Source organism: Melitaea cinxia, chromosome 3 (genome assembly GCF_905220565.1).
Source record: "Melitaea cinxia chromosome 3, ilMelCinx1.1, whole genome shotgun sequence".
Classification (NCBI taxonomy): Eukaryota; Metazoa; Arthropoda; class Insecta; order Lepidoptera; family Nymphalidae; genus Melitaea; species Melitaea cinxia.
Genome location: NC_059396.1, coordinates 6,278,979 through 6,422,362, shown reverse-complemented (window position 1 = coordinate 6,422,362; position 143,384 = coordinate 6,278,979). Strand labels below are relative to the sequence as shown.

Sequence of the window (143,384 nt, the reverse complement as noted above, 5' to 3'; positions counted from 1 at the left end):
TAATACTTCATTCAATATTTGATATTCATATTTAATTAATATGATAATTTTATATCATTTTACAGAGAAAAGCGAATAGATCGTGTTTTTATCGCCGTACTAGCGACCCGCCCCAGCTTCGCACGGGTGCAATGCTAATAGTAAATATACTACAGAATATATTTTATTTATAGTGGGAAGCTAGCTTATAGCATGGTTATTAACATAATAACAACAACATTCAAATATGCGTCGTTAGATTACATGTTGTTAAAGAATGCGTTGAAGAAATAAAGGTTCACAGCTCGTTCCCCGTAGGTGATAGCGTGATAATATGTAGCCTATATGTTGACCCCCCTTCTTAATAATATTCGTGCCAAATTTGAAAACCATGCGGTACTTTTTGAATTTATCCCGGACATACATACAGACAAACAGACAAAAATTCTAAAAACTATATTTTTGGCTTCGGTATCGATTGTAGATCACAACCCAAGTATTAGTACTTTTAAAAAATATTCAATGTACAGTTTTGACTTTTCTACCATTTTATTATATGTATAGATACGACGTCACGTTAGCGCAGCGGTCACAGTACTGACTGTTGCGCTGGCGGTCGCGGTTTCGATCCCCGCTCACGACAGATATTTGTATTGACCATATAGATGTTTGTCATGGTCTGGGGGTTTGTGCTTGTGTATCCTGTGTGTTTCCGGACCCCCGACACAGGAGAAAATCGTACTGGGGGCCCTTGAGTGTGAAGCGTTTATTTATTTATTTATTTATATGGATTGAAAGTTAATTAAGAATTATAATTAAGCTATATCTTCTAATTCTTCCAAACAGATTAATACATATAAAAAAGTCGATAAATGATAAACTTTTAACGACAAGTATTTTAAAAGAAATCGTGAGTTATGTATACATTTTTAATTTTATGAGTTTAATCCAATTAGCGTCACAGCGGCACAAGTGCGGCGCGGTTGCACAAGGTTCTTCGTCAAATCGATATCGACATCCGCGTGAGCGCATCGTGACGGCATTTGCCTTTTAAATGGGGTGCTGTCATGGCGCCTCACGAGTTCTGCGTGGATGCGCCCGTTATCCGTGTCAGTGATTGTGGCTTAGAACACCTTGAGGACGAACGTTTCCCAGTCATGTCTTCTCGTGTCGAAATGAGCATCTAACATATATGAAGTGTTAACATGAAGAATAATAACCTCACCATAACTATAAACTGAACTTTATTGACTATTTTAATTAAGGAATATTGTACTTTGACGGACGCCGCGTTGGCGCAGCGGTCACAGCTATGGATTGTGTCGGTTGCGCTGGCGGTTGCGGGTTCGATCCCCGCACATGGCATACATTTGTATTGGCCATACAGATGTTTGCCATGGTCTGGGTGTTTGTGCAGTCCTTGTGGGTCTCCCCACCGTGCCTCGGAGAGCACGTTAAGCCGTCGGTCCCGGTTGTTATCATGTACACCTGATAGCAATCGTTACTCATAGTAGGGAATATATCCGCCAACCCGCATTGGAGCAGCGTGGTGGATTAAGCTCTGATCCTTCTCCTACATGGGGAAAGAGGCCTATGCCCAACAGTGGGATAATACAGGCTGAAGCGTACTTTGACGCCGCGTTGGCGCAACGGTTACAGCCATGGATTGTACCTGTTGCGCTGGCGGTTGCGGGTTCGATCCCCGCAAATGACAAACATTTGTATTGGCCATACAGGTATTTGCCGTGGTCTGGGTGTGTGTAACAAACAAACCTAAGTAATAGGTACTCACTCGTATGTACCTACATATATTACAATTTTTAAATATAAATTAAAAACGGTTAATATGCTCTACCCAAGTAAATTAGCTAATGTGCAATTTGCTTAAATATGAAACGGTTTGAATTACCACCGAAATCACTTTTTATCTGGGGAAATCCCCTTGTAAGTTGTAACTTAAGCAGATGTTGATAACTATGGCGGTCGTTTATTATTCGCCGTAATCATGTCATTCTTGGAATCTTCTATTGATTTTATAAGTTATTTGAATGGGATATACCTACAGTCTAAAGTTAATACTATGTTCTACTTTATCACACACACATATAATTACACTATATTAATATTTATAACCTACCGTTGATTATATGAATGTTTTTTGACTGTATTTATCATTACTTTTACTACATAGTACCTAATATTACTGTGATACAGTACATAATGCAGTATATGCCCTAAAGCTAGTGCTCTACACATCCATTCCCTTCTATTGCGATCATCAGGTGGTCATATATCCCTAGAACCATCAAGGTTGTATCCATCGATCACTTCAGTAGTGCTTATAGTGATAAAGCAATAAATTTTATTGCCATAGTCGCAAAGTAAAATCATACTTATACTAATTACATTTAAGCTTACTACGTTGTGAAGATAAAGATTGGTATTAAGTACGAAAATAATTAAATGAGCATTTACTAAAATTGGAATAATAACTCGTATTACTGAAAGATACGTATTCTGTGTAGGTTTTTGTTACTGTAAAAGCCTTTTCTAAAATAATATTAATGAATTAAGATTAGTTCAGAGATTTAATAAAAATAATTGTTCACTCAAATATATTGTTACGCCCACAACAATACGAAGATATTATCACGCAAAATAATCTTATTGAATCAAATTTCAAATAAAATCGTGATATTACGTCATTACTACGAAGAGATATTTTTAAAGGTATTTCGTGTGTTACAATGTAGTATCATCGTCCTCAAGACGGTAATTCATCGCTCTCGATCATAGTCAATTGAATAAATGAGGAGGTGGCGACTGCGTGCGTCGCGACGGATTCTACACACATTGTTATGTAAATAGGAGGACAGTCCGTTAGAATCACATTAGGGGTGAAAATACACCATTAGGCCTGATATAACGTAATAGTTTTGTTTAACTCTTATGACAAATGTTTAGTTACAATAAAAACATTGACTTACCTATTGTATTTTTTTTTGCGTTTGAGTTAGTACCAAGAATAGTTATCTATTTTAATTAAGAGCGGTCTAATTTAATTTTTTATATAATTTATCAGCAACTTGACATAAATAGGTATATGCATTAAAATATTCAAACTTCGAAATATTTTTATTCACTAAAATGAAATGTTTAAGCTCTAATCAAAAGCTACTGAGTACACCTTTTACGTATTAATATGCTCTACTTATAATTATCACAGATTTTTTTTTCGTAAAAGACCCGTAAGATAAAGGTTTAACTGTCTTTTACAAAAAAGCTGAGCTACATTCGCTAACTTTCAGTTGAAGCAAACGAGGATTAAGAGCCATCTGCAAGTTTAGGTAAATTTGGTCGCATCGCGCGAGTCGTACGAGCCGCGCGATCTTTGTGCTAGTAAGTATAGTGTGACAACCAAAAGACCATCTTGATCATTTTCTAATGTATAATAAAAATTAATAACTATGGTATAAAATGTTTTTTACATAATTAATTTGTTAAAAACTTCAAGTATGTTATATAACAACAATCAATAAATTTAAAATAAAAATAAAAAATCAATTTTATGAAACAATTTTTTTTTAAATTGACTTAGTTTTTTCAGTTTACAAATGAATCTAATATTTACGATATAAATAAAATAGCATTTTATGACATCGACACCGACAAACATATTAATTAACAAATAACAATACAAACAGATTGAAATGCCTATTTGTATTGATAATGTGAGAAAAGAAAATTACATTATACATTTGTTTACAGAAATTATCATTATATTATTTTATAGTCATTTTCGTAATATGTTTATTTTATTTATATTTTATTATGAAAGTATCAAATGCGGTTTATCCGCTATAACAACAGGCGCTTGGCGCGTGTGAGCGAAGGAGACGGCTGCGCAAAATTTGGCGTGGACCTTACCTCTAAGAGCGCTAGCGCTAGACTGATTTACTGGGCTTGATGCGTGGTAATCAGGGCTGCCAGGTGCACAAAAAGTGTGATCGTACGTCAACTACAAAAAAAAATCGTATGCCAAGGAAATTTTGAAATTAAAAGATCGTACAGCCCTTTAAGACTAAGTACTAATTTTTTATTATAAATTATCAAAATTCGTTTAGTTTTAGAAAATAAATGTAATAAAACTATTTGTTACACTCATACAAAATTTTCTGTGGTTATATTTTTTAATAAAAGAATTTGTTGGGTTAAACTTCGTAAAATTTTCGTTTCTTCTTAATTGATTGCTTAGCTAATAATTTGCACTTACGTGTATCATTGGATAAACCGTTTCTAAGTTTTGTATTGATTAAATAAACTTCGCTGAATGCTCGTTCACAATCTGCACAGTAATGGGGAAAACATAACAAATTTAAAGCAAATGGAGCCAGTGTTTTATAATTTTCAAATTGTTTTTTATTTCAAAATGTGTTTTTTTTTTTCAAGTGGCAATTAATACCGAAAGAGAAAATATCTATATTATATATATTGGTTTTGTTAGAAAGCAAACAAATACAGCTCTTATATGATTATTCAAAGAGACTTCATTCAACTAAAAGATCTAGGCACGCGTTAGGTAGTTGGGGTAGTTCTCCTAAATTCATGCTTGCCGGTGGATGACGTTTTTTTAATTATGAAATGCTTCCAGGTCGTACATTTTGTGTACGATCTTGGTCTAGCGATCGTACATGAGTAAAAATGCAAAAAAATCGTATGAGTACGATTTAAATCGTACACCTGGCAGCCCTGGTGGTAATATATACTATCTTTTTATTATTTAATATAAAATGTATTAAAAATGATTACATCTTTTAATTATTATTTTATTTTTTGTATTCCTTAATGATTGTAAGTTTACTTTGATGAAGATAGTTCGTTAAAATTTCTTAGTTTTCTAAGAAAAATATCGCTTTTAAAATTATACTTATTTGGAAAATATTCGTAACTTTAGTTATTTTTTATCGATTAATAGAGATACAAATGGAATAAAACTCTGTTCTATTATTCAACAAAATTATATTCCACATATTAAGTATTTTTTTAAAATGGTTTCAATGTAGAGGTTATTGAAAAGTAGGACTTCAAAGTATACATTGCGACCGTTTACCCAGGGAGGAGGCTGATGAAAAGGTTAATAATTTTATACACATAATATAAATCAAAATTCTGATCTGACTATCGACTACAACAAAGGTTGCTCTATTATATTTCAAGAATATAAATTACATTATTGCATCCAACACTGAGATTAACGACGTCAAAATATTATAATTTCGCGGATTGTTACCGATTTTTGTGAAATGGCTCTTAAGTTCCAATGCTTTTTTACACAGAATAAGATATATTACTAGTAGTGGGCATAGACAGACGTAAAATATATATTATTGACAATTTATAATTAAGCTACTATATGTTCAACTATTTTAATTGTTATGAAGTTAGTTCTGAAGTGTTGCAAGGGCCTCCTCTCCTTTTAGCTAAAAGATAGGAAGGGTAGAAATTTACGCGTAGTCATTCAAAATATATTTGTCAGATTTTTTTAGGAACTTGTTGTTTGCCCAAAAAAGTAACCACTAATGTTAAAATGATTATTTATACTCTTGAGAAATATTGTGGTTAGACTTTCAATTGTTTAGGCAGAAAATGAGTCACTTGGAACGATTCAATATTGACTCTGACTAACTCGCTTTATATTTGTTGTGACGCTCTCTTTTAGGTACATAAGTTATTCATATTTTCTATATAAGTACATTATAAGAATATAAATACTCAAATTTATTTATTTCCTATTAAGTAAATTTTTAAATATTTAAAGAACGTGATTTAACTTACTTTTTATTACTCACAAAGGCTAGGTATAAAAGAATATTTAAATATTATTCTGAATATAAATAACTTTGTTACCTAATGTATGGCAATCGCAGGTCTACAGCTAAACATCAAAACCCAGCACAGCTAATAAACTGTAGACCGTAGACAGCTTGTAAAGTTCTAGTGTCAAACTGGTCCCACGAATTTCTCGTTGCGACGCCGTTTATGAGTAATATAAAGGTGTACGGGGCAGTGTTTGACCAATGAGTGGTTGTTTAGCATTTTTTTCATAAAAATTAAAATAAATATTTATCCCTGTGTGATGCTGTTGGCATTTTACCCGCTATGCCATCCTATTGTTATACCAATTCAAAAAATCATGATAGTTATAATGCAAAAAAAAAAACCAATGCAAAAAAGTTTACTGATTATGAATTAATGTTTATTTTAAATTATACTTCTTTATTTAGCAGTTATAACTACACTAAAACAGAACCGGTATATGGGTATTTCCAAACTTCGAGAAGTGCAAAAGGATCTGATCGCGTCGCTCGAAACGTTCCGAGAATTAATTCTGTGGTGACAAGGAAAAAGGAAATAACTTATTTATAGTTGTCAGTAATTAAATTTAAAAAAATAAGATATTAGCATCTGATACTACTACCGTCTAGCCGTCTATGTATATTAAGATTACTTTTCTATAACTATTATTTTATATAAGTACACTTATATACCTACACTTTATCTTATGTTATTTTGCAGTTACGTTGCGCCATAGTTGTAATGTATACAAATGAATAAAATTGGAGTGTCTGTTTGTAATATTAAAATAACCACTTTTTACTAAATGCATATACACGGTACATATACCAAAATAATATTTTTTACATTTTTTGTCTGTCTGTCTGTTTGTTCCAGCTATTAAAACTTACAATAACAAAATAAATATATTAAAATATTTGTGTGTGCTTTTTTATTAAATTCCACGCGGACGAATGCGCGGGCACAACTAGTTTTTAAATAAAATTGTTTATCTCATTTTAAGTAAGCATCCGTTCTTATGAGTAATAAATATATCTTAAAACTAAAAATATTAATATGTCTCGTGGCAAAAGGGTTATAGGTGTTTGCCGTGGTCTGGGTGTTTGTGCTGTCCTTGTGGGTCTCCCCACGGTGCCTCATGTACACCTGATAGCGATCGTTACTCATAATAGGGAATATATCGGCCAACCCGCTTAGGAGCAGCGTGGTGGATTAAGCTCTGATCCTTCTCCTACATGGGGAAAGAGGCCTAAGCCCAGTAGTGGGATATTACAGGCTGAAGCGTGGCAAAAGAGACTTAAGTCACTGACAAATTGAACATTAAATAAATTACAATTTTGTAACGAATCACAACATGACTTGCTTTTATATTCATTGCCCTTTATGAAAAGTTCATAAATATTTTCTTATATCCTTTTTCCTTTACACCGCAGAATTTACATAACAAATCTGAGGGGCCTTACTTTACGATACGCCGAAATAACTGACGCCATAGAATAATTGTGATTGCTCGCAAACGAAAAAAAAACCGACTTCAATTACATCGACGAGTAATAATACAACGTAGATCGACGAAAAAATAGTCAAGTAACTACGCGTTATCAAAGATTACTCAAAAAGTAGTTATCAGATCTCGATAAAATTTATATGTGACCACATGATAAACATCAGCTTACGATTAAATTAAAAATCATCAAAATCGGTATACCTAGTAAAAAGTTATTGCGAATTTTTGAGAGTTTCCCTCGATTTCTCTAGGATTCCATCATCAGATCCTGGTTTCCTTATCATGGTAGTAAACTAGGGATATCTTCTTTACAACAAAAAAAGAATTATCAAAATCGGTACACTCAGTAAAAAGTTATTGCGGATTTTCAAGAGTTTCCCTCGATTTCTCTAGGATCCCATCATCAGATCCTGGTTTCCTTATCATGGTACTAAACTAGGGATATCTCCTTTCCAACAAAAAAAAAAAGAATTATTAAAATCGGTACATCCAGTAGAAAGTTATGCGGTATAATACAACGTAGGTCGACGAAAAAAGCGTCAAGTAAAAACGCATTATTAGATATAACTCGAAAACTAGTTGTTAGATCTCAAATAAACTTAAATAGGACCAATTGGCACACACCACCTTTCGATTAAAACAAAATTTGTCGAAATCGGTCTACCCAGTCAAAAGTTCTGATGTAACATACATAAAAAAAAAAAAAAATACAGTCGAATTGAGAACCTCCTCCTTTTTTGGAAGTCGGTTAAAAAAATTATGTAGTAAACCACAATGAAAATTTTAACGTTTGCTTCTATTAATTCCTAATTATGTATGTATCATCTACCAGGTATCAAACACGAACATTTTTTAATAATAGGTCCACAACATCTGCTTCATATTGAATACTATTTTTTTTTTCTTTTTTGTACATAAACAATCGCAGATAAAACCAGCAATATAAGAGAAGTTCACTTCAGCGTAAGTTGTACAGCCCTGTAAATCATTGAAGTTGTGGCGTTATTGTATGCTGCTAATACGAGCTATTTGGCTCAAACTCGTAGGCAGTTTGTAGTAGTTTCGTCTGCCGACAACGAATAGTGCGTTAAGACATCACGAAACAAATGCAATGAAGTGACTTCAATTATCATAGGATTAGTGTTCACTATTCACGAACAGCCTACCGAACTTCATGAAGGGTGACTTATTTCATTACAAACTCTGTATATTACTGACATAAGAAATTATGATAGATCTGCTACTTTGTATTAAAGATAGTCGTATAAATTCGTATAAGCTTCATTAAAATACATTTATACCCTTTATTATATGTTCAAAAGATATGTATTCGCGCTCAACAGACGGAAACGTCGCACCAAACTGTCAACAGTTCAGGAGATTTATTTTTATAGGTATCTCCTCTAAATCCACCACTTCAGCCTATCGCAGTCCACTGCTAGACACAGCATAGGCCCCCACAACTTCGCGCCACAAACGGCGTGAACTCATGTGTTGCCCATAGTCACCATGCTGGGTAGGCGGGTTGGTGACCGCAGCGCTGGCTTTGTCGCACCGAATACGCTGCTGCCCGTCTTCGGCCTGTGCATTTCAAAGCCAGCAGTTGGATGGTTATCCCGCCATCGGTCGGCTTTTTAAGTTCCAAGGTGGTAGTGGATCTATGTTATCCCGTAGTTGCCTCTTACGACACTCACGAGAGGAGGTGGCTATATATTCTTTACTGCCGTAACTATATAGCAGTATCCTTTACATATCTTATTGTTAGTTTTATATGAATGATTTATTAAAATTTATTATTCACAATAGTAAAGAGGTTGTGTCTGGCTATTAGATACTAGAATTTTAAGGATGGTCTAATAAAATGAAACAGATAATCTATAACTTTAAGATAATTAGATCCGTCAACCCGTCAGTGGCATAGTGAGGGAGGGGGGCAAGGGTGGCTATCATGCCCCGGGCGCTACTCACAAGGGCACCAAATTAACTGAGGTAGAGCACAGCAGGAATTTCCTGCTCAAAATATGGAGCAGCCCGACTGGGGTAGTACCTCGACCTTACAGAAGATCACAGCAAATTAATACTGTTTTCAAGCAGTATTGTGTTCCTGTTGGTGAGTAAGGTGACCAGAGCTCCTGGGGGGATTGGGGATTGGGTCGGCAACGCGCTTGCGATGCTTCTGGTATTGCAGGTGTCTATAAGCTACGGTAATCGCTTACCATCAGGTGAGCCGTACGCTTGTTTGCCGACCTAGTAACATAAAAAAAAATATATATATATACCGCAAAACAAAACAAAAAATTGCTGGACATATTGTTTTCGGATGGGGCGGGGGGCAAAAAGGTATTATGCCCCGGGCGCGAGTTAAGTTCGTTACGCCACTGCAACCCGTAGTTGAGCAGCGTGGTGGATTGAGCTCTGATACTCCACCTTATTCTCTAGTAAGAAGCATATGCCTAGCAGTGGGATGTAACAGGCTGAATCAGTAAGTGTAAATATAATAAAAATAATAACTATAAAAAAACAATATGTACAATAAAATCATATGTATACTTAGTATAATTTAAATAGGTGTGCACGTATATATAATAGTTAAAAAAATTTTTTTTTTCACCTTAACACTCTTAGTATAGGTATCTGGGTCAGTGGACTCGCGTCGATTTTTAGAGATTATAAGGCTAGTTTTCAGGTTTTCTAAAGTTTCAGTGAAGTAATGATGCATATAATGCATGTTAAAAAAAAAAGAATTAAAAATTTGGAATAACAAAAGCACGGGCATTATAAGCCAATGGATAGATCATTTACATTTACTACACACTAAATTTTTACAAATGACTGACCCACACTACAATGTCTGTTCATGAGAATTAATTAACAATTTCTTGACTACCTTAGACACGATACCATATATTTACAAGTACCTTTAACTATATTAATGATAATAAATTTTTTGTTTACGTAAATCGAAACTATTTTTAACCGTATATTTTTTTTACGTATGTTCGAGGATAACTTCGTTTATGAACCGATTTTGATAATTCTTTTTTTTTTGGAAAGGAAATATCCCAAAGGTCCCATGATAAGAAAACCAGGATCTGATAACAGAATCCCAGAGAAATCGAGGGGAACCTTCGAAAATCGTAGTGACGAATAATGCGTTTGTTTAATTTTTCGTTTAGTTTAGTTCGTGAAGTCAGTTTTTTTCGTTTGCTAGCAAACACAATTATAAAGTAAGTAAACTGAGAATATTATTTTCACGGTCACATATTCATTATAATTATTATCACATAATATAATTCTAATAATTAATCATTGTTTATTAAAGCGAAAAACAAATATTTATATATCTTTAGGATTTCAATAAGTATCTATACTTGACGCAGAAAGAGCGTGGGCGGTGCCTCCTATAACCGTGGGCGGGCGCCCACCGGGCCGTATGACGTAATTCATCTAAAAAAGCTTCTTTCATTTTATTTTACGCCCACATATTAACGAAAATTAAAATCTAAATAGAAAAAGATACAGGGATGGGCTAAGGGATGGAAAGTCCTCTCTGTATAATGGCTATATACATATAAATAATTAATCAATAAGACTGGAATGAATGCTTTCAACGGTCACAGCACTGATTTGTGGCTGTTGCGCTGGCGGTTGAGGGTTCGATCCCCGCATATGACAAACATTTTTATTATGCATACAGATGTTTTCTGTGGTCTGGGTATTTGTGCAGTCCTTGTGGGTCTCCCCACCGTGCCTCTGAGAGCACGTTAAGGCGACGTTCCCGGACTTTGTCATGTACACCTGATAGCGATCGTTACTCATAGTAGAGAATATATCCGCCAACCCGCGTTGGAGCAGCGTGGTGCATTAAGCGCTGATCCTTCTACATGGGCAAAAAGGGGCCAATGCCCAGCTGTGGGATATTACAGGCTGAAGCGAATGCTTCAAGGTAGCCTAAATGATAAGAAGTTATGATTACTTTAAATGTTCAATAACTAACAATTACTAAAATATTTATTATTTAATTAATAAATTTTTAATAAATTAATTTAAAACAGTCATAATATTACAAATGGTCTAAAATTTCGTATTACTTTATATCTGTTCCATTCAATAGTAAAGCTATTGCATACTTAAACCGGATATGGCGTACACTTGAACTATGGAGGGTCTATTCCTGGCTCGGGATCTGAGAAGAATTGTATTATAAGATAAAACGGCTTTAACTACTACTATATACCTACCCTACCTATATAGATAGTATAGGTACCCTTTAAATTGATATTGAAAAATTAACTCTACAAACAAGCTGCCTATAGAAAAAAGTATGCGTCTTGTTCTACTGTTACTTTCGCGTTTTATTTATTATCATAAAAATTTATTTGCTTTCAAAACTTTACATGATTATTATACTAGTAGTCGCCCAGTTGTCGAAATTCGACCACAATTAATTTAAATTATAAGTTTGAACATTATTAAGGTTCTGTTGTCAGACTTCTATAATAATAAACAAAAGAATATAGATTATGACTGTGTGTGTGTGTGTGTGTGTGTGTGTGCGTCAAATAGATGGTAGTGTGTGTAATGTTTTTTTATTAGTTTAATGTATTTTTATGCATAGTTGGAAAAAATATATTAGAATTCTGCATTCCTTCTCTATATAAACTATAAATGTGCGAAATTTCATACTCTTTCATCCGTAAAAATTTTCGTAAAAAGGGATACAAGGTTTTTGCTTCACGTATTAATATATAGAAGATATATTACTTTTCGTAGCTTGTTTGCTGTAATTGAGATTAAATTATTTTATCAATAATGGGGATTGGAGGAGGAAAGGGATCTATGGGGTATTAAGCTGTGACAATTTAGTGTTCCCTAACACTATTTCTTTGACGTTATCTAACCTAATGTCACTCAACTAGAATGGAAGGAAAATGCACCGGCGACTGCTGCAAAATGTAAATCTATGATTGAATACCTCAAATTATTTACTACAGATACTAGATGATTTATCAAACCTAGAACATTTTCACATTTAAAACCAACGAGAGAAGACCAACGATATAATCGCGGGAGGAAGTTGGACGGTAAATGGCAAGAACGAAGATAGGAATTAATTGCTATTTTGGACACAATGGATTTCCGTCAAATATAATATATTTATATATTTAGAATAGAATTGACATGCTGTGAATAATAACAACCGATTTTTAGTTCATTTTTAATAAATAATAATCTACAATAGATAACATATTCCAAGAAAAATAAATCGCATATAAAATTTTATGTAAATACATATTTCCTACGATAACATTTTTATATATGTGCTAAATACTTGAAATAGTTGTAGAAAATATAGAAAATATATTTTTGTTTAAGGTATTTATAAAGACAATTCAATAAAGACTATGAAATCATTTGAATGCTCTGTAAACTCTTATGAGGCGAAACAATGCAGCGAGTGCGACCTAATTTCCGTTGATAAATTGTTTTTATTTGATAAATATTAGGCTATGGTGACGCAAAGGACCTCAACTTATTAAGTGCTTGTATTGATGCAATAAAATAAACTAAGCAATATAAAGACACATATATAATATTATTTATATTATGTAACCCTCGGTCAACAAACGACTTTAACAAATTAATAGGATCCTGTTACGCGTTTTAAGTAATAAGTGAAATTATCAAATGCCTTAAAATTAAATTATTATCATCATTATCATTTTAGCCTATTGCAGTCCATGCTGCAATGTAAACTGGTGAAAATTTTGGTTACTTAGTCTCTATCTTTAACTTAATTCCATTCATCCATTTCATCACATCATCACGCATCATGATCACTTCAGCCTAATACAGTCTACTGCTGGACATACAAGTTCGCGCCAAAAATGGCATAAACTCATGTGTGTTGGTCATAGTCACCAGGATGGGCAGGCGGGTTGGTGACCGTAGGGCTGGCTTTGTCGCACCTAAGACGCTGCTGCCTGTCTTCGCCTGTTTATTTCAAAGCTAGCAGTTGGTTGGTTATCCCGCCATCGGTCGGCTTTATAGTTATAAAAGTGGTAGTGGAACTGTGCTATACCTATCGCCTCTTACGACACCCACAGGAAGAGAGGGGGTGGCTATATTATTTAATGCCGTAACCACACAGACAGCTAAATTAAATTATATATATAAGTAATAAGTATACAATTTAAAAAAAATAAAGTAATAATATAATTAAAAAAAAATTATGTTTCTTATTTAAATTCTACGTAACTTTCTTATGATTCAGATATATAAAACGATATTCTAAAGGACTGGTGGTAACTATGCAGGAAATATTGGTTGGGTTAAACTATTTTATTTATTCGCAATGTGCCATTTGCCCTTTATAAAAAATGAATTCCTCTAATAACAGCTGTTTTGATAACGGTTTGATAATTCAAACGACATTCAAGCAGGCTAACTAGCCCGGCACTAAACCTAGCTCAGGCACTTAGTTAAGTACATATACGCATACGAATAAACACGATAACGCTGCGTTGTTTGGAAGTTTGGGATATCGTATAGATAATTTTTGCATGTGATATAAATACAAATAGCAACAATTATTATTCGTTTAAATAAATGAATCACTTATACGTACTACGACATTAACAAACAATCGCTATCTGCAATTCAAATGCCAAACATTAACGGTTCCGTCGAGGACACCAAATTTTTTTAAAAAAAACATAATATATTCATTATTAATGTTTGTAGCATCTATTGTTCAACAGTTAAACGTTATTTTTAACTGCAGTTCTTCTTGTATTAAATTTTAAAATCTACCGACTTATACGAAAGTTAAACTGTAAGTGGTTTATGTCTTTTTTATATTCATAGTGCCAATAGAAGCCAAAAAAATTATTGTTGGAATTTTTGTCCGTAAATTTGATGCGATTTTAGCAGTTGTATTGCTGGCAATCTAGCTTCAATAATGGTGTATGTTTCATATTAATACACGGTTTAAAACTTGAGATATTTACAGTATTCCACGCCAACGTAATCACAATATAATTAATATTATGAAATAATAATTAATTACAAATCTTATCATCGCACTGACATGACCAACATTCAAATTATTAAAAGTCAATACTGTTCATAACCGTGTTAAGTGCAGTGTCGTTTTATTTGATACAAGCCCTGTATCTATAATCATTAAACAGACGTTTTCGAACAAGATATGTTCGAAATTGGACTCTTCGTGAGTAAAACGAATCGTTGAATATAGAAACTGACCTTCAGACTATCATTACCATATTAAGATCGAGCATCGACCTCCGAATGACTCGTGTGACAGACACCACAACCCGCGACCCATGTCGCTCGACGTCATGTCTGGACACACCTGAACTGAATAACAATAGGCTGTGGCAAACGACTGTTCCATTTATTTCAATAAAAAAAAATCCACAGAGCAAAAAGTGTGTGTGTGCAATTCACACACGGCAGAAGTGAAACTTAGAAAATAAGCCGACTTAGAAAATAAACTTAGAAGATAAGCCGATGCGATTTGTATAATCCCTTTTACCGAGGAAGCCTATAGGCTATTTTTTCACAAATTAACGTGTGTGAAACCGCGGGACATAGTTAATACTTTACATAAGCGTAGTTCGAAGCAGAGTCAATTATTACTATAGCCAGATAATGTATGTATACAATGAAGAATGCGGCGCACACGCAATTCGTATTGAGTCTATGTAAAAAATATCATTAGCATTACATATATAGGTGCCTAGTTAAGTGTTACACATTCGCCAGAAGAGTTTCGAAATCGATTCTATTCAAATGTACGCAGTAGCTTGTGATGTTGTTACAACACAACGACACGACGATTACTTTATTAAACGTAGAATTAAAGCAAAAACTATACAGTTAGTTTCGATCAAATCGGCGCGAATGTCGTAGATGAGTCTGACGATGAGTGCTTATCTTCTGCAGGACGGAGCGTTTTCCGCCGAACCGACGCGATAGCGCCGCGCCACCTACGCCCGCTCCCACCTACCTCGATCGCGAATACATTTAGGGACTGTTTCACCGGTTGTGGATAACGCTATTTGACGGATGACGGTATCCGCCAGACAAAAGTTTTTGATATATTATTCTTTTTTACCATTGAATTCCAATATATTTATGAGATATTTCTATTCTAAAATATAAATCCAAAAGTTGTAGCATTAATTGATGAGAAACAGGTCTTAATGGCCTATTCTAGCTCCTGCTGTTAAAGTCTAGTCATAACTTATTTGTAGGATAAACTTTATCCACAACCGGTTAAACTGGTTTTTAATCTAAAAAATTAACAAAACAAAGATTTTTCAAGACGTTTTAATAATTGGTGATCATTGAATAGTATAGATTTCAAAATGTCAACGACATGGTGTAGTGTGTACACAACAAAGCGTGATTTACAACAAAGCACGGCTCGCGTGTCCACCTTATTGTGCCTGTGTCGGTCAATTAGTAGCCCTTAATGGAATTCATTCACGCGACGAACGTTATGAATGAAAGCAGAATTTATGTTGAATTACTAATGCACAATCGTAGTAAAAACCGCTATTGAGAACTGAAAATACAATGCAAGAAGATCATATTTCGTTCTACGGTTTTAAATAGCTTAAGTACCTTATTATGTGCTAATTTATTTTATAAGTATATTGATATTATACTTATAATTTGTGTCGTATTTTTATACTATAAAATACACACGAACCTCTTCAATGAACTACAGGGAACAAATTAACAAATAGCCCTACTATAAGCGACAAATTCTAATCCTTCCTAAACATATATTTTTTTTAGTTTCGACCTATAAACTATAAAATAATATAATTAATTTTACTAGATATTCGTCGCCTTGTCATACGCGTTGGTTGAATGTGTCAAATTGCTTTACATTCGTAGTTCCTGTTCCGTTCCTGTGAGTCATAGCAGTGTTGTGTAATCCACAGACTAAAGATCAAGAAACAGTTTTCTGATTCAGAAAACAGACGTGTTGGAAATTATTATATAAAGAAAAACGATGATTTTTTTTTAACATTCCTTCAATTATTCATTAACTCCAATTATTAAATAATATTAATTTTCATTACTTTTATTTATATATTCTACTAAAAAAATAGGTTTTCTTTAGTTTTTAGAAATTAAAGTACCTATTAATTAAATGAAGAAATTAAATGCGAAATCTTTAGTATATCAAAATTATATAGATATTATATGTATTAATATTATTATATAAGACAATTTATCTTAAATTAGGTACTCATATTATTAGTGATTATTCACTGTTATACAGCTGGTAAACTTCTATTTCCGGGTGACTGTAAAAGTTCGAGCGGAGCGCACGCGCTGTGGTTTGAAAACTCGAGTGTAGACCACGGAGATAAGTGCGGTTAGAGATATGCTATAATAAGGATATTCAACTCTACTCCTCTCCAAGAACACTGCCCAATTAAGGTAAATTAAAGTGCATTCTAAGAATAGTTAAGCAGAAAGAACACTCGATGATCCAACGGAACGTGTTAGGTGAAAGGCGCAGAATCGTTCAATAATTGTCCGTTCTTTCGCATCATCTGCTATCAACTTTCTCTCTTATTGTCTTGCAAGCGACCAGTTCACTCCTGATTACGTAGTGAATGTTGACGTTAGATCTGTGCCGAAGATTAAGGTACAAACATCTGTACAGCATGCTCTTAAATACGTTTTATCTAGTTTAAAATACCTTGATGAATTGTTGCAGATCTGAAGTCATCTAAAAGTAGTTTAGTTTATAAACTTTAATGTTCTGACTTTGAGGGGAGCGGTAACAGCTGTAGAATAGTCTAATTGAAAGTAATAATATATAATTTAAAGAAAAAATGATCTGAAAAACGACAACGAAACATTTGTTTTCATATTTTTTTTTTAAATCAAGTATTATAGGTATGATCCGCCAGAGCAGCATGGTGGATTAAGCTCCGAACCTTCTCCTTCTTCGAGAAAGAGACCTATGCTCAGCTGTGGGATGTAACAGGATAGATCTATCTATTCTATCTATCTATATGATGAATTTGAGTGAAGTACAATTTGCTATGATGTGACTTCAGACTTAAATTTTTAAAACATGTTATTGGGTAGGTAGGTACATATTTTAAATCATATTATTTACACAAACTATAGTTCATGTGAAACGTTAAAAATGTTCAACAGTTAAATAAGATGGCTGTTTAATATTGTTTGATGCTCAATGTAATATTAAGATAGTATAGTAGGCATGATTAAAAATTTTAATACTTTAGTATGAGAGATCCCAAGAGGGCCGAACCCTCACGGTGAGTGGTGACACGACACATTGGCAATAATCCTTTCTTGAGATCAAGCTTTACAGGATAAACAGTCTCTATAAAATTGCGTGAAAACGTCACTGTTAAAGCAAGGAAATAGCCTTCATAGGCTTCATAGCATACAAACAACAAATGATCTTTTTGTAATTCTATAATATTAAGCTTTAGATGTATGAAAATCCAAAAGTGCACGCCTCAAAATTGATTGAAATGAAATTGATTTTGATTGCTAACTTATAACGAAAAAAAGTAAGTGTCTCTAACGCACAACTGGAGATTATTTTAACTCTTTTATTTTTTATTTTGTACAAAATAATTTTTTCTAAGATTTTTTTTATTTATTAAAAAAGTATAATGTCTTTTTAAAATGTCTTAAGTGTTGAAACTAGTGTTTTTCCATTACATTTATATGTAAATATTGTTCTAGAAGTGCGATAGAAAATAAATAGAGACAATTTTAGTTCAAATAATTGTGTTTGCTCGCAAACGAAAAAAAAACCGACTTCAATTACATCGACAAGTAATACAACGTAGATCGACGAAAAAATAGCCAAGCAACTACGCGTTATCAAAGATTACTCAAAAATTAGTTATTAGATCTCGATGAAATTTATATGTGACCACATGATAAACATCAGCTTTCGATTAAATTAAAAATTATCAAAATCGGTACACCCAGTAAAAAGTTATTACGGATTTTCGAGAGTTTCCCTCGATTTCTCTGGGATCCCATCATCAGATCCTGGTTTCCTTATCACGGTACCAAACTAGGGATATCCCCTTTCTAACGAAAAAAGAATTATCAAAATCGGTACATCCAGTAGAAAGTTATGCGGTATAATACAACGTAGGTCGACGAAAAAAGCGTCAAGTAAAAACGCATTATTAGATATAACTCGAAAAGTAGTTGTTAGATCTCAAATACATTTAAATGGGACCAATTGGCACACACCACCTTTCGATCAAAACAAAATTTGTCGAAATCGGTCAACCCGGTCAAAAGTTCTGATGTAACATACATAAAAAAAAAAAATACAGTCGAATTGATAACCTCCTCCTTTTTTGGAAGTCGGTTAAAAATACAATTTAAAGATATAATTGATATGAATATAATCTGTTTAACATTTAAATTTCATAAACCATAATTTATATAAACAAAATTTTTATTAATTGATATTCTAAAACAAAGTTATTGCTAGATATTATATACATATAATATTCCTATTAGATTTACTACATAAATTACATTCTATTTGGTATCACATCGTAGATACCGTACAATCGTAGATAACTATATCTAATTGCTTCAAATTAAGCGTCTGTGGATGTGTGCCATTAGAATTCGAACAAGATAACAGAATATTAAATCAAATTAATTTAAATTAAAGTGCGGTAATGTAAAAATCACGTCATTCATACCAATCGTTTTAAAAGCTTTTAATAAGTCTTTCGGCTCTAGCGTTCGACAGAAAAGACCGACCTCGGTGACGGTAGCGTCTTATCTAATACTAATACGTAACTTAGCGGATGTGAAAGATATTTCAAGATTTAATTACGGTTTATTGTCTTATACAAAAGCGAGTTAGTGTATTATTAAGTCCATCAAGTTAAATTCACGATACATAAATCAGTTCATATAGTAAATGTTTTAAGTGTTCGTTGGAAGTTTAGTTAGCGGGCGAATTAAGATTCAATTCGTGGCGGTGCTAGCATACCTACTGAATATCAATAAATGAATATAGCAGACGACGAGACAAGTGCGACTAGTTTTATTTGAAACAAAGGAGAGTTTTTCCTGTCGAAAACTGAATGTGGTTAGTTAGTATTTTGTGAGTCTAATCACAATATAACTGGCACTCAATTATGTGTTCTACATTTTTCTCTCAATTTTATGTGCTGATTAAACTTAAGGAAAGATACTTATAACAATTATATCTAGCAGTGTTAATTTTATCTTTATTAAAAGTAGATTTTATTATTATTCTAGTATCAAAATTCTGACCACTTTATGTATTTGCAAATATTGTACAAGTTTTTATACAAATGTTTACATTTTTTATTGCATTACAAAATCATTACGTCATCACGATGCATATTTTACGAACGAACACGAGCAAAACATAAAGTAACATGAGAAAAAAACATATTAATTTTAAAACTTAACTAGCGAATAATTGTTCGTTCATGTATTTGATTATTTTCGAGATAACATCTAACCTCGCCGTGTGCAGAACGCGTCGTATTTTATGGGCTGGTTCTACAGTAGTTTTGTAAGGCGGGTCTTGAAAAATTAATTACTTATACAATTAGTTACTATGATTATGAATAACAGTTACTATTACTATCGCATTTTTTGCTCTAATAAGATTTTAAACCTTTGAAACTATGTTAACACAAAATTGTTCATATAACAACCTCACAGGTGAAGTTGGACTTTAGCGTTTTGCTAATGCGCTTTCAGGTACAGTTTAAAAATTAATTAAACAACATATTATGGTAAGGAAGTCTCGATCACAACGCATCTGCCTATTTTGTCTCAAGTTCCTGCGATAAATCGTTTACTTGAGACGACAATTCACGCTCGATCGTCACATACTAATGCGAAATATTCCCATTTGCTTTCAAAGCCGAGTTGTAAATGTCACCATCGTCGTCACTATCGTGACAAAGGAAACAAATCCGTATTATACTGTGTGTGGGATCAGATTTTATCAACCGGCGTAGTTAACAATGATGAGAAAACTTTTAAAATCGTATTAATTACAATCGATAGTATTTTTTTTACTGTCATACATAATAATTATTCATGAATCAGTTGTCAGAAATGCATATGAAGAACAAAAAAAGAATATTCAAACTCATGTTTTTTTTTTTTAAATATTTGTATATTAATTACGTTTGCCAATAAAAAGTAAAATGTATACGTACTTGAAATAATAGATTACAGTTTCGATGTAGTTACGCGGGCCTGACGCATTGTAACAGCGATTACAATGAACCTATTTATATATAGCTACGTTACTCATAATTATTCACAGTTCAAACACCATTGACAATTTTTTTGAATGAGTTTACTTTCCTTCGAATGTTATTAAAATACTAATATAGTTATTTAATTGCCAACGCTGGTACAGGAATGAAACCATGTAAGGATATATGTACATTAGATGTCTTAATATTTAGCGTTTGACATTTCTGCTATTTAATTTATACCAATCCTTTCAATGTCTGAAAAGGTTAACTACATATATGTTAAAAGATGTGCGAGGCTAATAACACCGATGACTAAATAAAATGAGACGGCGAGCGATGTCTGCAACATTCCACAGCAGTGAGTGTACAAATACCTAACTCCATAGACTATAAGGAATTGATTTATCCAAAAATATTACCTAATTCGGCTACATAAATTTAATATACAGCTGACGAGAATGTTTGTTTATTTAATGCGCTAATCTAGGATTTACATGACTCGATTTCACAAATTCTTTTACCGTGAGAGTTCCTGTTAATGAGGAAGTTTATAGGCTAAAACATCATGTCATGACTCATTGGAACGGAGCAGTAACGGTAAACACTGGTGAAAACGTGCAGGTCGGTTAGGTAATATAATTTTCGAGAAATAAGCTCTGACCTTACTCCTATTTTATTAAAAATAAGCCTGTACCCAGTAGTGAGATAGGACAGGCTGAATTAAAATGCCACATGCATATGTAGATTTTAAACTGATATGTATCTAAACAATTTAACGTGCTGCCTATTTGATATTTCATTATCAAAAATGACTATCATACCTATTTGTTCAATCATCAATACATATAATGAAAATGTAATGGATCGCTGTCTGTACTTGGAAGATATATAAGAAAAAATATTATTGGTACCTTTATGAACGAAATTGGCACCCAAAACAATGATTGCTAGAATTTTTGTCTAGTTGTCTGTGCATTTGTGCACGCTAATCTCAGAAACGGCTCATTCGATTTAGATGTGGTAATAACACTAATATATTGTGGTAAGTTTAACTTAACATTTTGTGTTTGTTTCATATCAATCGGTTTATAAATAAAAAAGTTATGCCAATTTAAACAATCACGTTGCACATGTTATACCCAAAACGCGGACGAAATCGCAGACACAGCTAGTATGATATAAAAAATGATCAATACATTAACCGAAAATAATCTTCGTACCTACAGGTCATGGACTCTATACTAAAATGAAAATGATGATAATATTTGTTGAGAAAAAAAGTAATCTCAGCAGAGTCTAATTACTTAGACAGTATTTATTCGTCTAAGTAATTAAATAAATAAAATCTGCAAGCTAAAGTGGCAATGGACATGCCATATTGTTAAAAGAACCGACAACCGTTGGGCAAAAAAAGCACAGGCCGCCCTCCAACCGAGTGGACTGACGACCTAAGGAAAACAGCGGGAAGTCGCTATTGGAAGTGGATTCAGAGGGTACAGGACCGAATGATATGGCGAGCATTAGGGGAGGCCTACGTCCAGCAGTAGACTTGTAAGGGCTGGTGGTTGTATGATTTATTCGTCACGAGTTTGTAGTCTTGATCTTGTGGGGGAGCCATCCCCACAGGATTAAAACTTTTTATTAGCATGATGGAATAATATATGTATAGAAAGCTTTGGTAAAAGATGTTTAATATTCGCTAAATTTAAGCTAATAAAACGCATTATCGTGCTAGTTATGTTTGAATTTGCAGTATTTGACAATCAACAAAAGGTTCGGTCCCGAACTCGAAAGTTCCGAAGCAATTACTACGCATATTTGGCTAAAGCTAAACGCTAAATCCCTTCAGCGCAACTTCGCTAAACACTTTTTTGCTTAAATTAGTAAAATACGTATGTTTACGTTTGTTTAACGCAGCTGATGATAGAGATAGATCTTAAGAGTTTAATTAAATTTATAAGGTTTTATAGGTATACTTTTTAACATTTCCATTGTTCAATTACTAATTAAGATTGATGATTGACAAACATGTCGATGCTTATTTTATTGTTGCCCACTAAAAATCTCGTTTTTTAATTTTTTAAACAACAATATAGACCTGGCTGTATGCAATTAGTTTTTGTTTAGTATGAACCTAACACAATCTAAAATATCTCGCTATTGGAATGTGGCGGAACATACGAAGCACACAGCGTTAGATAATTGAACCATACTGTAAGTGGAAAAGAGGCGTCACATCCGCTTGGTTTCTTTCTACACCAGTAAGTTTCTTAGTACCTAATTGAAAAATTATGTTAGGAAATTTGAAAACAATAAAAAACATTCATACAATATGCATATAGAAAGCATTTTAGAAAGGAATAGGAGGTGCTCATTAACCGCAGACGTCGACGAGGTGAGCGAACGGCGCAGCGCTGCGCCTGCGACGCGGGTTACGAAACCACGCGGAACTGACGGCCTTCGCTGTCCACCTTTTTACTCCCGCTTTTCATATACTACACGTATGCCATTTACTTGTTTTCTTACTAAACGTCAGCGAAACTTATTAGGGGATATTAATTTTGGGTAAAAGAAATACTTATTTAGCCCAAACTAGAAGCGATAATTATACTCGAGATAAGCTGTAACAATTATAACACATATTTAGTATAATTGACGGGTAAAAACGTTCGTGAAAGAATTTTATAAGGTGCACGCAACATCGCAATTGTTCCAGTGCGTTCTCCAATAACACCGTAATAACGCGGCCCCTCACATATACTGTATCGTCGCGAACGTCTCACACAGCCGAACCGAGACTCGATCGAGACCAGCGGCAGGCGGCCACAATAGGTGTACCTACCGGTAGATGCGATGAATACTTTAAGCGATGAACTCACTCGGCCAGTAGACGACCAGGCCGATGTGAAACGGTTACATCCAAGCGAGGCCGCATCGTCAGCTGATTCCCAGCTGTTACATCCATTAAAAATGAACACACCCATCTTGCTATGACTTCTGGGATTGCAATTAGGTTTCTCAATACAAGCAAGCGAGCACATTGTAAGTCCAGTGTGTGCTAGTTTGCATTACATATAGAAGAAATTAGGATAAATTAAAATCGTTTAACTATCAAATTACATAGGTACCTCCAATAAATTATTAATCAATGTTAAATTAACTTTATGCGTCAAACTACTATGGATCGAAACATATCAATTATGTATACGTCCAAATTGCAACTTTCACTAGAAACAATGCGCTACAAAAATATAAACGTGCATACATACATACGGTTACGTTATATACGTATAAATCAGATATGAGCTGTCAGTATCTCTTTGAGTAATGTTTTGGAATCCAATCTAATTGCTTGGTTAGCGCGGTGCACTCCTCGCGAGAAAAGCTGCTGTCAGACGACAAAACATTTGAAGTCGCCGCAAATGTGAATTGAACTGACATGTCATTTATTTCTGTTGCAAAGAAAATAAGTTGCATTAATAAGAAATTCGCGTTAGCGCTTTATCTTTAACTGGCCCTAATTCCAGATATGATTCTTAAGAATAAAGCAGTTCCAACATCATTACGGATAAAAATTAATGAAATCGCATAGAAATTAACAAAAAACAAATAATAAAAGAAAGGTAATATACTATCGACGTGTGAAAAAATGTATTGAAATTGCAGAGCTACTATGGAAAACTGGCACGCGATGATACTTAATATACTTAATACTAACGCAACAATTGATCAAAAAAAAATTGTTGTCTACAAAGAACAAAATAATGAAAATTGGCCTGAATTTGATAGAATGTTACATTATTTTTTGAAATGGTATTTACAAAAGTAACACTTAAAAATATATTGTCCACTTGTATACTTACGCTTCTTTGTAAAACTAATAATAATTATTAAATATGAAATTAATTATATTTTAGCATACTCCATTTCTATAGAAATTCTGTACATTTGTGAAGTTTAGTACAGTAAAACCATATCCTTTGTGGGTCCTTGTTTAACAGTGAGTTATAAATTTGTGTGCTTCCGCTATGTATCTTAATTGAATTTATTAATAATTATTTTATTAATTCTAATAAGCCGAGTCTAAATAGCAATTTGAATCCAATTTTACAACAATGTTGGCAATATGAATGTGGTGACGGGTATTGTGAACACGTGGCATACATATGTATCCGCATGACAAATCCACGTGTTTTGTTAAATAATGATATGTTCGTACATGAATCATTATAAACAAATTAATGAAATCGCGTGAAAACCTATTGATAAGAGAGTTGTAATGTTATTCATAAATGATAAATTGGAAAATGTATTGATAATGTTAATAAACATGAACGTAGATATGTAATAGCCATAACATTTATATTTAATAGAGCTAAATAATCACACCTTTCAGGATTTTAGGGCTCTTTGCCCAAAGGGTAGCCATGGAATTCTAATACACCTACTTCGCTGTCCGTATCTATATGTCCCAGGTAGGGAATGTTAATAACGGAACCATTAATTCAGTGCTGAAGTTTCGGGGTTAAGAGATTTATTCCCATTCCGGGATTCCGGGATTAGTGCCGGATTTTATATTTCGCATCGAATTAATAAAATTTGCCAATTTATGTTAGTATGTAATTACGTTCATTTTTAGACCATATAAGTAAGTTGACACAATAAAGTAATTTTTAATCCTAGTAGGTGTAATAATACAGCTTATAGGTGCAGCTTACTAGGTGTATAATAGTAGATTTGTAATAATACAGCTTCAGTCTATACCTATAGGAACACACGTACCCGGGACACGAGAATTGTCGCTTTTCCAAGAACAACGAAAACTTTTTAAAACACCGTCCGTACATTACCATAAAAAGCGATGACTCCAGTATGCGCCCTTATCGGCGTAGGTACGTACCTAAAAAATACAAACAATATATGAATCACACCGTAAACTCAAATATTTCTTGTTGCAAATATTACGTTACCAAACTCATATCTATACACCTGTGTATTTTTATAACAGACATAATTATGATCATTAAGTGTTGCTAATGTAGATATATGTAAGTAGTTACATAAACATTTATTATTAATTAAAAACTTACTTTTTTTTTTGCAAATAAAAAACTTTATTTTTTAAGATTACGTTATCTTATTACGTTAACTATCTTAGCTTCTGTGTCATCGGTTGTGGATAATGCTATTTGACTGACGACGGTATCCGCAGATAAAAGTTTTTCAAATATTAATTCTTTTTACCATCGAATTCTACTATATTTATGAGATATTTATATTTGCAAAAATAAATCCAAAACTTGTAGTTTACTAATTGAGAAGAAACTGGTCCTAATGTCCAACTTCCTACTTTATCCACAACCGGTGAAGCAGGCCCTTAATTTATCGAGCAGATTTATTCACACCTCAAACTCTACTATATTGGTTAATAATGTAAAGTATTTTTTCATACTTAGGTATATGCCTGCTGATTTGTATAAGAAACACTTAATGCAGTCTACACAATTACTAATTATACAAAATTTATATCACAACTAGCTGTGCCTGCGACTTCGTACGCATGGAATTAAAAAAAATATTGTTCAGTTCGCAAAGTTACTAAATAAATAAATTTCTAAAATAAAAGTAGCCTAAGTTACTCCTACAAGAACTATCTGCCAGTGAAAGTCCCGTCAAAATCGGTCCAGCCGTTTCAGAGATTAGCCGGAACAAACAGACAGACAGACAAACAGACAAAAATTTTTAAAAAAATGTTATTTTGGTATATGTACCTACCGTGTATAAATCTATATGCATATGATATGCATTTAGTAAAAAGCCGTTATTTTAATATTACAAACAGGCACTCCAATTTTATTTATTTGTATAGATTTAATTCCAATCTAAATAAAGATAATAATAATAATAATCAATAATTTACAAAGCTTTTCTCAAACATGTAATTTTAATCATACCTAATAATAACAACATGTACACGTGACACAATAAAGAACCGCTAATTGTTCTCAACTTTGTCACAATAATAATTATTTGCGTTAGTATAACAGATGTTGCTGCACCTAATTATATATTCGGCTACATTTCAAGTTAACGACGTGGTGAAAGTCAACGTGATTTATCTTAGTTCCCAGTGCAGTGACGTAACTACAATCATTTCGAATGACTAACGATGAACCAAGCTTTGAGTCTCTGTCATGAAGTAATTCACGGAGTATGAACTCGATGTTCTTTAATAAAAGCGACGCCATTGTGTTGTTTGCATTCATGTAACAGTCATTCTCAGAATTGTTATGCCTACACAGATTAAGAGCAGCTATCAAGCCGACTGTCATCAAATGAATTGCCACTGTGTTACATCCAAGAAGCTTATATAAAACAGTGGAGAGTGCATCTAAAACATTTTAGTGAAGACAAGTTCATTCACCCCAGTTATGTTTTCTATCCCCCTCACACTTTATTTAAAATTGCCATGCTATGTACAAAAAATCCCAATCAATATGTGCGAAGGAGCAGACAGACATATTCATTATTTAGCACGAAAGCATGTTTTTTTTTGAGCAAATGCTATCTTATATATATATATTATCGTACTAATTTTTGGAAAAGGATTTGTAGGGGAACCTGTGGAACCAACGCCCTTCGAAAGTGTTCCCACTAGATTACAACATGGGGTTATACAAGGAGCAGACCAACGAATTCTGGAAAGACTTGAACATTGAGTAGTTGCTCTGATGCTGCAAATGTTCATGGATGGAGCTAATCACTTAACATCAGGTGACCGCCTACTCATTTGCTCACTTTTTTTATAAAAAAAGGATGATTTTATTTAGTTCTGTGTGCAGGACCACTTGGTTTACTATTATTGTTACACGCTCACTGGCAGAGAGTTTGCTATTAAATAGCATGTGTAATGGTGTTTATGCTTTGAACATGCTTATCTAAGAGCATGCTTATAACAAGCATACTATAGGTAGAAGAATAAGCATGCTTATTATTAGTACATGCTCAAAAATTGATGGTCGTTTGATTTTTTAGCCTGCAAACTGCAGTGAGGGTGGAAAGGGACGTGTTTTGAGCGCGTCTAAACAAAACAGATTTGCTTATGAGCATGCTGGAATCGACCAGTTAGTTTACTAGCCTGTCATATTTTCTTTCTCTCGCGTTTCACTAACAATCGTCGTCTTGCATTCCAGGTAAAATCATAAGTCTATTTTGGAAACATTTTCCATTTGGTGCCGCTATTTCTAGTTATTCTAATAATCCTATATATATCCACTTATATGTGTATATATAATATGCACTTATATTACATATAGTCCATAGTTTTCTGTGTTCATGTATGTATTCATGTCTATGTGTATTTTATCAGAATGCCACCAAAATGACCAACAAACCAATAGTGGTCCTGAAAACCAATGTTAGGACTAATGGTCCTAACTTAAACTGAGGTCACACCTTTTTGTGAGGCATGCTGCGAACATGTATAAATTATGTATTAGTTAAATATTTTTTTTCAATAAGTTTATGTTGTTTCTCTTTTTATTTTTTCTTTTATTTGTTTTTCGTTTGCTTTCACTTTGTCCTGTTATAAATTATGAACTATGTGTTTTTTTTTGTATAATTTTAACTTTATCAGCATATTTTTTTGCAAATAAAATTATTTATTATTAAAAGGATGATTTTACCAAATTTATACCATTTGCATTGCTAGCATATCTATCTGTACCTACCTTGATGTGGATGGTGCTGATTTTCATGATTTCGTAAGGTCAGTGTTCTCCTTTCTGGTTTTACTTCCCTAATTGTAGGGAGCTGCCATTTTGTTATAGCAACCCTGTATGAAACTCCAAAAAACGGTATGATTTGATTTTGATTTTAGGTTGACTACTTTTATTATTCATAATAGGAAACTATTAATAAAGAAAATATTCGCTTTTTGAAGAAGTTTTATTTTGTTTTTTAATATACCTACTTTATTTTTATCTAAACATTAATAGCCTAGTGGTTTGAACTGTGGCTTCCTATTTGGGCGGTCGCAGTTCGATTTAAGTGCGTTTATGTAATTAAATAACACTTGCTTCAACGGTAAAGGAAAACATCATGAGGAAACTTGCAAACCTGAGAGTTCCCCATTAAGTTCTCGAAGATATGTGAAGTCCATCAATTCGCATTGGGCCAGCGTGATAAACTATGGCCTATAACCCTATTCTAAGAGGAGACCTACGCTCAGTAGTGAGCCATTGATATATTGCTGATGATGATGATGATGATGATGATGATGATGATGATGATGATGATGATGATGCTGATCTTTATCTAAAAATCCAAGATCGGTTCAGTGGTTTAAAAGAAATGGGCTATAATGTTACACGAAGTCTTTTTTCATTGTTCACTTTTGTTACATCAGTTTACCTTTTCAATCACTCTTGGATATTTCTAAAAACACAAAATTATCTAGTTATTTACTGTGTTAAGTGTCATTCATGTGCATTAAATACTCAAAGTGTACGCGCAATAAAAATAAAGCAGCTAATTGGTGTAAATCTGTTTATCAACACTAAACTATACTGAGCTAGAACATGTCCACTGATTTCTACTAGATCTGAGACCTGATACTGAGATCAAACTAATCGCAAATATTACGATAGGGTCCATCAAGTAACAACGCATCTTCGTCATCACGTTTAGCCTATCAAATTTGATGGATCTAATTATCACTTGAGTTTGAAGATTCCTTATCCCTAGCGCATCATAATCTACCGAAATAATCTTCAAAATGAAGCTAGAAACGATACAAATATCAGCTCAAATAGTAAACGTTTTTTGATAGGTAATTACCATTATCTTCCATAGGGACGCCGCTGTCCCTTTTCATTTTCGCGAGCTAACAGAATAAAGAAGTCTTGTAAATGCTTGACAAAATTTTTAAATAGTATGGAACTTAGGATCAACGTGGTCACCCTACAGAAAGAGATAAAGAACATACGTGACGTAATTTAAGGTCAAATTTTTTGTCTTCAGAGCATTGTTTACGATGCACTCTCCAGTGTTTTGTATAAGCTTCTTGGTTACATCTTTATCAGAACACATTATAGCGAAACTATTCATAATTATGTATATAATATTTTTAATTGAAAACCTTTATTTTTGTGACCGTTTCACACTTCCAAACTTATCGATACACAATAAAAAAGGTATTTTAGAACGGTAAACAATTTTTAATTATAATTCATATTTCCCGGAAATACTGTTTTTTTTTTTTTGTTCACTCGTTTGACAAAAAATATGAGTTAAATTTAGGTTTTAGAATAAATATCTATTTTTTTGTACTCTTGCATAACTTAAAACACGAAAACTTTATTTGTTATTCATTTTATTTTTTTAAACAGTTTATGAACGGAAAATTCCTTTTAAACTTATTAATTCTAACAATTGTAAAATGTTGTTTATCATAAATTAACTTCTATAAATTACAATTAAGTAATGTACAATATCTGCAACGGGTATTAATAAATATTTATATAAATTATAGTTGTGACGAGTAATTATAATTACTGACAGTATCAATGAACACACTTTGACCTTTTTACCGCCAACGAAATCAGAGCGCGATGCGCCGCGCCGTACGCCAACCAGCAAATACCTATGTTATACATAATACTAGCTGACCTTGCAAACGTTGTTTTGTCATATATGTTATTAACCTCCTTAATCCTCCCCCCTTATAACTGAGGGTTATGAAAAATAGATGGCCGATTCTCAGACCTACCCGATATACACACAAAATTTCATAAAAATCTTTCCACCCGTTTCGTAGGAGTATTTTAACTAACATTGTTGTGAGACGAGAATTTTATATATAATGAGCTCAATAGTAAACAGTTTAGCTGTACATAGTTTCACATTGGTAAATAAGGTTTATAAATGTGTTCCGTATGTATTATTTTAGAATTTACAAACGTACGTATTTCCATATTTCCTTATTTTTGCACAAAAGTTCCTATAAATAATAATATTTAATTCAAATCCAAATATAAAGCGGAAACGTAGAATGCGTGCACGCTTGCTCGATCACAGTTCAATGACTATGCCAATGTATGTAACTTTAATTTTAATATTCTTATGACGTCACAGGTCCACGCGTCTTCTATAAAACTTAACAGTGTGATGGGGGTTCCGAAGTTCAGGACTCTGAAAGCGGTTTTATAGAAATGTAGTAATATTCTTATCCCTAAGACCGTATTACTTTTGAATATTTGAGAAACTCGCAATTATATTTTAATAATTTACTATCAAGTTTAGTAAAAGTTTAGTTTAACATTGTATAAATTGACAAAAAGTTAACTAAACTATATTACGAAATGAAAAATATTTTCATCAGTGGCATCAGTTTCCCATATGTAGCAAATTTACCACAAAATACATATCAGTAATTATAATAAAAAGTAAAATCTATAAATTTATGAAATAAGTTAACTTAATTTTATAAGATAATTAAAATGAAGGGCTTCCGTTGTGGTCGTGGCACTAAGTAAGAAAATCTGCTTCAATACACGCTCGTGGCGGTGAAAATGTTAAACAAGTGTTAACTATGAGGTACTTTATAGTAAATTTGAAATAAGATTGAAAGGGATAAAAGACATTAGGTGGTCTGGGAGATAGGTTAGTTATAGATTGTTAGCACCAGTGGGCGCCTCCATCGCTGCGTGCAGCGCTCACCTACGGGCCCGGGCTCGCCGGATCGAGGGCGCGCGGGGCGAGGCCATCCACAACCTCCGATCGATCGCCTCCCCTCTACAGATGCACCACTTGTTACACAGCTCAAAATTATAATAATCGCCAGTAAATCCTAATTGATTTACAATATCAAGTTATCTTACATTTGTAAGAACATTTTAATGAGCCTGAGAGCCTAAAAACGAAAAAGTATAAAAGCACTGAGGTATCTTATGGAATCGTCCCAACTGATTGTGATATTAGACGATTGCCTGTTGTGATAAGGGAAGTGGGTAGCGCAATCAAGTTTCAGAATGCTTATCACGAGTTGATAACGACCGGTTCAACTCTCGCAGGCATCGCATTTGCGTTATACCGTTACAATTGCAAATTTATGAGTAAAATCAGAAGCATTCTTATTTTTTGGTAACACCCAAAATACTTCAATTATATACGCTAAAATACAACCAATTATGATACAAATAAAAACAAATTATAACAAACCAAAAAAAAATGTTTTCAACCTTATTAAAAGTGTAGTTAGTACCTTTTAACTCTTAGGTCTACACATTTCACGAGTTACTATAAATAGTTTGCAAATATATACCTACGTCATCGATACAATCAAACAGGTGAGTTAGGTATTAGGCAACCCATCTCACAAATACGTGAGTGTACTAACAGACTAGCACAGGTGTAACGACCTGCTAGTAGTATCTGATCCACTTCTGAGCATTGGCAGTATATTTTGGAAAATTTGCAACGTACACAAAACTTATTCCTTAATCGTATAGTAAATCGCAATTATTTTGAAAATGATAAATGTATAATATATTTCTGATTAGGTACATATTCTTATCGTGCTTTAATGCATATTTTTTCAATGACAAGACATTTTTTTTTATCCTCATCAATACCCTTATTGTAAAGAATACCGATCAGGCCTTTTTAAATTAATAATACGTTACTAGCTTTAAAGACATAAAACTGAAGCTGTCAGTCAACACACATAAATCAAGCATGAACCCATCTAATTAATACGAGTATACCTTCAAAGTACCTCAAACGAAAAGAACAGTTTCAACTCACCTAAACCAAATGATTTTAATTAATTTATGGGATACTTTAAAATATAACCTAATAACTCGTTTAATCTATGCCCTATGCAAATGAAGATAGTAAAATAGATGGTAACGTACAGACTAAACTAACCGAAAACCCTAAACAAACATCTTAAGAATAATTCTTAAATCAATAACTGCGCCACTACATAAACAAACATTTTAACAAAAGCAAAAACATGAAACAACAAACTATGTGTCGGGAGAAAGTCTCGAGTAAGTATATCCGACAATTTACGCGGTAGATTAAGCCGCATATCCTCCTTCTCAATAGAAGAGGCCTTTGCCGTCAACATGTTTTTATTCTACGTTCTTTTACTACAAGAACCGTATGGAAAAATTATCACATCTACTGAAATCGATTTGTAACAGGTTATCTTATCTATTTTAGTACAAAAACATAGCATAATTCGAGTTAGCAAACGAAGTACATACAGAAGGAGAAAGTATCGCGCAGTGAGAGAGATCTCTAACAGCTGTTTAGTCACTTATGAGATGGCAGCTATTAGAGCAACTGATGACGTGGTTAAAGCAAATGACAATCAACAAATATAACTTGTTAAAATAATGCAACTACAATAAGGTCGGTTCTAACTTCAATTGAATTTGTTAACGTCATACAGTACAGTGCATACGTGTATTTTACATTACCCACGCTTTCGTAAATTACAAAATGTTTACGTTTATTGCTTTATTGCATATGCCAACTTATTTTGGCAGTTAAAATGGTCATATCGAGTAACTATTAAAGATTTATAGAATCTGATTGCGTGTGAGCAGATTGAAAGGAAGATCTATGCACCGAGCTGCAATAAAAATGATTAATAGAACACGCATCTATTAGTTTCACTGTAGCGACGTATTTGTATGTATCAACATTTAAACGAATACGTGGCGTATCATTTGTAGCTCAATTATGCCACAGACATGTACGTGCCTCGCAGTCGTCTCAACCAGTTGGCAAATCGACGAGGAAAATCCTCCGACATCCTGTTCGCAGCCAAGACTGCATAACTCCGTCAAAGAGATCTCAACGTTTGTAAGAAGATATTTTTACGATGTACAATAATCGTATAAAGCTCTGTTCGTGGCTGTTTGCGTGAACATTGTACTAAGAAGTTATTTAATTAACTCTGGAAAATTTATCGTTTCTTATAAAATAAAATGTAAAATATTTACAAACTTTATTTCTCTTTCTATATGCCCAATCGATACACCGTAATTGGTTACTTTTAGTATCTGTATAGTTGTATACATAAATATATTTAAATCTTATTTCAATCAATTTATTTAAAATAGTTTCAAAAATAGGTATACATTAGAAAGTACGTTGTTGAAATTACCGTTAATCTCAGAGGTCAATTTTACTATCATTTCAATCAGTCGAGAACTAATAAAATGCTAGTAGTCTCTAATCTGCCTTTTGAAAATATGTTATGATTATCACTAGTAAGCCGTAAAAATATTAGGACACAATGGAATTAGTACAATAACAAACTTGACAAAAACAACCATTGTGAAGCCAATGATCTACCTTTGTTACGCGAATGTAATAGCAAAATCGGCCCCCGGGTAGCGAGGTGCGTTTGCGCGGTCAACGCTCGCTCGCCGCCCGCCGGGCCCCACGCATCCACTAGCGCGAAAATAATGCAGCCACCTCACTCGATACGCTTGTTTTGAAAATATTTTTTTTATTTGACCAATTATATACAATTCATCCGTAAAGCGATTTCTTGTCAAACCTTTGTTATTTAAACAATTCCTTCTGGACAAGTCTCAAAAACGTCAACGAACGACTCTCCAATAACAAAAGTTGTGTTAATCAGTAGGATATTTATTTTCAACAAAAGCGAGAACCTCTATTAAAATTAAAATATTATATATATATAATATACATATATATATATATATATATATATATATATATATATATATATAAATTCGTCGTTTTATTATTTTCTTAATATGATTCTTTCTTGATATATTGTAAAAACTAACTCGCTTAATTTTTTTACAAATATAAAACATCTTTAATCTCATTCTTTGCAATTACGGTAGGTACGTATGAATTATTTTTAAGCCAAAGAACAAGTATAAATAATTTTTCTGAAATGTTTACGGCAAAGGCCTTAGTAATTAATATTATCTGTTATGCATACAATTGAATAAATGTCAAATTTTATGCAGATAAATACGTGCGGTTTTTTATTAAGTACATATAAATCTTAACTCAACAATGGCGAAATCATCTGTGCTACTAATCATCTGTGCACTATTGAAAGCCTAATGATACTCTTAACTAAAATAATAACTAACAATGATAATTGAAAGCCTAATCAATACTCTAACGAAGAAGATTAGATATTTAAAAAAAAGACTCATGAGAGTAAAGCAATATAAAAAAGTGGAATTACACAGAATGTCCTACATCCTATTAGTTAAAAATTTTCCATAAGATAACATAAAAAAAAGATCTTTTACCCAAATTAAGTTGAACGTTGATTTTAACATTTTATATGGCTATTTAAATGTAATAAAAAAAAACTCGTGTCACGGTGTTTGTGATCACACTCCTCCGAAATCGATCTAATCAAATATAATAAATCAAGATATACCTATATTTCAAACCGCTAGATGATTAGGGTGTTACTACCCCGAATTTTTTTCTGTCACTTCAACTTCACAGTTCGCAAGACAGATCTTTGTGAGAAAAACATCTGCTGGTCAACTAGTGTATCCATATAAATTTGCTTATTAGGCACACAAAATCCTAAGCCGTGTATAGAATTAATAGCTTAGATTTGTTACAATATAAAGAGTTTTTTATTAATGAGCAGAGTAAGAGATATCTAATACTTCTTTAATTATTCATAAGCTGTACGAAGATTTTGTGATTGATGATACTGATACTTGAATAGCCTCGTATCATACAAACGATTTTAATTTGTAAAAATTAAAATGCAAAGAAAATATACAGCATGTTCGACTTTTAACTGCGTTCCTTCAAATGAGGGTTTTGTAGGAGTAATAGAAAAATAATGCGCTGGTTCTTTCGTTATAATTATGCGACAGCTAGTAATTAAATATTTCACTTTATCGACGTTTTTTAGGGCTAAGAAGAATAGTATTGGATGGTCATGCAGAAGTTCGTTGCCAGACTAACTCGTTTTGTGTGTTTCAAGACAGGGTAAAATCAGAACAATTATATACATTTTTAGAAATTATACTAGAATATTAATGTGAAAAACAGTAATATCATTAATCATATTAACACCTATAAGAAAAATTAGTTTGCGGTGGCGTAGTTAGTTTTTCTCGAAGAGTTTGGGGGTGTTTTCCTGTCACGTTTTTGTAACATGTCCTGTTAATATTAATGTTTTTCAATTTAACGCCAAGTTGCACGAAAAGAAATTAAAATTTAAGTAGTGATTAAACTAATTTAATCGCAAGAATTGTATGAAATTCTTGCTAAATTTTAAAAAACTCTGCGTAAAAGAAATAGATATCTAATTAAACTTTTTATATCTCAATAGTTTTACAGGAACAATTTCGGATATTCAGTTAATATAAACAAATAGGGAATATTTCACCAACATATTCAGCCTTACGTGGCTCATGGTAACACGAATTATACTAATAAAAAAGTTAGCTTATGTGTTACGGCATAACGTACATAACGACTTATAAAATAAAACTATATAGTAACGAAAAAAATATATAGTAACGAAATACAATTATAAATTTAATCTTTAATTTTCCGAATCCGGGTTGGATTTAATAGTTTCAATTCCTGATACAGACTACATATTTGTTTTATAATGGTACACAATACCCACATCGAATTAAGGAACACAAAAATGTATTTTTCTTTTTTACTCTGTCCTCGTATAATATTATGTTTATCCCAAATATATTTTACATGTAGGTATAACAGCCTAGCAGGTAGGTACTGTAAAAATTACCTATTTATTAAAACAGATTTAAGTACAACTTTCGTTATTTTTCTCATTGAACCTGAAATAACAATTGTGAATCACTCTCGATTGCAACTTGGCGGTTTTGTTCATTAAAAACTCTTCTAAATTTAATTTATGAAAATTACGAATAATCTTGGCTAAACGAGTTGCGACGGAGCGGCGGCGGGCGGCGGGGCGCGGGTCTGCGTTCAACGAACGTCCGCGGGCCGGCACGGGCCCAAGGTCGCCATTCGCCGCTCACCCAATCCTGCTCGCTCGCTCCCGCTCTCGCGCCTGCCTGCCATCGCACGCTAACGCTTCAGCGTACACGGCTGAAGGCGCGTAGGGCTAATAATATAAATCCTTATCGATTTCTTGCATACACATTGACATACAAATATAACATAAATATAGTATTTATCTACAACCGCTTTTAAAATTGCTGACGTAATATGGCAATATGTAATTTTAATGTTTTTAATATAACCTTAAAGCTCTATAAATTAAAACTAATTAATAATTTCGCACGCAAAAGCGCCGAATATAGAAGACTTATTTTCAACCGAATGTTTATGCAATATGCATTTTATGCAGTGTCGAAACTCTAAAAGTGAACGCTGAATGATGCAATCTTTTATTAGTAAAATACCATCGAAGGAATGAAATGTCTAAGAAATGAAGTATAAGTAGAGTTCGGAATTACACAACGTAAGAATTTTTGAAGTAAAACTTCTTTCAGTTAACTTGATTTGGGGATTAAGCTGGTGAATGCGTGACGAGAGCGTTACGAAAAGTATGATCGGGCGAGGCGAACGGAGCAAGAGAGAGCGCACATTTTCTTTCTCTCATAGCCAGTTACGTTTCGTATAATTATTATCTAAGACACAGTGTAAGCCTATTGTGCAGGCCTATTGCTAAACTTACTTCAGTTACTTCAGTCGTGTGGTCTAAAGCTTATTCGTTTTTTTTATCTACTTAATTATATTATAGTTTATGCATATTATTAATCTTAAAGACAATGATCCTTGATCTGAAACTTACAGATTTTTTCGCCAAATAAAATCGGATGAAAGATGATTTATCAATAATTAAATTAGTAAATATCAATAGGTAAATTGTAAAGAATAAAACTAGAACATTATATCTTTTACATATTTTCTTATGGGAAAGTTAAGGTTAGGATCATATTTAGTTTACAATAATGGTTATTTTGCGAAATCCCGTGACGTGATTTTTTATTTATCTAACCTAGCGACACGAGAGTGGAGAAATTCCTTGAGCATTCGGTTCAACGGCCGCGCCGCGAGTAACAGAAGGTGCCTGTGTGAGTGTCGTGCACGCACACACGCACGTCCGTGTTCTGCAAACACGACGAACCCGTTACACATTTAACTTCTACGACGGTTTCTACCACTGAACCTACACTAATGTATTTTGTATACATTCAATTGAAATAACATAAATAAAACATTTTACTATAAAACATCAAAACAAGATATAAATGAACTGTTTACTTCGAATAAGATCAATAATTCGTTGTCTCTCTTCGTCGATATCTTCCGTCTTTCACATAAGTAACGAATCTCCACAAAATTTCTAAACCTATGTAGGTATACCTAAGTAATTTTTATCAGTTCTTACGTTACTTTTTAACTACAAGCAACCTACTTAAAAATCGAGTTCATCGTCGGTGCAGTCTGTATGCAATGTAAAGAAAATTACACTACAGACGATGAGACTCACCGCGGAATGCCATTATAATTTAAAATTTCATCATCGAAAAATATAAGTGATATATACTTATTTCATTTACTTTACAATAATGTACGCAACATCTATTAACATTTACTTATGCGGGTACATTCGAAAGCACAAAAGATTAAGCGCGACGATTTCCTCAATGCAATAAGACAAAAAATATATTTATTTTGTACTTAATTCACTATTCATAGCGTAATTATACTAAAAAAATATATATTAAATACCAGAAGTCTATACATACAGAAATCGAGGAAACATTTGTTTCTAATGTTTCTAATAAAATTATTTTAAGTGAAATATTGTGTTTGCTAGCAAACGAAAAAACCGACTTCAATTACATCGATAAGTAATAACAACGTAAGTAGACGAAAAAAATTAACAAACGCACTTGTCGTCACTACGATTTTCGAGGTTTCCCCTCGATTTCTCTGGGGTTCCATCATCAGATCCTGGTTTCCCTATCATGGTACCACTCTTGGGCTTCTTTGCAACAAAAAAAAGAATTATAAAAAACTGTTCATGATCGACGATTATATTATCATTATCCCCGAACATACATAAAATATGTGAAACCGTGAAACCTTAATATAGCGTACCTCAATATAACGACTTCCTCGATTTAACAAATTCTTCGCAATCCCCTTGATTTGTCCATAAGACTAAATATAAAATATACCTTTACATTGCGAATAACCTCTTTATAACGAATTTTCAACCGTTAAGAAAAAATATAAATACCTCTAATTAACGAATTTTGTCAATTTGTTCGTAAAACAATCATTGTTGTTTGATGGAAAGTAATGGAAACACCTCTGGCTCGTCACTATTGTTAAAGATTTAAGTTAAAATGGCTCAGAAACGTAAAAAGTGTTCTTTATCAGTCGCAGAAAAGCGAAACATCATTACTTATATTGATAAAAATCCTATGAGGAAAAAATTAGACATAGCTAATAAGTTCGGGATTCCCGCAAGTACATTGGCTACAATTTTAAAATTTAAAGATAAGTTTTCAGAAGAAAGTGTTTTGCCTGTAAACAGTAAAAGATTAAAATCATGCGAGTTCAAAGACGTAGAGGAATGTGTATTGAAGTAGTTAAAACAGTGCAGAGACAAAAAAATCACAATTGGAGGCCCTATTCTTCAGGAATTCAAAATTTAAAAAAACGAAACACAAACACATAACACAATATGTATATTTGAAGTCGGTTAAAAAAGATTATCGATTCATTGTGTATCATTATCGAATAACATGGTGATCGGACACGATAATACGAGTAAGTGCTCGTGTATCTTCTCGTATTATAGTGTCATCAATGCTCCGAATCTTAATTATACGTGCGTATTGTATGTGATTCGACGCTATAGAATATAACTGTTTTATTGTATGTGAATCTTCGATTACGAAAATTAATGTTAATTATCGCAATCGAGTTTCTTTTTGAACTTAGTGTAAAAAATATATTGAGATAGGTACCATTCAAAAATTGATCTATAATGGACTTTTAATTTTTCCCTTTCGTTTAAAAGTAGAAAAACTACTATCTAATCGAATATGTCAAGGTAAGCTACTTATAAAGGTTCCATTACAACCTATACGATATTATCCGATATATTATGATGAAAAGAAATTATAAAGTTTAAAGATTCTACACTTGCAGAGCATTTGGCGCCAAGAAAAATGTCCTAAGTGAATATCGTTATAATATAATTATTATAGTTTAAACGTATTTTTGATAAAAATTGTACTATTGGTTAGTTAATTTTTTTATTTTATTAAGTTATAATGGTTAAAGAAACTGCTTTACATATTTGTCACTGCTCTTGAGGTAGCCATACCGTGGATTGTAAGGAAAGCTAGTATAGTATAGTCCCTCGCGGTTTTACCTGCGTTAAGTTTCAGTATTACATGTATATATTTTCTAGTTAAATACTGTTTCAAAAACAGGCAACTAAAACTGAGTCTCATTTATTTTTGCTTGAACTATTATATTTTACACTACTTGTCATAAAATATTTTTAATGACTATAAAAGATTTTATGTATTTCTACCTAGGACCATGAAATTCTCGATTGATTACGGTTTAATCTTAGGATATATGTATGTATGTATATATTAAGTTAATATCCATAAACTTAAATCTATACATTATATAAAAATCTCGTGTCACGGTGTTTGTCCTGCTTGATCTCCGAATCTTCTGGACCGGTTTTAAATTTTGCACAGATATTTTTTTTCCATAGAGGGGCAAACGGAGAGTTGGCTCACCTGGTGGTAAGTAAAAACATCCATAGACACCCGCCACACCAGAGGAATAGCGGGCGCGTTGCCGGCCTTTCAAGTAGGTGTGCCCTTTTTTTGTTTATATATTTTTTAACTTTGTCGAACTTAAAATATAGGCTATCTTTTATTCCGATTAATGACCGCAATATTTCTATTGCAAAATTTAAAAATAGTAATTGTATTTGCTCGCAAACGAAAAAAACCGACTTTAATTACATCGACAAGTAAATAAGTAATACAACGTAACTAGACGAAAAAAATTAACAAACGCAGTAGTCGTCACTACGATTTTCTGGGGTTTTTGAAGTCGGTTAAAAAAATAGTGGTACGAAGTTGGTCAGGTCAACTACCATTATTACAATTTTTTCTTTATTGATTTCCACAATGTTTAGCCTTATTTAAAAAATTAACGGTTCTAAAAAATCCTTAGCGAAATCGCATTTTGTTTACGTCTGTTGATAGCTTTAACAGGAAAACTGATGGTCTTATATACGTTATATAATTAGAAAATGTAACGATAACAATTGCTCCAAGAATTATCAAGAGCTCATTTTAGCTATCTGAAACTAGATTAAGGGTCGTCGAGATTGTGTAAATTTGACCCGACACCCGGACTCTATGCGATAAAATATTTAAACAACTACACAGTAACAAGATACAAATAATGTTGCTTCTAATAATTATAATTGTTTGTTTTTTAATGTATGACACATTACATACGTGTATAGATTGACTATACTCTGCGACTGTGTATTGCTTTTACCGAAATAAAGTAAACAGTTTTTACTTATGTAATGCACGTTGCATTGGAACCACCACGCTATTGGTACTGACTACTGAGTACTGACCCGCACGTCATGTATTTGTGTGCTCTATACGAATGTCCGTTTACATGTTTTCTTATTGAACTAGTAAATGTTTTACTAGATTAACAGTGATCATCTTTCAAGCCATACATTTCTTAATTCAAAAACCTGACGGTAGAAGTACTTTTAAATTGCATCAATAATTTTATTAGTATGTTTGTATACATATGTCTGTTTTTTTTTTTTCATTATTAATAACCAATACAACACTGATTTATTAATAAATCACCATTAAGAGCAATGAATATTTCGAGGTTTTAATGTAGCCGTTGTTCTATCTCGTAAAATTAGTATAATTTTCATTTTTTTATTGTTGACATGGTTTTTTATGTCAAAAGTATATGTGAGTGTAAATGTTGTATAGATTTTTCGTAATCACATTTAAATAAAGACAACTTATAATTACTGGTGGGAGCAAATACACATAATTATTACTTATGTTGCAAGTTAAACAAAACTAACAACAGAGCGATGCAAACAGCAATTTTAATGTATTTAGCACTGTTACGCATAGGCGTATTTAATTTATTGGTTAAAGTATCGTTTATTTGTCACGAGTAATTGCCAATAGTGATACATACTAATGTATGACAAAAAATGAGTTAGCGTAGTGTTAGAGTAGTTAACATTATGGAAAATAGATAGCAACACAAGAATTGGGATAGAGAGAATTAGTACAAAAGCTATTAAATGTATAAAAGTATAATAAGTTCTCAAAGTATATATAATTTTTCGAAGATTAGTTGCTTGTGTAAATAAGTGTTTGACGGCACCTTTCCCGATTTGCTTAGGATTGCAAAAATTAGTCCTATTAATAAATCTGTTAGTAAAAAAGAACCAAATATCTATCGACCTGTTTCTGTGTTATCTGTGATACTTAAAATATTCGAGCCAATACTATACAAACGCTTAAATATTTACTTGTTTTCATTAGTCAGCACTATGGTTTTCGTTCAAAATCTCTTACCGTCGCCATGGACTTATGTTGTAATTGTGTGAGTGATGTGAGTTACATAAATAACGTCACATATTGTTAAAAAAATTGTGTTTTTCCGATATTTATCGACCTGAAGAAGGCTTTCGATACGGTAGGCCACAGTAAGTTATTTTTGAAATTTAATATGATCGGCATCACGAGCAGGGTTTCAAAATCTTCGAATCATACTTACAAAATAAGAATTGTAAAAATATATTACTTTACCAGTTCTATTTAAAAAATGTTACATGCGGAATTCCACAAGGTTCCATAATTGGGCCGTCAATATTTTTAATGTACGTTAGCAAAATTATTAGCATTAGTCTAACTAGAAAACTTACACTATACGCGGATGATACATGTTTTTTTTTTTTTTTTTATTACAGTAAGTCTATTCAGAACTTAATAAGGTACAGAAAGTGAGACTTCGTAAAGCTCAGAATGATCTTGACACGCTAAGTGAGTAAGTGGCAACAGTGCAATCTGCTTACAATAAATGCAACTAAAACTTTCTAAATGATTTTCTGTGCAAAAAATAAACATATAGATGATTTCACACACCTTACAGTAAACACTAAGATCATACAAATCTCAACAAAAGTATCTGGGTTTATGGATAGATGACAAGCTTACTTCGAAAGGACACATAGAACACGTTAGAACTAAACTAGTACCTATACTGGCTACATTGACAAAGGTCTCAAACTTCGTTCTAATAAAATAGAATATAATTCAATAAATTTATTTTCATTACACACATTAGTTAAATCTAACATTGAATATTTAATAAAAGTCTGAATTTGCCGCTAAGACTATGGGCAAAACACATGAGTTCACACCGTCTTTGACGTTAACTTTTGGAGGCCTATGTCCAGAAGTGGACTGTGATAGGCTGAAATGATGATGATGAATAATGAGAATTGAGAACCCTTGCTTTTTTGAAGTCAGTTAAAATATTTTTTTAAGAATAGAATATTTATAATTATTAAAATTATAGGTCTACATAGACTTGTGACCAGCATAAAATAATGGTCACAAATTTTGAAATAAATTCTTGCTAAGTATGTTTGATTTTGAAAAACATAAAATTCTTTGGTTTTGAACCGACTTCAAAAAAGGATGATAAATTTGATCGAGATCTGACTATTATTGCTTTTTGAGTTATCTCTAATTACCTACTCAACTAATTTTTCGTCGTTGCATTACTGGTCCATGTAATTGAAGTCGGTTTTTTTGCAAGAAAACTTAATTACTTATTTATTAACTAGATATTATTTTAAAAAAGCTTTTAAAAAATGTGCCTGTAGATTATTTTAAGTGCTAGTAGGACACGGGACGGAAGACGCCAGTGACGTTTCGAAATATAGCACACATTGTTATCTATCAAACATTGTTCTCGTGCTTCATTACGAGATCTCAAACAACAACAGTTTATCTACTACGCTTGGTTCGGGGAAAATGAAAAAGATAAAAAATGTTGTTTACAAAACATATGTAGATAAGAAAATGAACCGTTTAAAAAAACATTAAGAAAACATTGAAAAACTCCGGCGGGTACCCACAATGTACAACGAAGTCAATTACTATCAGCTGATTTAAAGTATAAAATTTAAAAGCATCATATTCATTTTAATAAGATCACTAGAGTTAAATATATTAATTTAATAAATCATAACTATGCAAAACCATATTTCATGATTGCTAGACCGTCAATGATAGCAAAATATACTTATAACTATCATTGCATAGGTGGTAAGAGTCGATCAACGCCCACAATTAACTATCGGATGTAAATATTTTCCAGCGAAGATATACATTCCAATCAGAACACAATGTTGCAAATATGCAATGGTCCGGACAAGAGCGGCGGTGAACTCCGAGTCACACTGACATTGCGTATATTCCGGCATCCCATATGGAATGCGGTCGCTTGACCGGCCGCGCACCTCCCCGCGCCGACGCCTGCTCTCCTCTAGGTTCCATGTTTTCTTACCATTTGTTGCTGTCCACCATATGGAATAATCCCATTATTTTTTACAATATAACTAGCTCAATTTTTCTCTCATAACATCCGACTGTAAATTGTATTGTTCTTCTAAATGACGTCATAAATATTGGTACAACAATAGTATTTTAAATCTTAGTACATACTATATTTACATGTTTTAATTTAAAATGAATTTAATACTGTATCCAATATATTATTTATTCGTGAAAACATCACACCTATATATCCAGTATTCATTTCTAGAACATGACGTTCCAGACTGCGACGAGACGGCCGCCACGTAGAAACGACACGACGGTTTTATGTACACGGTCAACATTTATCAACATTTTCCAAAACAAGATCAACACTTACCTTCGAGAAAAAGCTGTCGATGGGTAAAAATATCCACTGACTCGGGCGCACAGATAATCCGGTTATCGTTCGTACGGCACAAATATACACCACACCAAAACGACAACATAAATAAAGGCGGGAGGAGTCACCGGTTCGGACAACGCCGGCGAGCTCTCGACAATGATCGAAATGCAACTGGAAAAATGCACGGGGCGGGGTTGTCGAATGTTATAAGCGGTCAGGTTCCAGAGGTCGGTCACTGATGCCGGGAGTGTGGGGTACCGCGATTCACTGACACCCAGAGCGAAGCTGCGGAGAGTACTGAGTGGCGACTAGCGAGCGACGGATACGCTCCCTCGTCCCTCCTAAGCGCGCGGGACGAGGCGGGGGCCGCAGCGACGTGGCGGTCTCCGCGCCGCCGCGCGCCGCCCGGGCGCCCGCTCCGCCACGGAGCTGCCGCCCGCGCTTGCCGTAAGCCATCCGCGCCGCTTAGCAACGCGACAACTCCGACGGCGCCGTCGCCGTCGGTACCTAGCACACCCACGTCGACTCCGACGTTTGGCCATCATAACACAATGATGAGTATGACATTCTTTAAGGATATAGAATTCTATTTATTTTACAGTAAGAAATACAAAACAAAACATCCATAAGAATTTAGCAAATGTAGGATCACAAGTGATCGGTTTTGAACTCTTATTGTATCGTTTTAACATAAAAAACGAAGAAATATCCAGTTGTGTTTCCCCGCAAACGAAAAGAAAACCGACTTCATTTTGATGATTTTTGTTTTGAATCGAAGCTGGTGCTTGCCTTGTAGTCCCATTTAAATTTGATCGAGATCTGATGACTTCTTTTTGAGTTTTCTTCTATAACGTTTATTTACTTGACTATTTTTTCGTCTACTTACGTTGTATTAGTTGTCGATGCAATTGATGTCGGTTTTTTTTTCGTTTGCGAGCAACACAATTATGTATTTGTGAAAGCCTTTAACTCCAAGTTGTAAATAGTAATAACTTTCAATAGTATTAAAAATTGATTGAAAATTCGATTGCATTTTTTTTACGTAGGTATGTTAACCTCGGAAATTTTGACTGAGTGAACCAATTTCGATGATTTTTTTAATCGAAAGGTGGTGCGTTTCATGTGGTCCCATTTAAATTTAATAGAGATCTAACAAGTAATTTTCGAGCCATAATCTATTTACTTGACTATTTTTTCATCTACTTACGTTGTAACTTATGTCGGTTTATTTTTGTTTGCGAGCAAATACATGTATGCAATTATAGAAAAGATATAAATATACGTTAATATAACTCATGTAAAAAGAATAACTTGAACAGACAAGGAAGTATAAAAAAAATTAACTTAAGTGCACTTGCTTCGAACGGGCTGAATGTAATCTGCTCCTACATTATCCTACAATTATTGCACTTTCTTTTCCATTGTTAGCGTGATGAAATCAGTTTTACTATCTAGCGATTGAGCGAGATTGGCAATCGGGAACTACACGTTAGCCGTACTTGATGCTGCCTTAGTACTTTCACTCTGTACCTGCTACCCGTATATGCAACAAGTAACAACCAGTTATTTATCCGTATGTATTTACCTACCTGAATTATCGATTCGAACGTAACGAATTTACGTTATAATACGGTAGTTGTTGCTACATTTCTTCTTGGTAAGAGAGGAAGATAAGAGTATAAGTTAAATGAAATCTACCCTTCAAATTTAAAGTTTACTGAAAGCTTACTACTCTGCTTTTTATACTTAAAAAAAATTGGTTTATTGTTTCTTGTTAGAATTACTAATATATATAAAACGCAAAAGCATGTTTTAAATTAACAAACAATATTACAATTCTGAATTACTTTTAAACTAATGTTTCCTTTGTTTCATTTTTTTAGGTATAACTTACTTAAAAAGGTTCGTCCATAAAATACGTCACGCGACATTTTACCATTTTGACCCCTCGCTACCCCTTTCCCTGCCGAAAGTTCCAAATAAAAAACGATGATTTTATGGGAAGTTATTGTAAACTATTGTGTTCTTTGGAACTTTCAGCAGGGTTGTCACGTTAATCTTAAGTCACACAATCACACGTACCTCTAACAAATATTACGTCACAACAGCTTGAAATAATGTTTGATTTTTGATTTTGTAAATATAAATGTATATAAATAAATATATATCTACGTATTTAACAGAAAAGATTCATCTAATTTTTCTACTGCCACGAGAAAAATTTAGGAACTGTCGTTATAAAGAACGATAAAGAAAAGTGGGAACGGCACAACACATATTTGCGAACATATTTTATGGACGCTTCCAAGGATATGTACATAAATTAAAAGCATAACACTTCTTTTCAAGTTTTACCAGCTTAAAATACTCACTCGTATTTTCTTAGTCTGCAAATTATAAAATTAAAATCAATCAGGTCATTACTCAGGTAAATCTCGCGACAAGCAAGCTTTTACGTTGACGTTATATGAATGTTGATAGTTATGAATGTTGATAGTTAAGAATGTTGATAGTTATGAATGTTGATAGTAAGTTTTAAAGGATAAATTTATTTTATTATTTTTAGCGCATTTAAAATAAAAGCTGGCTTTTAAAGTTTTTTACTTCTAATTTATTTTTTAGTTATCGCTGGATAGGTTTTTCAGTCTGGAATTCTCAGGAAAACCTTTCATTTTATTATATTTATACCCATAATGTATGAAAAGCATAAAAAAACTTCTATCTTTAAGTCTGCCATATTGGATTTAAAGTAACATCACTTTATTTTTCTAGTTAAACTCAGCAAGACCTCTTATTTGATTCTCATATTGTTGGAAAGCGTAGAAAACTTAGTCCGCTATACCTATTGGATTTAGAGCAACGAGTATATATTTAAATTTTGTATAATGAATGTCATAAATTTCTCTTCCGATGATCAACTCAGGATTATGCCGCAAACTTCGCGGTTATGGGAGAGCCCAGCTCCGACTACTGGTCGGGGCTCTTACCGGACATGCCTTGCTTAACAAGCACTTACACAACTTAGGTGTTACAGACAGCCCCCTATGCAGAGCGTGCATGGAGGCAGAAGAAACGGCCTCACATCTTGCTGGAATGCGGTAGTGTGGCGAACTACAGGGCACTACACCTCGGGACACCGAGGTCGCTCCAGGAAGTCGTCGGTAACGCGAAGGGTCTGCTAGGCTTCCTCAAGGAGCTAGGCTGGCACGAATAGTGCCCCCAGCCAATCACGCAAAAAACGCGCACTAAGACGTCGAGTTGCGGAAAAAAGCCCGTGCAAAACAACAACAACAACATGTCATAAATTTAATTAAAACAATAATTTTTATTTCGAATTATTTTATTTCAGAATTAAAAATAAATTTTTCACTTATGAATCTTATATAATGCTTAGCAAAAGTCAAGTCTCACATAAATATACCATTTCATTTACAAGGCATTCTATATTATACCCTATACATTCATCGATTACAGTCTGTAACATAATTAAGAGTGATATGAAAAAAAACAAGACTTTTAGATACGGTTATTACGTTACGGAACTTATGCACTAGACTTAAGTTTTATCATAAAATATAAACTTAAAAGATCAATGTTAATCGATATAATTAGATCACAATAAAGAACATTAGGCAGATGGTTATTCACTACAACACATTGTGAAACCCTGAAATGTAAGTGCCAAATCCAACTGTTTATAGCGAAACTTATTTAGAATTACGGCTACATTCATTACGTAAGAAGAATTTTGACAATTTTACACTCCTCCCTTCCCCTGTAAGGTAAGATTTTTCAAACCCCTAACCCCCTATTCTTAGATTCCATTTTATTTTTCAAAATAATAAAATGTTAGAAAAGGATCAGTTACACTAAAATTTCCAGTTTGACGTAAATCAGATTTTTATCGATCAACAGATAAGTTACATTATTTTATTGCTGTTACTACAAAGAACTACAGGGACAACCAATAATTTTAAAATAATGATTGACTAATTTTTAGTTAATTTCCAATAAAATAAATAAAAACAGTTAAAACAAGACCAATTATATATTACGTAAGAAAAGTTTGACCCTAAGTAAGTATGTAGAGATTTTGGCGACCCCCTCCCCTCCTCCTCGCGACCCTTACGCAATTTGAAGTTGATAGGTTAGATAATTTTTTTTGTAACCAAATTATGTCGATAAACAGTCTAATTTGCTAGTTAGATAGGCTAGGGTTATTTTTTTGTAACGAAATTATGCCTATAAACGGTCAAATTTTGAGCTTAGATAATTCGACGGTTCTTAATCTAAAGCCTTACCCAAAACTCTTAACGACATCTACAAATACAGCAGAATAAAACTTTAAAATCAGATACCTACTTAAAATAATTAAATTTACCATCATCGTGTACATAATGTAACTAGTTATTATTATTAATCACAGCTTTACGCTAATGTAGTAATTGTGTATACCTCAGTTCACTTATATAGTAATAGAAAATTAGTTTTAATATTCATACATTAAAATTTAAAATGTGTCATGTGTAAAACATATTAACATAGATAAAGTAAAAAGAATAGATAAAGTAAAAAGAATAGATAACGCACCTAGAACAGAAAACTGACGCCACTTTTTTAAAGATGTGTGAGTGAGTGAAGTGTTGAGACTTTTTAAAAAAAGTCCCTAAATTTTTTATTAAACAATTAATTTAATATAGGTAAAATGGGTTTATTATTTAGTAGTAAAATATGAGTAGTTAATTCACAAATTGAAACAAAAACAAACGAGTTAAAAATTCATATTTAACTTGACTTCAATTTAGGAAAAATATAAAAATCACACGATAAAAAAAAACAATAATGTTGTCCACTTTCTACTTAATTATTTTTCTATGATTGCCTACAATTTACTTACCCGCATTTTGGGCTAATGGAAATAAAAATTACTGGTAACACTCCCTCGATACGTCATTTCGGGACATCGAAATTATCAGTTCCGAATAACCTCAATATTATTTTGGAATAACAAGAAATATAAAGTTTTGTATGTACTTACGTGTGAAATGATATTTCTTCAGACTTTTTATTCACTTTGGTATTGTTTTTGCACCATTTAATTACATAAGAACGGCATTTGTAAGTTACTGTACGAGGCCCCGTGAGATACTAACGAAAATGAGCGTAGTTTGATGCATATGTGTGCGTGAGCGCGTGTGTTTACTTGAAGGAGCCGAGTTTTGTGGCTTCAGTAAGAACAAAGGCCGCGCATTATCTACTTTTTTTACTTGATCTATGCATAATTAAGCATTTATTAGACAGTAATTTTTTTTAATGTCTGTCACAAAACGGACACTAGAGATTCAAATGAAAATATGCATGTTTTGTAATTATTAACATTTGTCTACGATACGCTAAACAGTAATTAAAAATAGTAGTAAGATACACAAAAATATAATATACGCCGCATAATTCTATTTCGTTGAGTTGAAATAACGTTTAGATAGAAATAGATTAAATATACAAAAACAAATACTTTTACATTAAAGGAAGATTTATATAAGAAAAGCTTACAACCAAGGATGCCAAGCGGGATCCATTCGACACAAATTGTCGGGGCTCATGGCCGCAGCCACCAGTGTAGCAACTTTGCTATCGGGTCCGTCGAACGAGGCGAGAGAGTTCAGGCGATTCATAATAACCGTAACGGCTTTTGTCACCATATTGATAATAGTTTCATTGTCCATCTCCATCGATTTGTCAGCGGAAGTTCCAGCTGTCGACAGTCCGGATTTATCCTCGAGGCGTTTTCTGTAGCCGGTAACCATTTCGTCGCGTAAAATTGTTCGTAAGATCGACTGAATCTGAACAAAAAAATATTTTTAATATTACCCCATAAATTCAGATAACTTGTATTTCAAAACAAAAAAAAAGCTACATTTTTATTAAGTTAGTTATTAAGATTAAATAAAAAAAGGTTATTATTTTTTGCTTTTCAGTTTTTTCTGTTGTCTGTAATCCTCTAATTACTACATGCTTAATTTTTGATTACTTTTAAAATATCTACCTACCTTACTTAAGCATTATAAGCATATTCATATAATACTTCTTTAACCATTATTTGTTTATAAATACTTTGAAAAATCAGGCTTTATATACCAACATGGGTAGGCCTACAAAAATGCTGCTCGAATGAGAAAAACCTTACAATTAGTGAGTGAACAATCAATCATCCCATCGCATCATTTTTATTTTCAAATTTATATGGGACCAACTTCGGGGTACACTCTTTCCAATAAAAAAAGAATTATCAAAATCGAACTACTCTGTAAAAAGTTATGCGTGGTCATATATAAAAAAATATACGCGTCGAATTGAACCTCCTTCGTTTTTTACTTGATTAAAAATGACGGTTCTTTTAGGGAATTAATTTTGAAAAATTGTTTTTTAAAAGACAGTCTAAAACAAATTGTGTAAAAATTTCAAAATTCTATCCTTATTGGTTTAAACGGGGTGTCATATCGTCAGACGGGTCATTGTCTATTATGTTTATATATAGATAGATAAATACATGGCCCCAATAGATTATAAAACTGAATCGTGGTAGGGCTTGTTTCAACAGTGATTAAAAGTTTATTTTGCACATAAGTTATTAACAGGCTTTAACGGCAGGAAGTAAAATGGGCAATTATGTATAATGGGTATATGGGTAATATGGGCTGTTTCACACCAATTAATAAGCTACAACATTTTAGATTCTCAATAGCGAATACAAATATATTGGTATGATGGGTGGAGAAATATAGTGGTAGATGTCCGATATATTTAATGGCAACAGGTGAAACAGAGCCTTTGTGTTATATAAAGATAATTGTACACCGTTTAAAGACCGGCAATATTAAACAGAAATTCCGAAGCTCGTACTATTCGTTTAAACGTGGATTAACCACAACTCTTTTGTAGAAGGAATTTCCCGTGGCACATTTGCAGCTTTCCAGAAATATACACGTTGTTTGACCATATTTCATATAGAGTGGGCGATGTGGTACAAGTACCTTGAAATTAGGTGTGACGAGGCAACGAGCGACGGCGATAGCAGAGGCCGTGAGAGGGCCGGTGATGCCGATGTTGGTCAGGAGCTCGGCAATGTTCGGCGTCAGGCGGAACGGCACCGGTCTGTTGCCGTCCAGTTCGCCTGAGGGACGACACAAATAATGTATATTAATATTTTTTTATTAATGTACGCAAATAAAATTCTTTTTTTTTCTGTTAATGTGAATTTTACTAATACTAGTCCGTTAAAAGTACTTTTAGCTGTACGTAATGCTTTTACTATTAAGCCGGCCTTTTGTCCAATTCTTTAATGTATTGTGCAATAAAGTAGTAATAACCATTGGAGTGTCTGTTTATATATTAAAATAACCGCTTTTTACTAAATGCATATGGATGTATACACGGTACATTTACCATTTTTTTTTTACAATTATTGTCTGTCTGTTTGTTTCCGCTAATCTCTTGAACGGCTGGACCAATTCTGACGGAACTTTCACTGGTAGATTAACTGACGTAAAATTATTTATTTTATAACTGCGATTTGGACAATAACTTTTTTGTTAAATTTCACACGAAGTCCCGGTCACAGCAAATGAATATGTCCAATTGTATTCCAGGATTTGGTAAAAAAAAATTGTCACTACGGTATAATAATAAAAACGATCAAATAATAGGAACATTCATGTAGTGCATACGTGTATACTAGTTTTATTTTACGACACATAATCTAAAATGCCAGACCTGATTCGTATCCGTTTAACATATATATGGGTAACCTGTTTATTAATCAGCATTATATTGCAGTTAATTACAATGCAACGTATTTTTATTTCTCAACTATCATAAAAACACGTTTTCAAGAGCAAAACGGTCAATATAAAACTTCGTTATTTTTGCACGAAGTAATATGAACTGTTGTTTAATGTAAATAAAATCGTTCTGGGCTAACAAGTTACTCGTCTGCTAATAAAACTTAATTGCTCTCGAGTGCTTTGGAGCTATTAAAGTTTTTAATAATCTTTTATTTTTGTCTATTATAGTTGTTGGTACTAAAATAAAAACCTTAGTATTGGAATCCGTTTTTTATTGTGAAATGACTCCATAATTTTTTTTTATGTCACTAGGTCGGCAAACAAGCGTACGGCTCACCTGATGGTAAGCGATTACCGTAGCTTATAGACACCTGCAACACCAGAAGCATCGCAAGCGCGTTACCGACCCAATCACCAATCCCCCCAGGAGCTCTGGTCACCTTACTCACCAACAGGAACACAATACTGCTTGAAAACAGTATTATTTTGCTGTGATCTTCTGTAAGGTCGAGGTACTACCCCAGTCGGGCTGCTCCATATTTTGAGCAGGAAATTTCTGTTGTGCCCTACCTCAGTAAAAAAAAATCATAAAACATGTTTGTATATTGAAAAGGAAATTATGTGAAAAGGATCGATGTTAAACTCGTTGACATGTTAAACAATATGTATTATGAAAAATAAAATGCTATTTAAAAGTAGTAGTTGCATAAAATATTTTATAATAAATAATGTTAGAATGTATTCATTCACAAACTTATTATAAATTATTCAGTTATAAAATTTAGAAGGTGCTAATGTTAATGATATTATATGCATATTTTTAAAGTTGAAGTTGTCAATATTAATTTGTAGTGGATAATAAATAATTTATTATGAGATCAAATAAAAGGTCGGGGTCGTTATACATTAGGTTGTCTTGATACATTGTGTCTCTTTATTTTTATTTAATTTTTATACTTTTTAAATCGGTTTAACGTATGCACATAATTTAAGTTTCACTGGGGTTTTAGAGACAGACTATCTAGCCTTAATTTTATTTTTTCAAATCCGACGTTTACATTCCGAAATGGACGTTTTAAGCCTTTCGTATGTGAGTGGGGGGGAGTGAAATATTAATGTTTATGTACTGTTATTTATCAAAGTAGGTTCTATAATTAGAAATATGAAGTGAACCATAAACGAGAGTCGTGAAGCGGTATGACAGCGGGGCGTTACCCGTGGTGTCGTCGACGTCGAACTTGAAGTAGGCGACGTTGAGCAGGCCCGAGTCGTGGTGCACGTAGAGCGCGTCGGGCGGCAGGCGCGTGAGGTGCAGCGCGTACTCGGCGGCGGCGGCCAGCGCCAGCTGCAGCGTGAGCAGCTTGCGGAACGTCCAGTAGTCGGCGGGCGCGGCGAACGTGCGCGCCGCCCACGAGCGCAGCAGCGCGCGCGGCACCATCGTGGCCTGCACCTGCGCATCCCACCGACCTTCGTATTCGGGCACGTTAACGTCATCGCGTTTCCCATATCGTAGAGGAAAATGTAATGGCGATTGTAAAAATTTGTCCGTTTATATGATTGTAAAAATATGTACTGTGTGGCTACGGTACTAAAAAATAAAGCCGCCCCCTCTCTTCCCGTGGGTGTCGTAAGAGGCGACTGAGGGATAACACAGTTCCGCTACCACCTTGAAACTTAAAAAGCCGACCGATGGCGGGATAACCATCTAACTGCTGGCTTTGAATTACACAGGCCGAAGACGGGCAGCAGCGTCTTCGGTGCGACAAAGCCAACCTTGCGGTCACCAACCCGCCTGCCCAGCGTGGTGACTATGGGCAAAACACATGAGTTCACGTTATTTTTGACGTAAACTTGTGGAGGCCTATGTCCAGCAGTGGACTCTATAGGCTGTAATGAAGAAGAAGAAGTCCGTTTATATAACTTACTTTAATAAACTTTGAACTTACTTTTTAAAATTTTGGTTTTTAAACTTTGTTACTGTCTTTTACCCAAGTGTGGCTGTATACGTCCGTGCGTGAGAAACGAAAAAATGTAGCAAATATTTGAAGACGTTCGACGTCGATCGTATTTAAGTACAGTGAAATTGAAAATTACTTCTCGTAATATGTCGCGCAGAACTTGGTGAGACGCTTGTGATCCTCGAGCTTGAACGGCAGCTAATCTTTCGTAGTAACGAGCTATGGGAGCATCGTACTCCACACCTCTGAAACAATAGAAAGTGCATTATATTTACTTCCTTATATAATTTATTGAATCATAAATTTAAAACGAATCGTCAAAATGACGACTTACCTGTTGGCGCACTCGGTGCGGTATATGTCTAACAGCGATATGGAGCTGGGGTTGTCCTCCACGAGACGCATCTGAGGCGAAACGGATACGACTCGCGGCACGGTGAAGTGTAAAAATCGTCTCGAAGTTTCTTTCTGCTTGGCGAGGTAGTGGTTGAGCATCCTGAGCAGTTGAAGGACGCGTTCTTCTCTTCTAGCGTCTCCTAGTCCGGAATCGTTCACCACGAGATACGGGTATATCTTTCCGTTGTGTCCCCGTATGTATAGTCTACGTGCAGAGGTATTGTGTTTCTGAACTATTTCCACGCGCGGCATGAAGCGTGCTATTTTTACGTGGTAATGTGAATGCTTGGGCAACAGAAATTCGCCTGGAAGTTCAATTTCGGCCGTCTTCAAACTGAAGTTTGATAAGAATCTACATTTTTCTTCGATAAGGAATGATCTGTGAGAAAAAAGTTAAAAACAGAGTTAGCTTAATGTTTAAGTAAGTCTGCATATGGTGTTAAGCATGTTTCGAGTCACTAAGATGTCTGGGTTAGTACGCGTCAATCGTAAGCTAGTTAAGTCATCTAATTTATGCCCGAAAGCCGGTGAGGTGATGTCGTCCTACTCCGAACTACAGATGTTATGACGTAAGCACCACTACAGCATAACGTGAGAAAAACGGCACAATCCAATACGAACTTTACAGTATTTACCTCACTCGCGAGTCTCAATGCTGTAGGGCTACTTACTTGGGCAGAACCTTTGTTTTGGCCTCGAGAATCTTGACCCACTTCCTAAGTTTTTGTATAAGGTTCTGTAATTTCATAGCGTTGGGTTGAGTGAAGTCAAAATCAGCAGTGAACTGAGTCTTCATCTTCTGGAAGACGGGGTCCTGCACGGTGGCCTGCGCGCGCCTCGCGAGGCTCTCCGAGGCAGCTGAAGAGAATGCACCACTTACAGAACTTGAAACACTTTCTGTAGACATACAAAATGGAGTACGTGTATAAAACGACGCTCGCATAGGCCACTGTCAAATAGTAACACATGTTAATATTATTAAAATCACAGCTCGAAAACAATAAACACGATAAATCTGTAACCACAATAAAAATTTAAATACAGCGCACAGCAATAAACTATCTCAGTTACGAAACTAAATGTTCTAAAAACAAAAATCAAAATCTAAATTATTATTATCATAAATCTATATACGTAATTGGTAAAAGCATTTATGTATTTATTGTTTCAAAATAGTTATATACTTCTAGTAATGAAAATAAATTATAAATGACGATTCGAAAATGCTCATGCTTTTGATTTTGATTTTCATTTAATACCGTTAGTTATAAAGCTAGTCTAAGCATGTCAAAACAACTAAAAAAAAATAGCTTTAAGCAGCTGAACGAATTAATGTATAAGGGTCTATGATGACATCTATTTTATTATTTATGTTAAAGTAATGTGAGTTTGTGCATTATACGCAAAGCTCGCAAAGAACTTCGATTTTCGAAATTTTATTAACACTAAAAATACGTTATCATTAAAGCTAAAACGTTGAACAACCAAAATGGTATGACTCTGACCTAAGAACTACGAGGAGAGTAGAAGAAGTATTGTTTTGTGATTGAAATTACAGGGCTAATCATTAGAGGATCTACTAAACTTTTAAAATTTATTACATTATGGTTAACGTCGCCTTTTTTTCTTAAATATAATAATTACATATTATATCAAAATAAAATATAGCCTATATTTCAACTTGCATCAAACTGCACACGGTGTGTAAATTTGATTAAAATCGGTTAAGTACTTTAGGAGTGCATCGCGGACAAACAACGTGTCGCGTAATTTATATATATAAAGATATATACATATATATATATATATATCTCAATATAACTTTTATCCATATTTGGAACCTTTAGAAATTATTAATACATTTATTCAAACTTGATAAATATATAATATATCAGGTCACTGATGTAAATAGTGCACTTTAGTGTCACTCAATGTTAAATGGATATGACTGAAATTGGTTTATTATTTATTATTTAGATTCTTCAAATCTATAATTGCTTCATTTATTATCCAAGAAAGGCTTCTTCTCCTTGAGTATTCCCTGATTTAGCTAGCTATTTAGTTTTAAAGTAAGAAATTTGTTTTAAAAAGTATCTTAGCTTATGTGAAAGAAGTCCTAGTAAAAAATCATATTAAAGTTATATATTTTTATTCTTATGGCAACTGTCCAATAATATAAAACATGGGATAAGGAGTATTAATTACACATTACTTTTCTTTTAAATATTTTTTTTTACCTAACTTAAAATATTATGTAATAGTAACATTTATTACAACTAATACAATACACAGAATATAGTGATGTAACGACTGTGTGCGTTTTTATATGCATTATTATAATTTCCGTTAATGAATACAAATTATAGTTATTGAATATATAAGAATTATATATTTTAAGGATTCGTTATTCTCTTCTCAATATAATATTGCTTATTAAATCTTTTTTTTATAAGTAAATAACTGTGGTTATCGTACAGGTAAATAAATTCTTTTTTGTTTACTAAACATTAGTAGTGTTTATTTCATACATATATTTTTTTTAATACAACCAAGTCCAAAACCAAGGGTAAGGTCTACCTATAGGTACAAGGTTACCGTAGCGTACAGACTCCTGCAATATCAAAAGCATCGTAAACGCTTTGCAGACCCTACTCCCGACCTCAGGATATTCGTTACATCACTAACAAGACACAAGAGATCATTCGCTCAGACGACACGTAGTTAACAGTTAGCGGTACTCACTTATCCCGATGCCAATGCCGAAGGTGGACACGACCTTCTTGATGAAGTTGAGCGTGTGCGGAGTGACGGTGGCGGTGGAGACGGCGGAGCGGTGGTGGTAGGCCACGACGTAGCACTTGGCGAGCCCCGCGCGGAGCTGCCGCAGCACCTCCTCGTACCAGTTCTCGCGGAACCATACCATCTGCGGACATAGAGGGGCGAACCTCAGCATTATTTACATTGTTTTTGGTATAAAATATTTTAAAACATTAATACCTGAAGACTATTAAGTTTTTAATTTATGCTGTACCAAGCACCCACTCTGTCACCTAAACCTCCGCGGTTTGAGAGTTTGATTTCCGTTCGGGAGTCTTCTGCCCCTAAAGATTTCCACACTGTGCCTCGGGGAGAAAGTTAAAACTGTCCGTTCCGGTTGCTATCATAAATACCTGATAGCGACTGTTACACATATAGGGGAATATATTGATCAATCCACAATGGAGCAGCCTAAGGTTAATAGCTCCAATTGTTCACCTACATGGAAAAAGAGGCCTATTGGATACACAGCAGTAGGACGTCACAGGCTAAATCATGACCGCGATCGTGCCTAATTAGAATATAAGTTATTTACAAATTTTCAATATTATTTGCGATTAAAACAAACTACAATTGAATAAAACTAGCGGTCTACAAGCGAGAGTAAGGTAAGACAGTGACCTGGTCCACGATGCCCTCGAGCGAGGAGAGCACGGTGGGGTGGATCTCGCGCTGCAGCTGCATGATCTTGGAGCAGCGCCACATGGGCAGCGTGGCCTTGATGGGGCCCGCCTCGGCCGCGCCCGCCGCGCCGCCCGCCGCCGGGCCCTCGCCCGCCTTCGACGGCGTCTGGACGACACAGGACTTTTTTACTAGAGATGAAGCGCTAACATAAACGAGATAAGAAATTCGTCGTTACACTAAAATTTGTGAACCGTTTTCGATGCAATACCATATGTATAGGTAGACATGAAATGACAAGCTAATTTCTCTCTCGTTTACGCGGATATGGAAATCGGCTGTTCGTTTTCGTTTTCTTCAAAGCTATGCCGTTGAAATTTCAAGCTTTGAAGATAAAAAGTGATAATTTCAAAAACGTTGCAGTATACTGACGGCAGCAGCGCCAGCGGCGGGCTGGTGCGCGAGGCTCTCGGCGCTCTTGTGGCGCTCGCGTTGTTCGATCTTAAGCGTAAGGTACAGCGTGCGGATCGGGAAGTACACTGCTTGAGGGTACAAACGACCCACCTGAAACAATCACCTTAGATCAGATAACACTATGGGACAAACTTTTTGGAAATTCTTCATCACTTTTTACATTAGCTAACTTTTATTTATTTTGTCCTTCGATGACATCTCACTTAAGAATCGAATAAATCTTTCGACGTTGTAAGACCAATATCGATAAATATTATTTCGTCATTTGCTAAGTGTTTCTTTTCTAGGTGAATTGTAGAATTATTACAAGAAATTCAACATAATTATAGTAACTTTCATTTAACATATAACATCAAAATATAAGCGCAGTAGTTTTTTCTTTTTTTTTTTGATAGCGCGACCTCTACCTTATTGTTCTCGTCCCCTGATCATCTGTTTGTATATTACAATCCCTTAATAATTTTGATCGTTCCGTATCATTCCGAATCTGAATATTTTACATCCACAATGACAATCAAACACAGTAAGAAAAAATTACTACCAACTCTTACAAAGAAAAGAGACAAAGGTTTAGGAAGTCGTTGTTGTGCAAGTGCTGTTATCCTAAGTTTGTTTCAGTAGGTTTGAGTGAAATTCAAACAAAATTACGAAACTCTAAATAAAGTAATATATAAAGTATTAGTCACTCACGTGGCTCAGAAGGTTCAATATGACGTTGCCATCATACTGCACAAGAGCTGCCAACAGCTGCGGGATCCACGGCAGCCACTGTACGGGCGGCACGCCAACTGAGTATTTGTCCAAAGCCTCTGCAAGGCTGTTCTTTTCATCGTCATAACTTAACATCCAGAGAACCTGCAAGGTATAAATATTACGTATTAGTCTGTTTATGTTAGGGTATTTCTTTGCAAACAAACGGTTTTATTGTTGATCTGGAATCACAGCTAATTTAGTTTAATTTCATTACAGATTAACCTGTAATTGTTATACAGTGTCGGAAGATGCTATAATATGACAATTTCGTAGAATAGATATTATATATTGCTGGCTTCTTATTTGACTTTAGAAAAAATAAACAGTATCGTTTTTATTTCGAAAATTATTGACAACACGAAACAGCATTCGTCAAAAAACTATTTTCGTTTAAAACTATATCATAAAAAATAAATATGTTTATTTTAAGTTATTCATTAAATAGGTGTGTTAAAATATAAATTGTTTACAAGTCTACCTTAGCGCAATATTTTCTAGACTTAGATTCATTTTGATGTCTACAAGCGTGGAGGAAACAGGTCATAGCGGACACGCCGACTTGTGTCTGACGAGGGTCTCGTATGAAAATCTGTTCCAAATAATCTCCCCACAGTGCCCAAGCCTTTACAAGGGTATCATGTAACTGCACCGCCGCCGCGAACGCCTTGTTCGCGTCGTCCGATCTGCCCAACTGAGCTAACAGCAATCCTTTGAATGCATAGAACTCTGCTGTCATTTCTTTCGTGAAATATTTAAAGTTAGTGGATTCTATCATGTCCAATCCCTCTTGCAATTCGTCCTTGCCCTCAGTCCAAGACATCTGTATGTGGCATTTGACTTGCTGTCGTATCTTCTGGAAGCAGTCTACTATGGGAACGCTCGGAATCGTGTATATGCGATGTAATGAATCTAGACAAACGCCGGAGAGATTGTGCTTTCTCGCTATTTTAGCAAAATGTATGATGGCCTAAAAACAGATGAATAAAAATTAAACATAATTTCATGTGAGCTATCAGATATAAATAGTAAATAGTATAGTAACTGTACTGTATGAATAATAATTTAAATATTAGTAATATGTGTCATGGATTTTAGATTTTATATTTGGTCTTATTATTTGAACTCCTTCTGTTTATATATAATAAGCAATAAAGAGTGCTTTATAAGTTTATCCGAAAAGAAGATAAAAGTTGACAAAATATTTTCATTAATATCAACATTTCGTAGGACATTTGAAGAAGACCATGTAACGTAATATATCAATATCATGTCTTAAATCACGGGGAAAATAGAACTTAAAAGCGCCTGACCTGCGCACTAGCATGTACGCCAAGCATGCTGTGGTTAGAGGCGTGGTCGGTCTGCGAGTCGTAGTGCGAGGCGATGAACTGGTAGTGGTGCTGGCGCCAGGTGAAGATGGCGCCCCAGTGCGACAGCGGGTCGGCCACCACGGGCAGCCGGTTGCGCCACGTCTTCACTATGGCCTTCATGTCGTGCAGCGAAGTCGGCCGACTGTGTAGCAGACCCTGTGGGAGTCGGCTCGTGTAGAATATCTTATTATACACCTAGTCATAGATTTAGGTGATATAATACGGGAACCGTCCGTTATCCCGAAATTTGAAACAAAAGTACCGAACGTCTCAGCTTTTAAAATGAACTCGAACGGCGCTGAAGTGTTTTCTTTTAAATTAATTCAGTAGTTTAAACTAAATGAGAAGCCGAGCAAAAAATACATTTCGACTTTAACATCAATTACCTCTCGAGGAGCTTTTCCTCCAAAAGAGATTGAACATGCGTTCAATGTGTGTGTGTGTGTGTGTTACAATATTACGCGGCCGTGCCGAGCTGCGCCGCCGCCGCCTCCGCGCGTGTGTGTGTTACAATGTTACGAGCGAGGCGCCACTCACGGTGTGGATCTGCGCGGCCTCGCTGAGCTCCATGAGCTGCTGCGCGGCGCGGAGCAGCGGCAGGTGCGCGTGCGACACGAGGCGCGGCAGGCGGCGCCACTCGCGCAGGCACTGCGCCGCCGCCGCCTCCGCGTGCCGCTCCACGCCGCTCAGTTGCTGTTCGCCACCGGCGCAGATGCACAGGTAGCCGCGGTACAGGTTCACCAGCCACGCTGCCGACGTCGCGTTATACCGTGTAAGTGGGACACCTCCGACTGACCACGCCCAGACCCGCGGATCACAGCTGAATAATACTGCAGTAGTGTCGTGTTCCAGTGGCGAGTGAGGCGGCCAGAGCTCCTGGGGGGAAGGGGTCGGCGACACGCTTGGGATTGCGCGTTGCAGGCGTCTATAGGCTACGGTAACCGTTTACCATGCATGCATCAACTCAATTCCGACAAAAATGAGCTCCGGTGTTTCTAAGGCCATTCTGTATCTCGTGTGGGTCTAGTTTACTAGTTTACCCGTATCTAATTTAATTACTAAAAAAATTGGATGGAGTATCATATTTGCACACGAAAAGGTATCGTCGTTGAATATTTAGTTTTATGAAATATTTTATTTTTAAGGCTAATCAATATGAATAGATCAGTTTAATGCTAACTGACCCAATTTATTATCTCTAAATAAGCTAAAGAACGATTGATTAAAATCCTGTAATGTTAGATGTAACGTAATATTCACCGAGCTGATAATCGAATGAAACATATTTTATAATAAATTTAGTATATTAGATAATATATTAAAAATGAGTTGCCTAAAAAAACTCTGGAATATTTTTAATTAGTAAAAAAAAAAAAAAAATTGAAAATTGCAACATCAAGATAATAAGAAATTTTTAATCTGTCTTGATAGTATGACACATATAGATTGGGCGCGTTTTACTAAGCGGCGGCAATGACCGCAACGTCCTTTACATAGTTCTACCTACGGCCCGTCGTCGCGAGCGATCACTCAAGGTATTGTTTGTATGCATGTTTTCATGTTTTGGATGCTGCCATATTGCAAGCACACAGCTGACACCTGACAGCGCTCAAATATGCGTTCCACTTATAAAATTCACTTACAAGGCCCGCGGCGTTTACGTTAGTGGAACGGCAATTTCAGCGGTCGTAATCGATGACCTTGCGGGTCTTTAGCGGAACGCACCCAATGTGCAGCCGTTGGATTGCTTATCTAACTATACTATTAAACGAGCAATTTCTTGTATAAAATATATAATCTGAATCTCGGAAACGGCGATCCAACGATTTTCATGAAATTTAAGGGGATTTAAGGGGATTTTTTAAACACAAGGGGATTTCGGGGTCGGATAAATCGATATAGCTTAGCTAGATTCATTTTTAGAAAATGTCGTTCGCAACTGTCAATAAAGTTGTAATAGCTCAGGTGAGAAATCGGCCGGTCGGGATCGACCGAGAAGACCACGGTTCAAATCCCCATGTCTCCAAATCGATTTTTTTTCCTTTTTTTCTGATTGCACTCAATTTTTTTTATTTAAATAACCAGTTCAAATTTTGTAATATTATGTCGATAAAATCGGAAAATGTTATTCATATTTTATTAATATGTAATTTGTATTTAAAATATGATTTCCAAAAAAACACGATTTACTAAAAACTACCGAGCTAAGCTCGGTCACCCAGGTACTAGTTGTAAACAGGGATGTCGATGCCAGTTATCTTCTATATAACTGGCAGCCCAGTAGTTCGTCCAGGTATATAATAGGCAACCCAATGGCTACACATTCTATACATTTCATATTGTCAAGTCAGAATTTTTTTAGAAAACCCATTTTTAATATATTATTTAATATACTAAATTTATTATAAAGTATGTTTCATTCTATTATCAGCTTGGTCAAGATCGACTTAGGTTCGGATCTTAGACCATGGAATTTGTGTGAGGTATTTATTATTCCAAATAAAAATAAATAAAAAAATTAAAATAATTCAAGCATAGCTTACACAATTCCTTCGGACTGTTAAACTCGACTTCAGCGAGTGCTTCCTTCATAGTCGGCCAATTCGGATTCCTCCATGAACTTTCCAATATCAAAAATGGATCTCGAGAGCTTCGCGACAATCCGAGATCCAGTAATGAGTCCCATTGATTGAGCTCCTTCGCACATTTCAACCAATGTTGAGACCACAGATTACATTCCTTGTGCATGTTATAAGACGACGGATTTGTAGAATATTCTTGTTTTAGTTTACCCATAGCGACGTCGTAGGCACCCTAATAAAGATGTTAACGATTACCATTTAATTTGAAAATAACTATTTTAAGGAGTAAATATGACTCAATGATTACCTGTGCCTGCTCAAAGAAGCCTTGCTGTTCATAAGCGATAGCAATATTTGTTTCCCGATATCTAGCATGTTTTAACCAGAGTCCAGACCACATGTCTTCCTCTTGAAGTAATTCATACATGTCACTTAATGAATCTAAAACCTCCTAATAAGAAAAAAAAAGATGTTAGTCTTTATGATACATATTTTAGCACATTTGGTTCACTTTTTCTTATATATTTAGTCACTTACGGTAGGCGTAGTCGTTTCAACTTCATAATCGTAGACCTCTATCGCATCTTTGACGGTTCGACCACTGGCTTGGTCTATAGCCATTTGTTCCAGATTAAGTGTCATACGATGCCACAAATTATGCGTCTTGCCAAGATACTTCATCATAGGCCTGATAATTTGGACGGGAATAAATTATTATTATTATTCAATTAATCAAAAATATAATTAATCATGAATCACTTTTTTAACTATCAATGTCTAAAGAATATATATACACAACTTACGGTTTTAAAACGACCGGCGGGTTGCATCGAGCGAGTGCTTCGATAAAAGTGTTAAGGGCACTCAACGGTTGATCTCTCTGGACGACGTGAATTCCCGATATTAAAAACGGCGTAGTTTCAGCCATTATCGTCTAGAAATTAAAATTATATTTTAAGAAGTTTACTCGTATATAATTGCTAGTATAACATAGAATAAAGTCGAAGCTATCGAGTCGTATCGGCAGTGTAAATTTTTGGAACCGACTCAAGGTTAGGTAGTCACAAAGGAGTCGAACTATATAATTATATACAGACTGTTTGACTCCTTACAGTGTTCCTTCAAATGGGGGAAAAAATTCAATTTCGTTGCAAATTATAGCTGGACTTACGAGCTCACTTAATCATGGGGAACAAGTTTTGGGGGAATGTGAGGAAGATGGTGTAAAGTTCCTCATCCACCATTAAAAAGAGAGGATCTTCCGACCAGACGGGTGTTGTGTCTGTTGGCCTACTACCCCGACGGTTGTTGTCGGGTTTTTGTATATATTGTTCAATCTATCTGATAAATTTAATATCGCGATGTAGGATACGTCAGTTTTAAGTTCGTAGATAGATGTAGCTACAGCAAGTAGCTCGTCTATTTAAATGAAGTTAAATTTAAATATGGGCTAAGAATAATTTGTCTCCCGCGGAACGTGATCAGCGCCTCAGCCGCAGGCGGCGCTCACCGCCAGCTGGCGCTCGTCGAAGGCGGCCCAGAGCGCGGGCAGCAGGCGCAGCCACATGTGGTGCGCCAGCGCGTCGTCCATGTGCGCCAGCTGCGCCGCCGCCACCACCAGCTGCTCCGTGCGCACGCGCCGCGCCAGCTCCAGGAACTCCGACTGCTTGTTCACGATCTGCGCCAGCGCGCGTTGTCTACGGCACGGGATCTACTGTTAATTCGGTTCTATACGCTCCAATGATAAGACGCATCATCTAGCGTCCTATAAACGCACCGTGAAAGAATATCTTACTGCGTGTACTTCTAGTGAAGATTAAATTCTTAATCTATTTTTCTCTTATGCATTTAAAACTCCATAATTTGCTTTTGTAATCCATAATTGTAAAATAGAAAATATCAACAAATTTGATAAAATAAACCGCTATACCTTCGTTAGTAAAGTATAAGGATAAAATAAATAAATGTAAACATTACCTGTTTGGAACATTTTTAGTCAAATCATCTTTCGGATTTGAATTCGAGTCTAAATCCATATCTAGTACATCCTCTTTATCAGGATCGAGTGAGTCACTGTATCCATCCGCAGTTTCTTCTTTTACATTGCTAAATATTACAAAGGACTTTCTTTCTTCGCTATCCGCCCAATTGATTACTGCCGTTATGTTCGGAAGAAGATATTTTGAATTCGATAATCGAATTTGAGAAGCTAAAAACATCAAATTATAAATAGCATTTTTTCACCAACTTCTAGCTATGTTGCCATGCATGCCATTATTAATAATTTAAACAAGAATTTCAAATAGGTAGTTTTATAATAAATGTTCAAATTGTTTGCCACCTACTCTAATACACCGTGAGTTATCACTTAATCTGTGTGGCACTAAAGAATTTAGCCACCCCCTCTCTTCCCGTGGGTGTCGTAAGAGGCAACTAAGGGATAACAAGGTTCCACAACCACCTTGGAACTTAAAAAGCCGACCGATGGCGGGATAACCATCCAACTGCTGGCTGTGAAATACACAGGCCGAAGACGGGCAGCAGCGTCTTCGGTGCGACAAAGACAGTACTGCGGTCACCAACCCGCCTGCCCAGCGTGGTGACTATGGGCAAAACACATGAGTTCACGTTATTTTTGGCGTGAACTTGTGGAGGCCTATGTCCAGCAGTGGACTGTATAGGCTGTAATGATGATATCACTTAATCGCCTCTTACGACACCCACGGGAAGAGAGGGGGTGGCTATATTCTTGTCTACCGTAGTCACACAGCGTAATAACACCCCAACCAACCCAAAATACACTTTCACTGATTTTCGAAGTGAAGTTCTTATTTTATTATTTGTTTTGGTTATAAGAAAAATAGGGCTAGAGAAACATAGATAGCAATATCTCAGTTATTAGCCAATAAAAAAATTTACTGTAATACCATTTCAGAAACTTCATGAATTAGGCACGTTTTTTAAGCTATGGGCCACCTAGGTCTCCCTACGTTTTTTTATACCACAGGTGCTCAAAATTTAACACAAAAAAATCGAATACACTATTTTTTGTTTTTAAGTATTTGAAAAAAAGAAACAGTTGTGGCTAGAAATATTTTGCAGTGCGTGATAGCAAAACCGATTATCGAAGGTTATTTTTCCAGAGAAAATCCAATCCGTTATTATTTGAATTTGCAGCCGTAGTGCCCAAAAGTTTGAACAAAGGTATCAAATTTGATACTTAAATAAAAAATTTAAAAAATCCTAGACCGTTGCTGATAGATTTTTTTTTCATTTTTTTCTGAGTTGGCCCCGTACAAGCACCTGCGGGGTTATCCATTAATTACCGGACACCCTGTATTCGCATTAAGAAAATAATGACTATAGCTGTCACTTAGCTGGTGGCTACACCACGGTCTTATACACAGGTCAGGCAACGACGTTGGCTTAATGGTTTAAAGCCGCCAGAGGCATGGCGGTCGCTAGGTGTATTGTGCAACGAAGGCAGAATGGAATTCTGTCTCTTTCTATCACACGTCACGCATTTATGTTTTAAAAATATAACCAATTACAATGAAACGTCATTCAATATAACCAATTACAACGAACCATTTACAGTGAGCACTGCACCGCGTGACCGCACACATCGATAGCAGTGACGTACGTTGACGCGAACGAAAAGTTATGACATTATCGTACTAATAATCTCTCACCATTGAAATTGGGCTTAGTTTCTTGACTTGTATAGAAGACCGTGTTAGCCACATCCCTAAACTAATTAAATCGTAGTAAATTAGAACACCTGTCTGTTTATACAAGACAAGGAGTTTACATGAGATAAGGAATTTTGTGACAAGCCAGTGATATAAGTTTTGAGTTACATAGCTGTTATATCTCATATAACTAATATTATAAAGCTGAAGAATTTGTTTGCTTGTTTGTTTGTTTGAACGCGTTAATCTCAGGAACTATTGATCCGATTTGAAAAATTCTTTCATTGTTAGATAGCCCATTTATCGAGAAAGGCTATATATCATCATAATGAAGAATGTCTCAAAATCGGTTTTTTTTTTTTTCAAATAACTATTCCACGCGGATGAAGTCGCGATAAGAAGCTAGTCTCATATAATCTTGTTGCAAACTATCTAAACCTTAGACCTAAATAGGACTTAGTGATACTTACTGGGGACACAAGTCACAAGTAATAACTCTAAACATTGTTTAATCCAGAAATGCTGTCCGATGTGTTCCCAATTTTGAGAGCACATTATATAAATCAGACGGTCGTATATACGACGACGTACGCTGCCATCGAACACTTCAAAGAACTTTGCACGAATATGAGGCTGCGGACATCGCAAACCAGCCAGGAAGGCTGGCTCTAATTTTGTTGACAATTCTGACTCTTTCAATGTTTCATCTCTGAGAACAAAAAAATACAGTTTTATAACATACAAAAATTGTCATGTAACTTGTTACGTCTGAATACTTAATTCTTTGCTTAGTTATTTTTTTTTTAAATGACGGTACCCATACCTGTACACGTAGTTGATGAGGTCTAGGAAGTGGGCGTTGAGCTCGAGGTCGTCGGGGAACCTCTTCTCGACGTACTGCATGAGCTTCACGAGCAGTATAGATTTTTCGCGCAAAGACGGCGCCGCTACGGCTGCCGCACCCTTCCATTTTACCCATTCTTCTACCATGCGAGTTATCGCTTTCATAACCTTAAAATTTTTTTCAAATAAAAATCTCATTTTCTAAATATATAATATTACTCAAGTAATTTATACATTTTATTACTATTTACTTACTTTAGCATCATTGGTTTTTTCTATGAGCCCAACGAGTATCGTGCCAATGAACGTTTTCCTCGTTTCTACAGTCATCACAGACACGCGGGCTTTTAAGAGGTCGAGTGCCAAGATCTAAAAATACAACAAAAGATATAATACTAAGAAACTGTACGCTAAATAATACGCCAAGGATTCGTTTCACTCCTGCCGATAAATTTTATCAGTGCAGATCACCAAAAATGTCAGTCGAGACATCGAAATCGAACAAATTCTGTCGAGGGAGGACATCGGTCGCTCACCAGGAGGTCGGAGGTGGCGGCGTCCGGGCTGGGCGCCACGTGGTCGCGCGCCATGCGCTGCAGCACGCGCATGAGCGGCAGCAGCAGGCGGTCCACGTAGCCGGCGCTGGAGGCGCAGCACGCCTTCAGCATCATGAGCGGGCCCAGCAGCGCGCCCGCGCCGCCCGCCGCGCCGCCCGCCGCGCCCGCGCCGCCCGTCGACTTCTCGTAAGTCGCCAACCCTTCGAACGCGTACTTGCTCACGCTGGCGTACAGGGTTTCCAGCTCCTCGTACTGTGGCGGAGGAGCGTTAATGACGATTAGCTTTTGCTATTTGAGGAAATTTCCAATAATCGATATTTCTACATAAGTCATACCGATTATTAGAAACTTCTTCTATTTCGTAAATTTTATATTTATGTACAACGTTTCTCGCGTCGATCGATCGTGAGAGAGTCGATTACCTTGGAGGCCTGCGCCGCTCCGGACGGCTCAGTGGGAAAGAGAGACGTCAGCTTGGCGAGCAGGTTGTGCGTCAGGCGAACTATTTTAGCATTGGACGACGTCACGCATGCGGCTAATCCCCTCTGTAGCGGTTTCAGAGCGGCGAGTATCTGGTCGCGTCGAAGAACCCCCAAAAGAAAGACGAGAAGTTCGAGGGCCGTACAGGCGTTAGTGCACGCGTTGACACTAGACTCGGCCGTCGAAAATACCTTAAAAATACAAGTAATCTCATTTGAAATGATCTCCAAGCGCGCAGCCGCAACGGTACACCGGGGCGGACGGTTCGAGTTCGTGCCCACCTTGTCGAGCCAAGCCAGCTTCGGCTCGCAGAGGTGCGGCCACACGTCGGGCTTGAGCGCGGCGCGCAGCAGCAGCACGCAGCGGCGCGCCAGCTGCTCGCCGGGCGTGCCCGCGCCGCCCGTCGCGCCCGCGCCCGCGCCCGCCGCCGCACCCGCCGCGTTGTTGTCGTTCACCTGCGGCAGAGCGGGGACTCAATCCTCTGGACACGAGTGTCGACGACGCTGATGACCGGTGAAACCCGAACTACTTGATCTGCTGTCTTGTCTACTTTGTCATTTATATTTTCTTTATACAGGGGGTGGGGATGGCGACACAAACAACGATAAATTTGACATCGTATATGTAATGACATTCCAAGCCCACATACAAAAATATCAATAAAATATATCCAGTAGTTTAGTCACAAAATATGACGTTTCATTTTTTAAAATTTCTACATGATGTATACGCAGGTTAGCGACCCTTTGAAAGCGATCGGTACAAACAATCGATTCGTCACTTCATAATATTGCGCGTAATTAAAAACGTGCAAAATTGTTGCCTAATTGGTAGGTCAGTGATAGGTTTAAGACAAATTAAACAAAACATTTGTTAAATAGTTTTAATATTCAGTATAATTCTAATAATTTTCTTTTTATAATTTTTGTTTTTTAATAATTTATTGTTTCTTTTAATGCTTAAATTTTAAATTCTGAAAATGTAAATTCTGAATCTAGTTTTTTCAAGTAGATAATGTCAAATTTACAATCTTTAATACGTTTAAGTATTTCGTTGCCAACATGACTATATTTATTTCAAGATCGAAATATTCGCAAAACTTTTGCTCGAGCAATTTAACAAATGCAATAAAGACAACAAATAACAATAACAACAATTATTAATAATAAAGTACCTAAGTACCTGATTACATTGAAATATTAAATCTTTCAACTGAAAAAAAAAACAACGTGGCACGTGTGTTGCACTGACCTTGAGATTGTAAAGGACAACTGGCTGTGCCAGAGCTGCCAGAAAATTTTTAACAAAAGAATTTGTTGGCAAACTTCGTATAATTTTCGTTTCTTCTTATTAATTTCTTAGCTAATAATGTGCCCTTAAGTGTATCATTGGAAAACTATTTTAAGTTTTGTTGTGATTTAATTAACTTCGCTGAATGCTCGTTTACATTACAGATTGCACTGTAATGGGCAAAACATAACAAAATTTAAAGCAAATTGCCAGTGTTTTATAATTTTCCAATTGTTTTTTATTTCAAAATGTCATTGTAATAGGAATATAAAAATCGTACATTTTGCGTACGATGTTAGTCTAGCGATTGTACATGAGTAAAAATGCAAAAAAAAATCGTATGAGTACGAATAAAATCTTACATCTGGCCCCTGGCGCCTAGGCAGGCGTAAACAGGTTATAGGTTTTTTTCCAGTCTCGCCGCGTACCCGACAAGCGGCTAGTGGTCTCTGTTCCGTTTATTTAGGTACTCATATTTCTTGATATACGCGTTGATTTGTTAATTTTATTCATATGCGCACGAGTTTTGTTCGTTTTAATTAATTATTGGATTATCTCGAAAGACTCTTGGAGTGAACTGTACGATATTTAACGCTTTATTTTTATAGTGACAAGGACATTACCGTAAAATAAATACCTAGTTATTAGGTGAATTGTGCAAAATTAGGCGCTTAAGTGTTAATAGTAGAAATAGTTTTTATTTTATTTACAATGCCACGTTATAATTACACAGCTTCGGAGTACGCTGACATGAGTTTTGTTTACGGAGAATGCCACGGCAATGCTAATTTAGCAATACAGAAGTACCGGGAGAGATATGGGAACACCCGTATTTGTCCAACCGATGGCCGCACTATTAAAAATACTTTCCAGAGGATACGGGAAGATCAATACTTAATCCCGCATTTTCTGTGGAGTTTTTATAACAAACGACTTGTACTCAACAGATGTAAGTACAGTTGATGAGTTAAAAAATAGAATTATTTGAGCTTTTAATAAATTAAAAAATATGGCCGCCAATGGCGACATCATGTCAAAATTAATAAATAACATAAGAAGATATTTATAATATGTGCATCAGTGTTCATGGCGAACATAATTATCGAGAATTTAAAAATTTAGTAACCTACTGTCACCGACCAAACAAACCAACGAGTAGTTCGTTGTGTCACCGCGCGTCATAACAGTACGTCTACCATGAGTTTCCAGAGACGATACACGTTAGCGAGTGTAGTAGAAAATTTGTATGGCAAGTTGAGCAGCGCCTCTACCGGATACTATCATTACTATATTTGGTACCATAAGTTTTCTCAGGACAGTTAAGTTAACTACACTCGTAAATGTCATTCTAGAGCGCCGATATTTTCATACAATTCGCTACCATGAGTAACATATTTGACAGATGTCACCCTGTTTAACGTTACTATTATAGTTGCGTCACTCACTTGAAAAAATCGTGCGAGAAGTTTATAATTATTAGGTTTATATACTATTTAATTGCATTATATTTGGTAGAACATAGCCCCGTTCCTAAAACACAATTTACGATATAATAATATTATTTTCTATATTCAATTTACGAAATAATATAATAATATAATACAAATTATACAATTTATTTATAAAATTATGATCACGATTTACGTTAATAAAAAAAGAGATAAATAACCATAACACTTAAATAAACACTTACTTTTTCATATAATCCACCATAAGTTCGAACTAGGAAGCATTAGTTCTCATTTTTTATATTTTGTTGTTTTAGAATTATTGTATAACAATTAAACAATATGATTGTTTCACAAGTGTTTAACAACAACTTAAGTTAGACATTTAAACTGACGGAATAAATTGAAAAAATTTAGAAGTTCTTGAGCTCGCATGAATACACTGTAATATGCTGCTTTGCATTTTTGTCGGATTATTTTAAACTTCGTTTAAACCTCACTTCATTCGAAAGTCATCATGTTTACTCTTTCTTTTTTCTATACGGAAGAAAGAGATAAAGATATTAGTAACTAATACCAATATAACGGATTTAAAACTATAAGTCTTATCGAGTGCTCGATAGACTCTATAGTGAAATTTAGAAATACTCATAATAGGTATGGTATAGATAACTATTCCTGTTGCGTTTCTACGTTTACTACTGTAGTTATGTCATGTGCGCTTGTAACAAAAACTCATGGTAGACGTACAGGTCAGTGAACCTATAGTTACACATGTTGTAATAAATTTTTATTATATTTATCTTAATTAGTTTGTTTGAAAAAATCTTTTTTTAGATTTTGATGGTAGGTCTTATTTGATGGTTTTGAAATACTCCTATAAACTAGTATTACCAGTGTTATTAATTATCGTTGTATTGTCATCCCCACTCTGTATTTATTAAAAAAATCAAACCGCAAACTCGGGCTCGCTCACACGTAGCCCTGTACGTATCCACTGGTACGCGCCAGTCGTTCTCGCAACGCGTGTCTAAACGTTTAGTCATATAAGTTTTATTAAACGAGTGCGTGTGCAAAATTTACATGTGTGATATTCGCCAGCTCAATATTGCATACATTCTCTGTTATGATGGTATTAAACAAACGGACGAGTCTTTATACAGTACACTATGTAACACAAGAGTCATCGACAAAAGGAATTCAAAAGACTAGAAATTACCATCAGACGTGATGTGTTAAAGGAGTTAACTTAATAAATCCTAATTTACTTACTGATCGCGGTTGCACTAGATCCATCGGAGTCGAAGTGTACGAGTTTGAGTTCAGTTTTATAATTTTCTATTTACACGCGCGGTCCTAGCATGCCTAAAACTTTATGACAGTAATGAGGAATGCCACGAAATATCTTAACATTCGTACCTGGCATGCGAGTCTAAGCAGAAGATTAACGACAACGTCGACATGCTGCCTGTCGAGAGGTTTGGCGGCGTCGGGTTCCACCCGCGACATGCTCGCCTGTGGGCTGGCCCAGCCCGTGTTGAGAGCTTTTCGGGGTTCATTACCGGTTTCATCTGACGATGTTCTTTTCATAGCACCGCTTGGAGATGTAGACACCTACAGTAAAAAAAATTACATCACACATTTTACATTACAGGATTAAGATAAGCGTTTAAAAGTTTATTTTACGGCTTATCAAAATTGATGTGAAACTAATTGGTAGTATCGACACAAGAATGAGAAGGAGAACCAAAACGTCGTGTGTAGTGAAGTGAGGTCTCACGCACAATGGTGTCTCCGGAGTGGTCGCGGATGCGCTGCAGGTCCCACTTGAGCGCCACCTCGGCCAGGTCGACGGCGAGGCGGCGGTGCTCCAGCGACGCAGTGGCCGAAAAGCCCAGCCGCTGCATCGCCGCCACCATGTGTCCCACCAGCGCATGGCGCACAGGATAGTATACCTGCCGAGCAGATTCGTACAATCAGCGGATCGAACTATTGATCACATACATATAACTTGAAAATTAACATTTTGTTGGCCATCATTCTAGGTCAAAATTAGCTTTGGTTTAATTTATCAAGACAATGGTTGAAATCAAAAATCACTTTCACAGCACCAGTTGTTGGCTTGCGGGCAGGTTCCATCCCCACTCATTAGAAACATTGGTATAGATCATGCATTTGTGCTTATGTGTTTTCAGAACGCCAACACGGGAAGAAATATTACTGAACCTGTTGATTGAACCATTTACTTATTTTAATTTTATACGAATTTAATAGTTATAACTAATAACTGATATTTGATATCTTTGATGGAGGCAGTCATGACATGTTTTGGTGACATAATATACAAATAAAAATAATTTACTAAATATAGCTAGCCAATAATTTATTAAATAGAGCCAGCGACATCGAACCTTGTAATGGCGAACGACCAACTGCAGTATGTGGAAGAGTTGCTGCACGGAGTGGCCGTCCTCCACGATGATCTTCTTGGTCCAGTGCGTCAGCATGGTGTTCCCGTCCTCCATGCGCTGCGGCATGGCGGGCGTGAGGATCTCCAGCGCCGCGCGCACCACCGCGCGCGCCTCCACTGCGTGTGCCTTCAGTAGGCTGTGGAACACTGGCAACAAAGACAGCAATGTTTTTGTATTGAAACCAGGACTGTTACATTGGTAATATCCAGCGGCCCCAAACTAGGGGAACCTGTCCTGTGGGCACCGATTACGATTTGCAAATAATTATATTATCTACGTGCTCGGACGACATCGATAAACTAGACTTAAATTAATCTTTTTTTTTTTCTAAATAGATATAATTACAAATATGGACATCGGGAGACGACCACGTTTGACACGATACCGAAGAGGCAATCTTTGCCCATCGTCAGCCGCCCCGAGATTACATTCGTAGATCCCACCGACATGTGACGCAATCAACGACTTCAATTGAACATTTCAGAGGCGCTTTAATTTTTACCCTTAAATTACTTTAGTCTGTATTTGTGGCTAGTCTGAGTATTCGTGGAGCAATACTCGTTAGCTAGCTATTTCTATGGAAACACTGGGCAAGAGTGGCGATATCTGGCCGTTTGTATTTAAAACAAATGTAATACGAACGAATACAGTAATATATATAATAAAATTTATTATTTACATTATACCTATTAGAATAATAATTTTGACAAGACGGCGACCGATAACCACGCATGTGACGAATCGGTAAGTATTTTAATATTGCAATTGAAAATAAACCACTGTAACTGAAAGCTGAAAAAAGAACGTTAATAACACCTACCCTGCTCTTATATATAATTAAATAATTGTTTCGCAGTCCGGCAGACTAGAACTAGAAGGTAAAACGTAAAAGAGTATATTTGTCAAAAGTAAAGTAAAACTCACCTTGCAAAACTATGCGTTTATGAATGGCGAACTTAGCAATGATGTGACTCAGCAATAAATGTCCGTGATATCTGTAATGTTTAAAAATTAATTATTAGAATCGAAACTAATCAAATCAAAAACTAAAAAGAAAATATTTTTTTAATCTTTGCTTGTATTCCAGAACGATCCATAAAAAGTTCCGAGTCGTAACCCAAATAAAAAACCACTTTTTCTTCATCGGTAGTCGGACGGAACATAAATTCTCGTCAGGACGTACCTGGTGGCGGGGTCGACGTAGTTCTTGCCCAGCAGGCAGGGCCAGGCGAAGGTCATGAGGCGGCGCAGCTTGTTGCCCTGCTTCTTGTTGTTGGCGTCGTGGATGTGCGCCGACGCCTGCTCCAGCAGCAGGCACGCGAACTGCAGCAGCGAGATGCGCACCGCGTCCGAGCACGCGAACGGGTTCTCCGGGTCGATCACCTGCGGCGCGCTCGTACGGTTACACTGGCGGCCTATGTACTACGGTCGAACGAAACGTGACGCGGAGGGCCAACCACGTACACCTTACACCTTGCAACATTGATGTCCGTCTACAAATTTGTATCACGGTGCTTAATTTTTAACAGACTTCAAAAAAGGAGGGGTTACTCAATCCGACTCGATTCGTGTATATATATACACGGACATATAACATATAATATAATTAAATTAATATGTTCGAGTCTAACTTCGTCGTTTATGAAACGATTTTGATAATTCTATTTTTGTTGGAAAGGAAATATCCCAAGTGTGGTACCATAAGGAAACAAGGATCTGATGAAATTGAAGGAAATCCTTGAAAATTGTAGTGACGACTAGTGTGTTTGTTAATTTTTTTCGTCTACTTACGCTGTATTATTTGTCGATGTAATTGAAGTCGGTTTTTTTTCGTTTGCGAGCAAACACAATTATTCTAAATTTAATCAGCTTATACCCGTATTTAAAGATAATATTCTAAAAATTTCAATTTAGCACAAAAAAATACACGTGATTTTTGAGTATGGAGGGTCGGTCATCTAAAACTCCACCAAACATCACCAGGGAGGGTAGATGGTTTACATAATTCCATTATCCATTAATCATAATAATAAAACATAATTATGATTAATGGATATGATATGATAAAAACCCTTACCGCCATTGGCATTAAAGACTTTCTGTAAGTCAAGAGTTTCTTCAATATGACAAACTCATTAAGTCCCGTAATATCAAAAATGTTCATAGTGACCGCAAAAGTTTAAAAACCTGTATTGTAAAACTATGTTTTTTGAACGGGTGGGCCATTATATGAATAGTTTCGTTTTTATTGAGATTTTTTATCGGCGTAAAACATTAGACGAAATGCATAATTACAGTTTTATAATGTCAAAAAAATATCTTTTATTAGCTTTAAGCATAAAAAAATTATGGACTATTAGGGAAAAATAAATAAAATGGTTTATTGCATACATAAACATACGTGGCAAAATGGCCAATAAACTTACATTGTTTATAAAAACAGACACGACGTTGTCCGGGTTATCCTGGTAAGGAGCCGGCGGACCTCCAACTATCTTCTGGCCTTTCTCGAAACTAACGGCGAAACACGGAATAAGAATCATTTGCAAAACTTTCGCCTTGAGCTCTTGAGACATTGCATCGCTCGAAAAGTGCTCCACAAATCGGAAAAATGCGGAACGTTTCCATTCTACAGTGTAATTTTGCGCCACTGTATTCTCCAGAAAGTCACGTAGAAACTATAAAAAATAGAGTAATTATTTATATGCTGTGTGTTATGGCAATACTTAAATCAACTTTAGGACATTATCAAAAATTTCTTACTTGAAAATCAGGTATAAAACGGTCGCAAAGCGCCCGTAATAATTGAAACAGTAAGTCGATATTCGACGGATGATGACAGAAGTAATGCAGTAAAATCTTAACGATTAATTTAGGCTCCTTCCAATGTGTACAGTCGACGTTTTCGACTTTTTTATGAACTTCCTGTAAAACAATAATAATAATAGTTATTATGCAAAAAAATTACTATATGTTACCGGTAGTATAAATGCTTATAACAATCATTGCACTGTCTTGCATATATGAAACTAGCTGACCTCGCAAACGTTGTTTTGCCATATATGCTATTTATCCCCTTAACCCCCGTAACTTGGAGGCATGAAAAATAGATGTTGGCTGATTCTCAGACTCACCCGATATGCACACAACGTTTCATAAAATCGGCCCAGCTGATTCGGAGGAGTATTTTAACTAACATTGTGACACGAGATTTTTATATATAAGAAGTTCTATGGTGTCACGCGTCTTATATCATGATATAAAACGCGGTTTCACATTCATAAATGGAAGTTGTTTTTTTCGCAAATTTAACTGAGACCGCGCCAGCTCCAACAGCCTCCTACGACCGCAGCAACGAGACTGGACGCATACAGAACTATTATGCAGCTCTGAATCCGTTTCCAGCTCGAAAAAACAAAAATATTATTGGGATCCTTTTAGTAAAATTTGTTAACTAACATAGTTTTTAAGTCATTTTAACTAACACCTATGGATCCGTTCGAAATAAATAATTATTATATTTTTATTTATTTTTAACCGACTTCCGAAAAATAGGAGGTTGTTAATTCGATTGTATTTTTTTACATCAGAACTTTTGACTGGGTGGACTGATTACGGTTTTAATTCTTTTTTTAATCGAAAGGTGTTGCGTGTCATGTGTTCCCACTTAATTTTAATTCCATGTAACAATTACTTTTTGAGTTATGTCTAATAATGCATATTGACTACTTTTTCGTCGACCTACTCTGTATTATAACAGCTTTTCACTGGGTATACCGATTTTCATAGTTCTTGTTTTAATCGAAAGCTGATGCTTGTCATATTGTTCCATTTTAATTTGATCGAGATCTGATTACTACTTTTCGAGTAATCTTTGATAACGCGTATTTACTTGACTATTGTTTCGTCTACTTACGTTGTATTACTCGTCGATGTAATTGAAGTGATTTTTTTTTCCGCTTGCGAGCAAACACAATTATTTATATCTAATATATAAAATTCTCGTGTCACAGTTTTCGTTGCCATACTCCTCCGAAACGGCTTGACCGATTTTGATGAAATTTTTTGTGCTTATCCGGTATCTATGAGAATCGGCCAACATCTATTTTTCATCCCCCTAAATGTTAGGGGTAGTCCATTCCTAATTTTTTTTTTTATTTTTTAGACAAAATTTTTAATTTCTATTTTTTTGTGATACAACATTAAAAAATACATACAACCCTAAATTTTCAACCATCTACCATCAACCCCTATTTTTAAATAGCGTTTAGCGGCAAGACGACGTTTGCCGGGTCAGCTAGTATTCAAATAAACAATTCAGTATCGGATAGCGCGATGAGAGCCACCGAGAGCACCAGTGGGAGCAGCGGGACGGCACTCACGTGGTAGGTGTCGCTGCACCAGATGCGCTCGAGCAGCTCGACGACGTCGTGCTGCGCGGACAGCCAGTGGCCGTCGAACTTGACGAGCAGCGCCACGACGCGCACGGCCTGGAACTGCAGCTCGCCGCCGCCGGCCAGCAGCTGCAGCAGGCGCGGCTTCTTGCCGGCCTGCAGCGCCTCGCGGAACACCGCGCCCGCCGCGCCGTGCTTCACCAGGTACACGAGGAAGCGGCTCCACTGCTGCTCCTTTATGTTCGCGTCGCTCATTATCAGCTCCAGCGTCTCCTTCGGGTATCTGCGTGCGAATCGGATGTGGAGCTCTTCAGATTTTTGTTAAATAATTTATGTATCTATATATTGATACGTGAAGCAAAAACTTTGTACCCCTTTTTGCGAAAATTGTGCGGACGGAGGAGTATGAAATGTCGTACACTTCTAGTTTAAATAGAGAAGAAGTGCAGAATGCTAATATGCTTTTTAAAATTATGCATAACAATATATTAAATCAATAAAAACAACATTACACACACCACCATGTATTTGACACACAGCATATTACGATTTTTTGTTGATTTTTAAAGTCTGTAGTCAAATTGAAATTTTTAAAAAAAGGTAAAGGTAAGGTTTTTCATTATTATTTGCTTTTTTTAATTAAATTTTTTAATTATGGTCGAATTACGACCTCTGGGCAACTAGTACTAGTAATGACATCAAAATAATTAAGAAGAGATATGGTTATTTTTTTTTTTTGCATTTTCATTAAGTTTGAGGTCTCAAGAATATCTGGTGAAATTGGCAAATAAATATCTCTAAAAAATAAGCGACTTATAACCGAAAATTTGAAATCAGAACGGTTCGTCACAGGCAGCGGCAAGTGACCCTTCATACAAAGCGTGCTTCATCATTCTATAATGTGTTTGGGGTACGCTTGGGTATAAATTGCCAGAAATAGACACGTTTTGTCTCTATCTTGCCGTCCGTGCGACTGTGATCTACGCAGATTTTTTTTTTTACAAATAGATTCTTCTTCTTTGCCTGGCTCTTTCCCATTATATTTGCGGCCGGCCCTCCGTATCATGTGCCTCCAGACAACACGGTCCTGCGGGCCTAGCATGCGCGCCACGACAAAATTTTGTCTACCCCTTTTCTCGTATTATCTCTCTATGTCTACAGTAGCTAACATGCGTGCACGCGATACTCTTCTCGTTACGTCAAGAAGAGATAATCATTAAATTTTAGTGATCTGTGATATTTATCTCTACGGAAGCTAACATGACATCGTAATTTTGTCGAATTTTGTCGTTTTAGGAAGAGAAACTTCTCGTCTTCAATATTATCGACGAGAAAGACGATAAATAAAAAATAAATAAAACCGGGTGCCTATTTTTTGTATACCATGGCGTTTCCCTATTATAATTATATAATTTCGGTATACGAAGAGAGGGAAATGCGAAAAGTCGAGTGAAGTGTGCCATATAATGACACAAAAAACGTATTTGCGCCCTGTTGCTTCTTATTCTAAATAATAATAATAATAATACTTTATTTCAGACCAAAGTATAAGTCCATATTGGGTTAGTACAACAAGACAAGACAACATTCAGAATAAAAAACAAAACAAAATTATATTAAAAAAATCAATAACTAAAAATAAAATTAAATAGAATAAAAGTAAAATCAATAATCAAAAAAAAATATATTCAACAATTCAAAGAATTTTAAAAATTAAAAAAAAAAAACAATGCGTGATAGAATTACAATTATCTAATGTGCGACAAGATATAAAGCACAACACGAGCATATTGTTTTACATATATAATTAAATTCATTTACTTACGCCGTTTTATTTTCCATATTAGATTTTTTAAATTAGATATACACTTTTTATCTTAGCCAAAAGGCCGAGAACATTGTTAAATAAAACATGTGTCACTCGTTTGAAATTGGTCAATAACCTTGTAAATTCAACTTTACGACATAAGAAATAAGAATGATATTCAGTTGTGATTATGGTTGATAATGTTTCTCTACTCGACAAGGCGAAGTCTTCGGAAGAGAATTTTGTCTCTCGTAGTGCGCATGTTAGGGTAATCGAGAAAATACTCGATGTAGACATTATCTCTCTCTCTCGTCAAGAGATATCTCGTTGTATGCATGCTAGGCCGGCTGGGTCATCTTTTTGTTGACTTGGGCTTCTTTGAGGTTCTTATTTACAAATATTGCAAAAAAAAATGGATGCCAGATATAAAAATTCTAGAGAATCTTATCGATCCAGATCTTTTCGCAAAAACAGTAGCAACAAAAAGTACCGCCTCATAATTGATATTCTCTATAAATTTTTTATTTATTTACCAAGCACTACACAGAAACATAAACAGAAAACAACATACATTACAACGTGCAACGTACATTACAGAGAAAAAAAAAAAACAATTTTACAGTTATAGCAAATCACAGGCTTACATTTTTATTGTTCACGTTTTTTATTCATTAACATTAATAATTAAAGTAATTTTAGATACATTCATTAAAGTACTTTTAATACGTTCGTCAAAAATAGCTGTCGTTTACCCAAAATCGAACCTCGTCAATGTTGATGCGAGTCTGATGCCTATGCTAGGTTTAAAATACCTGTATTACAATACACCTACAAAATACCTGTATTACATCATCATTTTCCCATATAGTAGCATGGAATAACAGGGCAGTGTCATCCGCAAAAGCTACAAATCTTCCGTTAAGCAATTTTGTCTCTAAAAGATCATTAATGTAGATGAGGAATAATGTGAGGCCAAGGACACTGCCCTGAGGAACACCGACAGTTACAGACAATTCTTCACTAATCTAGTCACCAATTTTTACAACTTGGGAACGATTTGACAGGTAACTAGTAAAGAGACGAAGCAAAACACCACGAATACCCACTCTTTCCATTTTTCCTAGAAGGGTTGTAATAGATACCGTATCAAAGGCCTTAGCCAAGTCGAGAAAAATACCAATTACCTTCTCGCCTCCATCCATTTTACTAGCTATAAAGTCAGTAAGGCATCATCGGTTGACTTTTCTGCACGAAAACCATACTGTGATTGTAAGACAATATTTTAGCTTATGAAGGTAGTCAATTAGCCGCTTGTTTAATAATCGCTCCCGAGTCTTTGATAGTATGGGAAGCAACGATATGGGCCTGCAGTTATTAACACAGTCCCTATCACCACCGTTATGGACAGGTACAATGAGCGATTTTTTTATATATATCGGGAAAATAGGTTACCTATATGAGTTATTGGTGGGATCAGGATCTCGCTATATTTTTTAAGCAGTGAGCCTGATATTTGGTCGATACCCACGACACATCTATTTTTTAAGCTCGTGATAAGATTACTAACCTCCAAAACGTCTGTAGGTCTAAGAAACAATGACACAGGGGTGGCAGAGATAGAATTAATTGACAGAGAGGTGGTACTACTAGTTACTATATTTCTAGCTAAATTTTCCCCAATACTTGTTAAGAATTTATTAACACTATTGACACAATCTTGCGGATTACTACATGCAATCAAATCCATGGCTGATATCTTTGGTTTTTTATAGTGCGTAATATTATTTAATGTCTTCCAAAGCTCCTTACTATTGCCGTATGCGTCCCCTATTAATTGTCTTTCATATGCAAGTTTATCTTTTTTAAGTAATGTATAAATGAAGACCGATCGTGAGACATCCGCACCAGAAGAACCAAACATCGGATATCGCATTCTGTTTTTTTCTTACGGTGTTTTCTGCCTCATCGAAAGTGTGAAATGCATAAAATGTAATAGTGATGTATGGGCCTGGTATCGAGGATTCAATGTAAGTTGACAAATTTATTATTCATTCATTTCCAAATTTTTAAACGCTTAATTATCAAACCAGGTTTTTCAAATCGATATCCAAAATTTCTCGAAAACTAATGAATCGATTGCCTTGAAATTTGTTGTGATTATTCTATACACCATTATCTAGTAAATGTATCTATTATATATTAAGCGGGTGGAGTGACATGTAGTATAATGATAATTTTCTTTATTACAGACCAAAATACAAACAAAGTAGTAACTAAAAACATAGATGTACAAAGGCGATCTTGTCGCTAAAGAGCGATTTCATCCAGTTTTCTGACTTAAGTTGAAACGTTCGCCATTTTGTCATAACTGAAGGACAACAGCAGGAAAGTTCCTATTCAAAATATGGAACACCCATGTAGGAATCCCCAAAGTAGACAAAAGGGCGAGGCTTGGGCCAGGCTGATTAATCCAGCCTCGACCATGCCAATGATTATCCAAGCTTGGCCAAGACTGGCTGTCCCAGCCTTGGCCAGTCGGCAGTCAGCCCGGCATTGCAGTGCCGCCCCGTATTACAGGTGTCTGATATAACCTCTCCGCGCTGGAGTCATCCATGAGGAATTTCCCCACGTAAAAAATAAGTACCGGCAACCAAGCCTAGCTTTTAAGTAGGTACTACTTAAAATTTGGAAATTTGGGAATATAAAATTAATATAAATTTAATATGTGACAATCTTACCTGAGTAAGAACTTCACAAGGGGTTCTCTAAAAGGGGATCCCGCTTCAATCATTAAAGACTTCTCCGTATGAAAGATCAAACGACAAAGGACATCGATGAATCGCGGTGACGCGGCGGGTATTTGATGGAATATACCGATTAATATTATGATTTTCTGTTCATTTTCCATATTTTTTGATACGCTTTGAAGAAAGTTTCCTCCTGAAATAGATGACATTTATAGTATACACATAAAAATTAAGTTTATTGGTAACAAATCGCCTATTTATTTACACTTACCTCTATTAGTTTGTATGGAATAATCTAGAAGTTTTTTAAGCAACTGCAGTAGTTGTTCACAAAGTTTTTCACTAAACGTGGATGGGAATAATTGAGTCAAATATGAGAGTCGCTTGGCTCCATTCACGCTAAGATTTCTGTGGTCACCTAACGTGAGCAAAAGCGGACGCATAACTGGATGTACCATCTCCATGTCGATTTGGAAACCCGATAAGAATTTCTGCATGCATTCGAACCCAGCCTAAAAAACAAGACTTTCAATGAACACATAAAATTAAATGTAAAAAAAAAACCTTAAATCTTATAAATTTAGGATTATTCATTTGCAAATGAATAACATATTGATGATTATGAATAAATGACAAGATCAAAAAATGTCTAATTACTGTGACAATTAAACATCATTAAATTACTCATTAAGTATGTCATAATTAAAGCTATGTCGGACGTAAGGAGCTTATATCGTTTTCAATCTTGACGATAGGCAACGAAGTCATTACCTGTTGCAGGTCGGGGTCGCTCTTCTCCAGCGACTTGTAGAGCACCTGGAAGATCTTCTCGCGGCAGTTCCTGTCCGGGATGTAGTGGCAGGCGGCGAGCGCGCGCAGTGCCGAGGCTCGTAAAGGAGCCAGCACCACGCCCTTGTAGCACGGGAGCTTCCCTAGCATGGCGTCCTCGGCTTCGCACAGCGACAGCAGCTCGCGGAAGAACACCTTGTGCTCGTTGATGTTTAGGTCTGGAGAGGTGTAACGATCGACGGATGTTTGCATGGAGCGCAATAAAAAAATAACTCTAGCTTAAGTAAAAATAGTGAACGTTCCTACAAATTTTTCGCAGACACGCCGGAACAAATTCGAATTCACAAATGAACACGTTAAAAAAATCAGTTATCAGTGTAAACACAGCAAAAACATGAATTTCTCATAAATGTGAAACTAGTTGATTTCGATTATAAAATGGATAATATCCTACTAAACTGAAAGTAAACTGACGTAAGATTTACGTAGCAAACTGTTGCAAGCTTTTGGCCTACCATATAAAGGTATCACACTTGGTCACAGGTACCTTTTCCCTTTATAGGAAAATAAAACGCTGCTTGCTGCGATTAGCAAGTATACAATATTCCTGGTAAAGTCTGTGTAATTGAAGCTACAATTTTAACTTAAATCATCTGCAAACAGGAACGTATAATAGAAGATCATATAAAAAATTATTACATTACTTTGTCACTTCGTGTAAAATACATACCTATTGTGAACAATCTCGGCTTCAGTGTAGTGCAGAAGGTCGTTCCATCCATCAAACCCATCTGCGCATTGGCCGGCTGATGTCGAAGCAAATGTTTTTTAGGCGGAATGATGTCCGCTAGTACTTCTCTATGCGGGTCCATCACTTCCGTCACGGTTTTATTCTGTAGCTCCGCGATCAACTCTAAGGATTTCATCGCCTAAAATGTTTAATATAACGTAAAATCCGAAATTCTTAACTAGGTCAAACATCACGACGAATATCGGCAGTAAATACCTGCTGGCGAACGAGAAGGTGCGGGCTGGTGACCTGCAGGACGAGTTCCTGCAGCACGTCGTGCAGGGCGCGCGCGCGCGCCGCGCCCACGTCGCCGTCGGGCTCCGCGGCCTGCCCCACCTGCCCCGCCGGCCCCACATGCCCCGCCGGCCCCACCTGCCCCGCCGGCCCCGGCGGCCCATCTTGTCCGGGTGGCCCCGCCTGCCCCGACGGTCCGGTCTGCACGGCCGGCCCGCCCGGCCCCGACACACATACGCGCACGAGGCGCTCCAAATTCACCGTTGCCATGTCTATAGCGCCCGATGAAACCTCACCCGTTAAATCCATCATCACGAACAAAACCGCCTTGAGGAACGTGAACACGTGCTTGTAGACCCATTCGGGTGCCATTTTTTCGAACATAAATTTGACAGCGATACATCCGCCCAGTTTTGCGTACCAGGCTCGTTCGTAACATAGCGCCGACATTCGCTCCGCTAAATATTCCATCAGAGGAAGACGGCAGGCGCGCTCCTTACTTCCCAGGACCGTCGCCGCCGTTTCTATCATGAGCACGAGAGCCAGATGACCAGGCTTACATAATTCTTTTTCCTCGTGGCCCATCACTACAGCGATTGCGTCAACTAGCACTAAAGCGTCGAGGCCCTCTTTGGGACCTCCCGAGCCAGCGAATGGGCCGGCTTCTTGGGCTATAGCCACTAGCGTGTAATGACGGACTAGAGATACCATAGTTGGTAAAACGTGATGCCGTAATTCTTTGATAGCCGCGGCGACAAACATTCCAGTTAGTGCAGTACGGTGTGTGTTTCTAACGATATTGTTGTTACATTTATAATAGGGACCATTTTGAGAAGGAATCTTTCCTTCGAGGAAACTAGGATGACTGAATAGCTTATGCAAAGTTGCTTTGTCGTCATCTAAATTCAATGATGCTGCCAAATAGCATCGGAGAACTTCCCAGCATTGCCGGCGATAGAAGGGGTCGGTTGTGCTCGACTTTAATGCCGAAAAGGCGGTTTCTATAATCTTATCAACTTCAAAATCAATTGGTTTCGGTTGATCTTGGAAGTGAGCCTGGACGGCCGGAGGTGGAGCATCACTTTCTCGGTACTCTAATCTCTGAGGTTCAATCATCATTTTCCTATTCCCACCGCCAAACTTTCCAAGCACTCTAAACGCGATTCTTGCAACCTCGTTATTTTGTAATGTTCTCCACAGAGCTTGCATGAGATCGGCCCTGACGGGTTGTATATGTTCGTATAAAAAGTCGGGTTGTAAATTATCCACACAAAGTTCTAAGGTCCGTAAGCCCTGTGATATTAAAGTATGGGACCCATTGAGCGCAGACACTAATGGATCCATCAACATTGGTAGATAAGGCAATAGGCTACTTAGTCTAACGGGTACAGTTAGACACAACTCAACAAAAAGATCTTTCATATGCTGTTTATGGAGACCACTCTGAAGGCGATTCAATCCCTCTAATAAGTTGGGCAGTAAAGGCAAAAACTCCTGATAAAGTAAGTCGTGACTGCCGCCCCCGATTGAACGGAACAAAGCTCGTAGCAATAAGAAATAATTGTAAGGTTCTTTTGCCGTCATGGCATAATCCATAGCCTTGTTGACTATACTGTGCAAGTGCGGTCGAAGCATTTGTTCATTTTCAGTCGGAAAAAGACTAACGGAGCCAAAGACTAGTTTAAAAAGTCTTAGATATAAATTCGATCTTTCTATATTGGTACCCATTTCTTCCATCCGTTTTAATAGATATTCTACTAGAACAGTTGCAAATATTGGTGATGTTGCCGGATTAGATAAAAATGTATTAGCTATTATTTGTAATGTAGGATTTTTATTTATTCTTTCTACCATGTGGGATATGGTCGCTGTGAAAATTTCTTGGAAAGTTTGAGGATTCATCATGGAAAACTAAAAATTGAAATAAAGATTAGGAAATTAGGTTCATTGTTAATATTTTTTTAACAATAAATATATGTGTTTGACTCCTAACTGCGTTTCTTTAAATGGGGGGTTCAGTAGGTTCACGTTCCACGTTAGTAAATTACTGGCCCATTTTTAAATTTTTCACTTGTTTAAATAGACTAGCTACTTTGATAGACTCATTCCACATGATACTTTTCGTGAACCCATAAGCACGACTATAAATTATAATAAAATATTCTACGAGAACAAGAATTTGTTTCCATATGCGGTTCTTTAGTTGTATGCGGCAGTTAGTAACATTTCACTTTATCGACGTTTTTAAGGGCTAAGTAAAATAATATTGGACGATTATGCAGAATTACGTTGCCAGAGTAGCTCGCATATTAAGACAAAGAAAAATTTAAAAAAAGGCCAGGAAGAAAGGATTTTTTATCGTAAGAAACATGATCTATAACACCTACAGAGCACCGATTTGAAGGAACACAGTTAGGAGTCGAACATCCTATATATTTCTAGAGTATAAATGAACTAACCACGCCACTAAAATGTTCTAGTACTTCTTTTTCTTCTTTAGATCGCACATGTGGTTGCGCCGGCGGCTGTACCGGCACCCTCGGAGCGGCCAATGTGTAAATATCTAAAGATTGTAGGCCCCAGCGTACTAATCTTATAAATACGAGAGTTTCTTTGGCACTGAACAGTTTCTGACTTGGAATTGCTGTTGCTGGTGTACCTTCAGTAGTTGATGTAGTCTAAAATTAAAACAAAATGTTATATCATCAACATAAAGCTTGAACTTTTCACACATAATTAACATACTTTAACATATTTCATTGAAATGTAATGAAAAATGAAACGAAAATAGTTATTTCGTCATGAAGTTTTATACACACTTAACAGTCATAAAAGAGTCATGGTAACAAATCAACTCACAATTTCAAAGTTGCTATAATTGAACAAAATGTAGGTGCATTACAAACGTAGTCCAGTGTCACGTAATAAATAACACTATTTATCAATGTGTTCTAATCTCTAGCACCACGGTAGACATCGCCTTTCAATTATGTCATCGGCTTTTTTAAATATTACAACAAATGACTTGTAAGTATTGTCCCTTGTGTTGGCTGAGAGTTAAAAAAAGCCGGAGGAAAAAGCTCTCGGTACTCTTTCCAAAACTTAAGATTATTGTAATAAAATTTACAATTGTTATAGTAAAACCAATGACTTACCTTGCAAGAAGCGCATCCCCACGTTATAGTTTTTACTCCACAAACTAGTGTTTTAACTAGAGTCCTGTAGTCGCCTACATTAAGGTTATTCATTTGTGTAGTAGGGAAGCCTATTTTTGATTTCTCTTCGACTTTGCTTATACTATCAAGAAAATCTGGTGTCGGTTTCTCTTCTTCAACTTTGACTTCAACTGTAGAAGTGCTGGGAGCAGGAGTACTGGATGTGCTAGGGGCAAGAGTGGTGGGAGTGTTTGGAGTAGTGGTACTAGTGCCATTTGTACCATTTTGGTTTGACAGCGCGTTTTGCTTGCTACAGAAATACAATAACAAACATATTACATTCCATGACCTTAAATTTATTTTTAAATATTTGATATTTACTTTATAGCTTATAACTGTAGCTTAGTCCAAGGAACTATTTCATACTCATCATATTGTCTTGTAATAAGATATTTAAAAAATGATAAACTATCTAATGCCTCTTAATTTTTTACAATACTTTTTTACTTGTAGAAAGACTTACAGGGAACTCAAACTATTTTTTTCACCTGATACTCAGCAAAAAAAAAAAAGTAGTTATGATTATAACTGAGAAAAAAACTAGATCTACCATTTTTAGTTGATTAGAACATAAAAATTACAATATGTTACTAAATGTTAAACCTTATGTTTATTTTTAAATCTTTTATTAAGAGATAGGTAACATAAGTGTAAACTATTCAATTAAATTTACTAAGGGTTCCCATTTTTTTTTAATTTTTAATAAACACTTGGTTATTAATTACTCAAATTAACAGTTAAATATTTTTTATTGTTGTCCATAAATAAAATTATTAAATATAATGATTTCCATTACTATAATGCACCCTCAAATCTTGAATAGAACAATATAACATATTGTACTGTATATTACATAATATTACATACCATTTAGCCATGAGCGCAGGCAGCTGCAACTTGGAGATGGTTTTAAACTTGAGTACAAAGACTTCTAGAATGCGCATGAGCAAATGCCTGCCCTGCGGCGTCCCCGCCTCGCTCTCTGAGCGCTGGCGGATACAGTCCACTAGATTTAGCAGCAGCTTGCATGACATTGTCTGGATACTGGACACATACACAAATATATTGTATTGTATTGTATTGTAGTGGGCTCGGTTTTCCGCATTTAGACGCAAAGGTGGTCCATTATGCGTGAAAAGTGGGCCGACTAGTTTAGCCAGCCCAGCTCCTTCCAGAAGCTCAGAAGCCTCCTGGGGCGTTCACAGGCTTCTCGGAGCGTCCTTATTTCCTTAAGGATGGTAGCCCGGTGTGCGGCCACTCCCTCGCATTCCAGGATTACGTGGGCGGCTGTTTCTTCAGCAGCCAGACAGCCCCTGCAAAGAGGGCTGTCTGTTGCATTCATGATGAATAGTTGGTGATTGAGTGCCATATGGCCGGTAATCGTGCCAACAACTATTCTGATGTCCAGGCGGTTGAGGCTGAGCAGTCGGCACGCTAGGTGCGGTGATACTTCCGTGAGTACCAATTTGGACTGTCTACAGCCGGTTTGGTTTGCCCAAAGGGCATTGTGATTTGCACGTGTACGTTGCCTTACCCACGAGCGCAGTTGTCCAAATGGTAGCGGCAACAGGATGGTTGGGCCGGCAACCTTTGTATTGGACCCCTGTCTTGCAAGCTCGTCGGCAGCATCGTTTCCGCGCGATCCACTATGTCCTTTTATCCACTGGAGGATTACCTCATTATGTGAGGCTAATGCTTCCAGGGTTTGATGACATTCGTATATAAGACTAGAGTTAGTCGAATTGCTCTCTAGTGCTTTAAGTACGGCCATGCTGTCCGACAGAATACGGATATTGCAATCCCTAATGCCTTTTGACAGGACGGCGGTGGCTGCATGGGTTATCGCAACACACTCACATTGAAAGATGGAGCTGTGTTGGCCCAGCGTTAGTGATAAGTTGATATTGAGGTCTTGTGAGTACATTCCGGCACCGGTGCCAGACCCCATTTTGGAGCCATCCGTGTAGATGCGGACCTCGCGTATGCCGGATTGGTCTCTTTCAGCCTCAAACGGTTGTATATGGTACTTTCTTTCGAAAATATGTTGTTTGGGAATCCTATCACAAGGAGCAGCAAGTAGTGGCTCATAGCTCACAAGGTTGCTCCAAAGTCTATTGTGTGGACCCTCCTGGTTGCACCACAAGCCCAAGTGTTTCAGCCTGATAGCTGACATAGCCGCCTCCTGTTGTATGAACAAGTCAAGCGGTGCCAGGTCAAGCATAACCTCAAGAGCTGCTGTGGGGGCGGTACGCATACAGCCAGTGATTGCAGAGCATGCTATTCTCTGAAACCACTGGAGTTTGTTTTTAACGGTTGTAAGTTCTGTTCTCTGCCACCAGATAACCGCACCGTAGGTGATTATAGGCCTGACAATAGTTTTGTAAAGCCATAGAGTAATTTTAGGTGATATGCCCCAGCTTTTGCCGAGGAGCCTTTTGCATTGGCAGAGGATTATGCTGGCTTTGTTGATTTTTGAGTCTAAATGCCTGTTCCAAAGAAGCTTACTATCTAGGATTACTCCAAGATATTTGACCTCCTTGGTTAGGGCAAGACTGGTGCCAAATAATTTAGGGAGTTTAAGGTTCCCTAAATTCCGTTTATTTGTGAACATCACAAGTATATTAAACATTCATTAAAAACTACAGAAAATTAAAACTGAAATAAGTCGGTCTAAAAGAGTCTCAAGATCCAAGTAATCCGTAAGATTATTTGACTTTAAAATTCTAAAATTTTCTTAAATTTTTACAATGGGATTTTAATCAGCCTAATTAGCTGTTTTGGCTGGCCGAATATTGTTTATGTTTCGCAAACACTTCTTATAGCCATATAAATGGTAGCCCTAAGCAAAACTAATAATTAAAATTAAATTAATTGCCTATAAAAAAAAATATTTCTTGTATATTTATAACTATGGTATTTTCATAAAATAATGTGAAAATATTCGTTATGCTTTAGTTTTTTTAATAAAGACAATAATAATTCTGGTGAATAAGCCTAAAATACCTTAAATGCCTTATGATTATAGATGATATAATAAAAAACTCAATCCAGGAACAAAGCAATGTAGATGAGACAATACAAGGATGGCTAATTTTTGAAAATAAGTTATTCTTTTAGAATTTTTGTTTATTTGAAATATGAGTATTAGAGTAGAAAGCTTGTTTTATCTCATAAATGTTACAAGATAATAATATATTACAATAAGAAATGAAGGCTGCATTTTATTATATCATAGAGAGACAAAAAAGTAAAAACCTGACATACATTTTAAAGCTTAAATACAGCTAGATATATTCATAAAAAATTTATGTTCAAATCTTAACAATTCAACTTACCTTGTTGGCAAAGATTCATCATGAACATTCTTTGAAAATAAGTGAGCTGCAATAGCCAAGTCAGTTAAAGGAAGGTGTTGTCTAACATGATGTACCAAATCGGCGAGAGTTGAGTAAGCGAGTGGACGTAGAGACTCATGTACTGTCCAACCTCCACCAAGTAATACTTCCTCATCAAAGAGACGTTCCATAAATGGAACAAATTCTGTAATACAAATTATATGGTGTTTTTGTATCATAACAAAAAATATATAATGACAGTATATGTACAGTATACATAATATACTATTTACTTACTCAGCCTTAAATCTGTAGCAAGGATATGTCTCGTAGCTATTACTAGTTCTTTTCTCAAATGAGCTACCTCAGGAGGGCATAGTGTTAGTAGTCCAATGATACCTTTTACCATTAGACTAGCATGATTCGCAATAGTATCTTGATATATCCTTATAATGTATGCTAAGAAGGCTAATGTTTTAATTTGAGCTCCCATAAAATCAACAAATACTTCTTTATTAAAAGATGTGGATTGTCTGTAAAATATTACATATTCACATTAACTTTGTTGTGTGGCTGCCTGTAGTCTAAAACAGTCAGGACCTCCCACTGCTACAAATGCCTATGGTAAGTGGTAGTGTAGAGTACCTTGCTCTACAATGGATAGACAAAAAGTTTCAGAATTTCTTCCAAAATATATAATTTGTCTTACTATAAATCTTTTGTTACTATTTAATTTAAACATAAGAGAGAAATAATTTTAAGTCTTTTTTTTAAATTTTATATATTATTATTAATATTTTTTTTTAATATTATTTACTTTAAAAAGAAATTTATCTTTGTTGACCTAACCTAAATAAGGACTGACTTAAAAAAAAAATTATACCTGTGTGTCGCAGCTGGTTGCAACGTTATAGTTTCCATGATTAGTGGTATGAAATTACTAACTTCTTGATGAACGTTTTGTTTGTAAAGTTGATACATAAGAACTACTATAATGGGCAGTTCTTGTATTACCTTTAACGATAACACTGAGCGAGGAATAAGGTTATACTGCAAAACAAATACAATAAGTTTAGTACATATACACACTAACTGCGTTCCTTTAAATGACTTTATTTAAATAGCAACTTTGATAGACTCATTCCACATGATACCTTGAAGATCCATAATTTGCTTTCATATGCGGTTCTATAGTGGTATGCGGCTGTTAGTATTATTATATTATTTCACTTTATCAACGTTTTTTTAAGGCTAAAAACTAGTATTGGAGTTATACAGAAATACATTGCCACAGTAGCTTATATAATTAAGACAAAGGAAAATTAAGTGGTTTTGAATTGGAACAAGTTACCAGAAGAAATTGTTTTGCCACTTAAGTTAACGCTTTCAATAACAGACTCGATAGCTGGTTAAAATCAGAGAAGCTGTCACTTCTGCAAAAATGATTTTTTCAACACAACATAGACACGACAACTTATCAGCTGCTCGTCTATAAATTAATAATAATAATAATAATAAGGAACTTTTTTTCACACAAACATGATCTAATACACACACAATACATTTTTGTTTCATTTAAATCAATAAAGTGGCAAAAACATCTGTATTAATGACAACTACATAATTACATTGCATAAAAAATGTAAAAACTGCAAACGTATAAGCAATTGTATTTTACCTATAAACTTTATACAAACTTGATTTCTATATTTTTCCAATACAAGTAATGTTACAATTTTTGTATTCATTTGATAAATATATCTGAACTTACAGTTACAACGCTGCCATCTAATAATTTCTTTTCGGTATGTATTGGTGTTGTTGTGTAAGTTTCTTGCAATAGTTGATCTATGTTAACTTCTGACAAATCCTTAACCCTTATTGTTGGTTTGGGTTCAAAGATTTTTGGTAAGTGATTTGGTAAGTCCGAGTAGATCCCCTTAACCCATTGGAGAAATTTATGAATCTAAAAAAAAATATCATATTAATAAATAAGCTCTAACAAATCTATACTAATATTATAAAGCTGAAGAGTTTGTTTGTTTGAACGCGCTAATCTCAGAAACTACTGGTCCGATTTGAAAAATTCTTTTTGTGTTAGATAGCCCATTTATCGAGGAAGGTTATAGGCTATATATATCATCACGCTAAGACCATAAGGAGCGGAGCACCAATGAAGAATGTTTCAAAATCAGGGGTTCTTTTTTCCTTTTGAGAGCTTCCGCTGTGTGCGCTGTGAAAACAGTTAAAGTTTCGCAAAAATCATGTATGACAAGAATTGATCTTCTTTAATAGTTCTAAAAAAAGTCCATGACAGCATATATCTATCTTTTAAGGTTGGCTCACTATAACCTTTTTTATGCTAACCAAGTTTGTTCTAAAATAATGCATAATTTGCGAAGATGTTTTTATAAACATGATATTAATCCTTATCTAAATAAATATGTTATTCATCACAAGTATTTAATTTAAAACATAATAGCCTTTTACATAATTCGATTTCAATGAGTATCTGAAGAGATATCGCAGTTTTAAAATAACATCGCAGCAAAATAATGTTCAAGTATTGCGCGCGCCTCTGTTCCACGCGAACGAAGTCGCACGCAAAAGCTATACCTAATAAAAAAATTAGACACGGGTGTTTGGAATTACTTAAGAATATAGTAAGTATATGAACAAATTTCTTTGGGCACGCGTGGTGCCCAAAGAATTGTGTGCACAGTCAAACCCTTTGATTTGGAAAGTCGCAGAGCCACGATATTATCTATTTCGAAATGTCGAGCTGTATTTAGGAAGTCTTGAAATGCACGTTTTGCATGCCACACTGCAACACATTATCTGACGATCCGTTCTTTTCATTTTCGTAGTTACTATTATTATTATAATCATCATTTCACATACCGTACAATGGTCTCTAATTTTTGTCTGTCTGTCTGTCTTTCTGTTGGCTTATCTTCGGAGTGGCCGAACCGATTTTTATGGGATAGTCATTAGAAGACAAAAACGGTTGGAGGGCAAAACATAGGCTCCTTTTTATCCCGAAATTTCTGCTAAATCAGGGTTTTAAGCGGGAAAAACCATGTTTACTGTGTCCGAGTACCTAACGTCTAGATAGATATGAAATACCCAAACATTTTTTATTAAATATGACAATTTTTGCGATCAAATTCTTTTTGTTAAGATAATTGTGTTGAATTTTTATGGGACAATCATTAGAAGATATAGAGATATAGTGATGAAGGTTATAGACAACAACTTTCCTCAAATTAACGCGGGTGAAACCGCGCTGCACAGTTAATTGATTATAAAGCATAATTATAATTAAAATAACCCATCAAAAATTCAATATTTTTTTGTCTGAGGGTATGGCAATATTTATCTTAAATTTTAAATGAGAATAAAACTTGTGAAAAAGAAGTGCCATTATACAAATGATGGAGTATTAAAACAAAAAATTGAAAAGTTACAGTTGTGAAAGTCCTCATTTAGTTTGAATTTGGTTCAAATTATTTATTTTAATTTAAATTCTAAAGTAAATTCCGTCAATGAAAATTATTAATCCTTTAAGGTCTTTGTTAAAAGAACAATAACAAAATAGTTTAGTTTTTTAAAACAATAGTATGCCAGAAAACTTACATCGACTTCTGTGCAGTAAGCAGGTCTATACTGTTTATGAAGTTCCATAAATATCTTTAAGCAAACCAACACATTCTCTTCATTTTCTATTTCCATGAGTTTTAACATAAGGATCAATATGCTTTTAACATATTGCCTTAGAGTTTCACTTATTGGTAATCGGTGTATCATCTCCAGTATTAATTTCCGAACTTGCTGTATGTTATATTCGGCTATAAAATGTGGCTCGCCTTCTTGCAGTATTTTAAGAAATATTTTCAGAGAATGCTCTAAGAATTGCGGGTACTGAGGAGAGCTTAAAATCACCTAAAAATTTTTTAAAACAAATTGTTTAATAAGATTTACATTAGCCATGAATATGTTACTCTTTCAAAACAAATACATTTTTTTTAAATATCTATAAAAAATTTACCTCAAAATTTTCACTAAGTTCCTGTGCAGCTTTTAGTTTGATTTCATCTTTAGCCCCGGGGTCCGCTAACATCGTCACATAACTGCGATAAGTATTCATTTGGGTATGGGGGTCCCCTGGACCTCCAGTAGACATAGAAGCCATCATTTTATATCAATAGTGTCCCTCGTGTTAATTTTCACCCGGCATGGTTCAATAACAAAAAGTGCAACAATGAAGTTACCCTCTATTGTGATTCTTTTTAACTACATGTTTGAAAATATTTTAAGAGAATTGGCTTATAAATATTGCAATGTATATTATAAGAAGTCTATAATTTTTGCTACTCAATTAATGTAATAAGCTCATTAGTCCGGTTTAATGTTGAAAACCAAACCTGAAAAAAAAGAATGACTTCAAATAGGTTTATGTATTCTCAATAGAGAATAGAATAGAACACAGAGTATAGTAATACTTACAGGAATAGAATATACAAATGATAAGCAAACCACAGATTATTATTATATAAATACATTATGAATATTATGAAGCTAACAAAAAGTGTAGGCAAACTAGCAAAGCAATCTAGCAAGTGTAAAATATGCAATTATTTTCATTATTCTGTGAGTTTAAATTGTTTCTAAGATTTGAATTATTATATTTCACAGAATAAAATTATTATTTTTGAATATCAATCGTAAGGTTCTATCAAATAATCTGAAATCAATAATTTAAAATTTAATAACTAATATAACAATTAATCTGGTCAACAAATTGACGTATTATTTGAAAATCTTAATTTTAACAGGCCAATATCTTTAACAATATTCATCTTTATCATCATTATTACAGCCTATACAGTCCACTGCTAGACATAGGCCTCCACAAGTTTACGCTTTACGCCAAAAATAGCGTGAACTCATGTGTTTTGCCCATAGTCACCACGCTGGGCAGGCGGGTTGGTGACCGCAGGGCTGGCTTTGTCGCACCGAAGACGCTGCTGCCCGTCTTCGGCCTGTGTATTTCAAAGCTAGCAGTTGGATGGTTATCCCGCCACCAGTCGGCTCTCCAAGTTTCAAGGCGGTAGCGGAACTGCGCTATCCCTTAGTCGCCTCCTATGACACCCACGGGAAGAGAGGGGGTGGCTATATTCTTTAGTACCGTAACCACACAGTACAAGGAGTAGTAAGTTTAACAATATTATATTATACTTTATATCGAAATTTTTAAATAAATTATACAAACCAAAGATTTATTATAAATAAATTATTAGTATTATCGTAAATAACACAAGAAGTATTGCCTAATCGTTTATAACTAGTAGTTTTTTTTTTTATATGTTTTGTAAGTCGTTAGTAATTCCGACTTTGTAACTAAAAGGATTATTGGCAAATGTATATCATTTCTCCTAAATTTTCCAGATTTCTCTATTATTGTTTATTTTTTTCCTGAAAATAAAGACAAGCTAACCCGAATGAAGAACAGGGATTTTTACGATTAAGAATTAATAATAATATACGAAGTCATTTAATGGTGCATTGGACTTATCTTTTTGGACTATCTCTAAGCGCATAACTCAACAACTATCAACAACTGTCGCCTGGCCTGGACCGATTTTAACAATTCTTTTTTTTTAAATGTTCGTTAAAGTCCAAAAATGGTTTTTATGGCGAGAAAAATTCGAATAATTTCCCTAAACCCTAAAAACAGCCCTTTTCTTTTTTCCATACAAACGTTTTCTAACTAAAATGTAGAGTCAATTTGAACTTTATTGCCATTCAATAAAGTTTATATTCAATCATATTTATCAAATCAGTGTGCGTGTTCGCGTTGGACGAACTAATGTCACGTTCTGAAACTCAACAAAAGTTAATATAACAGTCAAAAAATGTAAGAGCTATAGCTCGATAGTACTGATTTTTATTTTGGTTAGCTTCGCGATATTATTTCTTTTGTTTTAGTTTCAGCACGTGACATAAAATGCATTAGTTTTTAAGTCATCACATCTGTCAAACAAATCGTGTTAAAAGGGGTTTTATTATTAATTTAATATCACGTCACGATCAGGCCAAATCAGTGCGATCGGGCACAACGCGGCTTAAATACAATCACGTCGGTTAATAACCTGTCTATCTCTATGTTATGTCATTGAAGCACACAAGTTTTAAATATATGTCACCTTTAGGTTCCCACTGTCCCTTTAGATTATTTTCCAATCAGGTTTGAACCCTTAGTTCGCCTCTTAGTTTGAAGCCCTCTAGCAGACATCCCAGTCGGGGTTTTTAAGTGGGTTACAGAAGGGTGGCCAAAGTTCATGAAAGCGAAGATACTTTGGTCACCCGAGCTGAACCTCACACACCACCCTATCATCAAGGTGACCGTTCTGTTCAGGAGAATTTTTTGCGCCGACTATAAAATAGGTAGGAACAAAAAAACTACCACATTCCAAATCATTTTGACAGAACGAAGTCTGTCGGGTCCGCTATCTCCGTCTTATCCGTATATCTAATATATAAAATTCACGTATCGTGGTGTTTGTAGTTAAACTCCTCCGAAACGGCTTGACTGATTCTTATGAAATTTTGTGTGCATATTGGTTAGGTCTGAGAATCGAACAACATCTATTTTTCATCCCCCTAAATGTTAAGGGTAGTCCACCCATAATATTTTTTTATTTTTTAGATAACATTTATTTTTTATTTTATTATGATTTGGCGTTGAAAAATACATACAACCCTATATTTTCACCCTTCTACCACCAACCCCTATTTTTAAATAGCGTTTAGCGGCAAGACAACGTTTGCCGAGTGAGCTAGTTGTATAATATTAATTTTATTGAAACCATAGATTTAGTTTAAACTTGATTACAGTAAAATAACAACATGTAGATTAAAAAATATTGAGAAAAAAAAAGCTTGTTTATTCCGTGTCATCCGCATCGATGAATGCTCCTAATATTTTCTTAAACTAAAATGGGTTGAATATTTAAGTAAAACAAAAGTAGTGATTGTGAAAGTTAAAAAATATAAACGATATTATTGTGGACATAATTTAAAATGTGATCATGGCTGCATTTGTGATAGTATTAGTCATAACATTTTGGCTTCGATGCACAATAGTGTACGGATATGAGTTTATATCGCAATATCCCAAAAATCAAAATGAAACATTCCACTTTAACCACCTTGTTGTTGATAAAGTGAGCGGACAAGTATATGCAGGATCATTAAATACTTTACATCAGCTTAGTCCAGACTTGAAGCCTCTTCATGTAGTACGAACTGGGCCGAAACTTGATAATCCAATGTGTCATGCCAGTGGATGCCCTTCGGAAGATATTCAAACTACATGGACAGACAATGTTAATAAAATTTTAGTTATTGATCAAGAATCTAGAATCGTGATAGCATGTGGTTCAATCGCTCAGGGATCGTGTATCAAATACAAGCTAGGAGATCTTTCGGCTGATCCCGAGTTTGTCCCTGAGAGTGTGGCGGCCAATGATGCGGAAGCCTCTACTTACGCTTTTATTGGTCCAGAAAGGTACAATTCATGGGATCGCTCTAATGTACTCTATGTTGGGACAACATTCACTAATAATGGAGAATACAGGCATGACGTTCCTGCTATAGCTAGTCGAGATTTGATGACACTGCAGCTGGCCCAATTTACGTTTTCCAAGCAGAGCCTAATACAAATAGATGTTAAATATAGAGACAATTTTCTTGTGCAATATGTATATGGATTTAACTCTAGTGACTATGCCTACTTTCTTATCATACAAAAACATTCTCATCTAGCTGGTAATGAGGAACTTGGATATGTGTCACGTTTAGCTCGTACCTGTGTAAATGATGACAATTATAATAGTTATACAGAGGTCACATTAGAATGTAGTGTTCGTGAAGAAACAAGTGTTGGTAAAAGTGAAATTGTCAATTATAATTTAGTTCAAGATGCTAAAATTGCTAAGGCAGGTGTTAATTTAGCTAATCAGTTAGGAATTGAAACTGGTGATTCTATCCTTGTGGCATCTTTTAGCCCGTCGAAAGGAATATCTAATGAACCTACATCTAAGTCAGCTATTTGTGTTTACTCATTGCAAGAGATAGAAATTAAGTTTAATGAAAATGTTCACATGTGTTTCAATGGTAGCACTAAGGCGCGAAATATGGGCTACATATCAGGCATGATATCAGATGGTAAATGTCCTAGTGTAGGTTCCACTGGAAATATTCTTAATTTTTGTGAGGTTGGTCTAAAAATAAGTGGTCTATATCCTATTAAAGCTATGTCAGTGATATATTGGAATGATACTTTGATAACTTCTGTAACAATGTCTGTAACAGGTTTGCATACTGTTGCCTTCTTAGGAACTAGTGAGGGTGTAATGAAAAAAGTGCTTATTGATGCTGATAAAGCTTTAGAATATTCTAGTGATTCACTTATCCCTGGACAAAAAATTCTTCCAGATACTACACTATCTCCTTATGGTAAGACTCTTTATATATTGGCTAAAAATTCAATAGTTCAAATTGCTACAGAAAAATGTACAGAGCATGGCAATTGCTCCTCATGCTTAGAATCAAATGATCCTCATTGTGGTTGGTGTTCTTTAGAGAAACGGTGTACAGTTCAAAATATGTGTCAAAAAGGCACACAAAGTGCGCCAAGGTGGTTATCGCAATATACTGGCCAACAGTGTATTGATTTTGAACAAATCTTACCTGATCGGATATCTATGTCAGAAATAACCAATGTTCAATTAGTAATTCGGACCTTGCCAGAACTTCCATTTGGTGCTAAATATAAATGTGTATTTGGTAATGCTCCTGCAATAGATGCAGCAGTGACATCAAATGGTCTGGCATGCCCAACACCTGATATTAAACACAGACCAAAAATACCTCAAAATCAAGATCATATATATGTACCTCTCTCAGTCCATTCTTCGGAAACTAATAAGGATTTTGTTTCCCGTAATTTTGCTTTTTATGATTGTTCAAAACACATTACATGTCATACCTGTATTATGAGTGAATGGGCGTGCAATTGGTGTATTTATGATAACAAATGTACACATGATATATCTGTTTGTCAGAGAACCATTATAAGTGGTGAGAATAATCCCAGCAAGTTGCTTAACCACGGTATTGGGCACTGCCCTAGAATAAGGCAATATAAAAAACCGATTTTATTGCCAAACAATGTACCAAAGGAACTGGAACTTGAAGTTGAAAATTTGCCACACTTACAACCTGGACACACAGGATTTCAATGTATTGTTAGCATTGAGTTAGCTAATATGATACTACCAGCCAGAGTTGAATCTAATCATTTTATTGTTTGTGACAAAACAATGTATTCCTATGAAGAAGATGTGGGAGAATATAACATAAGTGTAAAAGTTTTTTGGAATCATAAACATTATATAGACACAATAACAATCACTTTATACAAGTGTGAAATTCTTGGATCTCATAGAGATCACGCTGATTGTTCACTTTGTATTACTCGGAATTCCATTTATCAATGCACATGGTGTGGAAATTCATGTTCATATAGCGAATCATGCTTAGACAATCCTGTTACAGAATGCCCTAAACCACGGATTGACATGATAAAACCATTGAGTGGACCTATTGAAGGTGGAACACTAGTGACCATTGAAGGTAGTAATTTAGGATTAAGAGTTGAAGAAGTTACTGGAAAAGTTCGAATTGGTGATGTTCCCTGTGAAATTGTAGACTTTGAAGTATCTGTTAGCATAACATGTAAGACAGGTCCATCTAATGTTTCAGTTGTAGTACCTGTAATTGTAGAAAATGAAGCAGGCCATACAAGATCGTCAGTACTATTCAGTTATAAAAATATACAGTTACAAGGAATTTATCCATCCTTAGGACCTGTATCGGGAGGTACACAATTAGCTATTGGGGGTGAACACTTAAACATTGGATCAACAATTTCAGCTTATTTAGATGAATTGTTATGTTCTGTAAATAAAACGCAAACATCAAATAGTAGATTAATATGCATTACTCCTAAAGCTAATACACCACGTATTATCCATACACTGACAGTATCTATAGATAATGCAAATCGAACGTTATATGGAGATTTATTTAATTATACATCAGATCCTACAATTATGGAAATAAAGCCTTTGAAAAGTTTTGTTTCAGGTGGAAGAATGATAACAGTTCATGGTACTAATTTGCATACAATACAAAAACCTCTCATGAAACTCTACTATGCAAATGAAGAAATTCCTGTTAATGCCACAGGTTGCACTGTGCTTAATTCAAATCAAATGGAATGTCCCAGTCCAGCTATAAATAAAAAATACTATGATATAATACAAGCAACGAAATCTCAGACAAGTACTCCACAGGTAGCTATGAAAGTAGGGTTTGTAATGGATAATGTAGAGACAATGCATGATTTGGAAAAATACTTCAATCCACCTAGAACTCATATGGTGTTTGTTGAAGATCCTCATGTTTATAAATTTCCAAATCAAATCAAATTATATAAGGGTGATCCTTTAGTAATTGAAGGCGAAAATCTCATCAGAGCAAGTGATGAGTCAGATGTCATTGTAACAATTGGAACCCAACCGTGTAATGTTACAAGCCTTACTATGCAACAATTGTTATGCACTCCACCAGAAGTTCAACCAACCAATACTGATGAGAATGGTTTTCAGATCACAGATATAAATTTACCTTTAGTAGTTGTTAAAATTGGTAGAAACTTGCGATTTCCTATTGGATACTTACACTATGAGCTTTTAAGAAATTATAATTTTCCTCCAGAAGCCATTGCAGGAATTGCTGCCGGAACATTCTTCTTAGTCCTTATATTTATGATAGTTTTGGTTATGTATCGAAGGAGGAGTACAAAAGCTGAACGAGAATACAAAAGAATACAAATACAAATGGACACATTAGAGAGCAACGTTCGACTAGAATGTAAATTAGCTTTTGCAGAGCTTCAAACTGATATGTCTGATTTGGCAGCAGATTTGGAACATTCTGGCATACCTACCTTGGATCATGTAAATTATGTTATGAAAGTATTTTTTCCTGGCGTATCTGACCATCCTATACTAAATGTTCAACGTCAGTTTATAAATACGCCACGAACAAATTATGATGCAGCTATGATTCAGTTTGAGCAACTTTTAAATAATAAATGTTTCCTTTTGTCATTTATCGACACATTAGAGGCTCAAAAGTCTTTTAATATAAGAGATAAAGTAAATGTTGCGTCACTATTGATGGTTATTCTAATGGGGAAAATGGAATATGCTACTGACATATTGAAGTCTCTACTTTTACGCCTTATTGATAAATCAGTTTGTACGAAACATCCGCAACTAATGTTAAGAAGAACAGAGAGTGTAGTTGAAAAAATGCTCACAAATTGGATGGCATTATGTATGTATTATTATTTAAAGGACTATGCAGGTTCATCATTATTCTTATTGTTTAAGGCAATAAAACATCAAATTGAGAAGGGCGTAGTTGATGCTATAACACATGAAGCTAGGTACTCTTTATCAGAGGAAAAACTTTTAAAAGAGCAAATAGACTACCAAGTTGTAACTTTACACATAGTGCAAGATGATTTTGATGAAAAAGTTCAATGTAAAGTTTTAGATTGTGATAGTATATCACAAGTTAAATCTAAAATATTAGATTCTTTATTTAAAAATACGCCTTTCAGTATGAGACCTTCCGTCCATGAAGTTGATTTAGAATGGAGACATGGAAGAGGTGGCCATGTTACACTCCAAGATGAAGATTTAACAACGAAAACTCTAAACGGCTGGCGAAAATTAAATACGTTAGCTCATTACGGAGTTAAAGAATCTGCCGTTATGTCTTTAATTTCACGACAAAATGATAGTTTTAATACTCCATATAAAATTCCATGCAAAAATTGCACTGGGATTTATTGTTCGAATTCCCATATTAGGGTATACAAAAGTGATATTACTGACCAAAATGTACACTATTATCATTTGGTTAAACCTATTGAATACCAACACATAATAAACAAAACTTCAGAACACAGTCATAAAGCCATTCCAGAAATATTTCTCACCAGACTCCTCTCTACCAAAGGCACTGTTCATAAATTTGTTGATGACTTTTTCGGTACAATTCTAACAGTAAATGAAGTTTTGCCTCCTGCTGTTAAATGGCTTTTTGATCTTTTTGATGATGCTGCTAGAGCACACGGCATTATGAACCCTGAAGTCGTCCATGCATGGAAATCTAACAGTTTGCCATTAAGGTTTTGGGTCAATCTTATAAAGAATCCAGATTTCATATTTGATATCAATAAAACTTCAACAGTAGATTCCTCTTTATCTGTGATTGCTCAAACGTTTATGGATGCATGTTCTTTGACAGAACATCGCCTATGTAAAGATTCACCATCCAATAAATTACTTTTTGCAAAAGACTTACCGACTTATAGAGAAATGGTTATACAATTTTACCAAGGTGTTTCTCAATTACCTCAAGTTTCCGACCAAGAGCTAAGTACCTCTATGCAGCAGCTTTCAGTTGAACAACTTAATGAGTTCGATACTCTATCTGCTTTAAAAGAGTTGTATATCTATGTCAGTAAATATAGAGAACAAATTATTTTAGGGTTAGAAAACAAAATGCACCTAGCTCATAAATTAGATAATGTAGCGTGCACGTTGGAAGGCGATCCTGCAGCTGTATGCTGACTATATGATAATCTAAGTTACGATTTAATTACATTTACATAATTTATTTATAATACAGAAATTTTGTACAAAGAGCTTTAATTTATTTTGGAAAATACTCAGAATCCATTTGTAAAAAGACTGTAAAAATATCAGTTTTAAAGGTATATTTTTTCTTTTACTATAAATATTAAGGACATTATCAGCACCATAATAATTCCTAATAAGATTTTGGATATATTTGTTTCATTTCTATCAACGTTATATTAAGACAAAAATTTGTAAGAATATTTTTCTCCCAGTGGCCATATTTTTTTTTATTTTTTATTATCTATTTACTTATATGCCATTTTTTATTTAGTAGGTTAAAACTAAAAGTATTATAAAGACTCAGAAATCTATATTATCTTATGATTTCCTAAAATATTAGATCTGATACTCATATTAAGTTAATTGTAAATTTATACATGTATGCTGCTAAACTACTTAATATTGATGTTTATTGATGTAAGATGTATGTGTAAAGAGAATAGTTTAAGAAAAATGTTGTGATATTTGTATTTGGAATAATTATAACTCTTTTGATCTTTTATGCTTCAATACATGATTTGTGACATTAAAAATTATGTACTTTATTGCACAACATACTGTTTTAGTTCTAATTATATTTTGTGAAATATGAATAATTATTAATCATTGATCATTCTAATTAGTTTTCTATTTTAAGAGACACATTGTTGTAAACAAATTTAAATAGAATATAAACACCGTGCAAGTATATTTAATTTGATAATTTTTATAAAATCTTTAACAATTCTTTTCAATATTACAATTTAAATATAAACTCTTTATATTGATCTCTATTTTATTGCTCAACATTTTTTAGCATCTTGTTATCATGTCAATTTAATTTTTTAAAGAATATCATTATATTATTCCATTTACAATGTAATTTAAGATTAGTTTAAACTTCTTAGTGTTTAAGGCATCGTAAATTCACCCGTCTTTTAAAAATTTTATATAATTGACTTAGAAATATACTTATTTATCAAAAATTTTGTAATGATTAATTTAATTATGAATGGAAAAATTTAAACCACATGTGTTTTATTTTTATCACATTTATTAGGCCTGTACTCATAGACATATACATACAATAAATAAGTAGATAAACATTTCAATTTAAATTAAATCTCAACTTATACAACAATATATTACGGCCAAACATTATTGATACAAGTCTTTTCAATGTTGCCAAAAATATTATCTATAGAAATAGCTAAATACCGAAGTTAAGACTCCTGTTACACTAGAACTATTCACCATAGGCTTAATATAATAATAAATGACACTTTTCAAGACCATGTTTAATATACGCCAGCCAGCGGCCTTATAGAAACCAGTGTGGTAGGAGATTAAAGCTATTCTGGTACCTACACTTATCAAGTTATGTTTAACACAGTGCATGTCACCACACTGTATTTGTTTGTGACAAATACATTCATTGGTATTGGATCATTTGTTAAGACGTATTTAAAAGAGCCTGTTCCACCAGTTGCAGATAAAGTTTTTCTCACGAAATAAGTTATTTATATGTCTTATCAGCTGTAGGTAGGCAGCCCCCTGAAGTACCATTTTTTTTTTTTTTTTTTTTTTTTTTTTTTTTTTTTTTTTTATACTAGACCCCCACACATGGGTGTGAGACTGTCCCTACGCTACTCATTCATTCCAGTTCTCGCTAGTATTCCTCTCGCACTTTCATTCAGCATACTAGTTCTTTCTATCATTCATTCCTCATTCACACACTGGGTGGGTTCCCATCTAATCTAGTCTATTCTTACTATTCTGTATTACTTAAAACTATCAACTCTTGGGGAAATGAGAGGGGTTTGCGTACAATAATTTTATTTACATTTTAGCATACTTTTCTTACTACTATTTTATTTGTTACAAGGTTTATTTACAGATTCTCTTACACATTTATTATTACTTCTAATGAAAATTTACAACTAATTTTACATTGGAAGCTATTCTAATTCTTATACTATTCCTACTTAAATCTTACTTGCTTATGTTATACTACAATATACAATTATATCCAGAAAACATAATTTTACTAATTCTTATTTCTAATATTAACTGCTTTAACTATTTTTACACAATATTGTAGGAACAGTTCTCTAGTTGCGTTGTTTGTAATTATTTCACACAGGTTCCTTTCCACTATTTGTATACCCGTTTCATTTTCCAAACGCAGCCTCTCGTAGGCAAATGCAGGACACTCCAGGAGGACGTGGAGGACGGACTCGGAGCACCCAGGGTCGCAGACGCACGACGGACTCTCCTTACACTTGAAACGGTACAAGTATTCGGAGAATCCGCCATGCCCCGTCAACGCTTGGGTGACAAACCAGTCCACCCCTATTTTGCTCGTGATTTTGTACGCGGCTATCGCGTCAGGGAAGAACACCCTGGTGACACCAGCCGTTTCGCCGGCTCGATACCGCTGGTTCCATTCATCAAGCGATTGCATGCGAATGCTCCGCCTGATGAATGAAACCGGGCAGCTGTCATAGTCAAAGGCGCGTTTAGACTTCAGCGCAGCCTCCTTGGCCAGATGGTCGGCACGCTCATTGCCCTCCAGCCCTGCGTGGGCTTTGATCCAGAACAAACTAACACGTTTGTCCCGGAGCAGAGCCCTTCGCAGGTGTCCCCGCGCTTCAACGGCTAGGGGATGGGGGGCTACCGGGTTCTCCAGCGTGAGCAGTGCCGACAAGGAGTCGGAGTAAATCCCGACGGATCCAGCCAAGGTGTCTGCGGCCATCCGTGCCGCCCGACATATCGCCAAGAGTTCCGCCTGGTAGACCGTACAATAGGACGGCAAAGCAAGCTTGAGGGTTTTGGTTTCGGCGGCGCCAGCCCATACGGACAACGCCGCACCCACTTTGCCCTCAATCTTGCTGCCGTCCGTGAAGATATTAAATGTGTGCTCGCTGTTAGCGGTGAACTGTTCTTGGTCCGCCAGGCGCTTGAACTCAAGGTCGATATGAGAGGCGGGGTGCGGAGACCGCAGAGCCGAGGACATCCGCTCCACCTCTCGATCCCCTATCACCCGCTGGGGGACCCCCCGTCTCGCCTCGTACAAATTCGCGGCTTCGCGGACACGGAGGTCGAGGGGGAGTATCCCAGCGAGCAACAATGCGGAGTTCAGAGAGGTGGTTCGGTATGCCCTGCAAAGCTTCTGCGCGAAGCCCCGCTGGACCACGTTCAGCTGCTTGCGAATACCGAGCTTGTCCACGGCCGGCGCCCAGACGGCAGCCGCATACAAAATCACGGGCTCAACCACCGCCCTGTAAATAGTGCGGATTACTTCAGGATGGAGACCCCAGCTGGCCTTAGCCGCCCGGGCCAGCTGGTGGTAAAAGGCGAGCGCGCGCCTGCAGACGTTCGCGACGTGGGCGTTGAAGGTGAGTTTGTTGTCTATGACGACCCCCAGCAGCTTGATCTCGCTCGCCAGGACAATGTCGACCCCGCCCATGTGAAGACGCGGGGTGTCATACTTCAGTTTGCGCGTCACAACCATAGCGTTTGTCTTGTGAGGCGCAAACCGAAGTTTATTAGATGCTCCCCACGCCCTCACACGTTCGAGGACGGCATTGGCCCGACGTTCGATCTCGAGGGCCGTTTCACCCTCGAACACCAACACCACATCGTCGGCGAACGCCTGCGCGTACTCGCCTTTGGCCTCCAACTCCTGAAGCAGTGGATCCAGGAGCAGGTTCCACAGAATCGGCCCACCGATAGATCCCTGCACGCAGCCTTTCCCGGTGTCCCTCACGTGCTCCTCCCCCAGGTACCTCACTCTGGCACGTCTGTCGCTCAGGTAGCTGCCCAAGAGCCGCCGAATATTTTCGGGGCACCTTTCCTCAGCCAACCTTACCTTTATTTTAGGCCACCAAGCGTTGTCGAAGGCGCCCTCTATATCCAACGAGATCAAAACCACTATCTTCTTTTCCTGTAATTTGTTTCTAATAAACTTAACTAGGGTATAGAGGGCGTCCTCGGTGCTCCGCTGGGGCATGAAGCCAAATTGGCGAGTACTAAGCTTGGGCAGCAGGTGGTATTTTAGCCTGGCGACTAGCATTTTCTCCAATATTTTCCCAAGCACCGGAAGGAGACCGATTGGACGATATGACCTAGGAGTTGTGTAGTCGGTCTTCCCGGGCTTCCGGAGAAAGATGACCGTCGCCTCCTTCCAGGGCCTAGGAAAATATCGGAGCTCGAGGCACCTGTTGAAGAGGCACAAAAAGAGGTCCGGGTCCGATTGGATTGCGTGCAGGCATATATCGGCAGTAAAACCGTCCGCACCTGGGGCCTTCTTCGGGTCAAACGACCGACTAGCCAACTTCAGTTCTGTGTGAGTGAATAGAGGGTCAGTTTGGCCCGAAGAAGTCTCGATGTCGGTCCGCCCGGCCAAGACCCTCACCCGGCGGTGCTCTTCGGAGTCATCCTCTTCGGAGTCCTCCGGGTAGAAGGTCTCAGCCAGGAGTCGGGCCGAGCCCCTGGCATCTAACCCCATATTGTTTACCACCAGCGGTGGGTCCACGTCCCTCCTGGAGGTCCTGCCGAGGACCCTGTAAATTCCTCCCCACATCGATTCCCCATCCTGGCGTTCACAGAAGGCGACCCAGCTGCGCGTCTGCGCGTGCCTCACCTCGGTCGCATACCTTTCCTTCGCCTCCAGGTACTCCCCCACAACCTTGCGACGCCTGACCGGCGCCGCGCATCTGATCCTACCTTTCCTGGTGGCCACCTCACGCTTAAGCACTGCCAACCCCTCGTTCCACCACGGCATCGCAAGGACCTCCTTGTGTTTTGTTAGTGGCATTGTTTTTGTGCATGTTTTTTGTATTATGTCGTTTAGTTGAGTTATTGTGGAGTCCAATTGTGCGTGTGTCTGTATGTTTTTAATTGTGTCTATTGTGAAGTGTTCTTGCGTTTTAATTTGACCCAGTTTCTCACGAAACTGGGCCCAATTCGCCTTTTTTGTGAAGTATTTTCGTGTTGTGTGTCTGATGGTGTTTGTGTTGATGTGTTTGGTGTTGATGAGGAAGGTGATGGCGTTGTGGTCCGAGTTGGTCAGGTCTACGCGCACGCGCCAGCCGTCCACCAGGCCAAGCAGGTCAGGCGATACAGCAGTTATATCAATATAACTGCTGTACCTTTCGCCGCCCCGGATTGTGTCGAAGGTGGGGGTTTCCCCTTGGTTCAGGAGGCAGAGACCGAGGTCCTCCAGGAACCCGTGCAATTCTTCCTGAAGTACCATTGTACCTGTTAATAAACTACAACTTGGATTTAAAGGTAGCGAATACAAAATAGGCATCTTAGTAATAAAGTAGTATTTGACGGTCTAAAATTAAAATATATTAAAACCTTTTATCTGTTGGATCTGTATTTCAGATAGTTTTACCAACAACCAGTGAAACAGGCTCTAAGTCTTGAAACTTGTTTCAATACAATTCATTGAAATACAATAATATTGAGAATCAATACAAATAAATACACTAGCTACTTATACACATCAATTTGAGATTGTTGTAATTATAGTTATTTATTTAAATGTTTTATGAAGATTTCCATAGACTCTAAACTTAATTAAAACTTTTATGAAACATGAGATTATAAATGAATGAATTTTAATTTAATTAACTATTTGTACATAATTGTTTTGTTTTTTCTTCTATTAATCTCACATACAAAACGAAATATTTATATTTATACAATGACAACTTATTAAATAATAACAAAATGTACCCCATTAATTTTGTACGCTATTTAAAAAAATATAACAAAGTAATTCACCTAAATAAATCTCGTGATTTAATCACTCTATTTTTGCTTCACTGAAGAGTTCTAAAAAATCAATGGTAACAAAACATTAAGTAAATTTTTGTATATAATTAAGGATAAGGATAAAAGTTGTTGTGACGAAAAATACGTATATATATTTTGCAGAATTTTGAACACAAATTAGTATAATTTAATTATTTAAAGAAGTTTTATCGACTTCTTTTAAATATTTATGAAGACAAAAAAGGTGCATATAAAATAATTTCAGAGTATGTCTTACCACAGAGTAAAACTATTTACATGTTTTTCATAAATAACGTGAAGTAGGTTTAAGTGAAAGACATAACTTATAATTTGTGCTTTGCTTTGTATCTGTATCACACAATATAGAGTATCGTAAAAAAACAAACTGCCTCACTACATAGGCCCCTTACAAGCATATCATATACAAACAAGCACCACAAATATCTTCAATCTAGTAACAATTTATTTATTTATTTAAGCATTCTAAAAATGCAATCCATGTACACCGATTATTTAGTTCAAGTTAATTTTCTACGCAAACATTTTATATATGTGCATCATACAGTGCATAACATGTCAATATTTTGTTACACTATAAGAAAATAACTACTCTGTATCTTCTTAATAAATAATAATAAAAGTAATAAAAATAAATATACTTAAAGTTCATGCAATAAAAAAAATATATGCTCACAACATATAATATTCGTTAAATTTAAAGAAACATCTAGTGAAAACTTCACGCAACAGAATTTCGTCTGATCCACCTCTATATTTCATAATTTTTAAGTAACAATTTTACGTGTAGACCATGTTTAAGAGATTTAAACGTTAGGTGAGAATAGTATGTCAAATATACTATTAATAACTTAAAATGTTAACCCAAGTGTTTGCATATTTTTTTTAAAAATATAAATGCTGTCAAACATCATCAGACACAAACAAATATACCATAGATTAGTGACACTTTTATCTACACTAATAATATAATAAATGCTTGTGTTGAAATCGGCAGCGATTGTTAATACATAATATTCAGCTGGTGTGCATTTTTCTAAAGATTCGTAAGTACGCAACTATAAGTAATATGCAACATTGGAACGCAGATAACATCATTTCAAACTTCTATAATTCGAAATTTGAAATTTTAATATTACAAATTATAATAATGCAAACATGTGATTAAAATACTCGAAAATTGTTATGAACAAAAGAGGACTTTGAAGAATTATAAATAAATAAAAGCTTTACCCTTAACGACCCCCAGTAGTATTGAAGTCCTTTATCGTTGTTTATCAACATCTATAATACATGATATCGTCTTATAAATCACGAAGCGTGTCCCGTTCCGCCTGAGCCTGAACGTGCAAGCGAGAGCGCGAAACAAGCGATAGAGAGGCACGATCGGCCCAAGCGTTGACTTGTGACACATTTATCTCTCTTCTCGCGTGAGATCAGAGCTAACAGTTCGAAATAATTCAGTGATAATAATTCATAAAAGTATGCAATTATTCATCAATCTTTTTTTACAACTTTATCACGTAAAACTATTGTCCGCAAACTGACATTACAGACAAGCAATTTTTTTATACTACTAGGTCAGCAAACAAGCGTATGTACGGCTCTACTTACTGGTGGTAAGCGATTATAGGCGCCTGCAACACCAGATCATCACAAGCGCGTTGCAGACTCATTTTGATTTAATTAACATAGAAAATTATAACATTCAAGGTATGAATCATTTTATATCCATTTCAACATCATATTATAAAATATATTAGATACATAAAAAAAAAACAATACCAGAAAAGGAACGGTTTGCTGGATGTATGGACTATCAACTAGTGAGTGCAGTTTGCAATTATTAGTACGTTGATGATATTTCGTTACAAGTTTTTATTATAGTTGTGTGGGGAATATCGAGGTTCTTTGTTGACCGTTGACACCGAATATTCGTTACATTTCTATATCTAATTCTCGCTACTAACTTCACAAGCCTTTCAATTAATCAATACATCTAACATTGGATTATTTGTTGATTTATACTTAGGCCAATAGTCTTATGGAGTTATATTCCTTTATTAACATAACACATTTTTATACCATTGAAAACTTTTAGGTTAAGTAATTGTGACAACACTGATAAACGGACTCGTTTAGTAAGGGCGGCAATATTGGCGAGACTGTCATCGGGATTAGGGTAAGACTACACAAGCATAATTTAGTGATTTTCTTCAGTCTCGTAGTTAATGCTGCATTCCATACAAAAATACATTTTTTAACAAACGACAAAGCAATGAGTCGGACTTTTATTCTAGCCTGAATTGCGACTCATTTGGCTTCACTGAAATTACGTTAGCGTGGTTCCACACGTGGACATAACCAGGGCACACACTACACAAGCGCAACATGTACAGTACGTGCCAACATTAATTAACTAAACTACCTGTATGCAACGACCGCACCCTCCAAGTGGCTCGCGTTACGTCGACTTGGGACTCCTACTTGTGCGTTGTGCTCGTCGACATAGTTCAGCGAGACCCCAGCCGCGCCATAGCTGCTGTGCTTACGCTTCGAGCTTGGGCTTGTCGAGCGGGTCGCAGTAGACGGCGGGCAGGAGGTCGGGCAGGTCGGGCTCGGGCTCGGGCTCGGCGGCGCGGGCGCGGGGCTCGCACTTGTGGTGCGCCATGAGCAGGCCGCCCACCAGCGCCGCCAGCGCGCGGTCCAGCCACGTCACCGGGTTGGCGTACACCAGCCCGCCCTCGTAGAAGCCGAGGTGCCCGCCGTGCGACAGCTCCAGGTACATCGCCTTGTCGTGCGAGCCTGGGAGGAGAGGTCCGTGGATGTGAGAATTTATATGATTTATCTAATAGATCTGCATATTTAGGTTGTCAGGCCCCCACGCAACTCACTTAATTAAAACATTTTTATTTTCTTTGTTACATTATATTTAAAACAACACTTGAAAACTTAAGAACCGACATCTTGCATTTTTAAAACTTTTAGTACAGAGAAAAATATTCAGTGTAATAGCATAGGCTATAAAAACTAAATAGTTACACAGATTAGTAACTACATATTAATATTCTAACAGACGTCGATAGTTAGCCGGGGTGGCGGTCCATCTTTGCAGAGACCCGTATAAATATTACTAGTAGGACCTTTATCCGACTAAAGTGCGACCCAAAAGACTTGTTGTATACCATTTGTAAAGGTAGATGTTTCGATCGTATTAATTAACAGCTATATTAGGTTAGTTATATTTTGCCCAAAACATGATTAGCGGTTTGAATAAAATTTACGAAACGTATGTATTTTTTATACTAATAGATATTACAAACATTTGTTCAAATTGGATATATGATAAGACGCTTTCTCCAAGATAACTATTACCCTTATTCCTTTTTCTTCGTTTTATTAAACTTATTTGAGAAAAAATAAAATTTATTTTCATATATTTCAAAAGACAAGTAACAGTTTAAATCAAAAGTAGTTTACATAAGTCGAACATTACCATATAAACTTTTTAAAGCAATGCAATTAAAATTGTAAGAATTAAATTTATAATTACATTGAAATAATAACCTTAGACAAATTACCTCGTAATATGTACATATAAAGTCGTCCATACATAATGTATAAGAATTATAACTTAATCTAACTAGCGAACATTAAAATGCGACGATCATTAATATTCTTTACCTTGAACTGCGTGTCATGCGATATATAAAAATATTAAACAGTTTAAAATATATGTCACACGCATTAATGAATAATAAAAGAAAATAAACATTACATCTATTTCTTTTCTTGTATTAACTCCGTAAAACTTTTGCTGGGTTGAATTTTATATGTTGCCATAACTTCTGCCTGTAATATCCCACTGCTAGGCAAAGGCCTCTTTCCCCATGTAGGAGAAGGATCAGAGCTCATCTACCACGCTGCTCCAATACGGGTTGGCGGATATATTCCCTACTGTGAGTAACGATCGCTATAAGGTGAATATGATAATAATTATTACCGCCTGGTAATTATTTATTTGTGTTGTTGAATCCCACGACACAGGTTTTGCCTAGTGTGGGAATCAATGTTCCTTCTATGTAATGTGTATCTTTACAGTTATGTAAACTATTTTTGATTTGGATTTTTTTTTATAACAACCGGGACCGACGGCTTAACGTGCTCTCCAAGGCACGGTGGGGAGACCCACAAGGACTGAACAAACACCTAGACCACGGCAAACATCTATATGGCCAATACAAAAGTTTGTCATGTGCGGGGATCGAACCTGCAACCGCCAGCAAACGCCACAGACCAGTGCTGTGACCGTTGCGCCAACTCGTCATAATATCGTTGTTATAATATATTATTACAAATAATTTTAACTCGAAATCATTATTAGGGTTTTTCGGTGTACAAATCTAAAATACTGATTATTTCATAATACTAGAAATATATAAATTATGTCGCTTCTTTAACTTTGTAGGTCCGCGTGAAAAAAACGACACAAGCATAACCAGGACACAAAAACGCGTCTAAAAACTCAATAATAATAATTTTAAAAACAAAAAAAAACAAGCTTTTATAAATAAGCCAATCTAAAAGTAGAAAATTTTATCAAATTAGTGTATGTATCGGTCCTTGATAAGTCTACAGTTTTAATGAAATCTGAACGATTGAAGTGGGTCAAAATGAAGGCTAAATGAGTCCGTTGCAAACATACAAACATAAAGGTGAAGCTTAATATAAAGCGTGTAAAAACGGATAGCAGTCCTATCATTTAAATATTTAAAAATTAAATATTTCATTAGGCATTGGACGCTACATTTTTATGTCATGCGATATTATTACAATGTAATTGTGAGCCTATTCGTATGCTTTTTTTTTAGAATTGTGTATAAATATTATGTATTTAGAATAGTGAACTAGAATGTTATCAAAATCCACCTCATTAACGAACATGACAATTTACACGTTTCAACATAAATAATAGTTACATTTTTTTCGACATATTTTTTGGTATCAACTTTTTAATAAGTAATTAAACTTAATTTTTCTATACTCACTGACGAATTCCCTGATGATAGGCAGCAGTGGCTCGGGTACAATCGGATCATCTCGGGCGTTTATAAATATCATTGGTGTTTTAATATTATGCAGATAGAAGGCCGACGAACTCCATTTATACAGCTCTGTTACCGAATTGAATCCGTGCACTTTTCTGTTGTTTGCAAAAATTATATATATAATAATTTCTTACTTTCTAATACATATAAATATGTATAAATGCAGTGCCTAAGTAAAAAAAAGTTTACTATGCCATGTACTTAAAACAAACACAGATTCCACCTGTAGCATCCCAATGCTGGGCATAGGCCTCTTTCTCCATGTAAGAGAAGGATTGGAGCTTAAGAGCCATTTCACAATTTTACGCTCTGCAAGTTTAGGTAAATTTGGTCGCATCGCGCGAGTCGTACGAGCCGCGCGATCTTTGTGCTAGTACGTATAGTGTGACAACCAAAAGACCATCGTGATCATTTTCTGATGTATAATAAAAATTATAATTATGGTATAAAATGTTTTTTACATTATTAATTTGTTAAAAATTTCAAGTATGTTATATAACAACAGTCAATAAATTTAAAATAAAATTAAAAAAATCAATTTTATGAAACAATTTTTTTAAATTGATTTAGTTTTTTCAGTTTACGAATGAATCTAATATTTACGATATGAATAAAAAAGCATTTAATGACATCGACACCGACAAACATATTAATTAACAAATAACAAGACAAACAGATTGAAATGCCTATTTGTATTGATAGTGTGAGAAAAGAAAATTAAATTATACATTTGTTTACAGAAATTATCATTATATTATTTTACAGTCATTTTCGTAATATGTTTATTTTATTTATATTTTATTATGAAAGTATCAAATGCGTTTTATCCGCTATAACAACAGGCGCTTGGCGCGTGTGAGCGAAAGAGACGGCCGCGCAGAATTTGGCGTGGACCTTACCTCTAAGAGCGCTAGCGCTCGACTGATTTACCGGGCTTGATGCGTGGCAATATATACTATCTTTTTATTATTTAATATAAAATGTATTAAAAATAATTAGATCTTTTAATTATTTTTTTTTGTATTCCTTAATGATGTAAGTTTACTTTGATGAAGATAGTTCGTTAAAATTTCTTAGTTTTCTAAGAGAAATATCGCTTTTAAAATTGTACTTATTTGGAAAATATTCGTAACTTTAAATTTTTTTTATCGTTTAATAGAGATACAAATGGAATAAAAATCTATGATAGTGGACAACAAAATTATATTCCACATATTATGATATTTTTTTAAAATGGTTTCAACGTAGAGGTTATTGAAAAGTAGGACTTCAAAGTATACATTGCGACCATTTACCCAGGGAGGAGGCCTGATGAAAAGGTTAATAATTTTATACACATAATATAAATCAAAATTCTGATCTGACTATGGACTACAACAAAAGTTGCTCTATTATATTTCAAGAATATAAATTACATTATTGCATCCAACACTAAGATTAACGACGTCAAAATATTACAATTTCGCGGATTGTTACCGATTTTTGTGAAATGGCTCTTAATCCACTACGCTGTTCCACTGCGGGTTAGCGGATAGATTCTCTAATATGAGTATCGATCGCTATCAGGTATTTATGATAACAACCGGGACCGACGGCTTAACGTGTATTCCGAGGCACGGTGGGGAGACCCACAAGGACAGACATCCAAACCAGAAAGATATTTTTGTACAAATACAAATATCCCGAGCGAAAATCGAACCCGAAAACCATCGGTGTTTTATGCGACTACACTCATCACTATACCAAAGCGGTTGTTAAAACATACACGAAATATGAAAAAAAGTTATAAACTACAGTTATCAAAATAATTAGCATATAAACAATACGTTATTATTTTTATAATAAAAATACAGACGGGATTAAAATCGATATTTCATTCCTAACTGTTTCGAAATAACATCTGAGATGTAAAACAGCCGATGACAAGGTTACATTCAATAAAACAAATTTTTAAACTTGTTAAGTTGGGTAATCGGTGAACGTTCGCAAAAAATTAAAGCTTACATTTGCATCCAAATAAAAACCAATTCCATAAAATAAATTAGAACTAAAATAAAATTAACTTTATAATCTAAAACTATGGTCGAAGTATAATTTTTTTTTACGGATAGTGCTAAATAATTAATGTTGAATTGATTAAAAACACAAAAAGACCATCTTTAGGCAACATTATGAACAATTCTTTGACGATTAGCAGGAAAGTGGACATAGGGTGCCAATCAAACCACCAATTGCAAATTCATGCGACGTTTCGATCCTTTATTGGACCATCATCAGGCATCTACAAAATATAAAACATTGAAGAAAGTTGTATACATAAACTAATCCACAACAACAACCAAACAAAAACAAGTTGTTGTGGATTAGTTTATGTATACAACTTTCTTCAATGTTTTATATTTTGTAGATGCCTGATGATGGTCTAATAAAGGATCGAAACGTCGCATGAATTTGCAATTGGTGGTTTGATTGGCACCCTATGTCCACTTTCCTGCTAATCGTCAAAGAATATTTATAATAAATGGACACAACGATAAATAATTATGAACAATTTTAGTACTGAATACTGACTAGTTTTTTTTATTTTTATATATCATAAATTTATCTACAAAAATGGCCTGATGTTAATTTCGTTTAATTAATTATGATAAACATATTTTAAAACTTTTTTCTATACAAATAAATAAAATCGGAACGTTTATTTATAACGTTTAAATAAAAGTTTTATATTAAAATTTTAAAGGTAAAATAAAACGCTAATTTTATTATATAACAAAAAAAAAATGGTTCTGATAATCAAAATCACGTGGATTCGTCCACGTCGTGGGTAGAAAAAATTATTATTATTGGTTTAAGCTGTAGTAAGCAACAATGACACCAAAATTATAACATACCTAGAATAAGCCTCGTCCAAATCGGGCAGAGTTCCCGCCGACACGATCATATTTTCATCGAGATTGTGCCGGCTCTTCAATTCAGGGCTGAGCAGCATGCGCTTGTGTCTCGTGATGATGTTGCGGTAATTGTCCGTCATTATGTACAAGTAGAACCGGCGGAAGTTCTGCCATTGAAGCAGATACACCATCGTGCTGTAAACGATTTTCATTTAATTTAGTATCAAATATTTAAAATAATCTGTCATAAAAAGAAAACTTTTTACAACACTACATTAAGTATTTAGGTTAACTTTTATACATATATTTTAAAAAAAAATTCAAAGTTAAGTCCCGTCCCTAACGCAGAGATGCGTACCCGAAACTATCAATCAGATTGTAATGAAATTTCGGCAAAGTATTCTGTGGTTGCCCGTGAGAGTTCTTAGCTCAAAGTATATCTGGTACAAAGAGCATTAAGTCCTTCCCGAGTGAAGCCGGGGCGGATCGTTATAACTGTATACAAAAAATATACAAAACATAATCAGATTTTATGACAAGCTTCCAATATATCATTAACCTTGACATGATTATATGCGGCAAGTATATAATATGCATAAAATAAGTTTTTTTTTTAAATTACATTTACTTATTTACTGTATATTATTTTATGAATGGCAAACATTAATTCTCCATGGTCGAAGCCTCAGCAAGTAGTTAAAAATTTGAGACCAAAAATTTTTATTTTTGTATTGTTTATAATAATTGATAGAATAAAAAAAATCTTGTTGCCTGTAAAAAAAATGCTTACTAGCCATAGGGCTATATGTAGGTACCTAACTAAATTATTTTAAATATTTTTAAGCCTGTCATGTTTTTTTCTAGAATTGTGTGTACAATTAAATGTAAATAAATAAAGAATTACTTTATTTTCTCGCATAAAATATCAGTTTCACGCATAGTACCATAATATGTAGCATATTATGTTACAATTTTATTAAATACTTGCTGTGCCCGCGACTTCATCCGCGTGGAATTGAACAAAAAGTTATTGTTCAGTTCGCAAAGTTAAAAAAAAAATAAATAAATTTCTAGAATAAAAGTAGCCTAAGTTACTCCATACTATATCAGCTATCTGCCAGAGAAAGTCCCGTCAAAATCGGTCCAGCCGTTTCAGAGATTAGCCAGAACAAACAGACAGACAGACAGATAGATAGATAGATAGATAGATAGATAGACAGACACACAGACAGACAGACAAAAATTGTAAAAAATGTTATTATGGTATGTGTACCGTGTATACATCCATATGCATTTAGTAAAAATGGGTTATTATTTTTTGGTGGGTTATTATTATGCAGCCTGTAATATCCCACTACTGGGCATAGGCCTCTTTCCCCATGTAAAGAATCAGAGCTTAATCCACCACGCTGCTCCAATGCGAGTTGGCGGGATGGGGGAAAAGAACATTATTAACATGTTTAGTAAGTCGGTTTTTTTTTCGTTTGCCTGCAAACACAATTATTGTGTTAAAGAAAGTTGTGTTATTTAGTTCAGTAATAAAACTATTAATGTTTGTTTTTCATTTACTAATTCTTAACACTTTCGCACGAGTTCGAAAATGTTGACAAAAATATAGTAAGTTTCTTCTTTGACTTTATATAGATTAGAAAACTTTTTGATAAATAATTGCATATAAAGACAATTACGTACTCTTAAGTTATGAAAACTCAAGTAGGTAAGGAACATTGATCATCGTGAGAAATCACTTGAACGTTCAGGTGCCAACTCAGAATGACGTAACGCAGCTGACTCACTGCCATTTTATATACACAATTCATTATGTATACGATACTGTATATGACGATATACACCTTATCTTTTTATTAACTGGTGTAAAAATTTTGTGTACCTACAATACAATACAAATATACTTTATTGTACCAGAAACGAACTTGTAACATAAAATATGCATGAAAAAAATAACAATAAAGTAAGAAATGTACAGAAGGCGGGTGTACCTACTATCTAATCAACTTATACATATAAACCTAAATATGTATTTTTACTGAAACTCCAAAAAAATGTTTAGAATTTCCTAATGTGTGGGTAACACAAAAATAAAATCGTACCTTTATTGTATTTACAATTAATTATAAGAATATATAATAATTAACGAATGATATAATAATAATAAACTACTGCAATAATAATAACAGTCATCACTAAACTATACATTAGACACTTCAAATCCATCATACATAGAATAAAAAATCTTACGTTTTTTTTAACGTTACGGAAGTTTTTTACCGGCTAGGGTACCCCTCCGCAACGCCCCAAAAATAATCGAGTGAATGCGCGTTATCAAAGATTACTAAAAAGTAGTAATCAGATCTCGATAAACTTTTAATGGGACTACACGACAAGTATCAGGATTCGATTAAAACAAGAATCACCAAAAGCGGTTCAACCAGTAAAAAGTTATTACGTATACAACGCAGGTCGACAAAAAAGTTGTACACATTAGATATAGCTCGAAAAGTGCTTGTTTGATCTCAAATTTAAATGTGACTACATGACACGCACAACCTTTTGATTGAAACAAAAATCCGGTGTTGTAATCCTTTATTAGGGGTACAAAAACACACATAGTTAAGACAAATACAAACACCGAATCAGACTGCAATAAACATTTTTATGCCTTTTTTTGGAGCGACTATAAACCCGTGATCAATAGCGTGAAAAGTACACAAAAGACAATTCATCAATTCTTATATTATCCGATATAAATTATTACAAGACATCGCAATCTGTCAATCTTTATCTGTTTGAGCGCTACACTTTAAACGTCGTAATTATATAACGCACTTGTAAATTTCTTATATTATATAGTACTTATCTACTTGTATTTAATTTAATGTAAAAAATAATGTAAAAATTTAATTTTTTGTAAATTTTTAATGTAAATGTAATGGTTGCTATAACAATAAATAAAAAATAAATGCCATTTTCATACAAGAAAAGTGTTTTTTGATATTAGCCTTAGCGACCGAGTCCAACTCGTACTTAACCAGTTATTTATTGATCGAAATCATTTGTTGATTATTTCCTTCAAATATTATCTCGTTTAACTATTAGTAATAAACAAAAGAAAATATAAATCATATGTTTAAATACGAAAATGTCCTAAGACATAATAATGCAGTTATCATTAAACGTTTTTGAATTTTTGATAGATAATCATTGTGACGTAATTCAGGACTTTTCTCGAAAACTATTATAAAATAAAATAATGTAATTACACTTAAACTAATCTTATCTCAAAACCAGCATTGTATTATTTAACTTTTGTAACATGAGTATTAAGAGGAAAGGGTACCGGCTCTTTCTCCATACAAACGTAGTCGACTGTTTTCTCCCTGGATAATGACACTAGATCAAATATTTTTGTGTCATAGAACTCTTTGCTGCCATGACCATGCCCCTATGTTTTGATTTTTTTCATATTCTTATTATCATAGGAATTAGGAGACTTCAAAAACTCGAAATCTTGCATAATTTTTTGTACATTTTCAGACACTCATTAAAAAAAATATATGCATATTTTCAAAAAAATGAGAACATAGGGGCATAGCCGAAGTCTTCTTTTATTTTCTAAAAAAAAAATTAAAAAAAAATTGTCATGTTTTGAGGAGAAAACAGTCGACTACGAAACACTGTTTTGGTCAAAAATTATCTACCTAAAACGGTCTGAGCTGCAGTTGTCCCTTTCTTGCTTTTTGGGGGATAGGTCTGGGGGAGGGAAGGGTCAAAGCAATACGTATATACACCAGCGAAGTGATGCCTCATAGTCGATAATTATATCGATACACTAGTGATGTAATTTTTAGTCGATATTTTCTAAAATTCGTATTAACAAAATTAAATAATTTCTCTTTTCATAACTACAATAAAACCGTATTTGTATATGCGGTTTTTATTGAAACACTGTGTAAACCTGGGCTAACGAAGGGTTTCGCTAACAAATAACAATGATAATTATGGTAAATAACTGTGTTGTTTGTTTTTGGTATCAAATTAGAGGGCTCAATACAAGGATTTCAAAAAAGTATATTATGATTATTATTACCGTAATACTAATAAAAAATAGAATAAGAAAGTTTAAAAAATTAGGACTCTGCTCTTTCCCATGCCTATGCCAAGCAAGCTGCGAGCCGCGCTTCTTCCTCGCCTGCTAGGCGAAAAACAACTTCGGGGTTTACTCTTTCCAATATATTTTTTTATCAATTTCGGAATACTCTGTAAAAAGTTCATTCATTAATTACAGCCTATACAGTCCACTGTTGGACATAGGTTCAAGTTCACGCCAAAAACAACGTGAACCCATGTGTTTTGCCCATAGTCACCACGCTGGGCAGGCGGGTTGGTGACCGCAGGACTGGCTTTGTCGCACCGAAGACGCTGCTGCCCGTCTTCGGCCTGTGTATTTCAAAGCCAGCAGTTGGATGGTTATCCCGCCACCGGTCGGCTTTTTAAGTTCCAAGGTGGTAGTGGAACTGTGTTATCCCTTAGTCGCCTCTTACGACACCCACGGGAAGAGAGGGGGTGGCTGAATTCTTTAGTACCGTAGCCACACAGTACACTGTAAAAAGTTATGCATGGTCAAACATAAATAAATATAGGTACGTAGCGACTTTAGAACCTTCTCTGTTTTTTTCATCGGTAAAAAATTGCTTAGTTGTTTTCTTGACATTACTGAGGAGCAGATTATTAAATTAGGTCGAATCTACCTATGCGGTACCTATGCGATTCGTATTTGGACTTCGCAAATAGAATCATATTTCTGAATTGCGTAAAAAACTCAAGTGGCACCACTGGCGTAGCATTCCTTGGAACCCCGGGAACCTTGGGGCCCTGTATCAAAATTAGTGGGGGGGGGGCAGGCAAATGATGGGTAAAGATTACTCACAAAAAAATGCTTGCATTGAATTAAAATAAATATTTATTGATTATAAGTTATTACTTCCTCCTAGAATAGACAATAGTGAGTGTAGTCTGCTGTAGCTGTTCCTGTTCCATCGAAATCCTTAGTTAATTTTTTATCAGTTTTAGTTTTGAAAAACATCAAGTTAATACCTCCGGAAAACTGGATGCAAGGTTATTGAATTTTATCAGTAATAATTCCATGAGTTCTTTAATGGAATGAATGTTTTGAATTTCGGATTTTAAGCTAATTTAAAGAGCTTGTAGTTCCAAGCTGGAGAGTTATTAGCCTTGACCTGCAGCAATAGATGCGGGGGATCGTTCGCTTCAGCCTGTGAGGCCAATACTATTAGTGAATTCCTATGAATCTTCCGCATCTATAAGGGGGATTCACAGGCGCATAACCTGAAGAAGAGATTCAACGCTGCCTCCAGGTCTTACAGGTAGTAAATCGCTAGGGCAAAGTTCAAACACAGCAGAATTGGCGAGAGACTATTGGGCTTTCCAAATGGAACCCGTGCCTTTTGTTTCTTACTGCTTAAACTTAAAAGCTGTCGAAGGTAACGTTTTTTAGTCTACACTTCCATCATTGCGCGAACCTGAAGGCTCTCTGGCACATTATGCGAAAAAGTAAGCGAAAATTCTTTGCACTCTTTTTGCGTCGAATTCAACTCTTGACGATGAGGGAAAAGCACCATCGAGCATTCCACGGTGCGAGCACGCGATGCGTAATGTGCACTATGAGCAGTGTCGTTTGTCGTGTTCTGCATTCTTTCGATGCCAAGAAGTCTAGTGGTGCTAATAGTATCCACCAGTGGTTTGCAACCAATGTGTGAGCTTCGTGCGCATTCTTTCCGCGTACATTCAAAGTGTGGAATGACCTTACTAAAATTTGGGGGTTTTCAAGCGTCTAGTGTCTACATCTTTTCTCTAAAGGCCATGGGCGACGGTAGCCGTTATAAATCAGATGGCTTCGTCTGCTTGTGTGCCCCATTCTTATATAAAAAAAGATTAATTCATTGTTCATAATGATTAACTGAATCCCGAAATAAACGATACAGAATGTTATCCACAATTGGGCGCACGCTTGACTTGGATAAAAGGGGATTGCTTTTCAGACTTCAGTCATTTCTGAAGTGAAAACTCTATAGGTATGTATGCCATTTTTTTATTCTTTTTTCCAGGAAGCACAAGATTAAGTGACATTGTGGATAATATTTTACTAATTTTTGCTTACACATCTTACCTGTAATACCCTGTAAATAGGGGGCCCCGTATCATTGATACGGCTGATACGGCAGTAGTTACGCCCTGAGTGGCACCCAATTCCCTACTGCGGGAATACGTATATTCTCAACTTACTTTACTCTATTCTTTTTAACCCTGTTGTACCTGCTTATCTAAAACGACGATTTAAATTTCTTAGTGATTCCAATGAACGCAGTCTTCGTTCTGAGGAAAGCTTACTTCTTGAATTTCCCTCTCACTCCTCTTTCTTTTATACTAAATCTTTCACTGTTCAAGCTTGTCGACTTAGGAATTCTATAGACGTGTAAAATCGGTTTCTATTTTTAACCGACTTCCAAAAAAGGAGAAAGCTCTCAATTTAACTGTATTTTTTATGTATGTTACTTCAGAACTTTTGACTGAGTGGACCGATTTCAACAATTTTTTTTTAATCGAAAGGTGGTGTGTGTCATTTGGTCTCACTTAAGTTTATTTGAGATCTAACAACAACTTTTCGAGTTATATAAATAATACGTTTTTACTTGACTATTTTCGTCGACCTACGTTGTATTATACCGCGTAACTTTTTACTGGGTGTAACGATTTTGATGATTTTTAATTTAATCGAAAGCTGATGTTTATCGTGTCATATTTAAATTTTACCGAGATCTGATAAGAACTTTTTGAGTAATCTTTAATAACGCGTATTTACTTAACTATATTTTCGTCTACCTTTGTTGTATTACATGTCGATGTAATTGAAGTCGGCTTTTTTCCTTTGCGTACAAGTCGAACTCGGTCCACCCAGTCAAAAGTTCTGAAGTAAAATATATACAAAAAAAAAAAGAAAAATACAGTCGAATTAAGAACCTCCTCCTTTTTTGGAAGTCGGTTAAAAATCAATTTGATATCATTATGAACATATCATTATTTTCTGTTGGTGTACAATAAAGTGTATTGTTATGTTATGTCATGTTAATCAACCACTCTTTAAAAAAATTGAATAGATTACGTAATTTGCCTAACTAAAAAAACAAATAAAACAATAATTGAAAAAGCCGCCTTCATGATTTTTGTGAGTGTACAGTACATAATGTGTGAAATTGTTGTGATTTATTTAGCTATCTTTGTGTAATTATTGAATTTTTATCTTGTTCAGGCCTTTTTAGTTGACTTTCTAATAGTTGTTCTTCACGCAGGCGGCTTTTCTTGTTTGTTTTTTTTCTTAAATTATAATATTATTTTTAACCATTGTTATATCGCCGCAATTATATGTTAATTAATACATATAACCTATACCTATGTACTAATAACTGCGACAAACATGAGACATTACAAATTATATAGGTACTGAGACAAACGTTTTATACTATGTATGTACTACATTACATAATATATATATTATTCTTACACTTATACTATATACTACATGTATACACTATAATTATGTATGTATCTCAATACCCATTCTTACACACACCTCAACCATGTAATTACATACCTAATTCATAAATAAAGTACCTAAGTATTTCGATAATTACCCACAAAAATATAGTAATGTATCAAGTCACAAAGAGTATCCAAGTCAAAATAATAAAACAATAATAAGTAGTTTACGAAATCCAATAATAGTAAAGCCGAATCACAGCAATACGATGCAGAACAAATTCAATAAAACAAGCCAAATTCAGAAAAATAGCACTATGCGCTATATGTACTCGTAGTCAATAAGAAACGAAAGATGCGAATACTCAAATATCGTCAACAATTAATAGCTGAATAGCCGGCGCACGCACACTAAGAACGCGACAGTCACACGTAGAAAAAACGGAGCGAAGATGGTGCGGGGCGCGGTAGCGGCATGCAGCGCGACAGAAACATTTTATTCAAATACCTATTTTTGAAAAGTCTCTTCGGTACCCTTTCCTCTTAAAGTACATAGTAAAAATTGTAGGCGTTCATTTGAATTGTTTTTTATTGTGACGAAATCAATATTTGTAACTTCCTATAATATATTGGTTCTAAATACAAACATGAAACAATCAATTACTCACTCGATGGCATTGTATCCCTGGCATATCGATATACCGCCAATAATATTCTTGGGTCTTTTCCTCTCTTCGCCTAGATACTTCGTTATCAAATTACCGCCGAGGCTGAATCCGACTAATATCAGTTTCGTATTAGGATATCTCTCCAACAAATTCTCTATCATGTAGTTAAAGTCATCGGTGTGACCTGCGGAAAAAAATTATAAAGATAAACTTTGCCTTTCATGTGCACATATGTAGTTTGCGTTGAAGATCATTGGCCTTGACGCTCAAAGATAACTTTCGTCATTTCGAACCCGCGTGATTGATTAACTGGGTACCTAATTCCAAATTTGGTCAAACCTTTAACTTATTCCGTTTTAAGCTTATTTTTTTTTTAACTTTAATGGAATTCATATTTTTGTTTTTTTTTTTTACTTCGATATTAAAAGATGAATGGAACAGGTAATAAGTTACAGGAGAAGACATCATAGCACCTAAAATAAAATTAAGTAGTTAAGTTTCAGTTTGAGTAAATTGAGCTTTGTTTGAGCTGTTCTTTTATTACGTTGGTCATTTATTGATTTACAACAACGAACCAACTGTTGGTTTTCAAAACCAACCTTGAAAACAGCGGTCAAGGAATTCATTAATCTTAATTAGTAGGCATTATAGGTACGCATAAAAAAAATTAGTTCAGAACAGAGCAAAGGGCTTTTTTGTAACCGTTTTACATAATAAATACATTAAGAATTTATATTTAGTATGTTAAGCTAATTTCGACGAATTCATTTATTAAGTAAATACTTAAATTTCTTTTGGAAAAGTATTTATAAAATAAATTATGTATTTAAGATGTTCTTTTTTGTAAGTTTACTTTTAAACGACGACAAATAACTACATACATACATATAAGTATGAACATCGTTATCAAAATAGGGTAATTGACTCTACATTTATATCATTACTCGGTGCTATCCACGGATTTGCTCGCGTACGAAGATATACCTATTACATACATTTTTATAACTTAACTAAATGACCTTGCGAATTTCGTACCGTCATATTTTTATTTTGTGTGAAATGAGAAAAATGAAATGAAAAATGAAATGAATGCCAAGAATTCAGAGGTAAATATTACTTAGGTAAATTAATTCACTTAAAACAAAAAATTTCTGTAGTCAAGTAGGCTCCAAAAACACTTTTTAATCGTCATTTTACAAATTAAAATTATTTAAATAATTAATTTTAGTTCATGTGAAGGTTCCAATTCGATATATAGATACTTCTGAAAAAAACTGGGGTATGGCACAGCAGGAAATATTCTGCTCAAAATATGGCGAGGGAGAAGTAACTCGACCTTATAGAAGATTACAGCTAAATAATACTGCTTTCAAGCAGTAATGAGTTCCTGTGGTGAATTAAATGACCAGAACCTATGGAGGGGATTGGGGGTAGGGTTGGCAACGCGCTTGTGATGCTTGTGGAGTTGCAGGTGTTTATAGGCTACGATAATCGCTTATCAAGTGAGCCGTACGCTTGTTTGCCGACCTAGTTGTATAAAAAAAAATATTTTCGTTTAAATATGTAACTAAAATTATTTTGAGATTATGTTACATATCAAATAATGGAATGAAACGGATAATTGAAACTCGAGTTAAAATTACAAATTGTAGCATAACAATAATGTGATCTAATTATTATTATCTTGATTAAATTTCCAAGGTAAGTGAAACAATTTTCTAGATAAGCAGTGGAGAAAATAGCTTAAGAAAATTACACATTATATGAAACTTCAAGTACGGACGATAATTTATACTTAAATATTACTGATGGTTATTTATTCTTTGCAGCTTTAGTATTTATAATTTGTTTCGTTATTATTTTTATAACTTGGTGTTCTAATTTTTAAATTTTATTTTACGTTATAATCTATACTTGTAATAACATTTTTTTTTTTAAATAAATAATAATAAATATAATAAATATCTACACAATACACACACGGTCGTCTGTTCCTAAAGTAAGCAACTTAATGCTTGTGTTATAGGTAACAGCCGACTGGTATATAGCTACATATATTTTTTTTTCGATAAACATACTTATAAATAATACATATATAAATTTATAAATAAATATTTATATTACACCCAGACTCGGGGTGGGAATCGAACCCACAACCCTCGGAGCAGAAAGCAGGGTCACTACAAACTGCGCCAACGGGCTAGTCAAATAACATATCTAGTCATTTCTAGTCATATAACATATTTAACAGATGCAATTGAAGATACTTTGAAAACTATTTGAAAGGCACATATTAGAGAACAAACAAGGCAGTTCAAAACAATCAATATTGAGTTTAAATTTACAAAAAATAGGTAAAAAACTTTTTAAGTTAAACGGTTTTATGTTAAACATACATTGCAATGTTTAAGATAAATGTACTAAAAACCAAAAAATAATAAAATAGATACAGTCGTGGGAATTATAAACATATGCATAGACTAGACTAAAATAAAACCGTGGGGCACGTCAATTGTCTACAAATTATCGACTTAATGTGCGATAGAAGAATCGTTTAATTCGTCGTTAAAATAGGCAGTTGGCCCGCAGACGGTGAGGAAATTACTTACTATTTTCTTGCTCATGGAAATTCCAATAGTTATACACTCCATGTAAATAAAAGAGATGTTTCAACTTGTAGACAATTGACGTGCCCCACGGTTTTATTTTAGTCTAGTCTATGCATATGTTTATAATTCCCACGACTGTATCTATTTTATTATTTTTTGGTTTTTAGTACATTTATCTTAAACATTGCAATGTATGTTTAACATAAAACCGTTTAACTTAAAAAGTTTTTTACCTATTTTTATTTTCTAGTTTTTAGTTTTTATTTCGCATTCTGTTTAATTCATTTAGTGCTTCATTATTGCAAGGCCCATCTTAAATATTGAGGTTGTATAGTGCACTGTATTCTTCTTGTCAAGCCCTTTTATTTGATACCCATATTGGTGGGATTGATAAAAAATTGTTATCAGACATTTGGTAGCGGCGGCCAGCTTAGATTTCAATTTTGCATAGTAAATTGTATTCTACTTGTTGAGACCTTTCATTTGATACCCATGTTGATGGGATTGATAAAACCTAAGTTATCCGCCATTTTGTAGAGGCCGCCATCTTGGATTTTAATTTTATATAGTACATTGATTATACTGGTTGAGCACTTTCATTTGATACCCATATTGATGGGATCGATAAAACCTACGTTAGCCGGCATTTTGTAGCGGCCGCCATCTTTTTTTTCAATTTTTTATAGTATATTGTATTCTGCTTGTTGAGCCCTTTCATTTGATACCCATATTGATGGGATTGATAAAACCTACGTTATCCGCCATTTTGTAGCGGCCGCCATCTTGGATTTCAATTTTTTATAGTATATTGTATTCTGCTTGTTGAGCCCTTTCATTTGATACCCATATTGATGGGATTAATAAAACATAAGTTATCCGCCATTTTGTAACGGCGGCCATCTTGAATTTATAATGATAATGAATAAACATAATTGTATTGTCACCAAAATCCAAAGTGTATACAAAATTTCAGATTAATCGGTTGACAGGAAGAGGGTGAAATTTGAATTACTAAATTTGACCCAAGAATAAATAATAAATAAAAAATAAAACAAACGGGGTGAGCTAAATAAAACCGTTTAAAAAGTTTTAAACACATGACTCATTTTATGCTGGAACTCACTATATTTTATAGGCTTCATTAAAGGAACATTATTTTAGTTTGAATGTTTGCAAAAGTATAATGGATGTAGTATAAAAGAAAATTAAATAACAACGCTCTTGATAGGTCGTCTAGAACTTAACTTCTTAGAAGTTAAATTTATCGATAGTATGACTGTCTCTGTCATACAATTTATTAATATACTAGCTGTGCCCGCGACTTCGTCCGTGTGGAATGTAACAAAGTAGTTATTGATTAGTTGTCAGTTAAAAAAAAACTAAAATAAAAGGAGCCTAAGTTACCCCTTTTACATCAGCTATCTGCCAGTGAAAGTTCCGTCAAAATCGGTGCAGCCATTTCGGAGATTAGCCGGAACAAACAGATAGACAGACAAAAATTATAAAAAATGTTATTTTGGTATAATATGTACCATATATACATGCATAATTATGAATGTAGTAAAAAGCGGGTATTTTAATATTACAAACAGACACTCCAATTTTATTTATTTGTATAGATTCTTTATAGGACTTAAAACTTGATAGAATAATTCGTGAACAAATTAAGTCAGCAAGGGTGGGGTCAATCTCTAGAAGATAATTATATATTCCAGTCGACCTGTGTTGATGGCAACTAACGTTAAAAGCAGGCTAAAACCGTGCAGTGATAATAGATAATAAGTATACGTATATTTGAAAATAAATATGTGAGAAAAATAAGGTGTTTATTTTATTACAGAATAATGATTGTGAATTTGATTCAATTCTCAGATAAATAACAATACCTTAAACAAAGGTTTAATGTGTCGTTTTTTTCGTTTTTTAACGTTTTTTAATTTCTGCTCAACAAAAGTGATTTGTTAATTTAAGTAATTTCTTAAGTATTGTTTTTAATTTTAAGTGAATCGACTATTATTATATGTATATATTTGTACTTATTATTAATATACTTAATATCATATTAGTGTTTACTGTTTAAGCTTTCACGGCCACTATCAACCCTTTAACTTTGCCGCCAGTGACCATGTGTCAAAAATGTCGTCGAAATGTCGTCGAAATATCGGGAGATTTAATACGACTATCTATTTATTATATGCGAACAATCTGTGATAATCTTATCATTTTTAATAATATAATTATTACCACATTATTCGGTAACTTTTTAAATAGTAATAATATACTTTATTGTACAACAAATCAGAAATAATACATAGCAAAGAAAAGGCGGCTTTATCGCTAAAAAGTGATCTCTTCCAGGCAACCTTAGGACAAAGGAAATGGTCTAGCGAAATATTTTATCACATTCACACATGATCGTCTGTTCCTAAGCTAAAAAATTAATGCTTGTGTTATAGGTAGCAGTTATTTTTTTTTAAATAAGTACACATGGAAATAATACATACAAATATCACCCAGACTCAGGCGGGAATCGAACCCACAACCCGCTGAGCAGAGCGTAGAGCCACTACAAACTGCGCCAACGGGCTAGTCAAAAAAGTTTTTATCCCAAAATTCTTACGTTTTAAGAAATATTTTATACAACAATGAAATGATTACAATTTTTCACACAAATTAAACAAGATAATTGTGTATTAAAAAAACAGCACGAAAATCTTTGTGTAATTCGAATAAAAAAATTACATTGAAGTTTTTATTAAAAATCATATTTAATGACAAAGCGTTGGTTCAGCGGTCACAGCACTGGTTTATGGCTGTTGCGCTGGCGGTTGCAGACTCGATACCCGCACATGGCATACACTTGCATTGTCCATACAGATGTTTGCAGTGGTCTGGACGTTTGCGCTTGTGTGTTATGTGATCCGGACCGACACATGAGTTAATCCTAATGGGGGCCGTTGATTGAAGCGTTTTTTTTTAATTCTAAGATTATGTAAAATTTAAACATCGTTGAAATTAAAAGACATTTAGGCTATTGTTTCGCTACTCTGATTTAGAGTGAAACCTGCGTTACATGTAAACTGTAGGTGCACAGATTAACTTTCTTATTGTTATACTAGGTTAGGGGTAAATACAATATAGGATGCTTAGCTTTCTGATGGCAAAAGAATGCTAAACATCGGTTGAGTTTACATCGGATTACTTCAATTAAATTTATTGATTATAAAAAATATAAGTTTTCCTTTGACGGTAGTTGTGTATACGCTACATATCTCTCTCTCTCCCCCACCGTGCCTCGCAGAGCACGTAAAGCCGTCGGTCCAGGTTGTTATCATGTACACCTCATAGCGATCGTTACTCATTGTCGGGAATATATCCGCTAACCAGCATTGGAGCAACGTGGTGGAGTAAGCTCTGATCCTTCTTTTACATGGGGTAAGAGGCCTATGCCCAGCGGTGGGATATTACAGTCTGAAGCGAAGCGTATTAAGTTGGATCAAACTTCACACGGTGTGCAAATTTGATTCAAATCGGTTAAAAAGTTTAAGACAAACGACGTGACGCGTAATTTATATATATTAAAAAGAGAAGACATTTGTAAGTTACTAGAAACAATTAAATAGAATCATAATCGCTAGACAATTTTATTACATTCTAATCACTGTCTTAGTTTCCTACTAAAATTTCGAGATAAAATACTATATCTTATCAACGCAATATAAATTTATGTAATCATCACACCACTTATAACCACCAGACAGTTCAGTCATGACTCACACTTGAACAGGAAACAGGCTTCAGGTCTAAAATTTAATTTTACGCTTCTATATTGATGACCAATATCCGCATTTTTATTTCAATAAATTAAACACAAATATAGCTTTGTTAAAACGGTTGTTTCACAAAAAAAAAAAAAAAAAAAAAAAACAATACTTATACGATATTTCATTCACTATATTCAATTTGTTATACACATATAGATTATAATAAAGCGGATGCGTTGATGCCAGGATATATCAGTAAGATTTAAAACAATAATTAGAAAGCCAGTTCATTGAAATACGTTATATGTTCATGTAGTTATAATAAACGCCTATTTATTACTCACATTTTAATGTACATATTACAGGCGTTTTATTTCATTTATATTACAATACAGTACGAATCTCAACATATAAAGGTTTAGTGAAAGAAATTATTGTGGGACAAGACTGTTTTGTGTAAAATGCAAAACATTATTAAATTATATAATTTTTTCTACGATGTTATATACGGCTTATTTAATATGATTTCAATTGTTACATCCTATTTACACAACCCGGTACATTGCTGCGTTGATTGAGCGGCGTAATATTGCGTTAATTGAATCATCTGCGCTAATTAAACGAAATTCAATTTCTACTACAGTACCTACTGTCGAAGAATTACTGTCGTTCATTTGTTGTTGTTACATATCTTAAGTATTTAATGGTATTTAATACCTATTGTGTAAAATTTATTCCAATATTTGTTTAAATTGTTATTTATATTATCTTGCCAGAACCTAGCTAATTCCAATTCGCAAACAATAACATTAAATAAATGTATATAATGAAGTGTCTTGTAACTTTCTATTGTAATTAAGGATAGCAGTCACTGCAAGAGGGCATTTGTCGCTAAGAATTACTTATAAAGTAAAACATATATGTCACAGCCATGCAAATAAATAAAATTGGAGTGTCTGTTTGTAATATGAATAATAACCGCTTTTTACTATATTCATACGGTACATATACCAAAATAACATTTTTTACAATTTTTACCTGTCTGTCTGTTTGTTCCGGCTAATCTCTGAAACGTCTGGACCGATTTTGACGGGACTTTCACTGGCAGATAGTTGATGTAATAAGAAGTAACCTAGACTACGTTTATTAACGATTATCAAACCGCCATCAGCAAGTTAAAATTGATAACTATATCAGTGAAGAGGAAAACTTACATGCGGTGTGCCACAAGGTAGCATCTTGGGTCCTACGTTGTTTCTCATATACATGAATAGTCTTTGCAATCTACCTCTTGATGAGGGTAAGATTTTTGCTTATGCTGATGATACGGTTATACCGATGTCTAGTTCTACTGGATGGATGGGATAGTGGGATGGTGTTTTGAGAAGCGCTGAAAATTCTATGAGCATGGTGTCTGAGTGGCTGTCCAATAATCTTTTGAGCTTAAATGTTAGTAAAACAAAATTTCTTACTTTTACTCCATCTACTCGTACGCTACCATCCCAGGATCAATGTGTTCTTAAAATCCATAGATGTAACCTATATCCACGAGATAGTTCCTGAACATGCCCAGCTTTGGAATATTCAAAGTACACTAAATACCTGGGTGTGGACAATACATAGTATGCTGACTTGGTATCTTCATATTGCTAACGTTGCTTCCAAAATAAGAAAACTGATTTATGTATTTAAGAGACAGAACATCTGCTAGCAGGAAAACACTTTTTACTGTATATAAGGCCCTGGTTAAATCGCTTCTCGGTTACTGCATTACTGTATGGGGTAGTAGTTAGTGAACTAGTCAGCCCACTTTTCACGCATAATGGACCACCTTTGCGTCTAAATGCGGAAAATCGAGCCCAATACAATACAATAAATGGGGTAGTGGTTCCAAGACATCTATACTACAGGTGGAGAGAGCAAATAGGACTGTACTGAAGGTTCTGACCGGTAAGCCGTTTAGATATACTACTGATGACTTGTATGAGGAGTGTAAAGTTCTAACTGTTCGGCAGCTTTTTCTTCAGACAACATTGCAAAATAGGCTACAACGGGACTCTTACAAAGAGGAGAACCGATCTGGTTTGTACAGTCGAGAAGCACAGAACTAAGTTGGCGCAAAAGCATTTTTATGTAAATGGCTCGAGATTTTATAACTCTATTAATAGGTCATTAAAAATATATTCACTTACAAAAGGACAATGTAAAAATAAAGTTTTTAGTTGGCTCCACCAAAATTCTTATTACGAAACGGAATTTTTGCTTAAGGCGGATATAAATTAAGTTTATATCAGTGTCACAGATGGACACCCACGCACGGACGCACGCACGCACGCACGCACGCACGCACGCACGCACGCACGCACGCACGCACGCACGCACGCACGCACGCACGCACACACACACACACACACACACACATACAATCACATGTATATTTTATTTTGTTAACTATTGTTTGCTCTGTATTACACTTCACGTCTAATTGTGTAATTAAATATAGATTCCTAGAGGGGAGAACCCTGTTATTCTGAGATACAGTTATCTTACTAGTTCGGATAACAGGTGCACTTCAATTGTGAATACATTTATTTATGTCACCTTAATTGTAAAAGTGTGAATTGTACCTTTATTTGTTACCAATAAATTACTTTTTCTTTTATTTTTAATTCTTTTTTTAAATAACTGCGAACTGTACAATAATTATTTTGTTAAATTCCACGCGGACAAAATCGCGGGCACAGCTAGTAATAATGAATATGACAAATCATTTAAATGGGCTCGAATGTTCAATTACATGTAGTTTTTGCTATAAACCTACCATACGAGAATATTCTATTGCCGGTGACGGGCACGCTGTTGAGCGCGCCGATGTGGTTGAGCACCGCGCAGCGGTAGCCGTGCCGCTGCGAGTAGTGCACGTACGTCCGGATGTACACGCTCTCCGACGTGTTGCAAATGCCCGGGCATATAGCCACCGTTACGTCATCTGTACAACACACGACTAATCACTAAACTAGCACAATTGGATGTGCTGTTTCTTCAATTATCTATAAACGTTGACTGATTAATCATTCTCGGAATAAACAGCAACTTTTTTGCCATATACATCAAATATATTATGTACAGTCAGTAAAAATAAAAGTAAAAAACAAACTAACTTTCTACATGAACATATGAGGCAAAGGTAGAGTTAGATTGTTAAGAAGAGCAGTCAAGTGTTAATGTAATTACCTGCTTCAAAAATGTTACCTAGTTTAATAAAAACTGATTAAGTATATATCAATTTTATATAAAATTCACTAAAACCATATGAAATCTAAAAATAAACTGTATACATACATACAGTGCAACTGTTAATTGAATGAGATTGTTTGGTAATAAACAATATAATATGTATATTGATATTGATATTATATTATGCACAACACTAAGTTGGTAAAAAAAGATTAATACTCATACTAATTAGCAATAAAAATTAACATATGATACACAGAATTTTATAGGTCTCTCAAATGACAGAACTTCTTAACCAATAAATTGGCAGTACATTAGCTATGATTTAATCAGAATGAGTCAAAGTTCATTAGCAGAGATGACTTGTTGATGCTAAAATACAAACAAAATTTTTTTTACAATATCAAATATATTACCTTCATGTTCTGCTCCTAGCGGTTCATACAGATCGTAGGTGAGTGTAGATTTATCAGGCAAGATCAAGGAAATTCTTCCCCCAATAGGCCATGGGCATCTCACCCGACCTATAAGGCTATGAAGTATGGTTTGCACATGACCACTAAATCCCCATAATCTTGTTGGAATGTAACTGGAAAAAAATACGTTTCTTTAGTATCATATAAATTTAACAACTCAACTCACTTTTACCCGTGGCTTCACTCTTATTGAATTTTTTTTCATAACACGTTGAAGGCCATGCGGGACACAAGTTAAACCTTACTTTTTTATTCCATGAGGCCAGTGTTAATAGTTCTTATTTACAAAATTTTTATGATAAGTTTTTATTGTACTACCATACCCATTCTTAAAAATCTTACATATTTTTCCTTACACTATATGACATATATTTCTAAGGCATATTTTTTATTTGACTCTGGCTCGGGGTCATGTGGTATCCCATGGCACCAAAAAAAAAATGTGTGTCTACTACATGGTGTCCCCATGGTGTTTAATGTGCTAATAAAAAGTATCCTATGTTATTTCTAATACCTCCAAGAATATGTGTACAAAGTTTCACAATGACCGGCTAAGAAGTATTCACGTGAAAGCGTAATAAACTAACATTCACATTTATAATATTAATATAGTAGGGATAATTATAATAATCATTTCACACAATATTTTAATTAGTACATATTAAAATTCTCCTAAATGTATATATCATTTTTGTTACAGTTAAACCTATCAGATAAACCTTGATTGGTTCAATAACTCCAATACTTTATATTATTAAGGGCCCGTTTCACTGATTGCGGGTAACGATATTTGACCGATGACTGTATCAAAGCGATTAAAGTCTAATATATACATTGTACTATCAAATTCCACTGTATTTATGAGATATTTCTGTTCACAAATGTGCTGTTAAAGTCTATTTGTAACTTATATCCAGGATAAACTTTATCCACAACTGGTGAAACAGATCCGATTTAATATTTTTTTAATAATTGATAACATTTATATACATATTTTTGGTATGACAGATCGCCAAACAAACCTACGGCCCACCTGTAAGTAGGTAAGCAGTTAAAGTAGCCTATAGAGGTTAGCAACAGCAAGAGCAATGTAAGTGCTCCGCAGGAGCTCTGGCCACCTTACTCACCACAGGAACACAACACTACTTAAGAGTAGAATTAGCTGTGATCTTCTGTAAAGATAAGGTACTTCTCCAGATCAGCTGCTCCAGATTTTGAGCAGGATATTTTCTGCTCTGCCCTTCTTCAACAAAATATATGTAATGCACTGAGTGTACCCATGACGGTGAAGCTTGCGCTTGCAAGCGTGCACAAATAATGGGAAGTCAAAATGACCAACAACAAACATGTTAAATACCCATATTTACAAAAAAAAAAAAAAACAGTGATAATGGCAATGAGAGTTTAAAAAGTTACACTTTATTTAACTTAACCAGATAAGAAAATAGGTAAAATTAATGACACTTTTTGGTAACTGACAATTCACAAGCTTTATTACAATTCTTATTTGTTAGAGAAGTGTAAATAGTTGTACATTATTTATATTATGAATCTATAATATTAGTGTAAGTTTATTTTAAAACTAATAATAGACACTGTGCAGTTGCAAATAAGGAAACAGGCTAACTAACAAATTTATAAGAACAATAATTGTACTCTTTGTAATTTCATATGGCCTTGGTGTAAAACGTTGTGTCAAATTATGATCCAAATAAATTGAATACAAGGGTTTGTAAACTTGGAAAATTTATTTCCAATACTTGCTGAACATAATATAATAATATCCTATATTCAATGGTCCATATTATTATAGAATGACATCACCTCAGACGACCGGTATCGTCCAGATTTTTTCGATAATTTTTTTTTCAAAGTGATAAATGCCAATTTACTCACGGTTCATTCAGAAACGGTGCAATGAATAAAATGTTTTCAATGAAGTTTCTATCTCTGCCGTATATAACAGGCTTATGAGGTTGACTATTCACATTGAGTATTCGAAAAAGTACACACAAAATCACAGCAATAACAGCAAGTAGTACTGTAGACATTTTTGACTGATAGTTTTTATTCCCACTCCTTTTTTTTTTGAGATCACTACATAATAGAAGCAATCACTTATATGGATAAGTAATTTTTTTTGGGGCGTTCTGCTGTTAACCCACTATCACCGACTCCGACACCCAAAGAAACTAAAAGGAAATTATTATTATTTTAAATTTGTGTCAAGCTAGTAATGTCAAAGTCGGTGTCATAATCATTCTATTCTAGAATTTCTCTATGCTCTATGTCTAGAATCTTTATGACATAAAATTCATATGCTTGCCAATGGAAAATTATTTTCATGATCAATAAAATTCAATTCTTTTTTAATATGAAGGGAATAATTCCCTGGGGATTGGTGATATCGAATTATTTGTTAATTACACGTCTTTTTATAAGTATTTTGTTGTAAATGCATGTCTGTTCTAAGACAAACAACTTGGCTTACAAAACTTTCCACTAATGAAAGTAGATACTGAAAAAACGCGGCATATTTAAAAAAAAAACACATTCGGGCAACTACATAGACGCGCCTTCTTGTTTATTTGTTTTTTTTTAAAGTATTACCATAGTCTGATTTCGATTTTTCCCAATATCTTTTAAAATCGCCGAAATTTGTCAATGTTTATATTAAGATTTATGTTGCCGAGTATTTATATTGTCGTAGTTGTGCTGGCGGGTGCGGGTTCGATCCCCGCACATGACAAACATTTGTATTGGCTATACAGATGTTTGCCGTGGTCTGGGTGTTTGTGCAGTCCTTGTGGGTCTCCCCACCGTGCCTCGGAGAGCACGTTAAGCCGTCGGTCCCGGTTGTTATCATATACACCTGATAGCCATCGTTACTCACAGTAGGGAATATATCCGCCAACCCGCATTGGAGCAGCGTGGTGGATTAAGCTCTGATCCTTCTCCTACATGGGGAAAGAAGCCTATGCCCAGCAGTGGGATATTACAGGCTGAAGCGTATAACCATTAAGTATCCGTCTAGCCGAACTGAATATATTTAGGTATTATCTTAATTATAAACTATCTTATCTTAACTTATGAGCCTGTTTTATACAAATAATTGGAAAAAAAAACAAATTAAATTCGAATAAGAACATCGTTTTATTAGAGAAAATGTCCATATACTTAAATAACTATCTACCAATAAATAACAATAATGTGAAAAATGTTTTAATCAGAAACACACAGAAAACTTAGTAGCTCCAGTCACCATATAAAGACAAGACTAACAACTGATTCTGTCTTATGTATTTAGAAGCAGTCTTCTTAGATTTGTTTGTAATAATTAAAAAACATCATTATATTATAATTAAATATTACTTAACCTCTTTTCACGGTATCCAAGTTAGCGGAAAATAAAACAGAGTCCGTTTGTTTATTTTGAAGTATATGTTAAAAAAAAAAAACAAATAAAATTAGGCTTAATATTAACTATGATTTCAGAGAAATATGAAAGTAGGAGTCTGTGTTTGTCAGATACTAATGTACCACACCCACCAAAAATAAAATAATGTCTCAAAAAATTATAAACTAAGTTCATATTAAACTCATTGATTGGGTAGATTTAAAGATAGATTATATTATTTAAAAGGCAAAATAACACGGTATTTCAGATTTCCTTACAACGAAAAATAAATTATATCGATTCCAATTCGCACAAATGTTCAATTTACAAATTAAGTTTTTACTTTTTTTAATAAGACAATAGATTTAATCATATTGAGGTAATAATAACAATTTTTTCTGCTGCATATCTGTACAACTTCGACTTATTAGTTCTGCCTGTATACACAAACTAACCATTGTCCTAACCAATGGTGTGCCGAATCGTCAAAAATGTATGTCCGCGGACACGGATACAGATCTTTATTTACTCACTCAAGCGCGTGACCTTGAAACGATAGTTTTTTTTTTTTTTTTTTTTTACTTACCGACTTACAAAAAAGGAGAAGGTTCTCAATTCGTCTGTATTTTTTTTTATGTATTCGTCTGTATTTATATTATCCTGTCCATTGGATTTGAAATTAATAAAAGATCCGTAAAAGATCCACGAGTAAAGTGACGGATGCGGATATGGACAAGGACCTCATTTCATATTTTCTAAACTAATATAGAGGTGGATCAAATGAGTTTACTTACATTACCAGGCACAGCATCAGATTTTTATTGTTTTAAAAATATATACGAATGTGTGATGTAAACACACATACTCTCTACACAATGTATAGCTTGCAGTAGATAACTACAGTATTAATATAAAAGCGCAAAAGAAATAAGAGTTAAACATTATCTTTAAAAAGAAGTCATAATTAACATATTTTAGGTGAAAAAATTATATGAGCCAGTATAGTATAGTCCAAACTATTATTGTATATTAAACTAAGTATCTATGTTGTATTTTATAATTTGTTATTTTCTGTGGGAATTTAAATAACCTTTTAAAAAATAGGTACATATTATTTGTTTATAATCGTCTGTAAATTAGATCAGATTCGTCAATCATTCATAAAATTATAAATGATAAAAATTTATTACAACCTGTTAACTATTTTCTATAATATTCCTTATCTATTTTCCAGTTGACTTTTAAATTTATATCAGTGTTTTTTTATTATGTATTAACATATTTTAAATACTTAAAATATTAACAATCCTTAATAATGCATTCTATGTTTACATACCTAGGTACTATGACAATATTATAATTTCGAGGTAGGGCACAGCAGGAATTTCCTGCTCAAAATATGGAGCAGCCCGACTGGGTTAGTACCTCGACCTTACAGAAGATCACAGCTAAATAATACTGCTTTCAAGCAGTATTGTGTTCCTGTTGGTGAGTAAGGTGACCAGGGCTCCTGGGGGGATTGGTGATTGGGTCGGCAACGCGCTTGCGATGCTTCTGGTGTTGCAGGCGTCTATAAGCCACGGTAATCTCTTACCATCGGGTGAGCCGTACGCTTGTTTGCCGAACTAGTGATATAAAAAGAAAAAAATATATATATATTATCTATAAATTATGATCGAGAGTGAGCAATATTTTCTTAAAACAATTTTTTTTGTGACAGAGATACTGTTTAGTAATATTATAATTATTATACAAACTTGATACTAATTTCATCATTTTTAAGCAATGATTAGACTGTTATTAGATAATTTTAATAGTAAAATATCAAGTGTAAAAATAAATATTTATACAGAAAATGTACCACAGCATAATTTATACATTATCTTATATGCAGATTTATACAAAATAGAGTAACAAAAACACACTTAACAAATTTACAAAAATTAAAGTTAAAATATTTAACTTGTAAAAAAAACATACTAAAAATGGTACAAAGCAAATTTAAAATAATAAGATATATCTTGATTGATATTAATCTATTCTATGATAAATATAATAGTGTATTCCAAAAAAATTTTATTTTTGTCTTTTGTGATGTTTACAGTAAATGCTCTAGAAAAGAACTACAACTATTATTGAAATAAACTAAAAACATGTTAGACAAAATATGGCTATATTAGGCTTGAACAATAAGGGCGTTAAGGGCGTTAAGTTTGTGTTTTAAATACAAATTTGGAAACTACGTATTTACTAAAATTCAAACTTGAAATTAATATTTAACATTTGTTAAGTTATTCAAATTATTTATTTTTTATAAATCATGTAACAATTGATTTATAAAAAAAAAAAAAACCTTTATAAATTAACAGTTTCAAGACACGAGTACAACCATTTGAAAAATCAGTTTCGAAAAAAAAAAATATTATTGGACCTGTATCATATGACCATATTCTCAAGTAAATAAATATCTGTACATAAATCTTAAACTAATTATAAGACAAATCAGCAAAACTAGCTTCTAATTAGTATATATTAGTAATAAATTAAAATTAGCATTAAAATATACTTAGAAATAGCAAAATATGGCTTATAAGTAACAACAAAATATTGTGATGGCATACCTTACATTGTAATTTTGGCAAAAAAGAATTGCTAGTCAATTTAAAATTATAAGGCATTAAATGAGTTTAAGCTGACTTACAATATAAAAAAGAAATAATGTATGTTTGCACTGTAATATACCAAGTATAACTAATTTGCTGAGGTCTTCATGATGTCTACTTAAGCCATTTCTTCTTGCTAACAAGTTGGGTTACATTTCAGAAATCTTTTTTTTCTTATCCTTTCCACAATTGCAACACGAGAACTCCATTTTATTAGTAATTATAAACAATGATAGTATAAAAATAAAATTCATATAAAACCGCAGTGCCATAACCATGAAGTTACTCATTACTTTCCTAAATAAGTATTCTTAGTCTTTAATTCAGGTAGATTTATAGATGAACCCAAAGTTTAGAAAATGACAAAGAAAGAAAAGACGGTAAAGTAAGTGATGAAGTATTGCTAATAATAAATAAAATAAACTTAAATAAAATTATTAAAAAATTAATTTCTTACAAATAGTGTAAGAAATGAATGTTTTTTTTATAACTATTATTTTGTCATTTTTGTAATTTAAATTGTCTAATTTTTATCTTTTTAACTTGAAGTATTTTAATTTTTCTGACAATAAAACCATGTTCTTTACGGTTGCTTCTTAAGTTATTAGCTGCAATTTGACTTAGAGAAGCTAAACTTCAAGCAATATTTTCACTTAATTTTTTGCTGACATAAGAAATCAATAATTAGATAATTATTTTTTATTCAAAATATATTTGCATGACCAAGTGA

At 34.9% G+C, this 143,384-nt stretch overlaps 3 protein-coding genes across 3 annotated transcripts; 1 reads left to right on the top strand and 2 right to left on the bottom strand.

Annotated features, from left to right (window-relative positions):
* Positions 1 to 50,186: 50,186 nt before the first annotated feature.
* LOC123669344 (transcription-associated protein 1) lies at positions 50,187 to 95,865 on the bottom strand. The gene is made up of 48 exons (XM_045602949.1): positions 95,665 to 95,865; positions 95,253 to 95,558; positions 93,388 to 93,582; positions 92,500 to 92,666; positions 91,914 to 92,149; positions 91,617 to 91,821; positions 89,149 to 89,325; positions 88,222 to 88,531; positions 87,526 to 87,744; positions 85,274 to 86,977; positions 85,049 to 85,159; positions 84,773 to 84,971; positions 84,025 to 84,260; positions 83,525 to 83,765; positions 83,245 to 83,446; positions 78,688 to 78,982; positions 77,069 to 77,230; positions 76,732 to 76,983; positions 75,489 to 75,688; positions 75,230 to 75,300; positions 74,246 to 74,451; positions 73,619 to 73,789; positions 73,254 to 73,448; positions 69,378 to 69,551; positions 69,039 to 69,287; positions 68,596 to 68,868; positions 68,315 to 68,428; positions 68,040 to 68,227; positions 67,687 to 67,925; positions 65,502 to 65,733; positions 65,035 to 65,221; positions 64,328 to 64,458; positions 64,062 to 64,212; positions 63,832 to 63,975; positions 63,486 to 63,756; positions 61,480 to 61,691; positions 60,883 to 61,098; positions 60,051 to 60,539; positions 59,510 to 59,674; positions 58,778 to 58,909; positions 58,346 to 58,513; positions 57,650 to 57,830; positions 55,579 to 55,804; positions 54,846 to 55,286; positions 54,648 to 54,756; positions 53,769 to 54,003; positions 51,744 to 51,883; positions 50,187 to 50,552 (listed from the first exon to the last, which is right to left on the bottom strand). The coding sequence occupies exons 1-48, from the start codon at positions 95,809 to 95,811 to the stop codon at positions 50,259 to 50,261; spliced, it is 11,568 nt and encodes a 3,855-aa protein (XP_045458905.1). The 5' UTR covers positions 95,812 to 95,865; the 3' UTR covers positions 50,187 to 50,258.
* Positions 95,866 to 98,496: 2,631 nt separating this feature from the next.
* On the top strand, positions 98,497 to 105,426 carry LOC123669342 (plexin-B). Its single transcript, XM_045602948.1, has one exon. It carries the CDS (start codon positions 98,708 to 98,710, stop codon positions 104,390 to 104,392), a length of 5,685 nt encoding a protein of 1,894 aa, XP_045458904.1. The 5' UTR covers positions 98,497 to 98,707; the 3' UTR covers positions 104,393 to 105,426.
* A 7,385-nt stretch (positions 105,427 to 112,811) lies between these two features.
* LOC123669733 (abhydrolase domain-containing protein 2) lies at positions 112,812 to 138,843 on the bottom strand. Its single transcript, XM_045603324.1, has 7 exons — positions 138,491 to 138,843; positions 136,535 to 136,707; positions 135,703 to 135,870; positions 126,509 to 126,692; positions 118,266 to 118,460; positions 115,312 to 115,466; positions 112,812 to 113,068 (listed from the first exon to the last, which is right to left on the bottom strand). Exons 1-7 carry the CDS (start codon positions 138,643 to 138,645, stop codon positions 112,812 to 112,814), a joined length of 1,287 nt encoding a protein of 428 aa, XP_045459280.1. The 5' UTR covers positions 138,646 to 138,843.
* Between the last annotated feature and the right edge of the window lie 4,541 nt (positions 138,844 to 143,384).

What these genes read in the sequence shown, in the direction of transcription:
- LOC123669344 (XM_045602949.1), bottom strand. Translation starts at nt 95,811, where the DNA reads ATGATGGCTTCTATGTCTACTGGAGGTCCAGGGGACCCCCATACCCAA. An exon ending in TCGACGAGCGCCAGCTGGCG is followed by an intron (nt 64,459 to 65,034) that starts GTGAGCGCCGCC and finishes TTTAATTTCTAG; the next exon opens with ACGATAATGGCTGAAACTAC. An exon ending in CTAGAAAATATTGCGCTAAG is followed by an intron (nt 59,675 to 60,050) that starts GTAGACTTGTAA and finishes TATACCTTGCAG; the next exon opens with GTTCTCTGGATGTTAAGTTA.
- LOC123669342 (XM_045602948.1), top strand. Translation starts at nt 98,708, where the DNA reads ATGGCTGCATTTGTGATAGTATTAGTCATAACATTTTGGCTTCGATGC.
- LOC123669733 (XM_045603324.1), bottom strand. Translation starts at nt 138,645, where the DNA reads ATGTCTACAGTACTACTTGCTGTTATTGCTGTGATTTTGTGTGTACTT. An exon ending in GCACCGTTTCTGAATGAACC is followed by an intron (nt 136,708 to 138,490) that starts GTGAGTAAATTG and finishes ATTTTTTTCCAG; the next exon opens with TTACATTCCAACAAGATTAT. An exon ending in GCTAGGAGCAGAACATGAAG is followed by an intron (nt 135,871 to 136,534) that starts GTAATATATTTG and finishes TGTGTTGTACAG; the next exon opens with ATGACGTAACGGTGGCTATA.